We start from the raw sequence: 114412 nt of genomic DNA, 5'->3' as shown, positions 1-114412 counted from the left end.
TGTCTGAATGGTCCAGTTCCTTTATCTTGTCATAGAGCCCTGGTAGTCTGTCTTCCCCTTGGTCAATTCTGTTAGTGAAGGCAATAATAATAATAATAATAATAATAATAATAATAATAATAATAAAAGCATAGAACTGGGGGAGATGGGTTGGTGGGTCTTAGTGGTTTAGAGGGGGAAAGAGCACGTGTGTGGGCATGGATAAGCTTCAATACATTGTATACATGTATGAAATTCTTGAAGAACAAATAATAAAAATATTATTTAAAACTAATGTAACCAGATAACCTAAAACAGTCCCACCTGTCTAAAGGCTGAGACACAGAGTCCTGGCAAACCAGGCCAGCCTGTGTTTTTTGGGAAGGCCTATCAAAAAGAAGATTAAAGGAGAGACTAGAGAAAAAAAAAAAGGAGAGATAAAGATAAAAAGCAAATACTGAATTTATCCAGACTATTGAGATTTTTATTTTTCAAAAGAAATCTGGAGTTTTGTGGACACTCTTCCAATTTAAAAAAGTTAGCAGAATTATCAGTGGGTGAGATTTTTTTTTTAAATAAAAAATGTTTTTAGACAAGGTTCCACTGTGTAGCCCTAGCTGGCAGCCTCTAGAACTCACCTCTGCCTCTGCCTCCTGGGAGCTACGATTAAAGGCATGTACCACCATGTTAGGCAAAAAGGTTTTTTTGTGTGTATTTTAAGAGGTTTTTGTTTGTTTGTTTGTTTGTTTGTTTTTTGCAAAAATGTTTTTTAAGACAAGATCTCTCATGTCTGGAACTTGCAATGTACCATGGTCTAACCTTGGACTAATCCTGCCTCAGCATTCTGAGTGCTAGGGTGTAGGCCAGGGTCAATTCCAACTCACCCGAAGCAATAACATTTGTCCGGTAGTCTGTAGTTTAACCTGGAACCTAGTTCAACCCCTTGACTTTGCAGATGAGGTACCAGACTTGGGGAAGTTAATGATCTTGCTCTACCTTATCATAGAAATCTATGTTTTTTCTTTCACTTAGTCAGACAATAGCCACAAAAAGCAGGAATATGTCTGACAAACACAGAGACAACCACTGTTAACTGGAACCAATTGAGGATGGAAAGGGGTTGCCATGTCACGTGGCCATCATTTGAAAGTGCAAGATTTACCCAAATGATGAGTGTACAGTGGTACCTAATGTGGAAAACGATGATTATCACGGAGGGGCTAATGGGGAAACAGAAGATACACTACGCTGCCTGGGTCTTAAGCAGGTCCTATGACGACTCTGCTAAACATGCATAATTATTAACATGACTGTCAACTGGAAAACAGCTATCAGATGACGTTGCAAGAAGTTCTGGGCAAGCCAGAAATTCTATTATTTCATAAATCTAATAAAAGAAGTGCATATGAATTCTACTATTAAATTAAGAAAAACTGCAATATCACATAGGAAATTTGATAAATATGTAGATGTGAATGAGCAGATGAGGGAACATTTAAATGAATTCCATGGGTGGCCGCTATTCAAATGCATTTGATGGTTATTTCATGGAGCTAGGGACTAAAAATAGTTTGGTAATGTTTAAGAAAGTGATATTTCTTTGAATCTTCTTTACTAATACTTATTGCATGGTTAATTCTTGTGTCAAGCTGACAGCGCAGTAGGAAAGCCATATGCAGACTTCACCATCTAATCGAGCTAAGTCTCAGTTCCTCTTCATTTTACTGGCTTTTGATTTTATTAGAGTGGAGTTAATGTCCAGCCTCTTTAGTGGCATATTTTTAGATTACTTCCTGACTCTTGGGAAGCTCTCAATAACTGTGTAGTTGGTCTGGCTTGACTAGCTGGAACTATAGAACCAGAAGCAATTGAAGGGACCTGAAAGCTAGTTTTCATCATCTACCCACTGCCATCCTCTCTAGTCTGACAGCCCTCCCTTCTCTACTTCAATACACCCCAAGCCACAGTGGGAGAGTAGGAGAGTAGTCAGCTATAACTCAGCTACTCTAGAGCTTTTGCAGGTAATGCTGAAGAGGAAAATGCTATTTCCCTTAACATTCATTAGTTCGTAACTGACGCAGTTTCCCGTAATGAAAGGTAGATTAGCAAGCAAGAAAGAAAACAAGCCGGGCGTAGTTGAGTGGTGCATACCTGTAATCCTATTTAGGAGTTCAAGTCATCCTGGACTATGAGGAGTGAGGGGTCAGGTTTCTAAACACTTACAGAGAACATAAGATAGGAGTAAAGCGACTCAAGACGGTGGTGTAGTTAGGGTCCTGGGTTAAGTTACAGTTTAATACAGTATATGCATTTTGAAGAAGCTATAGGAAGAATTAAAAAGCATCCTAGGCTCTAGAGGCAGGACAGTTGCAAGGAAGACACTGGCTCCCGGATGCAGCTGGCACTGCTGTCTCTTAGCAGATGAGTGAGCCTTGGAAAGCACTTTCGCTCAACACTCAGGCGTAAACAGAGCTTGCTATCTAGCTTTTGGGACCCTGTCTTACTTTTTGATGAGCAGGGAGTTCCCTTGTACTTTGATTGTCCTCATCTCCCTCTTTATACTTGGGGGAGAAATATTTTGGTTTCTTTTCTAACTCCAAAATAGACTGTCAGAATATTTAAGGCCCAAAGTCTATATTTTGAAAATGATGTTACATGGATTCACGTTGAATAATGTTTTCATAAAACCCACAATAATTAATAGCATTTGCTTTATAGTCAGTTGGCATTCTTCCACAGAGTTAAAATCCTTCTCTCTTGCTATGATGTTTTCCCTCTTAGAGAAGAACATTAGTGTATCCTTCCCAAAAGAGGCAAAGCAAACTCTTATCACCATAGAAACTTCCTAATAGCACTGTGATCCATTTCTACAGGACTGGAAGAGCAATGGACTCAGACAATTTAGTTCCCCAGTCACTAACTATAACCCTGGAATCTAGCTTAATTTTAGAATACATAAACTTATCATGTAGAAAAGGAAGCTTCTAACTTGTCTCTTTAGGGACTTCAACACTGTGAGAACTTCAGATCCTTTCATTCATTCACCTAGTCATTGAGTTCATAATGTATGCCAAGTATCATCCTGGGTTCTGAGAACACAATGATTACCATGATGGACACTCTTCCTGTTTGCCTTGAGGTTTCCGTTGCAGGCATGTCCAACTTGTGGCTTTCAGCACATATGCACATCAGAATAGGTGTGAATGCCACCAAGCACAAAACCATAAACTTACTTAAAATGTCATGATTTTTTTGTGTGTGATTTAAACATTTTAAAATTTTGTATTATTTTACTTACATGTTCGAGTGTGTCTGTGTGAGTGAATGATACGTGTGTGGAGAAGCCCTCAGAGGCCAGGAGCGTGCATTGGGTAGCCTGAAGCTGGAGTTATAGGTGGTTGTGAGTTGTGCAATGTGGGTGCTAGGAATATGACTCTGGTCCCTAAACACTGAGCCATCTCTCTAACCAGATGATGTTTTTGATAACTCCACAATGTGGTTCTTGTGTGTGACTTTTGTAGATGATAACTTCCTGTCATAGTGTCAAAGGCTGGACATAAAACAACAGGAAAAAAAATTCTACGACAAGCCAAGCCTGACAAGTGTGATCTCAGGAATCCACATGATGGAAGACAAAAACCAACTCTTAAATGTTGTCCTGTGACTGCTACATACAGAGCATGGCATATAAACATAGGCCCCATCCAAAGATGCAAATGTTTCCCTTTTAGTTCCATTGTGATTGACATGAAGAAATGAAAAGGGCTTTGAATGGGAGGAATGGAGCAAAGAAGGCTGAGCATAAATGAATGGGGTTGGATGATCCTCTGGGAAGGGAACAATTGTAATAAGGCTTTTATAACAAGGCCAGAGAGCTTCTTAGGCAGATGGAGAAGCCCTTCCTGTCCCCTGCACCCCAGACCTGGTGCTGAGTGAAAGGCCATGCCGCAAGACAAGAACCCTGGCATCTGGGGAGTGTGGCACAGATGCTGTGGACAGCCAACCTGTGGCACAGCAGCACAGGAGAGTGCAGACTGTCACAGTGCACTGGGAACCAGGGGAGTAGTCAACTGTGTCATCCCAGGTGGGCAATGTCATCCACGTTGGGTTTCGAGCACACCCCACAGAGAATGGACAGCAGACACTAAGGACAGAAGCCAGCAGATCCAGCAGGAGGTGACTGCAGTGCTGGGGAAGAGAACACGGGGAGTAGACTGGGGCGGAGTAATAGAGCTAATTGAGAAGGCCGCTGATTTGGAGGTTTACTTGGATGAGATAGTTGGCCTGACTGACCCAATGAGAAAGAATGGAAGGGGGGAAAGCTGGGTGCTATGTACTAGACCCCCCTCCTCCTTTCCAAAAGCCTGTGTCTCCCTGAAGAGTTCCCAGGCCACAGCTTCAAACTGAATTGTGTTGAGTGAGTCATGGGGAAAGGCTTTCCTGGTGTAACAGTCTTGGAGTGGAGCATGGGGTCAGAATGGCCAGCATGGCTGTGTTTGGTGTGAGAAGGAACTGAAAACAATGTAGCATATTTTCATGTTGTTTTTCATTCGTTGTATACGAATGAAAACGAAGTATGAATAATAGCTATTATTTATATTGGTAGAAACACTCTGAGTGGTTATTCCATTTATTTACATAATATTATCAAAGCCATAAGGATTAATTAATGTACGTAAGTCTGTATGTCTGTGGAAGGAAGCCAGCACAATAAGATACAGTAATTTGCTTTTTTAAAATAATGAAAATTAGTAATAATAATAACAGTAACAATATCAACAACAACCTGATTGTATTGTTAGGATAACACTTAATATGTACTTATAGGGACTTGGAGAGATGGCTCAGTGGTTAAGAGCATTCTTTGTTCTTCTCGAGTTCAGTTCCCAGCACTCACATCTGGCTGTAGCTCACAACTGCTGGTTAACTCTAGTTCCAGGATGTCCAACACCTTCTCCTAGTCTCTGTGGACACCCACATATACTCACACAGCCAACCACATATGCATGTAAACAAAGCTAAACATAAATAAATCTTTATTACAAGATGTACTAATGGTACAGAAGCTAACAGGAGATTTGGCTATTGTTCATTGAACTGGATACTCTTGTGGTGCTGGGCACTGATCCCAGCAATTTTTGTTCAACACTACTGAGCTATATAGCCCCAGCACCGGGAGACTTTGTCTTCTTCAACTTGTACTTTCTAAATTTATAAAATGAAGAAGGGGTAATTAATTCATTAAGTTCACCACAGAGAATCCGGAAGGGTTAATTAGTCCTAGATGAAGATGACTGTGTCCATTTTCCAAACAGATCCAATCAGTCTCCCCCGTGTTTCCTTCATGAGCAGTCCCATGGGAACCATCCCAAGACTTAGAAAAGGCATCTGGCATTGTGAGCAGGTCTTGCTCATTATCATCCAGTCTTCTTTTGAAGGAGAACGTTTCCTGTCAGCTGCTGAGTGGCTCTCTCGACGTGGATACCACACTGTGGACCTCACATGGCTCTGGCTCCATCCTGCTTAGCTGTCAGCTCTGCACTTTACTTATCTCCCCCACTAGACATTGTTGGCATTCCCCAAGGGCCAGTCCTTCCCACTGCTTTGCCTTCATCTCACCTCTCAGACACTGAAGACTTTCCAACCATACCGGAAACCTGGACTTTCTCCCCTGGCCCCTGACCTGAATTTTCAACTGCTAACTGGATGTGTTACTCCTACCCCAACATTAAACAGTTTCACAGGCTGTTAATGATCAACATGCTCCTGGCTGGCTTCACCTGCCTCTTCTACTCTGTATTGATTCCATCACTTTGTTCTGTCGATTTTTTTTCTGTTCTCATCAAATAACTTATTTACTCACTCCCAAATATACCATACACTTTCCAACTGCAAGTATCATCACCCCTGTTTCCACCAAAGAAGATGGCTTTCTTGACTACTTTATTGGAATATTTCAATCAGCCAGCCTCCATCTTACTAGCTTCATTCCCATTCATGTTACTTCTTGGAATTCTCCTATGAAGAGTTGCTCTATGTTACCAAGATGATCTAATCTCTCTCTCTCTCTCTCTCTCTCTCTCTCTCTCTCTCTCTCTCTCTCTCTCTCAACAAAACGATCACATTCTGCTTTTTATTTGAAGTTTTAAAAAATGTTTAATTATCATTTAGCTTCTCTTACTTGCATGGCCATTGATATTTCCGACTAGACAATACAGTCCTTTAAGACAGGACCCATGTCTTAAAACTGTTTGTACGCTCTGTGTTTGCCCAGTGGTGGAAATGGGGCACCACATGCTATGGTTCAGTTTGTAAGTTAGCACACATTAAATTGGCTCATTTGAGACAAATCATTTCCTTTTTCTTCTAATGTATCACTCATAGGATACTTTATTTTCCTCTAAAGTAGTTGAGAAGAATATAAGAGCATGAGTGAAACATGAAAGAAGGGTGGCAAGATGGTTCAATGAGTAAGGCCCTTGCTTCCAACCTTGACAACCTGAGTTCAATCCCAGTGCTCACTGAAATGGGAGACTGACTTACACAAGATGTCCCCTGACCTCCATACCTGTGCCTTGACATGCCTTCGAATAAGTAAAACATGAACGAAAACCTTCTGATAGATGCGTTTGCAATTTTTTTTCTCTTAGTACTACTGTAAGATATATTTAATAGCTGGAGCTTGTGTGACTTATGTTAACTAGTGTTGAACAACAAACAGCCATATCTCAGTGGTTACTTATTTTGGACATGAGTCAGTTGTTGGCTGAGCAGTTCTGTTGGTCTGATCTGGTCTTGGTGGGCTCACTCATGCACCTGCTGTGCATGTTTCTTGGCTGGACTCACTAAGTGTCTGGGCCTTGGAACGAGCAACTGGGCTGACTCAAGCTGACCCATGTTCAGCCTAATAGTCCAATAGGCCAGCCCCGCTGCCATTTCTCTTCCCTATTTGCTAAAACAATCACAAGATCAGCATGTAAGGGTAGTGAAAATAGGTACCATCACTTATTGGGAGGAGCTACAAAGTCACACTGCAAAGGGTGTGGAAGCAGAAAGGATGGGGAGAACCCAGTTGTCTTTGCAATCCATTACCCCAGAGCTAGATCTGTTTCACAGACCAGTACTGTTTGCCAACCACACAATGTTGTATTATTCCTTTAACCACTTGGAGTTACTTTTTATCAATTGCCTAACAGGTATGGTGAAAATTGAATAAAATAACATATACACAAAGCATGGGACATCACAGGCACTTGATATTTATATCTATTAATATTAATAAATACCCCACAACTCTCCCTTTAAAGGACTGTTCTTAACACTAAGAAAATTAAATAACTTTATTTAAATAAAATGTGTGAAACAAAATACTAAAACAAAACAAATACTTGGAGAAAAGTATAAGCGTCATAATGAATGATTTTTGAGTATACTAATGGGAAAGCTAAGCCCAAAGTCATTGACACTAGTATTGATACAAAGCATAAGTGCAGATCTAATGAGATCAAGAAAAATGAGTCTGCAAGTCTATGGGTCAGACCTTGGGGAACTGGCCTCATTATTTCCACATTTGACTTAGGGGTGATGCTATAGATAAACATATGCTTTCCATTTCACATAGAAACATATATTTTCAGTCTAGAATTATCATCAAATGTTTTTTTTTTTCGAGATAGTGTTTCTCTGTGTAGCTTTGGAGCCTTTCCTGGAACTCACTCTGTAGCCCAGGCTGGCCTCGAACTCACAGAGATCCGCCTGCCTCTACCTCCTGAGTGCCAGGATTAAAGGCGTGTGCCACCACCACCCAGCATCATCAAGTGGGTTTTATCTTTGTCAGAGAATTCTGAAACTACATAGAAGTACCCAGCTTGAAAACTTCTAATTTCATTAATAAATAATTAGGCTAGGAGTGGGCTTGTCAGGGCTCTGCATAGGGTTGTTGATGTTTGTAGTAGTTTGCTTCATAAATGCTAGTTGAATGGATCTACTAGAGCAGCATCAGAGGTAATCAATAGAAGTGATACATAACTAGTGCTCACTTGTTGAGCAACTCATTCTGTAGCAATTGATTAAATTAATACCACAGCCAAACAGGTAGAGAGAGACTAAATTGGAGGTCTCCATCAGGCATAGAAAGCTCAAATTGGAGGTCTCCATTGGGTTCCTCTCCTCTGAGCTCCGGGAACCCCAAGGAAGAGGGGGTGAAAAATTGTAGAAGCCAGAGGGGTCAAAAACACCAGGAGAACACAGCTCTCAGAATCAACTAAGCAAGCCTCATAGGGGCTCACAGAGACTGAAGCAGTAATCACAGAACCTGCATGGGTCTGTGCTGGGTCCTCTGCAAATATGTTATGGTTGTTAGCCTGATGTTCTTGTGGAACTCCTAATAGTGGGAGTGGGGGGGGGGTTGATTGTGACTCTGACGTCTTGTGCCTGCTCTTGGGACCCCTTTCCTCCTCCTGGGCTGCCTTGCATAGCCTTGACATGAGGGTTTATACCTAGTCTTATGTAACTTGTTATGCCATGTTCCCTGGGAGGTCTGCTCTTTTCCGAAGGGAAAAGGAGGAGAAGTAGGTCTGGGGGAAAGGGGAAGTGGTGGTGGGGGACTGGAAGCAGTGATTAGGGTGGATTGTATGAGAAAAGAACAACAACAACAAAATCAGTAGTCTGTAGGCATCTGAGGGATGATGAATAGGACAGAGAAACTGTTTCCCATCAAGTAGCAAATGTTGAGGTGTTCAAAGGAGAAATGTTGGTCTTTATTTTCAGCTAAAGTGTATTTAGTGCTAGTTTCGGGTAGTTTGGCAAGTACCTCACATTTCTATGTGCCATTTAACCTTCACAACTGTCTTAGGGAGAAGATAAATTAATGAAGAAATTAAAGCCCTGAGTTGACATGTAACACGCCCAAGGTCACCCAGCAGTCGAACAGTGCATCTGGGCCTTGAACTCAGATCCGTCTGATATTTGTGCTTAGCTTCTTAATGACTGTGGTTAGAGTTGGAGTGGTGGAATCTTTGTGGAAAAATTGGGAGGCTTATTCTTAATTTCACGTTATTGCTGTTACTTATTATTATTTTACTATTTATTTTGACAATTTGAAACAAAAAATTTAAAGTATTACATTGTGAATATCTATAGGTTGGTATGTAGATTCTAAATTGCTATCTTATTGAATATGATTTATTTCATAACTGCCTGTCCATTCCCCTCTCTAACCATTATCATTTTTCCCCCTTCTGATTGCTTTCAAAGGAAGTTGCAGCATCAACAAAAGTTGAGATTTGAACTGTTGTGTGAAGAATGATGTTAGAACTCTACAGGCAAAAGCAGGGAGGAGGGGCAATCCCTAGACATGTGCAAGAATGTGGGAGAGAGAGAGCGCATAGTGATCTCACAGAACAGGAAGGTTACGATAGGACTGAGGAGGAGGCTCAGTAGTTGAGCACGGAAGGCCCTGGGTTCAGAGAGAGAGAGAGAGAGAGAGAGAGAGAGAGAGAAGAGAGAGAGAGAGAGAAAGAAAGAGAGAGAGACACACACATGGAGAGACAGAGAGAGGGAGGGGAAGGAGCGAGAGGAGGCACAAGGACAAATGGTTTCTGGAAGAAAGGATGCTGGAAACAAGCAGTGTTCCGAAGGTCGGTGGTACACGCTGGGCAATGAGAGAAGAGGAGGAGGAAAGCAATCCTAGTGACCGCTGCGTGAAGGGATATGAGACCGAGGAGCAGTGACGGTAGACAGGGAGATAAAACTGCTAAGAGAGGTCCTCCTTTCTTTTTCTGTTACAGTGACAAAATGCTCTGACGAAAGCAACATAAAGAAGACGAGGTTTATTTGAGCTCATAGTTCCTGGGGGAGACATGACACATCCATCATGACTGGGAAGGCGTGGCCACAGGCCCGGAAGGCATGGGGGCAGCAGCAGGAAGTTAGTAGTGGTGCTGAGGATAAACAGGAAATGGGGCTGGCCTATAAAATCTTAAGTCCTTTCCCCACTGGTCCATCTCTTCCAGCAGAGACCCACCTCCGAACTGTTCCAGAACCTTCTCAAATAGCTCCATCAGCTGGGACAAAGTGTCCCAGTGAGCCTTAGTGTGGGGTGTTTCACATTCAAATTAACAACAAGAGAATATAAGAAGTTTCTTTGAGTGTTGTTTGAATTCCAACAAAATATTTAACCACGTGTAGTTTGGGACAACACAATTTAATTTTCCCCCTTAAAAATGTTCATGAGATACTCACCTATAATTTTTAGAGAACACCTTACCTTGATGGAACTTCATAGATGAGTGGACATCCATATTCTGAGCATGATGATCCTGAACTACCCCAGCCTCTTTCAATGTATCACCTCATGTAACATGTGAAGCATCCAGACAGTAAGACACTGTGGCTCCGCCCAGCCTTCCTCTGGCCTCCTGGGGGTATGTGGCAGTACTAAAGACAGTTTGGTCCTGACAAATAGGAGGATTTCTATTGGCGTCCAATGGCCAAAGATCAGGGAAGCTGCCGAACACTCTACAATGCACAGGGCAACCTGAGAGCTGTGTGGAAGCTGAGAAAAAAAAAAAAATCTTCAGTGATAGTGTTTTAAAACTTGAAGTGATGGAGTAGAGAGACTGCAAGTGAAAATATCTAGTGGGTGTCAGGTGACAAGAACTGGGGTTCAGAGGGAGGTCAGGACAGGAAATGCCATGTTGCTGACAGCAGGTGTTAACCACAGTAACAAGAAGGGAGAAGGGGCCTGGGATGTGCTAAGAAAGGAGCACAGGGAATTAGAAAGAGTATTCTAGGAAAATGCTCACAAGAATAGAAGTGAAGAGTAAAAAAGGAATTAATGAATACAATCAAGGAAATGAGAAAATGTTCAAGGGTCATGATATTATTTTATTTTTTTAACCAATTCTTTTTTTATAATTTTTAAAATGATTGATTTATTTTTATTTTATGCCCATTGGTGTTTGACCTGCATGCATGTCTGTGTGAGGGTGTCAGATGCCCCTGGAACTGGAGTTACAGACAGCTGTGAGCTGCCATGTGGGTATTATTTTAAAAGCCAAGTGAATAGGAGTTTGAGAGGATAATATTCAAAAATATATTTCTTAGAGTCCAGAGAAGACTTTCACTATATTCTCTTACCAATTACAATTCCATGTAATTGATGACATATATCCTTTCATTGCATGTATGCTGTTTATAGTTATCCTTAACATCTTTATTAGCCTTGAAAAAAGCATTTTAATTCTATTTAGGCAGAAGCTTCAAGGTTGTATGCCCATCTCCAGCCGTCTGGTGGCTTTCACTCTGATGTGGACCAGTACATGCTCCTTGTCACTGCCCATGTTCTTAGTCGCCTCTGCTGAATCCACACATCTTGTTTGACCAGGCAACAGGAACAAATACTCTTTCAATAATGGCTGTACTGCAGGTGTCATGCTTCTCAGAACCTCTCTGAGATTAATTCCGCTAAGCCAGCGATTCTCAGCCTTCCTAACGCTGCAACCCTTTAGTACAGTTCCTCCCATTGTGGTGACCCCCAGCCACAACATTAGTTTATTGCTACTTCATGATGACTGTAATTTTGCTAATGTTCTGCATCATAATGTCATATCTGAGTTTTCCAATGATCTTAAGCAATCCCTGTGAAAAGGTCACTTGACCTCAAAGGGGTCATGACCCACAGGTTGAGAACTGCTGCACTAAGCTCTGTGCAGTTTGATATTAGTTTAAAAAAAAACCCACACTTGTTAATTATTGGCTATAAGTGGTAGGGCTTTTTACCAAATATGATGTTCCTCCAGGCTGGAATAACACAGGTAGTGCTCAGTTCTGGAGGGGAGAGGAAGGGCAGCTGAGTGCTTAGGTCAGCTGATCATATCAGTGGAAGATTTCTTCATTAGTACTGACGTAACTATAGTACCATGCCTGCTGTTAATGGAAAAATTTGTTCAGTGACACTTGTTAAACCATTGTAAGGAAGAATTTTTTTTCTGGAATACTGACAGGTTGAGGGACCAGTATAACAGGGTATTGTAAGGGGAGAAAGAGATACAGTACATAACTCCATACATTATGAGCAAGTCAGATTTTATAGGCAAGGGTATAGGGTGGAGGTTATATAATTAAAAACTACTAAGAGGACATCAGGGATAAAGGAGATTATAGCTAAACCGACCTATTGGATTCCTGCTGAAGATTGGCCAGTAATCAGACATCCCTGTGGTAGTGTGGAGGATCCAGATTTGGAGGGTGATCAGATGTGAGGGAAGAGAGATTCTTGCTGTACTGATGTAGAGGTTCAGAATGGGCTCAGAAAAGAATCTTTGTCCATCATAAACACAATATGGGTAAAGTTTTGTATGCTGACTACAGCCAAAAGATTGGATTTAATAATGCATTCGATGCATTATCTCATTTCAACTCTCACAAGGACCCTTACCATTCCACACCGCCTTTGAACAGGTGACAGGTTTCAGAGAGGCACCATATCTGGTCTAACCTCCTCACCCAAACCCTGTAAACATCACCAACTAAAGAGCCTACTGGGATGAGGGGTGTGTTTTGTTGCTGCCAATCATGAGAAACACTGCCCATCATGAGAAACACTAGCCACATGTTGATATGGAGCCCTTGAAACGTGGCTCACAAAACAGATAAGCACTTAAAAGAAGTAGCACACACAAACCCCCAATTTAGTGAGTTACTTGTTTATAAGTGTGAATAGTCTACATAGTGGAGTGCTGTTGTTGGTGTGAATGTAGAGCATTTCAACCACTGCAGAAGGCTCTACCCCACAGTGATGCTTAGAAGAGAGTCGGTGCCTTATCTTCCTTCCCTGCTTGGATTCTAGGGTCCCAACTTTGCTTTTCTTCCAAGAAGGATGCACAGATGGGCTTTCCTCTCTACTCCCAGTAACTCCAACTCTTTTTTTTATTTTAAACATCATGACTTTTATTTATTATTTTTAAAATTGATTTTATGTATATGAGTGCTCTATCTGCATGTACAACTTTATGCCAGAGGAGGGCATCAGATCCCACCATAGATGGTTGTGAGCCACCATGTGGTTGCTGGGAATTGAACTCAGGACCTCTGGAAGAGCAGTGAGTGCTCTTAACCACTGAACCAACCCCTAACTCGTAAACTTAAGTGAAAGGAGATTTCTTTCCTCTGTCCACCTTTCCTTCCATGTGGCCTACACCTGTATCAGCAGCAGCTTCCATAGCCTGAAAGGGGAGCCCCATAGGAAGTGGTTTTTCTATATGAGACTCTGCCTATTCCTGTTATACTTACCAGCAACCCACAATTACTGAACACTTTTTACTTTATTTTATTGTCAAGGAGCATTGACAATAAGTGACATGTCACAATGGAATACCATGATATCACATGCAGCATTAGACAGCACTGTGCTAGCACAATAGAGCATCAAGATGTCATAGAGAAGCATTGTGAAGTTACAGTGGGACATTCTAATGCTGCAATTGAGCGACGATGTTACAAAATAGCATTGTGTTAGCACAATGGAGAATTGTCATGTGACAGTGGAATCTTGTGATTTCATAATGGAGCACTATGGTGTCACAGTGGAGCAATAGACACAATAGTGACACAGTGGACACTGTCATGTGTCATAGCATGACATGAGAATCACAGTGATCTCTTAATAGAGTTGTGATCTCATAATAGAGCACTGTGATGTCACAATGCAGCACTGTGATGTCATGATGTAACATTGTTTTGCTATAGTGGAACACTGTGTTCTCATATGGGAGTGCTATGATGTCACAAATGGAGCATTGTGATGGCACACACAGCACTGTGATATCACAATGAAGCATTGTCATGCTATAGTGGAGCATTGCAGCCTCATAACAGAGTACCGTGAAGTCATAGTGGAGCACTGTGAAGGCACAAAGGAACATTGTGATAGCAAAGCACTGCACAGTGATGTCCCAATACACCATTGTTATGTAAAAATGAAACATTATGATGGCACAATAGAGCACAGATGTCACAGGCAGCACTGTGATGATTGTGCTACCTGTTTCTGCCAACATTTTCACTCTAGATATCCATGATTCACTGGCTACGTTATTCAAGTTTAGGCTCAAATGTCACCTCTTATAAGAGACCTCCCCTGTACTCAAAACCCTGTCAGTCTTCCTCCTCACATCCTGCTTTCTTTATCCCAGAGGATTTACCACTTTCTCTATGACGTTATGTATTTCTTCATTGGCCCTTGCCATCTAGACTAGAAAGACCTCAGCGAGAGCAAGGTTGATGTCCTTTGGTCTATGCTTTATTCTCAGTGCTCATTACAAGGACTTGGTAAGCTCAGTGCTTTACATATGCCAGGGAGCACTCAATCAAGTGAACCACATCACAGCCTTGTTTAAAGACAGTTATTATGTTCATGTATTTATTTATTTATTGTGTATTTTATGGAGGTCAGAGAACAACTTCAGATAGTCAATGATTCTCTCCTTTGATCACATATGTTCCAGGAATTAACTCAACTTTACCTGCTGTCTTGATGGCTCTCATTTTGTCTTTTTAAAGACAGAGATCTTGTTATATAGCCCAGGCTGGACTCAAATTCACCATCCACAACAGACCTTAGCCTCCGGAGTGTTGGAATTGTTGGCATGTACCATTACACCAGCAATTACTAAACTCTCAAAGGTTAAAACTCCCTCTGCCAGAGAGCAGTCAGGCAAACAAAATCTGAATACCACCAAGGATAAAACAACAGAGACACAGCTCTTAAACCAATAAATAAAATAGCTCTGGGCTTTGTTAGAGGCCCTGTGAGTAGTGGCTTAGAAAGAAGTCTCAAGATTCATTCTATTCTCCAAAGATTCTAAAAAGAACCGGTTGTCCTATATTATTTAAATGGAAGACAAGACTGATTTGCCACTGAAATCAGTATTTAACTGGAAGAAGTATTTTTCTCAAAGACAGGGTTTCCAAGCCTCTGACCTAAGGACCTTCATAGCTGAGGGTTCAGGCCAACTGCTGCCCCTGCATTTATATGCTCATTTTCAATGCTAATGAATTCTCCTTGTGTATATTTTAAACACACATTTACTAATCCCTTAGATCTAAACTAGAGTTTCATGCAAGTGAAACTAGTCCTTAAATTCCAATTTATAGTTAAAGTATAGGAAGGTCAACAGAAAGGGAAACAAACGTACGGCAGGCAGCAAGATGAGAAGCGTCTTAATCTGCTGGGTTTTGTGCAGCGCTGAGGATGGAGCCCAGAGCTGCGGAACTGTAGTCAAACGCTCTAGGATGGAGCCACACCCTCACCCTCTTGGCTTGTGTTTAAAATGCCAGAACACCTCTGAAATCCCAGCACCGGGGCTCTGAAAGTGGAAGGACAGAGAGTTCAAGGCCAGCCTGGACAACATCATACCTCCTGTTCTTAAAAGCAACAACAACAACAAAACAAAAAACAGAACCAAAAACAGAACCTTCATGACCAAACAGCAACAAACTCGGAGGAGAATATTGCCTATTATTGACCAGTGACTTCCTATTCCCCTCAATTTTTTCTGAAAGCTTAATGTCTTTTCATACTTTGACATACATCAAAATCACCAGGGATTTTCATTGAACAGAAGACAGATTTAGGGGTTTGCATTTCTAACCAGTTCCCAGCTTGTGTCAATCCAAGGGCCACTTTGAATAGCAGGAATGTCTGACAGTTCAGAGACCCTGTTTTGGCCTAGGAGAATGTCTGTCAGGATGGCTGGCCAGGAACCTGCCTTCTGGAGGGCTGGGGCAATCCCTCTTCAGGTTTTACCCCGGACTGCTCTTGCACCTGGAACCTACACCTCATTCTTCCTCCCAGCAAGAGAGGGAAGCAAAGATTGTTATTATTATTATCATTATATAGATGAAACTGAGACTCAGAAGTTGATCTCCCAACGTCATGGGCTTTGCCGGCAAGTTGAACTTAGGTCCTTAGGACGCTTGTAATTAACTGATCAGTGAAACTGTCTGACCCGCTAGCTGGCAGGGTCCCCTTCCCCGCCAGATGCAGCTACAGGAGACTTTGTGTACCTTCTGCTCTTTGACTCTGCAGGGAAACGTGTGATATGTGTGTGTTTGAGAACACCTAGACTCCTCTTTCAGTGTAGGTCCGAGGCACCCAAGGCTGTTCCAGAGAGTGCTCTGCAGTCTAAGGCAAGCAGGCTCGCGACTCAGCCTGAGCATTACATAAGCTGAAGGTGCCCCTCCACCCCGCGCCCCTCACCCGTGGCCGAGCCCCCAGCTCAGAGCGAATCCCAGGACACTGCTTCTTCCCCGACTGGGCAGAGTCACCCTCCGGGCTGGCGGGGCTGAGAGCCTTGCTTCTCGGGGGCGGGGCGGTGGGGATCACTCCAGTGACACTGTCCGGCAGGCGCTGCCCGCCGCCCCGGCCCCCGCGGCGCCTCCGCCCAGTGCGCTCCCCGCCCCTCGGCCGCCACCAGACGCCTGGGGCCGGGGAAGGGGCCTCCGCGCAGGGGGCATGTGGGCTCGCCGCCGCCAGCTCTGCAGTTGTCCCCGCGAGGTGAGGACCCGCGGGCCCGGGATGCGGACGGGCGGACGGGCGGGAGGGGACCCGGCCGAGGGCTGCGGAGCGTGCGCCTAGTTCCGACGCTGTCCCGGTACCGAAAGCTCTGCTCCTGCTCTTCCCGCTTTCTGCTTTCCGATTCGGTAGTACAGGTGCCACGGGCATCCAGGTAGGGCGGCAGGGTTGGACCTAGACCTTGGGAAAGACCCCGGCCTGCATTCTACGTCTGTCCCAGCGCGCAGCTGTGTCTAAACCCCAAGTCTGGCCACCTGTTGGGTTTAGAAAGGAAGCACGTGCCCACTTGTCCTGTGTCCTGACGTGTCCAGCTGAGTTTCTAGGCAGGTGGTTGGAGAGAGTGGCTTTGATCTGTGTCCTGCGGTTTCCAGGTGCACATTTCCCATGACAGACCGCCTTTTCCCCTTGATTGTCGGTGTTCTTGCTTTTTAACCCTACTCCACTCCCCAAATATTTACGACCCATAAGTGGTCTATTTAAAACACCAGCCTTCCACGTTTGAAATGAATTAAACTTAATTTCTCCAGTCACTCCTTGCCCCAAAGCAGCGGTTCTCAACCTGTAGGTCTCAACCCGTTTGGCAAACCTCTATCTCCAAAACTACAGTTATGAAGTAACAACAAAAATAATTTCATGGTTGGTGGCACCACAATATGAGGAATTATATGAAGGGGTCGTAGCATTAGGAAGATTGAGAATCAGTGGTCTAGTGCAAGTTGGTGATTCAGCACTCTGAACCACCCCGCATACATTTTGTGTGTGTGGCCTCCGGTTAGTTCTTCCCAGCTTTGCTGAGAGCTGTGTGGGCATTCCAGCCGCCCTGCTGACCTAGCCCAGAAGGAAAAATCTTCAGGCTTGCCAAACTCAGGAAGACCCTGTGGCTACAGGTATCTGAGCTCACTCGCTTTTGAAATCTGCAGCTGCTGGCTGTGTCATTTTTCTTCCCTCCAAAGTTACACGCATCCAGGGCTTATGGTGCTCCAGCCACTCATGACGCCCAGCCTACGACTGTAAGTATGAACGCTGGATCGGTTACTGAGTGACTGGACTCAATCACTTATTACACGATCTTAGAATTGAATGAAAAGAGTTTTAGAGAATCTACTAGATTGAAACCATTAACTTAAACAGCTCGGGAAGCTCAGATCCATGTCTGCCAGGACGGGCAAAATTCATACCTTTAACTGGGTAGAAGGGACCAACATTGAAATTCAGGCATTCTCACTCTCTTCCAGGTCAGTTTTCAAAGCCCTTTGCCTCTAGGTATTTTAACAACAGCCTCCCCTCCCCCCCATGACTAGAATGGCCCAAGCATATAATTTTTCTATCCTTGCCTCTTGCCCATCTGTTTTGAGACTGAGAGGGCTCTGAAATCTAGGAGAGGTTGATTTACTCAAAATGTCTTTGTTGTGTAATTGTTAGCAGTAGGACTGCTCAGCCTGCTGTGGTGGTTCAGGCTGTAATTCCAGCACCCCAGAGATGGAGGAAGAGGATTGTTGGGAGTTCAAAGTCAGCCTGGGCTACATAGTGACTCTCAGGCTAGTAAAGGCTACATAGGAAGAACTTGTCTCAAAAAACAAAGAAAAGATGATAGGAAGGGAGGGGGAAAAGGACTGAAAGCAGGGAGCAAGGAAGGATCCTTAACTTTAAATGATATTTAAATTCTTCCCATATCAAGATGCATACATTGATACTTCCTACATGCGTACCCAGAAAAAGGAAAATAATCAGGACAGTAGGAGTAAGCTTCCAACACTGCCTCGTGGAGTCCGGATTTTGTGCTCCCTCTGGTGATAAGTGGCTAGTGATGAGAACGTGATGTGAGTGATTTGCAATACTGAGCTGTTACAAGAAATGTGGCCCAGAGGTTTGTCATGAGCAACACAATGATCTGGAACAGAAGTCATGGCTTGAATTTTAAAATCGTGGACTGACTTAGCTAATACTATTGCAGCATATTGCATATTTTTTCAATTTAGTTCAATGTAACAGGTATTTATTGAGTGCCAACTGTATGCTTAGTGCTGTTTGGGGGCAGTTGGTGGATGTCAGTGACAAAGACAAAGGACTTTGGCTCAGAAGAGCTCAATTTGAAATTCATTTGTCAAAAACTTCCCTGGGAGTTTAGTTGGCCAGGTAGAAGAGAATTTCAGTTTTATGTTCCGAGGGAAAACAAATCCAAATGTTCTGTCTTCTTATCCAGTCATCTTGTTGATCTTCTTATCACAGGGAACAAACAACTGTCCGAGCAGCTTTGATGTTTATGACTTTGGCTACACAGTCATATGACTTTTTGGTAAACCTGCCACCATGGTAGTTTTTCTCTTTGAATTGCACACATTCCTGCATTAGACATTTTTTAATTCTCTCCGTTGCGTTTTCTTCCAACAGCACAGTTTGCAAGCTCAGGCATGTTTGTTATTTTTAATAATGACTTATCTAAATGAACTTGGCAGACTTTTGGTCATATTAACGCCCCCCCCCCAAAAAAGTGTTCATTGCAGTGTTTGGGTTGTTTTGTATTCTTCATTTAATCATTAGATTTTCTTTTGAAAGTTGCCAAACTGGAAGCTGCTTTCTTGAGAGTGAATATCTTTCATGCCTATTTAAAAACTCAACCCATTGCCGTGATAAAATTTAATTGAGAAAAATCAAACCACAGTTGAAGATGTTGGAGGATTTAAGCACAAAAAAGATTCTGTGTTCTAGTGTGTGTGTGTTGGGGGGTGGGGGCGGTATATGTTTGTACAGGTGAGCTTGTCCATGTAGCTGTGTGTGGAGGCCGGAGACTGATATCAGAATGTCTTCCTCACTCTCTTCTTTATCGTATTGATTGATTGATTCATTCATTCATTTACTTGAGGCAGGGCTTCTCACAAGACTTGGAACTTGCCCTTTAGGTTAGACTAGCTGGCCAGCAAGCCTTGCCTGTCTCCATTGCCCATTGCTGTGGTTACAGATAGGTGCTGTCACTGGCTGCTTTTTACCTGGTACTGGCAATTCCAACTCCAGAGTCTCATGTTTGAGTGGTAAGAACTTTACTCACTGAGTCCTCTCCCCTGCCCCTTTGTTTCTATTTTTAATTTGATCTATATCAAAGGATATCAGGAAATCTCATTATCTATTAGTGCACTATTTAAAGTGGTTTTTATGAAATACTTAGGTAAGTTCACAATTTCTGGTGTTTGCTAGATCCTTTCCTTCCTTCCTTCCTCCCTCCCTCCTCCCTCCCTCCCTCTCTCCCTCCCTCCCTCCCTCCTCCCTCTCTCTCTCTCTCTCTCTCTCTCTCTCTCTCTTTCTTTCTTTCTTTCTTTCTTTCTTTCTTTCTTTCTTTCTTTCTTTCTTGACAGAGTCACACTATGTAGCCCTGGCTAGCCTGGAACTTACTATGTAGACAAGGTTGGCCTCAAGCTCAGAGAGATATACCTTCACCTGACTCTCAAGTGCAGGGATTAAAGGTTTGTGCCACCATGCCTGGCTGTTTTCTTTATTCACTTTCATTTTTCTCCATCATAGATGGTCCAGAGGAATGAGTTGTTGTAGCCATATAGAATGTTGTATGTCACGAATTATTCTATAAACATATTAATTTGTTGATTTACTATATATTTATTGGACTATTTAGTAATAATTTGTGTAAAAATTGTATTTTCCCGGTGGCAGGATGGGCTACAAAAACAGACAGCTGAAGGCTGAGTGGCTTATAGCTTGGCCTGGAAGAAAAGACACTGAAGGACTATCATTGCTACAATAAGAGATAGCATGAAAATGTAAAGGGAGAAGAGCCTGTGCTTGGGAATGAAAATGGAGGAGAGTCTGTGCTTGGGAATGTAAATGGAGGAGAGTTTGTGCTTGGGAATATAAAGGGAGGAGAGCCTGTGTTTGGGAATATAAAGGGAGGAGAGAGTGTGTAGATTTTGAGGAGTTAAAGGTTGGGGAAGACTTCATAGTGGACATATCTGGGTTGCTCCTTGAAAGATGAATAGCATGGTAAAGTTTTTTTTCCCTTTTTCTTATATTACTACAAAAGACCTGAGGATTGAACCCCAAGTCCTGTGTGCTGTGCAAGCACTCTATGACTAAACTACCCTTAGTTCTACTTGTTTCTTCTACTTTTAAAAAAAAATTAATTTGAGACTTTCATACATTATATTTTCATTATATTCATGTCTCTCCCAACTTCTCCCAGATCCACCCCCTATTCTATAACCACCCAGCTTTGTGTTCTCTCTCTCTCTCTCTTTCTCCATATGTATTAATCTATGGAGTCCAATTAGTCTTGAGTATGCAACTATTCATTGGAGTGGTAGGTCGTCAACCTACCTGGGGTCATACCATTAAGGAAAACCAACTTTCTTTCTCCTGACAGCTATCAATTACCAATAGATCCCAACTAGGGGTGGTACTTCATGTCCACATCTCCCTTTCATGTTGGAATTTTGTTAGTTTGATCTTCTGCAGTGCTCAGCCCCAAATAGGATATCTATACTATACCCCTTCTCCAAAGGCTCAGGGAACAGCCCCAAAGAGGCAGAAGAGAGAGCAGAAAGAATGTAGGAGCCAAAGGTGTTGGATGACCACAATGAGTCAGTGTTTTCCAGACATGGCAGGGAGTGCATGTATGAACTAATGGTGTTGTAACAACATGCATAAGACCACTTGCCATTTGTCACCACACCCAGCCCACTTGCTTCATTTTGAAGACAGACAAACACATCACTTCTGTGCCTTCTGTGTACTTCTTCCCTGTCCTGGGTAATGGAGTATTGACCAACACTAAATCACCTCATTGGCCTAATAGTGTTCTTCTTTCTATTGGAAATACAAACTGGTTGTTGCTCGAAACATTGAGATTCCTACAGAATATCATTGTTGTAAGCTGGTATGTTATGCTCTTTATAGCTTATGTACATGCTAACACTGCTCTTTAGTCTTAGTCCTGTGTTTGCCAGCTGCATTTGATACTAAAATTTTGCAATTAAATTAAATATTTTCTGAACTACTTTAATGTCAGCATTAAATGAAGAACACTGTTGCCATGAAATAAGTTGATTGCTACATCTGTGTTACCCATATTCACTTTATTATAATGTACTACCTGAGATGATTAACTTATAAAGAGAAAGGTATAGTTTGGATTACAAGTTTTGGAGATTATAGTCCAAGATGGAGTAGCCTAATTGATGTGTGTCTTAGTGTGGGCATGCATGGTCGCTGACTGAAAATACATGGCAAAGAAAACTGTTCACTTTATAGAAGCCAAAATAAAGGATGGGTAGAATGTCACAATACTCCTCAAAACACACCTCCAGTAACCTAAAGATATCCTAAAAGACCCCCACTTCTCTATGGTTCTACCACCTTCCATTACTTTAGAGTTCAAACTTTTAACTCCTAGACCTCTGTGGGGATGTTCAACAACCAGGCTATACCAGCCCAAGAAAGTTAGGCACACTGAAAAAAACCTCAGTACATGATCCTTGAAAACACTACGTGAAAGAAGCAAGATACAAAAGACTATACGCTATCTGACTTAAGATGTTCAGAGAAGAAAAACCAATGAAGAAAACAATAGATTAGTGATAGCCAGGAGATGGAGGTGGGGGAACAGGGAGAGGCCACTAATGGTGCAGGGTTTCTTGAGATGATGCATTGGGTCTGAATTTAGATAATGAAGCTGCCTGCAGAGATTATGATTATACTAAAGCCAACACTTTAAAATGGCTAAGTTGGAATCAGGCATGTAGCTTAATGGAGTATTTGCTTGGCATGCCTAAGGCTCAATCCTTAGTAAGCAAAAGAAAATCTAAGATGATCAAGTTGGTGAAGTATCTGCTATGTTGATTCTATTCCAATGTAAAAAGAAAAAAATATTTGGGGAGATAATTTTGTTGGTAAAGCACTTGGTTTGCAAACATGTATTGTAACACAAATTCCCATAACCGATGTAAAAAATTCTTGGTGTAATGGTGTGCACCCATAATCCAAGTGCTGGGGGGAAAAGACAGGTGGGCTATTGGGCTCTCAAGCAGCCAGTCTCCACACTCAGTGAGTTCTAGATCGGTGAGAGACCCTGCCTAAAAGAAAATGTCCAATGGCACCTGAGGACTGGCACCATAAGTTGTCCTCTGGCTTCCACACACCCACACATGTGTACCTGCATGTACACGAACACACATCTACATTAAAAGATCCTAAAGCTTAAAAAAGACAGCATGAAAAATTACAACTTAAATATAAAGTGGGCAGCTATGAAATATTAGGGAAGTACAGTAAAAATCCTTAGGATTTTGCACTCAGCCATTTTTTTTAACAAGTTTCTTTAAGAAACTTTAAAAGAAATAGAACCATAACATGTGAGTGTGGTTTAACCAAGAAACACAGCACAGATCACCAATCATGTGTCCATATTCAAAGGCTGGAGAGTGAATTTACATTTACTCATACAAAAGCTGCACAAGATGCTGAAAATGTATCATTGAATCTGCTTTTTACTTTGTTCTAAGTGGCTTCTGGTTCCTTCGGTCAAGAGCTTCTGAAGTTTCAGATTCTGAGTTTTCTCAGTATATTCTGAGAATAGCTCATATTTTGGCATCAGCATGAGGTTTTCCTGTTTATTGGCCTCTTATGGATACAGAATTGTGCACTCGAGATTATATGGGAGACCAGACAGAATCTTCAGTCTTCTAAATCACCATAAAAGTCAGCAGTGTGTTTCTCTCCAAACCCTGGGTGCTGACCCCTGATTCGAGTGTGTACACAGAACAGCAACACACTATGTTAACTATACCAACCCTTAAAACTTACCACCCCAAACCTTCATACATGGAAATTCTTCAAGATATTCTTGAGAGCAGTTTCATGGATTCTTTGACACATTACAAACTGAGAGTGCAACTACTTATTTCGGGAACAACTAGTATTGTTTTAGCAACTCTGCTTCACTTGATGAAATACTTTCCATGGAAATGAGATCATATTTATCTATTGAAACCAGCTGTATTTCTCGAAATAGTGATTCCAGTCCTATAAATCTGGAACTTCAAAACAGTTGCATTGGGGCACATGGAGGACCCCACCAATACGCACAAACTTGCTCTCACAACAATCCAAGAAAGAGAACTTCAGGTAGACAGCTATCAGGACTAGTCTTTTTTTTTTTTCTTATAAAGAAAAGATTTAATTGAGGAGACTTGCTTAACAGTTTCAGAGGTTCAGTCCATTATCATCATGGGGGCGGGGCATGGCGGCCTACAGGTAGGCATAGTGCTTTAGTAGCTGAGAGTCTTACATTTTGCAGGCAACAGGTAGTCGACTGAAACACTGGGCAGTATCCTAAGCATAGGAAATCTCAAAGTCTGCCTCCACAGTGACATGCATTATGCCTGTCTTAACCATCATTATTCAGTTCTTACACGTGGGAAATTCAAACTCACAGGCTTAACTGATATTAGAATAGGTTGTTCTGGTTGACCCTCAACATCTTTGTATCTACATGTGTTGATTCAAGTCTCCGTGTCAGTGGTTCTCAGTGATGTCTACACATTAAAATCACCCAGAAGGGACAGAAATATGGATATCCTTACTCTAAAATCTTTCCGTTCAGTAGGTCTGGGCTAAAGTAAAGTAAAGGGCATCAGGAGTTTGAAAGGATTATGTGCAGCCAGGGTTGAGGATCACTGGTCTATATATTTAGTAATCTTACACTTCTTCAGAAAAAAGTATTGAAACAAATAGTTGCTGCAGTATTTTCTAAATATGTCCTTTTGGATATCTTTTAAACATGTCTGATAAAATTAAATATTTTTCTTAAAAAATTCCTTTTCACTATACAGTGCCTTTTCAGTATGTGGGAAGCCTTGCTCAGTGGCGGGAAGGATTTTCTTCTGCTGTGGAATTCATTAAGCTTATTTTTATATAAGGTCAGAACAACAAACTAACTATCCCAGTCTGCTTTTCAATTGCAATAAAATGACTGAAGCTGAATACTTTGTAAAGAAAAAGGGGTTTATTCAGTCGACAGTTTTGGAGCCTGAAAGTCCAAGATCAGGAAACATTATCTGTTCGGCCTCTGGTAGAGTCTGCCTGGCTTTATCGCATCATCGTGGATGGTATCCCACATGGTGGGAGGGCATGTAAGAGGGAGCAGTCACATAGGGATACAGGAAAGGAGCTGGAGATTGAGGGGCAGGCCAGACCACTCTTCAGGAACTAAGTCACTTCACAAGGCCAGCATCAAGCCTTTCCAAGGGCTCCCGATGACCTGTCTACCTTCCATTAGGCCCACCTCTTAGTGGTTCTGCCCCCTAATATTGTCACATTGAGGCTCCATGAACTTTGGAGGGGGGCAGTCCTCATTCAAACACAGCACCACCAAACTGTATAATCATCATTTACCAACCAGTTAATTGGCCAGCCTTCTTTTACATGGTTTTGGTAATTGTTTTTTCATGCAGATATAAATTTGAGACTAAGAATTTGACCCTTGTAACAACTGCTTCTTCTAAATACCTTTAAAATATTTCTTCTTCCCTCCCTCCCTCCCTTTTCCCCCCTCTTCTTCCCAATTTTGCTATAAAACTAAGACTAGCTGAGCTTAGACTGCCTGCCAAGTCACTGTGCAGCCCAGGCTTGCCTTGAATTTGTGACTTCTGCCTCCATTTTCTTTTGCTAGAATAACAGGTGTGTACCACCATGCCTGACTTTTGCTAGATGTTTCTTTAAATTGATTAAGTTGTAAGCCTTATTGGTCAAACTTATCTCTGCGTACCTTCTCTTCTACTTGGCTATGTCAAAATAGGTTTTCTAAATATGGTCTTTCATGTACGAAAGATATATTGGGTTCTTATAAGAGAAAGACAGAAGTTTAAATATTGTCCTTTGTGACTAACAAAATTTGATTAACTTTAGGTTGTACTTGTCCTTAGGGCTTACTGTCTTTGAGAAAATGTGCTGAGGTGATTAATACAGAACTTGGAAAACAAACAAAAACTTGCTAATCAAACTACTTAGAACTAACCTTGGGGCTGGGGATGTGACTCAGTGGCAGAGTGCTTGCCCTGCGTGTGAGGCCCGGGTTTGATTCTCGATACCAACAAACAAAACAAATGAGTAGAACAACCACAAAGAGCTGCTATTGTTATTTTGTCATTGAAAGGGAACATACATCTTGGGGCTGGAGGGACGGCACAGTAGGTAAAGGCACCTACTGCCAGGCCTGGTGATCTGAGCTTGATCCTTGGAACCAAGGGTGGAAGCAGAGAATCGACTCCTTAAGGTTGTCCTCTGACTTCCATGTGTGCACTACGGTACACACATGCACCCTCACATACACAGTAAACAAATAAAGCATAAAAAAGTAGTGTCTTCGTGGATCTTGACTGGTGGTTCTTGAACAGTCTTTTGAAGATTTCTGGAAACTGGCAGGAGCCCTGGGGCCTGGGTAGGAAGGGGACAGAGTCTGGCTTCAAGTCTTGGGTTCCTTTCTGGGGGGGCTTTACAGCCTAAAGAAAGGGTGCTATTCCTACACACTGAGCTTCCGAGTAAGATGTTTCTTGAACAAGGAATCTCTCAGGTAAAATAAGTGTTCAGGACCTGGGCCATGTTTCTAAGTTTCTGCTTTTTTTTTTTTTTTTTTTTTTTTTTTTTTTTTTTTTTTTGCATGTATGTGTCCAATGTGGTTTGGGTTCCAAAAGACTCTGCTTCTAGGTGCTATTGTGTATCTGTGTTAAAAGTGCTGGGGAGACTTTAGTATTAGTGGCTGTAAATTGGGATCTGATGGAAGAGAGAGCCAGTGGTCAGTTGGATATTCAGGACAACAAATATATACTTGGGATAATTAAGTATAGAGGTTCTGTGCAAGATAAACATCTTATGAGAGAATGTTTCTAGAGAAAAATAAAATGGTTCCAATATAAAATTCTGGGTAATAGCTAGGCTAAACTGGGTGCCCTTCTCTTTCCTCATGTTAATTTCAAGCAAAAGTTCAGTCAATGAAGCAATTAAGTTTTGAGACAAGATCAATAGGTTTTCTGTATGGTGATATTAGGTTTCTCCACCAATGCAGTGAGCCAGATCAAGCCAAACTGAAAAAGTACAAGAACAGGTTTATTTGAGCAAAGCCACTCCCAGGTGAGTTCTGCAGTCCCAGAGATTGAGGCAGGAGAAGTCACCTGCCTGAACTAAAGCAGGGAGCTTATATAGCTTGTAGGTGAGGGGTGATGACATGTCCATCACAAGCTGGATTTATGCCCAAGTACAGTCAAAAGCTGACCACTTTAGCCATGGACTTAGGTGGCTGGCAACTTCAGGGGAGGAGCTGCTGTGCCACCAAGAATGTGGAGCTGGGCTTTTGGGTATCTTCCCTTTCTTGGAGATTCTCTGACAGGGCATAATTTGGAGAGAGAGAGAGAGAGAGAGAGAGAGAGAGAGAGAGAGAGAGAGAGAGAGAGAGAGAGAGAGAGAGAGAGAAACAGGGCTTTCTGGATCAAGCAGGAGTGAGCTGGAGGTTCCAACTAAACAAAGATCTTACTCTGTAGCCCAGGATAGAACTATGTGTGTAGCCCCTATCAGCCTCAAACTATGGCAATCCTCATGTTTTGGCCTCCTCAGTACAAGGATTGCAGGTATAAATCACCACACTCAACTCACATTTTAATCTTTTATTTTCCCCAGACACATGTGTATATAACTATCAAAAGAGTTGGATCATGTATGCTAATGTGTGTATAGATAGACAGTGTTAAGTCTCAAACCCTGTAACAAACAGCTGAGGTGCCTATTTAACAAATCAAAGTGGACCTGGTTATCAGGTTCTCCTAGCATCCCTTAGTCCCTACCTGTTACAGGGCCCTCCTGGCTGGCATACCCCGCCCCTAGATTCTCCAGCCTATGGGCTAGGCTGCCCTTCCCCCAGCTGCCCTTCCCTATATAATCCAGCCATTTTGATTACCGCCTGGTCTTCTTTCTAGTTTCTTTTGGTCCTCCTGGCTGCTGTACCTGGTTCCCCTCTTACCCTCCGCTCTTCTCCTCCCCACTCTCCTCACATGGCTCAGGATCATGTCCATTCTGTACTCTTCCCAGATGTCCTTACCTCTGGCTATGCTCTCCCTTTTACCCATAATAAACCTTCTTCACCATACCTAGGAGCAGTCCTTTTTTTTTTCAGTTTCTTTTTCTTTATTTCCACTTAGACAGTAGCATGATGGGGTCAAAGGCAAGAGGGCAAGAACATTTCTCTGAAAAAACCCTAAACTCTGCAAAAACCTCTAAGACCCCTTCTTAATGTATGTTGAGGTGCAGAACGGTAGATTCAGCAATGGGCATGGACATTGTGTATTTCAGCTTTCTTATAAAGTGTTGTTAAGTAGTAGTATGTTTATCCATTACCCCGTGTCTTAATTCTCCCTATGGAATGGTGTCTGCTGGGTTTTGGGTGTGGTCCCACGGGGTCCTGGGATAGGTCCCCGTTTTCTATGTGTCTGAGATTTGTTGTGTTTCTTTGACCCAGACACATCTGTGCTGGCCAACTGCTTGAAAGGATCACCAGCCACCACTGCATTAACTTAAAAACATAAGAACCACGAGCTGAGCATGGTGACCCAAAGCAGCTTACTCAGTAGTTTAGTGTCCCAGTGATGAAGGGCTGACCATTGTACCACAATTCAACACTGTACATTCCTTCCCTTTCTTTCTTATTTCTTTAGGTTGATATCTCTATCTTCTGCATTCAGAAAAGATAAGATTCAGACAACTTTATATTCTAATTTCATTAGGCATGAAGTTCCCACTAAAATTTCAAGTGAAAATTCAACTTTCTGATAAAATATTACGATCTGACTATTTAAATAGCTGGATGAGCTTGCCACCTCACTAGGCAGATGCTCACTGCCTGCCCAGCATGCTCTGGACTCTGTGCTCAGGCTGATAGCCCGAAGGCAGGCCTCTACTTTAGGACACAGCCAGGTTAAGCAACCTGCATGACTCACCAGCCTACAGTGTCCTTGTGTGGGTGTTCAGGGCCCAGGGCACTTCAGATAGCCTTTGTGGGTCAAACCACTATGGACTTGTAGCTTTCAGAGGGAAATATTCTAGACATGAGGGGTATCGTGTACAAAGGCACTGGGATGGAAAAGTACACACACACTGAGTGAAAGTGCATCTAGTTCTTCACAGTGATGCTGTAAAGCTCACATGCAGGGCAGGTAGCTAGGGTTCTAGGAAAACCAAAGAACAGACAGGAGCCTGATTAGGGTCTTCCATAACCAAACCATCTTTCAATTATGCTTTGGCAGTTCTCTCTCTCTTTCTCTCTCTCTCTCTCTCTCTCTCTCTCTCTCTCTCTCTCTCTCTCTCTCTCTCTCCTCTTCTCTTTTTTTTCTTATTTTCTTTCCTCCTCCTCCTTATTCTTTTTTTTTTCTTTTTTTAACAAGGTCTCTCTCCTGTCTTAGAACTCACTATGTATAACCCATGGAGATTCACCTGCCTCTGTTTCCTGAGTGCTGAGATTAAAGGTACTAGCCACCATGCCCAGCTTCTTTGGTAGTTTCTTAACAGATGTAGGAGTGCTAAAATTAACCTATGCATCAGACAGACAACTCTGAATGAGGGTTTTAGAGAAGCCCAACAGGGTGATGAACTAGGAGTCTGTTGAACTTGGGCAGAGGGGAAACAAGGTTAATGATTCACTGTAAAACTTCTCTTAATAATGATATTCTTGGTACTCAGTGTTTTGTAGGGCATGTAGTAGAGATATCTGGGAGGCATTTGCCAAGGAAGCCAAATCTTGAGCACCATGTACTAATACCATCCGCTGAAATCACATGCCTCGTTGTGATTACCTGGGAAAAACACAAGAGAGAATGGAAGAGAATCACAAAGCTGTGCACACCCTACTGCACCCAGGCCATGTCTTGGCCATTACACTCTTTTTGTTTGTTTTGCTTTTGTTTTTTGTTTTATTGAGACAGGGTTTTTCTGGGTAACAGCCCTGACTATCCTGGAACTCACTCTATAGACCAGACTGCCTCCAAACTTATAGAGATCTGCCTGCCTCTGCCTCCTGAGTGCTAGGATTAAAGGCATGTGCTACCAGAGTCCAGCACACTTTTTAAAAAATACTGTCTAGCTGGGCGGTGGTGGCGCACGCCTTTAATCCCAGCACTTGGGAGGCAGAGCCAGGCGGATCTCTGTGAGTTCGAGGCCAGCCTGGACTACCAAGTGAGTTTCAGGAGAGGCGCAAAGCTACACAGAGAAACCCTGTCTCGAAAAACCAAAAATAAGAAAGAAAAAAAAAATACTGTCTAGCCATATGTTGACCCTTTTCACTGAGCCAAGTGTGAGGGCAGGGACTGTGTCTTATTTATAGTGTTACTGTAGCAGAACTTTGGAGGGCACTCTTTGTAGATGTGTGCCATGTCTGTGTAAGGAATAGTGTCTTCTTGAGAATTTCAGTGGTTCCTGCTTAACCAGCTTTATTAACTAATTGTCTTGGTACCTGCTATGGCTTGAATACAGCTTGTTCGGAAAACCGATGCTGTAATCACTTCTGTTATGAGATATAGAGGAGTGAGCCATAAGGGATCTCCAAGAGGTGATTAGAATTCTGCCTTCATGAAGTGATTAATCTATCATGTAATTAATAGATTAATGGATGAGTGGGTTGTCTCTAGCGTGGATCTGCTATAAAATCCAGTTTGGCTAGGTCACTTACCATATTCTGTCATTACCATGTGATGCCTCAGGATTCTGTCATCAAGGGAGCCATCACCAAATACAGCTCCCTGACCTTGGACCAGAGCTGTGAGCCAAACCGGGCTTTCTTTTTTAAATTTTATAACTCTTAGTCTCTGGTACTGTGTTATAGGAACAGAAAACAGACTTAGTTCCTTGACTTATGGTTAGGTGTTGAATTATCTGTTGAATAAGTAATATAGCATATCATCAGTGGCCAGAAGAAGAGAATCTAGCACAAGAAAGGAAGAGGTGGGGCTCTGTAGGGCTGAAGGATAAATAGACTCTTGTCAAGGACTTCAGGAGAGTGGTTTCAATAAGGAGGGAGATGGGATCAGCAGTACAGAAATGTCAACTAGTGAATAATGGCAGATTTACCAGTGGACACAAGGAGTCATTGGTAGCAAAGCCATAAACAGCCTGGGTGACACTTAGGGGAGCCAGGAGCCAAAGGCTGTTCTGCAGAGGCGGGAGAGAGAAGGGGCGGGGAGAGGCTGTGCACAACTACAAAAGAGGCTAAGCTCCAGAAGGGAAGAGAATAAGCAGGTAGCCAGAGAAGGAGATGAGGCTGAGGGGTACATTCCTCGACTCTGTCCTCTCCATCCTCATATCCTTGCTTCTGCCTGCAAGAAGACAGACCTCTGAGTGAACTTGTAGCCTATTGAATTCCAGGAAAATATCTGAGCTCAGAACATACAAAAAAGAGATAAAATATCAAAAGTAAAATCTTTCTTTGTGGCATAAAGAGAAGAGGGATGCCCATGGATCTGAATAAGCGAAAGAAAAGGAAATGGAGGAAGATCCCACAGGCCTCAGTTCTTTCTACCTAATAGTAATGGATATGTGTTGGACACTTTCTATACTGCAAGCATTGTTAAAAATCATTTCACATATGTAACTCATTAAACTCTCATGGCATCCCTGTGATGAAAGAATCATTATCTTAACTTTAAATTAAAGTCAGTGACACACAGAGAGGTTAAGCTACTTGTTTGAGTGTGTAAGTAGTAGAATTGGAACACAGGACTCCTGACCTGTTGCTGTCTGTACTACCGAAATGAAATGCGCTTAGGATCTCAATCAAACACAATATATAAGGAACTGGTATGGTATGTGTGGTTGCTGAGTCAGGACACCCAGTGATTGGTCCATGCTGCAATTCATAACCTGGGAGACTGGGAGATTTCTGGTAGCCAAACATGCCTTACCAGTTACAGGGGAAGAAATGTTTGGAAATCTTTTAATTGATGGCAAATCAGAGGTTGGCAGTTTGGGGGATGTGTGTGTATGTCAGGGTTAATCTTGCTTGTTGACTTATCCAGGGAGACAAATCTCTGGGTGGGTCTGTGAGAAACTGTCTAGATTAGGATTATTAAGGTTGAAAGTCCCACATTCAGTGGAGCCCTGAACCGAATTAAAAGGAGAGAGTGAGGTGAGCATGACGGTGGATCCCTGCTTCCAGATGTGGTGTGACAGACTGCCTCTTCTGATGCTGGACCTCTCCTCCATGACAGACTGTATACCACGGGACGGGAAGCCAAAATAAATCTGTCCCTCGTTAAGTTGTTTTGTCCCAGCAGCGGTACAAGCAATTAATGCAAGGTGACAGCAAGAGCAGTGGGAGTGAGCAGTCCTGAACTCTAGCCTCACAGGAGAAGAAAGAGCAAACAGGGCCAGCTGATGGGATGGGAGGGAGAAGAGCAGTAAGGAGGGGCTTAGGGCCTTAAGGAAGTGGAAGCTCAAGTACCGTGGGCTGGGAATTATATAGCTTGGGAGTTGAGGAGAATAGAAGGGTTGAGAGGGACGCTCAATGCTCACAGCAGCCCGAGGTTTCAGAAGGGTTGGTGTATCTGGCAATAGATTGACTTACCAATGCATGGCTGAGATGGGCTGTAGGTAAATCCTATGGGACACAGTGAAGCTGTGACCTCAGAGATGTGGGATGGGTGGTGGTAAGCAGTCTCTCCATCATTGGTGGATGATTCTCGGTAGCCCTCAGGGCCAATCTGGACTTAAGAATGCTGCAATTCAGTCATGTGTTAGCTCTCAGGAAAGATGTACAGATTAGCTAGCCTCTTGTTGAAGATCAGTTGAGTAGCTTGCGTCTTTGGAGAAGACCTGGAAGTATTGAACTGGCCACACAACACATTTCACAGGTACCTTGGGGTGCTGTGGTCAAACCTCATTGCTCTAAGAGGAGACCGTACTCTGATGAAATCTACCTCTTCCTCCTTCCCTTCTTTTTTTCTCCTGAAAATGTGCATCAGGACACTCCCTGGGTAGAGAGGCAGCTGAAGACCGTCCAGCTTCCAGCTGTGGGGCTGTTATGACATGTGGAGGCAGGGGTCATGGGAGAAGGGCCAGAAGCTTCAGTGTCACACAGTGTGCTGTCCTCTGCTTCTATAGTTAGCCGTGTGGTGGGAAATCCGCATTATGTGTTCCATCTGTGCAGCTGCACGTACCAGGGTCTCCGCCTCTGCCCAAGTGGGATTCTGAGAATCAGGTTTGAGCTGAGGGTGCACAGCCTCACATGGGAGGCAGTGGAGCTGACACATAGGAACAGCCTGTGACACCCGAGTGATGTGAACACAACATTTGTCAGGTGGGATGCTTGGGGATGCAAGCAACAGAAACCTGGGCTTGGCCTGGCTTCTACTCCCTCATGGGTTGGGAAACCCACAACAAGGTCTAGGTCTGTCATCCTCAGGCTCTTCCCCAGAACATACTGATTTCGTTTTTTCATGGACCTGAGGTGCCTCCAACAGTGTGAAGACATGATATTTCTAGTGCATGCAGAGAGGCCAGGTCTTCATGTCTTCTCAGCTGAGAAGAAGCCTTTCATGGAAGCTTCAGGAAATATATATATAGTCTACTCCAGAGGAGAACCACCAGCTGGGTATCCAATACCCAATGGCCAGCCCTGAAAAAAAATGTTATGTATGTATGTATGTATGTATTTTTTTTCAGGGCTGGCCATTGGGTATTGGATACCCAGCTGGTGGCTCTCCTCTGGAGCAGACTTTCTCCCACTCCCAGCATTCCTTAGCTGCCTGTATTTCTCTGGCTAGGGCTGAGGGCTTGTGGCTTACCCTCCTTTGTATGTTTCTCTTGTATTTGAACTTCACAAAGAAGTCTCTCCTAAGTTAGACTTGGTGACAGAGGAGCCATCAGGGAGGTGTAAAGAATAGAGTTGTTGTTGTAAATTGCCATTACAATGTAAGTTCATTTCGTATTTGGCTTATATCTTAAGATAGTCTTCCCATAAGAATAGCTAGGTCAAAGTGCTTACCTTTTTTTTATGTCTAGGTGACTAATTGGTCAATGAGTGACTTTAAATGATGAACACCTTACATTTACAGTGTTATTATTGACTATTCATTGTCTCTTTCTATATGTTTTATATTACTGGGATCAGAAATATTTCCAGAAAATTCGAGTAGTTCTGTTACCGTCTAACCTACCCCCACCTCCACTGCATTTATAATAAAAATGTTTTGTATTTTTTTAATGGCTCAGCTATTTTAGGCTTTAAGGAAACAACCCATATCAACTCCTTCCCATTAATCCTTTAAGTTCTAGGGAGAAGCTAAAATTGTGCATCTTGACTCACCCTTCCCTTAGTGTGAGTTCCTTCTGGGGCTCTGAGCCTATGCTCACAGACTCCCTGGAGGCTTGCCTCACAGACACATCTGCTTTCCATTCATGGTTCCGGATCTCACACTGGGACCCTTGGTATATTCTGAAACAATTCATGAGTAATTTGATGGGAAACACAAAGTGGGAGATTCCAAGTTTTTGCTGACAAAGTATGTACATGGGATATTTGTTTTGGAGCTGTGGTAGAGGGGAAAGGACTTCCAGTTGCTTGACTTGATGTCCTATATAATCCTTTCAGCAGATCCTGGTGTGCCTCACCAGTTCTTTCTACATGCCCAACCCAAGAAACGCTGATGATAAAGCTTTGTAGCAATGGAGAATCAGAAATAGGACCTGCCATTATTCCTATGTAACTCTGTGTGTGTGTGTGTGTGTGTGTGTGTCCATGTGCACATATGCACATGTGAGTATGTTTGTGTGTATGCAGGTGTTTCTGTGGGTGAGGGTGCACATGTGTGTGTGTGCATATGCATCTGAGGCCAGAGAGAAGCCTCAACTACTTTTCCTCAATGCTCTCCACATTTGTTTTCTTAGACAGGTCCTCTCATGGCCTGGATATTGCTGGAGTGGGCTAGGTTGGCCAGCCAGTGAGCTCTAGGAATCCAGCTGTCTCCACTTCCCCATTGCTAGATTTTTGTTGCTGTTTGAAATGTGGGTTCTGGGGATCAAACTTGGTCTCTCGTGCTCATACTGAGCTATCACCACAGTCTAAATAGATTTTTAAAAATCATATTTGGGACCACACTGCATATAATGTGACACCCATATATCTTTTAAACACCCAATGTTTTGGGTATGGCAATAGAAAGAGAAAAGAACGGGATCGCACCTGCCAGGAAGAACCACAGTGCCATGGACCACAAAGCATGACCAGGACATGGTGAAGTTGGAAAGAGAGTACTGTGTTTTGTAACTCTGTGGTATGTTAAGTAGAGAATGGAAACTGAGGGGGTCTGAAGTCGAAAGTGCCCAAGCAGGGCTTTCTACAACAGAGCCCTGGTGGGATCATTGTAATAACAAGCTTGGGAGTGTGGACCTAGAAGCTGGATACTTCTTCAAGCTCTTTTTAGGAAAATGGGGACATGGAACATTGGTGTCCTTATTTATCTTCTTCAGTGAGTGGGGCTTCTGCTGGGTTGCAGGGGGAGGCCATATTGACCAGTGTTGAGAGAGGTGACTGGTATGGAGTCCTGCTTCAGTCTTCCATGCCCTGGAAGGTTTTCAGGTTTCTAGCATATTGGTCATGGATATTTGTCATGTGACCTTCTGTGTCAAGAGCTTCTTCAGATGTGTACCTGGAGCTCATGAATTCTGCCAGACCAAGGACTCACTCCTTACTGTGAGGAGTTTCTCACTAGAGAGAGCTGAGAGGCCTAGAAATTATATATGCTACAGAAATGGCCTTGGGCTATCCATGAGTCCCTATCCCTTGAAATTGCTGCCAAGCTTCTACTGGGCCAAACACCTAGTGAGTACCATTATATCTCTACAAAGCTCAGTGGGCACTATTGTGAACTGTCTTCAGAAACTTCTGTTTAAGTTTTACCCTCTGTCAAAAGTCAAAATAACAACAAAATTAGACGACTTAATTGGCTTTAGATTTAAGTGATCTTAATTGGCTTTATTTGTGACTCTAGGATCAGATAACGTCTCATTCCATAGAATAGAATGTGTGGTCAGAAAGCGGCTTAAGAAAGCAGAATCAGAGCAAAGAGCAAATTGGTTGTTTCAAAGTTACTTATTTGCATGTTCGTTTATTTGAGTGCAGGATCAAACCCAGGGTTTCTCACAGGCTCTTCATGCACTCCACCACTGAGGTATGGGCCAATCTCTGACTTTTTCCAGACAATATCTTGCTGTCGTTCAGGCTGAGTCAAAACTCAAGATCCTCCTTCAGTGTCCAAATGTTGGGACTACATGCCTGCATGCCTGGCTCAGAATTATTTATTTTGTACATATCAAAGCTGAAGGGATTCCCTTGTGTGAGCTAAAAAAAAAAAAAAAAGTCACACAAACAACTTAGTTTTTCTTATTGATGTGGAATGTGAAGACTAGTGATTCCATTTTTGCTTTGCCTGGTTGGGCCTGGTGATGAGTTGATCCAGGCCAATGTCTTCCTGCACTTTTATTTATCACTCCACAAGGCGATGATATTTGGAAGGGGCCTTTGGGAAGTGATTCAGTTTAGACAAGGTCATGAGTGGAGACTCAAAATAAGATTAATGTGCTTATGAGAAGATGAAGAGAAATATCTCTTTCCACTGAGCAAGGTCATGCCCTGAGGAGACATGAGCATATGGAGAAGACAAGCTGAGATAAGAGCCTTCACCAGAGCTCCATGCTGGTCCGTCCCAGTTCATACTTCTAGCCCCAGAATGGTGGAGAGGAAGATCTGCTGTTTGAGTCACCACCTCTGGTAGTTTTCTGTGGCAGCCTGAGCAGACAGTGAGAGCTACAGCTCTTCTTAGGGGTCAATCCTCTCTTCTTTGACTTTAGTGATGCCCACTCTGCATGTTTCTTTACCTTTCTGGCTAGATTTTCTCCAATTTCCATACAGCTTTCCCCAAGCCTCCCTTAGAAACAGGAGCTAATGAAATCCCAATCTCTCTCTTCCACTTACCCTAAGGGTACCTTGCTCCTGAATGTATGTAGTCCCTGGACCAACAGAGGCCTCTCGGCACTTGCCAAAAGTGTAGATTTCAGTCCTATCCTGCTGAATATCAGTGTTATTTAGTGGGAGTCTGACAAATCCTGTTCTTGAGGATTTCAGTGGCCAGATGTGCTGCAAGCTCCAGGTGCACATACCATGTCTTAGTTGGTTTTGTGTTATTGTACCAAAATACCCAGGACTGGGAGATTTCTAAAGGAAATGCTATGATATTAGGGTCTGATAGGGTACCTCAGGCTACGCTACAAGGTAGAACAGTAGGGCAAGGGGAAGATGGAGCAGTTAAGAGGCCAAGTGTATGGAGTGGCCTCATTTTGTAACAACCTCTCCTTGGTAACTAATGTAGTCTGATAGGACTACAACTCCCATGATATGAGAATTAACCCCTTATGAAGGTAGTGACTGCCCCATGACCTAATTATCTTCCCCTGGGCCCCACATCACAATGGCACTAACTGCCAGCACTGTAGCACATGAACCTTTTAGAGGCAAACCACAGTGTCTGAATCCCATCTCTCTCTTGGGATCTAGTCCAGTTCAACTAACCAAGTTTCCCGAGTGTCTACATTTCAAGACAGATTTGTTCTGATGTACTTATGTGATCTGTTTATGTTACTGTATCCTTTTTTGATTTTATCACACAATACCACAGACCGAGTAACCCTCAAGGGAAAGAGGATGATTTGGGCTCAGGGTTCTTATCCAGAGCCAGGGGCTGCTTTTGGTTGAAGGTCTCGCTGGCAGATTTCTGAGACAGCACAGTTATCATAGGGAGAGAGACAGGGCATAACAGGTGCATCCTTCTCATTCCTTTATAAAGCCACCAGCATTCACAAGCATCTACCAGTGTTCACAGGCACCCCATCCTAATAGCTTTATTGAAACCTAATTACTGCTCCAAGGTTCGACTTAAAAACACTATTGTCAAAGTAAGCTTCTGCCTCCTTAAGACCTCAGAGGCAGAAGTACATCTTTTTGGGGAGTACATCTTTTTATTCAAATCAGCTTGACCGTTCTATTTTAAAATGTTTATTATTACAATTATTTAGAAACCATCAAAGGAGGACATCACTCAAATGACTGACTTTAGGACTCCCATTTAACTGTGGACTCCTGCACCAGGGGCTTTCCTTGAGTTACTCAGGGCTTGTAGCTAGTGTGCCTTGATCGGGCTGGTCCACTGACCAGCAAGCCTGTTCCTCTAGTTCTCAGACTGCCCCTCAGCTTCTTGTTAGGTGTTTTGAATATTACAGGCCTCATCATATTCAGTTAGAAATACTTCAAACTCTTCCTTTCCCATAGTAAGTTTCGAGGTGTCCCAGCACTTTATAAATATTTACTGTTCAGCATTAATCATTACATTTGCTATTAATCATTAAGATGCCACACATGCAAGTAGTTAATATTTGTTAACAGTGAGGAAAAACAGTGTTTTCTTATTTCAGTGTCAGAGTTTTCGAACATCTGTGAATGACCATAATGAGTTCAAGGGAAGGCTATTAAAGATGTAGCGTGGTGTGTCAGGAATTATGTCCTCACATGTCACACGAATGATTCATATAGTATCCTTTTCATGTCATAGGCAGTCTGCCTGTTCATTAATAAGGAAATTAAATAGTTTGCAACTATGAAGATGACCAGAGAGAATACATTATTAACATGGAAATATATCCACAATATTATATTAAATAAAAAGGAAAAATTAAGCATGAGAAGATTGTAGTTTTTTAAAATCAGTGTAAAATATGCATGACAAAATTTCCACTAACCATTTTAAGTGGGAAGTTAGTGTGGTATAGAATACCAAATAGGAAAAATAAAAATTATTTTCCTCTGTATTCTACTCTCAGACTTCAATTATTATACCAGATTTCTGGAATTTTCCACCCTAAGGAATGCCCCAGTTCCCTGTACCTGCCTACTGGGGATCCTACAATTAACTTAGCTCTGACTTTATCTACCTAGACATAGTAAGGTACCCATAGAACAAGTGCTCAGCCCCACAGATTTCTACACATCCAGTGCTGCTGTGTGACACTGTTCCTTGGGAGATGTGAACAAAAGTCTACTCACGCCAGAGAGGAAACCCACAACAAACCAACGTACAGAGACCACCATAGTCCCGTTGGTGAACCAATGAGGTTTTATTTTGGGGGGAGGGAGTTCTAGAAGTGACTAGACAGTTACATTACCAAAAGCCCACCCCAGTGTGAGTTAACAGTTCATAAAAGCTGGAAACTTGGAGCACACTGCACAACCTGCAGGGTGCTCAACAGGTTGAAGCGTCCTTTGCAGGTAGTTCAGTTGGTCTGAGTCTCTTCCAGCCAGCTCTGCTGGTCTGTTTTTTTTCCCCCAGGTAGTTTGGTTGATCTTCTGTTTCTTTCAGGTGACTCCACTGGTCTGAGCCTCTTCTAGGCAGCTCAGCTTATCTGAGAGGGTCTGTCAACAGTCTCTACAGTTTATACATGCAGTTTATATATAGGAAGAAGAAGCCTAGTGAACCTGGTCAGTTTCAGGGACTTCCTGAAGACTTTGAATTGGTTACTTCCAGAGCTTAATAAGCTTCCCTGTAGGATGGACTATTTCACCTTCTATTAGAACATCCTGTTTTTTCTCTTCCTCTGTAACATCTGGTATCTTCAGTTTCCCTCCAAGGTGGAAGTTTTGAACTCAGAGGAAACTGTTACACAAGGATTGCTGATAGCAAGTTCAGCTTTTCATCTACACTTTGAGCAGTCTGGCTGAAAGTCGGAGGGGATGGGGGGGCCAAAGGTTCTCACCTTTGCTTATGTGCTAGAACAGCTCACATAATTTAGGAATATGATTTACTTGACTATGTAAAGAGTTTACTCCAAAGGATACATTCAAGGCTAAACACCAGCAGGCAGTTGAAAAGACAGGGTAGGGTGAGGTCAGAGGAGGAGCCTCCCCGGGGAGATTTGGGGTTGCACCACTCTACTGGCATGTGGATGCATTTTTGTGTTTCTTCCTCCAGACACTGTCTGAAGCCTGTCTTTCTAAGATTTTATGGAGGCGTGATCACTTAGGCATGGTAGATTAAACCATTTGTCTCTGGTCATTAAGTCATGGTCCAGACCCTCTCTTTCCAAGGTTAGGGGTGGGGTATCAACACACATTCCAACCCTCCAATCACATGGATAATTCATCTGGCAGTCAGTTCCATTTGGAGACCCTCCAGGAGTCCCCAACCAGCAGTCACCTCATTAGCATGCAAGAAGACTCTTATGGTTTCCAAGATCTTTATGTTTTCTTAACATTTCGAGTGTTTTAGGAGTTGTGTGCCAGGAAACCAGGGCAGGGACCAAGTATCATTTTCTTATTATGTCAAGAATAGATCCACACTGTTGCATATCCCTTATCAGCATCCGTCTCTAGACCCTTTTTATCTTTTCAAAAGGAAACTCCACCCACTAACACCATTCTCCTATCTCTACAGATGTTAGCAACCTCCATTTTACTTCCTGAACATATGATTTTGACTGTTCTAACCACACCACATCACTGGACTCTTAACAGCCTTTTCCACTTAGCATTATGCCTCTATACTTAGTTTGTTTAGTAGCATATGTCAGAATTTTCTTGTTCTTAAAGCTGAACACTACTACATGAGTACGGAACACATTCTATTTATCCATTCACCTGGCAATAGACATTTGGATGGGGTTACTTCCATTCTTGGGTGATTATAAATAGAGCAGCGGTGAACATGGGTGTATATATAACAATTTGAGTGCCTGCTTCTAATTATTGGAGGAAAATTGCTGGATTCTCTGGTAATTCCTGTAACATCTTGAGGATGTATCATAGCATTTCCCACATAGGCTACATCATTTTACAGTATTACCAGAAAGGCACCAGAATTCCCTTCCTTTACATCCTTGCCAACACATTGTTTTCTTTTGCTCTTACAATAACCATTGTAATGCATGTGAAGTTATAATATTTAAATTAACTATACTTAAACATGCATACTTGTATATAGGTAAGTAAATAAATAGATTCTCTTAAGTATTTCCTACAAACAGTGACAGTTTACCAGTTTATGTGGAGCTGTGTGCACACAGCTTATTGTTATTGTCTTTTTACCCTACTTTCTCTTTGTCCTGCCTTAGGCATATATGACATGGCAATGGAAAGTGTTCTGAATTGGGAGTCAAGCTGGTACCTTCCCAGGTTGATGGTCATTCCCCTTTGCTCTGGCAATGCTCCTTTCACATGGCCAACCTGCATTTGATTTAAGTTTGACATTGTGTATGCCAAGTCTAGCCTCAGGGCTTGGGGACCTTCTGCCACGTGCTCCTCTGGGCAGTGAAGCAGAACCAGGGTTTCCTAGCAGTAGATATGTGCAAATCAGCTCCTCATACTTGTGCCTCTGCCACCTTGCACACCTCCACCCCTTCTCTGTCTTCAGCACACAGACCTCTCCTTTCCCATTTGTTCACTTACCGAGCTTTGTCAGGTCGCCTTAGCTGACTATAAGTGGAAAGGAAGTGTGCTTCCTGTTCTGGGAAACTTCGTGTTCTGTAATTTTCCAGTAAGTTTTAGAGCCCACAGCAAGTGCTTATCTCAGCTTAAAAAGCAGCCAAGATACAGCAATTCGAAAGGGGAAAAAAGGTGCAGGAAATATTTTCATGGAGCTAATTACTACCTTAAAAAAAGTAAAGACTATCCCACTCATAATATTATTTGGTTTTTGTTGTGGACATTGGGCTTATGTGCAGGCTGAGCAGGTGGGTTAGAAAGTTTTGTTTTATTTTATTTTTTATTGCTAGGGAGTTTGATGTACCAGGCAACTGGCACAACTGGTCAAGGACTATTTTCTAACTAGTTAAGTGACTAGGGGAGATTTACCATTTTAACCAGTCTTTAATGGCCTTTTCTGGAGTGTGTGTTTGCTTTTTGTTTCTGTTGTTGGGATATAACTCTCTCTGGATTCATCTGAGGACCAAGAGTACGAAGCAGTAGAAAAGAGACTGTTGAAGCTCCTTGAGCTTGGGCTGTTAGGACTCACGTGACACATGATGCCTTTGTTGAGATAAGGGAAGAAGTGAGAGCTGGTGACTGATTTCAGGGAGGGGGTTGAACTGGAAGATCCTATGACAACGGGGAGGTCAAGTTTCTCTCTCTCTCTCTCTCTCTCTCTCTCTCTCTTTTTGTCATTTTGTACCTGAGCAACTCCATTGGTAGCACCCTTGCCAACCCTACTGTGGATTTTTGCTCACCAATTACAGCCGGTCCTCCGTTTATGAAGACATTTGACTTACGTTATGGTTAGTGTTAATTGTCCACTTGACAAAATCTAAAATCACCTGGGAGATGGGTCCCTCAACTTTTCTGCGGGGGATTGTCTTATGTTAACTAAGATGGGAAGACCCACCTACTCTAGGTGACACCATTCCCTAAGCAGGCACTCCTAGACTGAATAAGACTAGCGGAAGTGAGCTGGACACGACCCTGCAGCCATTGCCTTCTTCTTCTGCAGACACAATGTGATGAGCACCTTCAAGCTCCTGGCGCTTGGCCCTCTCCACTATGACAGACTGTAACCTGGAACTAGGAGCTGAATTAGACCCTTCCTCCCTCAAGTGGCTTTTGTCAGAGTATTTTGTCATAGCAACATAGAGTAAACTAAGACAACTTACGATGACTTTTAAACTTGGGAATAATATTAAAGTGATATATATTTGGTAGAAACTATATAGTTCAAATCTTGAATTTTAATCTTTTTTTTTTTTTTCCAGGACAGCAATATTCAGTAAGACACTCTTATGCTGGACAGTGGCAGTGAGACACAGCTCCCAGTCAGTCACATGATCATGAGGGAGAGTAATTCATACTCTACAGTGTGCTGGGTTCCTCCTGTGTTACCAGCACACACAATGCCCATGTGTGTACACAGGAGACATTGAACACTTGATTATGAAATAGACCCTGTTGCTAGATTACTTTGCCCAGCTGTAGACTAAACAACCTGAGGTAGGCTAAAACCTCTGAGTATGAGGTAGTCTAGGTTAAGCTATGGTGTTTAATAGGTTAGATATATCAGAGGTATTTTTGGCTTGAGGTATTCGTTGCTCTCCCTCCATCATCCCCTCTCCATCTCCCTTTTCTTTATCTTCCTTCCTGTCTTTGTATCTCTTCTTGCATGCTGGGAAAAAGCTTAGCCATGGAACTGCCCCTCCAGCCCCTTGACTTCATGATATTTTCAAAATCTGTGGGTTTATTAGGATGTATGTAGCCTCATCGTGTGTTAAGGAACACACTTGTGTGTCTCTTGACCTACCTGGCTCCAAGGTTGTCTTCAGATCACTACCTGTGACCAGTGGTCTGTGCCTTTGGTTTATGTAAATTTAGGAATGCACATAGTCATGCCCTTACTAGATCTGGCCTTTTCTCTCCACCTCACAATGTGCAGTCATTTCATGCTTCATTTCCTTCAAGCTGAGTGTCCACACAGCAGGCCAAAAGCCTTGAAGAGAGCAGTGTGGCAGGCCACTCGGGGCAGGGGTGGATGTTGCAGAGACCTTTTATAGTTTGGGGTGGGATTGGACTGGCCACTGTGGGTTAGATGACATTGACTGACATGAGTTTTCTCTTTTGTCAGAGGAGTTGCTTCTGTTCTTTGCTTTTTTCTAAACTTTTCCAAAATCAAACAAGCCTGTATTTACATAATGACGCTAGATAAAGGCTCATTAGTTTAACAGGACATTTTAAAAATAGTGAAAATATTGCGAAACTATGGAAGCCAGTTACACACAAACAATAAGTCTTTTGATATGTTATATAATTCAGTAGGATTTGTCATATGTGAAGGAAATGTTCCTTATTTCCTTTAATGCCTGTGGAGGAAGTTTCTTCCTTCTACGGTTTACCACCGTCAGTCTGAAGATTAACAGTAAACAAATTAATGGATGAGATACATCATGACAGGTGTGTGGTGAAGTGAGTGAAAGCTTCATTGAATCCAGGGTTACTAGGGATTGGGAACAGAGGTGTCATATAAATGTGGGGAGTCTCAGGAAGACACTTAAATTTTTTAAAAATTTATTAGTACTATTACTGTTCTTGTGTGTGTTTGTGTGTATGATGTGTGTGCAGAACGCAGCTCAAATGTGGAAGTCAGAGGACAACTTTGTGGAGTCAGTTCTCCGTTTCCATCTTTACCTGGGTTCTGAGAATCAGCTCAGGTCACCCGGCTTGCTCAGCAGTCTCCCTTACCCACTGAGTCACTTCAATGGCCCAGAAAGAGACATGTGACCAGAGACCTGACTGGCACAAAGCGCCGGCACTGTGAAGATAAGGAGACAGCACTATAAGCAGAGAAGAGCAAGTACGAGAGAGAGCCTGAGGCAGAAATGAGTTTGGCATTTTCTGAGAACGGAATGCATATCTGGAAATCTCACTGAGACAGGGGCAATGATAGGAGGTGATGTTTGAGGACCTGAAGGAGTCGGGTCGTTCAAGGTACTCTGACCATACGGAAGTTAGGTGCTCTTCTCTTCTTGAGGCAGGAGGAAATCATTAAAGCTTTAAGCAGCAATGTGCCATCCAGTAAATAGTGCTGCTTTCTCTGTAACTCGATGTCTTTGTCACTATACCTATCTTAAGAATACGGTTAAGAAATTAGTTGTAAGTCACAGTTTCTCTATGAGGAACTGAGGGAACAACTGCTCTGTGTGAATTCCAACACTGGTGGTAGTTGTAGGGACACTGTGTCTAGTCACCCATAGAGTCTAACATTCGAGTGACTTTGGGTGAGCTGCTGATGCACAGGCATGTGTATGTGTGTGTGTCTCTCTCTGTGTGTGTGTCTATCTGTCTGTCTGTCTGTCTGTCTGTTTCCCCCTCTGTGCAATGGCCCTTGTTTGAATGTCTGATATTTAATGACACTGGCAGTTTCAAGGATTTTGTCACTCATTGCTCACACATGTGCTTTGGTGCATTTGCGTATTCATTTCTCTTGGCATAGCAGAGGTTATATGGAATGCCTATCATAACTTTTATGGACATGTAAAGTTTTCAAAAATAATTGCATAGGGTTTCACTTCCACCAATGGCATATGAAAGTCCTTTGCCTTCACACCTTTCCTAACATTTGCTATTGCTACTCTTCAAAATTACTGTTCCTCGATCTGGTGTATCTTTGGGCCAGGAAGAATGTCCTATTGTGATCATGTATTTAATTAATAGACTTTATCTGTTAAGGACACTTTTATTTTTTAAACTATTTAATTTCAGCTTTATTCTATGAGACTTTGATACACATATACAATGAGATATCATCATACACACCTCCATTTACCACCCCTCCAACTGCCCCCTGGATCCTGTCCAAGACATCCCCCTCCCAATTTCATGCTCCCTCTCACCCCAGCCACCTCTTCCTCCTCTTCTTCCTTCTTCTCCTTTTTAACAACCCATTGAGTCTGATCAATGTTGCCCATATGCATGGGTGTGGATCAGCCACTGCAGCATGGGCAACTTACCAGTAACTGCAGCCCCAAAGAAGAATGAAGCTCCCTCCCTCAGCAGCTGTCAATGAGAATAGCCCCTTGGTAAGGGTGGGGCCTCATGAGCTCCTCCTCCATCTGTGCTGGAATTTTGGTTGGCTTTATATTTTTATGCAGGTAAGTGCACTAGCCAGGACATGTCAAGAAAGTGGCATTCAAAGCAGTTCTCCACATCCTCGGCCTTGTTCTCGCTCCTCTCTTCCTCAATGTTCTCTGAGCTTTGGCGTGGGGGTGCTGATAAAGATGTGCTATAGGGCTGGGCACTCATAGTCACTTATCAGTTAGAAGATGCAGGATTCCCATATACTCCCTCTGGTCACCCACACTATCCTCTATTATTAACACTGTACACTAGTATGATGAGTTTGTTATGATTTGATGAACCAAGAATGATTCACTATTAACTACAGCAGGTAGTCCAAACACAGTTTATTTACATTAAGATATAGACTTCTCTGTATTGTATTGTATTATTTTATTTCAGAGGCAGGGCCTGGCTAAAGCACCTGGACTGAGTTGAACTTGCTAACCATCCTTCCTTAGCCTCCTAGTGCTGCGATTACACTCACACACCACGGTGCCTGTCTCTTCTTGTATTTGCAGCACATATTTCTGTAATTACAAGTGAGGTCATCTCATGAAGCCTGTCCTCATGTAGTTAACCCTTTCTTGTGATTCCTTGGTTTCTTTTGGTGTGGCTAGATATGCACAAGATCTTGTGCTGCTTACTGGGTGTTCCTCCTATATTCTTGGTAGAAGTCTTTTGCTGGTACATATATTGCAGATACATCCTCCCACTCTGTCTTCACTTTGCTAAGTTCTGACATCCTTCAAGACCTGGGAGTATAGCTCAGTTGATAGAGTTCTTGTCTAGCTTGCACAAAACCTTGGGTTTGATCCCCAGTCCTAAGAGCACGGTGGTGCATGCCTTCAACAACTACACTTGATAAGTGGAGGCAGGAAGATCATAAATTCCAGGTGATCCTTAGCTCCATAGCAAGTTTGAGACCAGCCTGGGATATATGAGACCTTGTTTCAAAAAAACATGCTCTTTGATGAACATAGTTATTGGCTTCAGTGTAGTCAAATGTAACAGTTGTTACCTTTAAGGTTGGAACTTTTTGATTCCTATTTTAGAATTTTTCTCACTCCTTCTAACCACTAGAGATCCAGGAATCCCCCACCCCCATGGGAATATTTCCAAGACTCCTATTGGGTAACTAAAACTGTAAATAGTGCCGAACTCTGTACTTTATACTTTCTCCTCTACACATACACCTGAAAATTTAATTTATAAGTGAGACAAATAAGAGGTTAACAATACAAACAAATTTAATAAAACAGAAGAATTCTAATGATATACTATAGTGAAAAGCTGTGTGAATGTAGTCTTTCTACATTGCCACAGGGTAGGTAGGCCACATGTAGGGGAATGATTCATTCTGGGTGGGGACAAAGAAAAACAGTGTGGACTTATATCATATTGCAGAAATGGGAACTTAAGCTTTATGAAGTATTTATTTCTGGGATCTGTTTATTTGTTTCCCAAACAGGGTTTCTCTGTGTAGCCCTGGCTGTCCTGGAACTCACTCTATAGACCAGGCTGGCTTCAAACTCAACAGAGATCTGCCTGCTTCTGCTTCCTGAGTGCTGGGATTAAAGGTATGTACCACCACTGCCCGGCTATTTCTGGGATTTTCTGTTAATGTTTTTGGACCATGGTTGATACAGGTAACTAAGATTGCCAAATAAAAACCCCAAACCAAACCAAACCAAACCAAACCAAAAAACCAATCATGGCTAAGCAGCATCATTGCATTATGTATATTTGTCATGCTTTGGCTTTACATATTTAGTTGATTTTGGTCAACGGTGTGAAATAGGGGGTTGTGGGTCTTTATATTAATTTTATTGGACCTGAGATGTAGGATGGGTTTTTATATTTCTTTCATTGTTTCCTTCCTCATTTTTTGTGAATTGTATGACTTGGAGGTTGAGTTTCCCAAATTCATTATGAATTTTTTAATTCTTTATAATATCACATATATCTTTGTGCTCTTGTGTATTTTGTGGGATATTTTTTCAACCTTGTCTTCCAATTCTAGTAAGTTTTACATTTCCATTTTCATATGGTTCTTTTTTAGTTTTTAAATGTTTTTCTTTATTTTCAAATTTTTATTTTATTATCCATGCATGTGTTTGTGTAATATGCCTCTGTGTGTGTGTGTGTGTATGTGTGTGTGTAATATGGGTATGTGCATGTGTATACCTGTGTGTGTATGTATGTATGTGTGTATAATATGGGTATGTACATGTGTATGCCTGTGTGTGTGTGTGTGTGTGTGTGTGTGTGTGTGTGTGTGTGGTCAGAGGACAACATTAGGTAGTTGGTTCTCTCTTGCCACTATGGGTTGGAGGAGTTAAGCTTGGGCGTTCAGTCTTGTGTGGCATGTGATCCTCACTACTAAGCCATCTGGCTGGCCCAATATCTCTTTATTTGTAGGTTTCTACTCTTATCTCATTTATGTACCATCTATTTGTCTCCTTGGATTTATTTCTAATTTCTGTTTAGATTTATTTATTTTACTTTATGTGGAAATGTGTTTTTCCAGCATGTATGTATATGCACCCACGCATGTGCCTGGTGCCCATGGAGGTCAGAAGAGCATGTTGGATCCCTAAGAACTAGAGTTATGGATGGTTAGGACCATAGTGTAAGTGCTGGGAACTGAACCCAGATCCTCTGCAAGAGCAACAAATGCCCTTAACCACCAAGCCATCATGCCACCCCCCTCGTTGGATTTATTAACACAGGATGTTTTCAAATTCTTCTCTCATATGCTTGCCTACCCTTTCATGGTCTGAATTATCTTGGTTTCTCTGAGTTCTCTTCTTTTCTTTCATGATTCATCTCTCCAATTTTATATTAATGATTAATATAATCCATAATACTGTTAATAATTAAGCTCTTAATTATTTGATGACCTATGGCTGTCTGTTCATCTCAGAATGACTCACTGACAAGCTTATTAGAAGGCAAGGGAGTTGGCAATTTTTTTGAGTAAGCAGCCTTCCACACAGCGACTGCTCACAGCTCCTGGAGAATGCTCCCAAGGGTCAGGATCTTATCTCTCAGCTTGGGCAGTGTCACCACACGTATTTGGGTCCTTGATTGTCAGCTAGACTCCTGGCTGGAGTCACACGTGGCCGGGTTTAGGGACGGGGAACTTGACAATTCAGCATGATAACCCGCTTGCTTTGGTCTGTCTGGTGTTTCACCTTTTCCAACTCACCCAGCAGTCTGCTCCTTCCAAAGATAGTCTGTGGCATTTCTACAGAATAAACACACTCAGCATCAGTTTTCTTCCAAAGGGGAAAACAAATTATCAAGGGGAAGGGCTGGGACTTATAGGACATCCCACTGTGCCTATTCTTAGCCCATTCCACACTCACTACACTTCAGAAAGTCTCTGTTCTTCCATTACTGATTTGTATGTGTGTGTGTGGGGGGGATCTGAAACTTGAGTGACTTATCACTTCTCGTTGTCTCCTATCTGCTACTATTTGAGTGTTTGTTCAAAGAGAGATAGAAACGGGTCTAGGTGTGATAGCAGATACTTGGAAATCCCAACACCCAGGATTAGAGGCAGGAGGATCTGGAATTCAAAGCCAGCCTCAGAGAAAAGAAAATTCAAAGCTTAAAAAGGGTTTTGTGGGGAGCATGTTAAAGTGCATTTGTTTAGAGCCCTGACACAGGAGGGTAACTCTGTGGGACAGATGCCAGGAGCTGGGGGTTAGGTGGCTCGGTTTGTGTTCTGGGTCTCAGTGGTCCCTGTTTTGTTAAGTCAGATACCATCTGTTCACTCACTTCCCAGCTTCCAAAATGTGTTTGACATCTCTTATTTGCCGTCACCTTCCCTCCTGTTTTCTTTATCCTGTGGCTTAGGTCCTTTTCAGATTTTTATTATCAGTGGCGCATTAGGAGGAAGCAGGCTTGGGTGTGTTCACTCTGTTGGACCCATCACAGCTCACACACTAATTCTCTGTTGATAGCAGCTTAGTCCAGTGCTTTTCAGTGTCAGGTCATGCTGATGGACTTCTGCACAAACTTCAGAGTGTTTGCAGGGAGGGTTACTGTATGGCAAATTCCTAAATGTAAGAGCACCACTGTGTTAGAAGTTAATTGTTTTCAATAAACACTACCAAATAACTTTCAAAAATTGAACAATTTAATACTTCTATCAACAGTATATATGAGACAAGACATGTCTTTAGTAAAAACTGGCTTCATGTCCTTTGGATTGTTGGACTGATGGATCTAATTGCTTAACTTAACACACTTCTTCTACTTAATAATCCTGGTAGACTTTCACGTTGGATAGCCAAAAAACTTAATATTAACTGTCATTGTTTTGTAGTTCTTTAAGAAAAGTGTGTGATATGCACTTAATTAGTTTGCCCAACTGAAATGGAGCCAGGACAGTGGCTGGAGTCAGGTTTACCTTGCTGTACAGTTTGACAGGTTAATCTCAGGCTGTACCAGAAGCTTCGGCCTTGCAGGAACCAGTGCTGTTGTTATAGCTGCTTTGACAAAACCACTTCCAAAAGGGCCTGTCATGTGTGTGCTTTGTGGTACAAACTCCTTTTCATCTTCACCCTGCATCTGACATATGACTGTTGACTTGTCAGGTTATTTGAATGTTTGAGCATAAAGGGATAAAGTACATTTGTTTAGGACTAGCTGTTTACTGCTGTGATAAACACACTGTCACCAAAAGAAACTTTGGGAGGAAAGTTGTTGTGGTTTCCTTTGTTTGTTTGATTTTCATCTTACAGCTTATAGTCCATCAGGATGGGAAGTTAGAACCGGAACCTGAAAGCAGGAACCAAAGAAGCGGAGGCTATCCAAGAATGCTGCTCACTAGCTGGCTTTACATGGCTTGCCTAACCAGCTTTTTCAAACTACCCAGGACCACCTGTCCAAGGGTGACACTACTCACAGTGATCTGGGCCCTTCCATGTCAATCACCAATCAAGAAAATGTCCCTGCTTCCTGAGTGCTGAGATTAAAGGCATGTTCTACCATGCCTGGTTAGAAGTAGCAATTAATTCTTAAGGGTTCCTCTTTCCGTCAGGTTGTCCTGTAGGCAAGTCTGTGGTACATTTTCTTGATTTTCCTTTTAATATTTAAAGAATGAACCACAGTTAGTATACCCACCTATGTGCAAATCTGTGTATCTTGCTGCATCCTTCAAGATTATTTTGATCTTCCTGGTGTTCATCTGTATGGGTCTGGTTAGGCTCCTCCTTTTCCTGCTCACAAATACACTGAACTTGCTGGGGCTTCTTCACCCTGATTTGTTTTCTTTCAGCTCATTGTTCTCCATCTTTCTCTCTGCATCTCCCTGTATACTTTCTCAACCATGTGCATTTACAGGTGCTGTGACTTCAGACTGACTCGCTCTTCCCGCCATCTGAGCTCATCTCCCCTAAGCCTGTCTCCAGGCATCTTAGCATGATGATCAACTTAGTCACATCAACTCATTACCAGTGTTAGGCAGAAGGGAGGTTCTGTGGAATGGTTCACATACATAAAGAACAAGGGGATCAAAGTATTTCAGGGAATACAGGGCAGGAGGAGCCAGTAGACATCATGAGCAGATGAAAATGGGGCCCAGGGAGGCACTAGTACCAACAGGAGGGATTTGTCCATCTCTCTGTCTCTTTGATGTTGAATGATTTTGTGTTCTGGGTCTAGTTCAGTTTCAAAATCATGTAACTATTGACATTTGGGGTCATCTAGTTCTTTTTATGTATTTTTTCCAGGAGTGTCCTGTTCACTGTAGGATGTTTTTCTTCATTCTTAGCTTCTGTCTACTAGATAACAAGATATCTCCTAATTGGTATTTGAAATGCAAAAATCGTTTCCTTTTAATTGATTTTTGTCTTCTCCAGTGTGCTCCTGCTGATCTAGCTAGGCTTCTGTTTTCCTATGTATAAACATATTGTGCTTGTTGGGGTTTCTTTTCTCTGACTCATGTTTTACTCTGACTCATACCCCAATTGTATCAACCAAATTTGTCTCTACATTTTGCCAAATATTCTCTGAGACTCAAATTACTCCTGCTTGGGAACTACTGATGTTTATCGCATTAGTTTCTTGTCCCTGCAGAACGTGGCTCTCCAGCATCTCTGAGCTCCAGCCTAATTCAGTCCTTCAGAATGAGTTGTGCACTCCTGGTCTGATGAACAAGACTATGGAGGTGCCCATCATGAAGCAAAACACACAGGCAGGTCCCCTTTCCTGGGGCAGGGATCATTTTAAATTTCCCTTGAAGTTCAGCCTGTTTTCCATTCAGGCATATAGTATTTCCAATTGGTGTGGGAAAAAAAATTCTAAAACTATTTGATTATAATTTTTGCTTTTGTTTCTTTGAAACAGGCTCTCGCTGTAGCCCTCCCTGGCTAGCCTAGGAATTGTTACATAGATCAGGTTGTTGTCGAGTTCACAGAGTTCCCTGCCTCCTGAGTGCTGGGGTTAAAGTGTGCACCACCATGCCAGGTTCTAAATCATTTTTTAAAAGCTTTCGTAGACAGGTTGTTTTATTTACATGGAACCTTCATTATTTGTGAAGACGGTAAAGCAGGGATTGAGGGCAAAGGCTTTGGAGCTCATGGTCGTGGTGCTACTTGTCAGCTGGTGGCTGAAACAGACTGTTTGGAGTCTCTTTGTCTCAGTTTTCTCATCTTCAGAATGACAGTAGTGATAAGAGCAATCCAGGAATTGAGACATGTGTCTCCCTTATCCACTGTTGCAGGGCATTGTTTTACATACACTAGTTAACTGACACAATTCTCACACTTGTGAATTTAAATGTCTGTCTGGGAATCCTTGGGGCTAGGTATTTTGTTATCGCTTGAGGAGCAGGAGTTTCGATACATCACAGTGCCCTATAACGAGGTCTCAAACCATTCTACAGTAAAACATAAGAGTACTCTACCATGTCGGGTGGTGGTGGTGGTGCACAACTGTAATCCCAACACTCAGGAGGCAGAGGCAAGCAGATCTCTGTGAGTTCAAGGCCAGTCTGGGCTACAGAGTGAGTTCCAGGAAAGACTCCAAAGCTACATAGAGAAACCCTGTCTCAAAAAACAAACAAACAGACAGACAAACAAAACAACAACAAAAGAACCAGGAAGTAGATAAAATTTCTAAATAGTTTATGTCTTATACACTGCCAGATGTGAAAAAAAAAAATGTTTGCAAAAGTTTTTGGAGTTTTACAGTTGTCTGTGTATCTTCATTTAGTAGGTGAGAAAAATCGGTTCCAAAAGGGCTAGACACTTAATCAAGAAAGAGTATGCTATTAATCACGCACAAGTTGAGGTTTAAATGCAGGGATTTGGATGTCCCCGAATTGTGTTCTCAGCTACAGTGTCACAGAAGGTCTAAATGAGCCAACCTGCATAAACACACACACACACACACACACACACACACGTATAAAGACAGGGCAGGGCAGGTGGTGAGTCCATTTAAGCACTAACGCCCGGCATGCCTTTCTGCTTTTGATAATTGCTGTGATTTATTGCATCCTGGTCAGCAGTGTAGTGCTTTACTCACTTCATTAAGCCAGGGCTTCCTGTCCTCTTTAGGGCAGGCTGACCTCAAAATCCATCATTTCCCTAAGCCGCACTGCAGTACGCAAGTGGCTGGGGAGGCCCTATGACTTAGGCTACAGCCAGCAAGGACTCCACAAACTTCTCCCCGAGCTGAAAACAGTTGTCACTGGCTGCATGTCTGTGTTTCTCAAAAAACCCATATGCTGAAGCCCTAACCCTCCATATGACTGTATTTGCTGATGGTGCCTGCAAGGAAGTCATTATGGTTCAATGAGGTCATAAGGTTAGCTCTTGGTCTAATGGAATTAGTTTCCTTATGTCTCATTTTGTTTTCTATTGCTGAAAACACAGTATCTAAGACATGGCAAGTGCTCTAGCTTTCTTCATATCGATGACAAATACTCTGACAAAGGGCAACATAGGGATTGAAAGGGTTTATTTGGTTTACATTTCCAAGTTCATCATTCTGTCAAAGTCAAGGCATAAACTCAAGCATCTAGTCATGCTATGTCTACAGTTGAGAGCAAAAGGAGAGTAAACACACCCTTGCTGGCTCTTGCTAGCTTTTTCCTCTTTTATGCCGTTCAGGATCCTCTGCCTATGGAATGGTGCTGCCCACTATGAACTGGGTCTTCCTACATCAATCAACATTCAAGACAACCCTCCAAGGACAAGCCCACAGGCCAACTTAATCTAGGTAATTCCTAAGCAAGGCTGTCTTCCCAGGTGATTCTTGGCTGTATCAAGTTCACAACTAAAACTAATCAGCACAGTAAGTTATAAAGAAATGAGATTTATTTTGGCTTATGGTTCCATGATGGAGCTACATTTTAATGATGGCCTTCTTGTTTGTTGAGTCCTGAGGCAGCATAAGGCACCATTTAGTGAGAAACAGAAAGTGTGAGAAAGACCTAACTAAACTGGCTTTATAGACAACACATTCTAGAAGTAACCCACATCAATATGAACCATTAATGGAGTTACTGGATGGATACATTCCTGAAGGCAGAGCCCTAATTGCTTCTCAAAGAGCCCAACAACTGTAACCATTTTTTTTTAATAGCTCATAATGGGAATTAAATTTCAGCATGAGTGCCAAAGGAAAAACTACATTCAAACCATAGCACTCTGTAAGAGAAGGTATTAGGGAACTCAAGTTTCTCATCTTTCCCATGCATATGCTCCAAGGAATGCCAGGTGGAGAAAAAGTATGGTCTCTAAATTAGAAAGAGAACTCTTAGCAGGAGCTTAATTTTCTGGAACTTTAATGATGGAAAATCTTCACTTCAGAATTGTAAGAAAATAACTTTTGGTTGTTCCAGCCCTCCGGTATGTGGTATTTTGTTAAGCAGCATGGGTGGACTAATGTAGACCAGTGTCATACCTGCAGCCCAGCAGTCACAATAAAGTGCACAAATGTGTTTCTTTCTAGAAAGATAGGGTTCATGCTATTAAATTTTCTGGGCCTTTTTTTCTTATTTTCTTTTTGACTTGGTCTTATCTACTCTTAGATTCTGAACTTGGGATTCTCATTTTTGGTTATAGGTTGGGCTGTGATGTTCCCTATTGTGACAAGTTGATCATCCATCTATAAGTGAGGGCTGGAACCCATAAAACCAAACTTGTTAGCATAGAACCCAGAGGAAAAGTCACTGGACTCTAGTCATAGGAATGCACCTGAGAAGAAAGAGTATTAGAGTAGCAGCACAGACCGTAGCCATTTGCTGGCCTTTGGTGAGCTGTGTTAATTGGTATCAATCTGGAGGAATGAGGCCCAATAAACTTATTTTGCATAATTTGAGGGCTTTTTCTAGATGCAGAGTGAGCGCTCCAGTCATGCGTGATTAGAGCCTGAACTGTGCTCTTCAGCATTACAGATGGCTATTCGCCAAAACGTTCATTCACTCTCCTCAGACGATCTTATTTAAAGATTTGAAGCCTGCTGGAGCACTTGGAGGAGGCAGGAGGACCGCTGTCTAGTCAAGGCCCAAAACAACCCGGGGTGCTAGACAGTGTAATTTGTGCCTTTACCTATTTACATCTTGCATACATTAACTTGTTCTTATCTCCTAGTCCCCAGTGAGACTATTTTTCCATTATTGGCGTTTTCTGAAGAAGTTCATCAAAGAAACCAAAGTGATTTCCTCATAGGAGCCTAGAATGCTAAGAGAACATAGCATTCTCATCCTGTGAGGGGCAGCTGTCCTCGAGTGGACTTGCCCTCTGTGTTATTTACTCATCAAATATTGCATCACTTTATAAGAGGAAAGCAGTTCGGAAGATCTAGTGGAAGACCAGACTGGGATAAACCTTGTATTTTATTCATACAAACACACACACACATATCTATCTATGCACATGTCCCCTGCCAAATAGGCTGCAGCAAATCACAAGCCAATTTTTAAAAATTTGAGCTTGTATTTATTACTGTGCGTATGCAGGAGGAGGGAGGCTCATGTGTGCCATGGCATTCGTGTGGAGTTGGAAGACAACTCACGGGACTTGGTCCTTTGTGTTATCAGGGATTAAACTCAAGTGGTCAGATCTGTGTGGCAAGCACCTTCACCTACTGAGACTTCTACCACTGGCCCTTTATTCTTACAGCTGTTGTTTTAGACAGAGTCTTACTTTCTAGTGTGGGCTGATTTGGAGCTTATTCTGGGACCGAGGCTTGCCTTGAACTCATAACAATCCTCCTGCCTTAACCCTGAGTGCTAAGATTACATCTGTGAGCCACAATATAAGCTTACTTTATTATTTTAATTTTTGTAAGGTATACGCTTTTATTGAACCTCCCTCAAGTCAATGCACAGGCAAGCCCTTGACACCTCAACCCTCTCTCAGGAAGACCAAAAAGCCTTCAGACATCTCAGGCTGGGGTGGATACACACACACACACACACACACACACACACACACACACACACACACGCTATTAAAAATTAAGGAAAAGACTTAAAACTTTTGAGTATATAATTGACACAAAAACAATACGGTCACCTCCTCTGTGTGGACTCAGAGTGTAGACTAGGTGGCTATCAAGGAGGCAGCTTTTGGGACAGCCAGGGACTTCTTGTAGCCGTGCATCTATCTCATGGATTCTTGGAATGACTATTTTTAAAACAATATGATACATGCTCTCAGCCACATTGCAGAACTTTGAGAATGCTTACTCCAACCAAATTCTGTCCCTTTCACTGTTACAGTTTTTCAGTCTCAAGTTAAAGTCACCAAAAAACAAAACAAAAAAAACAAACAAACAAAACCAAACCAAAACAAACCCAACAATTAAAAGGTAATGATTATAGTAAAAAACCATGGCAACATTTAGTCTTCTTGTTCAAGCTAGGTTTCACCAAGAAAATTTGTAAAGCAGCTCCCTCACAGTCCAGCTGGAAGCATATGCAGTGTTTTAGAGAGGGCTAGGCTTGTAGTACGTCCTGGGTGCTGATCCACATTTGCTGTAAGATGACCAGCAGGTTCGGGTTGGAGTCACCATCCACGTGACCCATGCTCAGGCAGAGTCATGGTCTTGATTTTCATTGTGCTGGGAGCCATGGCAATGGTTTCCTTTGCAACCTGATGGAAATGCCTGGGCAGATGATGGTGCTACCCGGCAACACTGTATTGGCATCAGGGTACTTGGGTATGTGATGTTACATTTCATGATGGAGTTGAAGGTAGTTTGTGAATGACGCAGGATTCCATACCTGGAAAGGAAGGCTGAAAGAATGCACCCAACTGCAAATTGCTGGTTGCCATGGTGATGGCTGGGCGAGAGGTTTCAGCAGCAGGTGGTCTCCTGTTCAAAGTCCAGGGTGATATAGCACAGTCCCTTGATGTCATGCATAATTTTCCACTCAGCCATGTTGGTGAAGCTGTAGCTGCACCGGGTCAGTATCTTTATGAGGTAGTCTTTCTGTCAGGTCCTAAGCAACAAGGTCTGGATGCAGGATGGAGTAGAGCTAAGGGAAGCCCGAACCGTCATGATGCCAGTGATACAAACAGAGGCCACAGGGGTAGTGCAGCCTGGATGGTTTATGTACATACATGACTGGGGTGCTAAAGGTCTCCAGCATGATCTGGGCCATCTCTTCACCACTGACTGTAGATTGGGGAGGTCTTGCTCCTCACAGGCATTGTGGCTGTGGTGCCCGACCTACTCCATGTCCTTCCAGTTGGTGGCATTGGGTGCTTCAGGATCAGGATGCCTCTCTTGCTCTGGGTCTTGTCGCTCATGTAGGAGTCCTTCTGGCCCATGCCCACCAGCATGCCCTGGTGTCACAAGTGGCTCATGATAGAGGAAAAGCCTGCTTAGGGAGCATTATCCCAGAGAAGGCAGCTTTGTGTATGGTGGAGTTGTTGCTGACAAGTTGCCCAGTATCACCATCCAGGGTGGCAGGTGTGGACTGGAGGTGGAAGAGCTCTGAGGGTCCCGTGCTCAAGGGATGGCTGTAAACCAACCAGTCTCACTAAGAAACTAAGACTGGATTTGAACTCACAATCCCTCAGCCACCTCCGAGTGATGGGATTTGAGGTGAGTGCCACTATATCTGTCTCCACAAAGGCATCCCTGTTCTCAGCTTGTTGGGAAGATGAAAGGTACAGGGGACATTTTTAATCCACAGAGGAAAGCCTCATGCCAATGCATCTGAAACCATTCTAGCATTCAAGTCTTGGTATGTTTCACCAAGGAAGGCTAACATGAATGTGGTAAGAACATACATACATAAGATGGCAAACATCAACTGTGGCAAACACAGAAAAGTGTGTGTGAACAGATGTTACATGGAAAAAAACAAGACAGGGTGTAAGTATACAAACTTAGTTAAAAAGAGAGTAGTATGTTCCAAGAGTCAGATAATGTAGGAATAGTCTATTGATAATTTCAATTTCTCACTCAGCTGCTTGCTGTCCCCTCTCCCTCTTTCCCTCCCTTCCTCTTTCCTTCCTTCCTTTTTCTTTCTTGCTCCAATGTATTTATACATGTATATTCATAATACATACATTCTGTGTTCTCTTTTTGAGTTGAACCCAATATGTACCTTTTGGTGTGCTGCTATGATCCTCAGAACTGTAATTTTTTTTTTTTTTTTTTTTTGGTTTTTTGAGACAGGGTTTCTCTGTGTAGCTTTGCGCCTTTCCTGGGACTCACTTGGTAGCCCAGGCTGGCCTCGAACTCACAGTGATCCGCCTGGCTCTGCCTCCCGAGTGCTGGGATTAAAGGCGTGCGCCACCACCACCCGGCCAGAACTGTAATTTGTAAGGCTTTAGTCTAGTTGATGGTTGGATATATCATCCATACAACACTTAGGAAAAATAATCAAAAGGAAAGAAGTATAAACATATGTATTTGACATAATTTTCCTGTAAAGAATTTCCATGTGCAGTTCAAAGGAGAGAAACAACCATATGCTACAATGAAGTAAAAATCATTTAAATATGAGGGACACACTACTTCTGGGCTTGTGGTCTTCTTGTTTATCCTTTCAATATTTGACTCCTTTGTATTATCTCAATAAGGGAAAGTTGAGAGTGGATGAAGATGTTGAGTCTTTTAATTTTTCCTTTCAATACTATAAGAAAATGTCTGTTTTCAGTTATTTTCTAATAAATATTGTAAAATATTAAAGATATTTATTTACTAGCAATGTTTAAACATGCTACTATTTGATATAGTAACTTATTTAAGGTGTGTGTGTGGTTTGTGTGCCTGTGGATGGGTATCAAACTCAGAGTACTTATGTATGCTAGTCAAATGCTCTATAATTGACCTATACCCTCAGCTTCTACTTAAGCAGTTCTTTTTGAGCACCTACATAAAGATTGTATGCCAGCATCTCTTGTTTTTAAATGGGAAAGTGACTGAAACAAATAAATAAAGGCAAAGAATGCATCTGCTGATACTCTGTGGGCAGAAATTAGTATTTGTTAATATGTAAAATTTTTGTCACATGCTTTCCCATGTATTTTGGCTTATAAGTGGAGTTCAAGTCTTTTAAAGAGGAACTAGTAATCTTAAGGGATGTGGCAGAAGAGTTATCCCTGAGTTGTGTTGCAGAGGCATGCATGACCAACCTCATGCCAGGGCTATGTATGTTCCATGTGCTTAAAAGTGTTCTGGTGAGATGGCTCAGGGGTAAAGGCATCTGCCATCAAGGCTGAAGACTTGCACTCAGTCCCTGGGCTCAAGGTGGTGAGGAGAGAGCTGCCTCCTTCAAAGTGTTCTGTGACCTACACACACACACACACACACACACACACACACACACACACAGAGTTGCATGCACACATGCACACTTTCACCAAAAGTAAATGTGGCTTTAAAATGTGGCTTTAAAAGCCTCATTGAACAGTTTACTGAGGTGAGGGACCCTTAGAATTCTTCAGCAAGGAGAATTTTGTTTAGAGGCATATAGAGTTCTTTTTGTTGTTGTTTTAGAAGTCATAAATCTGGGAAAGGGACTGGCAAGGAGGAGGGGATGATGGGGTGGGAGAGATGAGAGAGGGTGTAGGGAGAGAATAATCAGAATGTATTATACACATGTATAAAACTGTAGAAGAACTAAACTAATCTTGAAAATTTGAAGTATTTCCAGAAATGACTAGCTAGTGCTTCTCTGGACATGTGCATTCAAGTTACCTTACTGACTGATAAGAAACCTTCAACTTGGCAGAAAGATGAGGAACAGAGATTGAGGTTTTTGCATCAAGTGTTTGAAGGTGACAGCTGGCTGAAGCCCAGGGAGTGCCTATGTTTCACAGAGAATGGAGAGGCCAGTCTCATAAGTAAGTTTTATATTCGGACCACTGAAAGATCTGACTCGGTAACTGCAGAGACTTATAGCCTAAGTGTGAGGCTGAGCACCAGCTCCAGACTTGACCACAGCCCTAGTGCGTGCAAGACAAAGCAAGGCAGCCCCTGGGTGATGCTACCATGCAGCCATTTTCATTGGTTTCTTTAGGTTCGCTCACCATCCGATTTCCACCCTGTCCTCTGCTCTGGAAGCTGGCAGCATGGGCAGCATCAGTTGGGTTCTCAGTGGGTTCAAAAAACCCCACCCTGGCATTGTGAAGGCAGGCAGAGCCTGAGGATGGTGCACACATGTATCTCCTTCACTGTGGCACTGTCACATCTCGTAGGGGGGCTGCTTTCCTTTCCCCAGGATCTTCTACAGCAGCCACCAAGGGTCCCCCAGCTGCTCTCTCCCTTTGCCGTCGCAGGCATCGAGTGATGACAGCTGTCGGTTGTTACCATCGCCTTTACTGGATTTTTCAACTGCCCATACCTTTGTGAATTGAGCCATTGTTGAATTTTCTCCCACTTCCTAGTTCCTGTTGGACCTTACGTGTTGCTAACCAGTAGGAGTCCAGGCTCTCCACGGCTATGCTGCATAAACAGAGGGGCTTCTGCTCTGGGAGCCTCAGGCCTGGGAGACAAATAAACAAGTCCAGGGACTGCAAATCCACACATATGTGCAGTGTTGTCAGTCAGTGGGATTTACCACACATCATCATGATTTTCAAGTGTATAGAAATGCCTTAGTGAGCCCCACGAAATGCAGTTTATCTGAATCTATGGAGCTCATCTTACCTGATGTCTTTATATATTCCATCAGATAATTTATGTTAATAATAATGACTATTTCCAGCTTGGCTAAGGGCATATTTTTGAATATATGGACCATACTCACATACAGAAAAGTTGGGACCTAGTTCTGAGATGTTTGCTACGACAAGACTTTTGGGGCCCGAAATTAGAAGGTGAAATCTAATGATTCATTTCTCACTGCTCTTATGAGGACAGGAAGAAAGATGGCTAAGCCAAATCTGAAAAAAGTTTTGTAAAATTGTGTCTAACTTTTTCACTTCAAGAAGGAAATGTTGGTTCTGAGTCTTAGAGTGCAAGAAGGATGAAAGAGAAGAAAAAGGCTGCACTCTGTTCTCAGTCTCAGCTACACCTTGTCCTTTGTGTGACCTGCTGTGGTTCAAGCAGTGAACAGAGTCTGCAGAACACAAAAATAAACATCTCTGAGGGCCTGTGGAATTTGATGGCCTGTGTATGTGGGGCAGACAGCGGGCAGCATGCCAGGCTCTGCAGGTGAGCCCTCCCAAGGCCCACACTCCTTTTTAGCCACTCTGCAAAAGGAAGGAGATGTGAAGCCTGCCAGTGAAGTTCTGCTTCTAGACTTGCTTGTCCCATTCTATTGTCAGAGGATGCCCTGTGTTCCCAATGAGATGTAGTCACTTAGGGCTTCGTGACGTAGGTTCTGGGAATGCTGGCTGCAGTGGCTATAAAGAACAGAGAAAGAATGGGTAAATTCTTACCACATTTCTCAAGCTCCTTGGACCAGCTCTATGTGATCTGAGAAAATGTTCAGACTAGAGAGTTGGGGAAGTTCAATGCTTATTGACTATTCTTTGCTTCCAGCTACCAACTTAGGCTCACTTCCAAACAGTTCTCACAATATTCCACAATGCAAAGGGTTAACTTCCAGCTAGCTGAAATAGTTGACTCACTGTCCCTCCTGTCTCAACAATATGACGGTGCACAGCAATTACAGAGTGAGGAAATGTGGTACAGACAGTACCGTTGTTCTTCAATAACAGGCTTCCTAATGACAAAAAAAAAAAAAAGACCTTGTGCAATGTATCTCCAGCCTTGGGCTCTCCTCTGGAGCCAAGATGTCCTTAGTATAATGTGATCTGACTTCATAATGCCATATTCTCTAACGGTGTAAACTGGCATTAGAGAGTTTGCAAAAATAACATTGAGTTAGATGAAAAATTATTCACTGGACTGCATAAATACCAAGCACCAGCTGCATGCCAGGTTTTTTGCCTGTACTTAGTTGTATGGAATGTCTGTCTCCATATCAGACATCTTGATCTCAATATTCAAATCAGTCTATACCATCGATGTCCCAAAGAAGATTCTGTTCAGGGCTTCCACTTCAATGCTTCTAAATAAGAGAGAGAAGAACTCTGTTACTGTTGAAAATGGAAATCTGGGACAAGTTCTTGCTGTTGAAGTATGTTGCAATCAGCTTAGACGTAAACACTGTCTAACATTGCCTAGAGTCATGGACTGTGTGGACCAGGAGCTGACCGGGTCGGGGAAAGCAGTTTGTTTTCTGTACTGCTGTGAAACACTCGTTGCACCTGCTCCTTCCTTTCTGTGGGTCAAATACCATTCCAATCCCTTGGGTGTTTATTCTGGGTCTTATATAAAGTATTTATAGCGTCAAAATAGCAGACACATTGTAGAAACTGTGGCAGCTCCTTCCTCAGAGATCAGTGTTGCAATTTAGTGCCCAAAGGTCCCTGACGGACATCCACAGCCTTCTGGTGGAAGCCGGTAGTTATTTGCTTGTTAGTAGGATCTGTCTGAGGACTAATGAGAGAGAAGCAGAAAGGAAGAAAGGAAGAGCAAAACAATAGTCTCTCTTTACCCAAGAATAACACGGGTTTTTGGTTTTTTGTTTGTTTGTTTGTTTCTTTTTGCCGTGACACATGAGGAAGGTCATTAAACAACAAAAATATGTAACCTCATGTTCAGCTGCAGGTGTACCTAATGCCAAGGACCCTAAGCAGACAATAATAGCCTGGACCTGGCCTGAGCCTTTCCAAATTGAACAGAAACTTTTAATTTTTAATAACACTCTCCCATCTCAGTCCTTGATTTAAGTTTGCCCCTGAATGAGAGTCTGTAAAGCCACCAGCTGGAACACTTTGCAGTGCAGATGTAAAGGTTCCAAGTCTCTTTTGAAATTCTCTCCTAACATACTTGGACATTTGCCCTTTAATAGTCTCTAAAGTACATGATCCCTCGGGGTTCCTAGTCAAAGGCCAGAGCATTGAATGAGCCTTAGTTCTTGGTTGGGACAGAACTAAACGTTTCCTTGTTGTCTAAAATGAGCGCAAAATGTGACTGACAGGCAAGGTGTTTCTCAGTGAGTATCCACAAGAGATGTACAATCAGCTGGGCTTAGCAAGTGGAGTCAGGCACTGTTCCAGATGCCAGGGCACAAGACCAAAAGGATACATACACGACTAAGTAAAGATACTTCCTCCTGCTTCTACAGAAACAGGTCCATCTAGAAAGACCAGCTCTAAATGGGACATCATAAGCACTACAAATGTTACATCCCCAAAGAATGCCTTCATAGGGCAGAAACAGAAGCAACAGAACCTCCTCTGAAATCCTACAATTTCTTTGTTCCTATCATAAATCTAAATTCTTCACCAATCCGAGTTTTAAGTGAATGTAAGAATAGGAAATTCATGGTTTGTGTCCTTCCTTAAAAAAAAAGTCTATCCCCAGATTTTAAAGAGCTTTTCCCATTTTCTTCTCGCAGTTTTATAGTTTTTACTTTTGTGTTAATATTGCTACTCATTCAGAGTTAGTTTCTGCAGATGGTGTGATATAAGCCCCTGGATTTATTCCCCTGCCCCCCCACCACTGAATTAGTATATTCTGCTCTGATGATCTAATTGGCAATCAAATGCATTGTTGACTTTGATTTAGAATAGGTTTTAAAATTAGTTAGTATGTCATGAGCCTGTGTTCAATCTTTTAAAAAAGTATTTATTTTTATTTTATGTGTATTAGTGCTTTGCTTGCATACATGTTTGGGTACCATGTGTATGCCTGGTGCCATCAGAGGCTAGAAGAGGGTGCCCAATCCCTTGGTACTGGAGTTACTGAGCATTTTGAGTTAGGATTCTATATAGGAGCTAGCACCACTCATGTGAGTGCTAGGACTTGAACCCAGGTCCTCTGCAATAGCAGCAAGCACTGTTAACTGCAGAGCCAACCCTCCAGCCCCTGCTCTTTCTCTTAAAAATTCTTTTGACTTTTATAGATATTTCATATTTTCTTACAAATTTTACAACCTGCTTATCATTCTCTATTAAAAAGAGACTATTAGCATTTTGGTTGCGTTATCATTGGAATTTTTTTTTGTTTTTTTTTTTTCAAGACAGGGTTTCTCTGTGTAGCTTTGCGCCTTTCCTGGAACTCAATTGGTAGCCCAGGCTGGCCTTGAACTCACAGAGATCCGCCTGCCTCTGCCTCCCGAGTGTGGAATTATTAATCAGTTTGGGAAGTGATGATATTCTCTAAGTCTTGAAAGCAGTAAAAATGGTTTTCTATTTCTCTGTCTCTCAGGCCTCCTTACATTCCTGTCAGTGCTATTTGTAGTTTTTAGTCTTTAAGTAATATGTATATACATATTATGGTAAATCATTTCATAAGCATTTCTAATTCTTCAGCCCTTACAAAGTAGTATTTTAACTCCAACTTTTAAATAAATCTTATATGTTATTATATTATTATATGTGTATGAGCTTTTTTATCTTCATATATGTCTGTATTCCATGTGTGTGCCTGGTGCTTTCATGTTCAGATGAGGTTAGATTCCCTAGAACTGGTGTTATAGATGGTTGTGAGCCATCATATGAGTCCTAGAAATAAAATCCAGGTCCTCTGGAAGAGCAGCCAGTATTCTTAACCCCTGAGCCTTCTCTCCATTCCCTACACTCTAATTTTTAATCATTTATCACTGACATAAAAATAGAATTAAGTATAAAAGCAGTAATAATAAATTCCAATTAATTGAAATTAATAACCTTTGCTTTTCAAAATGTAGCACTAAGAAATTAACAAGCCATAAAGTGTGAGAAAATATTTGCAATACACAAATTCATATCTAGAATAAATAATTCTTGTATCTCAGTAAAATGAGATCTTAGTGCTTTAATAAGTTCTTCATACAAGAAGATTTATGAATAGTTAATTATAATGTGAAGAGTAGTTAGCAGCATTTCTCACCAGGGAAATACAGATCAGAACTAAAATGAGATCATTAGGTACACACTAGAATAGCTGAAATAAACATGTCTCTAGGCCAAGTATTGCTAAGACTGAGAGTTAACGCGGTATGCTATTGACAGTATCATACAACTATCTCAAGTAGTTTGGCAGTTTCTTCTTAAGTTTTTAGGTATGTACTTACATAAGACTCAGCTATTTCATTTCTAGAAATTTGCTACAGAAAACAAAACATAGGTCCATAAAACACTTGTACACAGTTGTTCACAGTTCTATTTATAACAATCTAAAACTGGAGTCAACACTAATGTCCATCATAGGTGAATGAATAAACAAACTGTAATGGGCCCATAGTACCGACTACTAATGAGCAATGAAATAGAATCAGCAATGGACAAAACAAACAGAACGAAGTTCGAAACATCATCAGAAAGTTCTAGAGGTGTAGATCAGTGGTAAAGCATATGCTTAGCATGGATGTGGTTCAAGTTTAAGCCTTGAACTAAAGAAATCCCATATTGTAGGAAATTCTTTTTTTTAAAAGATTTGTTATGTTTACAGTGTTCTGCCTGCACATATGCCTGTACACCAGAAGAGGGCACCAGTTCTCATTACAGATTGTTGTTAGCCATCATGTGATTGCTGGAAATTGAACTCAGGACCTCTGAAAGAGTAGCCAGTGCTCTTAACTGATGAGCCATCTCTCCAGCCCTACTGAATGAAATTCTTGGGAGACAAATTAGTCTATACTGACAGAAGCAAATCAGTGGTAACCTCATGTTTAGTTTAGTGCATGGGAGCATGATGGTACCATTAGTAGGTGGTAAAATGTTCTGTGCCTTGATTATGGTCATATACTTAGGCAAATGCATATATTTGCAAAACACATTGAAATGTAGTCTTTAAAATGATTGTATTTTGGCACCTAGAGGGATGGCTCAGCAGTTAAGAGCACTGGCTGTTCTTTGAGAGGACCCGAGTTCAGTTCCCAGCACCCACATAGCAGCTCACACCTGCCTGTAACTCCAGTTTCAGGGGATCTGATGTCCTCTTCTGGCCTTCATAAGTACTGCACTCATACATACAACACACACATACACATGAATCAATAATAAAATAAATCTTTAGAAAATGTGTTTTAGTATATGTAAATCATCTCTCAGTTTTAAAGTTTTTAACCATCTTTAAGAGTTTTGATCTATTTTCACACAAGCAGTCTTTTTTTGTGCATTATTCAGCCATGCCTGAGGTTTGGCTCTTTGTAAGGGTCATTTATCTCCTCTCTTGTTTTTTTTTTTCCCTTAGCAGTGTCTGGTTTAGGAAGGAGTACACGTACTGTCATTGTGATGGTGGAGGTGGAATTGTCAGGTTCCTGGTTTTTCCTAAGGTCTCACAAGCCTGTGTAGAGTTGTTTTATCATTGGCCACCAAGCACCCTTTGGGTCTCCTGCACCTCATTATAAAATGATTCATCTTACTAGTGTCTAGGTACTGGCATCTGCTCCTGGGGGAATCCGGTTTGTACTCAGCCAGAACATGAATACCTTCCCCGTCTTCCTTATGAGAGTCCTTCAGGATCAGGCATGACTCCCACTTGGCTTAGTGTATTTGCCACAGAGTCACTTTTCTCTTTGCCATGGCCTTGGCTTATGTCACCTATTTACTGTCTGTGTCTCCATTGAGAATACCTGAACATCCAGGTACGGATTTGAGGGACAATGCATAGATGCTGTCTTTGCTTCTTTCTGGTTAAGCCCATCACAGGGTACCCAGTAAAGCTGTATGTTCCCACAGTCACACATGACATTGATATTACAGCTTCCCCTCTAAGTTAATGTGTAATTCTCTCTTCACCTCACCATGTCTCTGTGGGACTCAGAGAAATGTGGGCAATTTGCCACTCTTCACTTAAAAAATCTCATCCCTTTAACTCTGTGGCTACTTTGCCTTTCTCTATGGTGGCAATTTTCCCATAATATGGCCCATGGTTCTTTGCCTGTAGATATAACTATTCTAGAAGTCCCAGTGATAGAAAAGGACCATTGAGAGAAACTGGTTTGAAATAAAGGGCAATTTATCATGACTTATTTCAAAAATATTTCCTATATAACTGGAGTACTTTATAAATGCTCAAAAAAGAGTCAGGCTGACAAATTTCAAATTTGTTTGATTACTAACAAAGAATGAAGCCAGTTGAGTTTATGGACAGTGCTCATTCTACAAGAAGACTTATATAATAAGGATGTAGTTATTTCAGGTTTCTGGTTTGGATATGAAGTAGCCTTCTGCTGGGGGATATCTTTCTGTGAATATATGTTGTTCCCATTGGTTAATAAATAAACTGCTTTGGCCTATGGCGAGGCAGCTTAGAGGCAGGTGGGAAATCCAAGGAGAGAGACAGGAAAGAGAAAGGCAGAGTCTAGAGAGACACTAGCCTGCTGCCCAAGGAGCAGCAAGATGCCAGCAGACCAGTAATGCCATGGCTATGTGGCAACTTACAGATGAATAGAAATGGGTTAATTTATGATATAAGAGCTAGCTAGCAAGAGGCCTGCCACAGACCATACAGTTTGTAAATAATATTAAGCCTCTGAGTGATTATTTTATAAGTGGCCGTGGGACCACAGGAATAGGTAGGACTGGAGAAACCTTCCAACTACATCCTTCAAAGAAGCTTGGATGTGCAGGGGCCATGTTAATCTTCTCTGTGTTGTTGCAATTTTAGTGTATATGGTAGCACACGCCTTTAATCCCAGCACTCAGGAGGCAGAGCCAGGTGGATCTCTGTGAGTTCAAGGCCAACCTGGTCTACAAAGCGAGTTCCAGGACAGGCACAAAGCTGCACAGAGAAACCCTGTCTCTAAAAACCAAAAAAAAAAAAAAAAAAAAAAAAAATGAAGCTTATATGCCTCGGTTTGGTCCCCAACCAGTAGTGCTTTAGAGAGTGATTGGCTCACGAGTATGTTAACTTTATCGATAGTTTAATTCATTGATGTGTTCATAGCTGAATGGGCTCCTAGCAGGTAGAACCTATCTTTCCTATCAGGAGGAAGCATGTCACTGGTCATTGTGTTCTGTCTGTCTTTCTCTGTGTCTGTGTCTGTCTCTGCTCCCCCGCCCCCCCCTCTCTGTGTCTGTCTGTCTGTCTGTCTCTATCTCTCTTTCTCTTTTCTCCCTCCCTTCCTTTCTGGGCAACTTGAGATGGGCCATTTTGCTCTACTGTACCCTCCCTGCCATAATGTTCTGCCTCACAGGAGGCTCTGCCTTTTAAGCAATGAACCTAGCCAACCGTGAACTAAAACCATGAACCATCATCAACTTTTCCTCATTGAACTTGTTTTTCTCATTTTGTCACAGAGACAAAAAGCTGACTTACCACAACTGGCTACCTGAATTAGAGACTGGGTCTCAGTAGTTCAGTGCCCTGTTTTTATGTTAGGAAACAGTAGCAGAGAGGAAGTGATTCAGACAGGGTCACACCACTGAATAGGGTCACTTGGACAGTAATTGTGATTCCACTCTCAGCAATTTTCCATCATGGCCTTTACCTCTGTTATGGCTGCAAACCAGCTTCTAGAGGAAGCATCCTGCTAATGGGGAAGACATTGGAAACAGGAGACACGGGGAAGGAAAGCAATGGAAAGTGACTGTGCAGAGCTTCCAAAACAAGAGATTGCAGTTTTCTTCCAGCTAGCTGCTGATGCATGCATTTGTGTATGTTCTATAGATAAAATAGGTTACTTTACAAAACTCCACTGAGGGTAACAGGAAAGAGATGTATCCCTCCCAAAGGGTAAAGCTTTACAGCAATGTTACTGTGTTAGCAACTCTTTGCAAATGATTAAATTCTTTGAAGCACCAAGAAGATGAAGTGAATTGGGACTAAATTCCAATTTGTACTCTAAGGGATAGTTTTAGAAGGACATTCTAATACAGTTTCTGATTGAGAAAATCTTTCTGAAGCCAGAATAAGATATAGACTACAATTACATTTTAGCAATTGATGTAAAAATACAACAAATTAGAGGATTATTAGTAAAGTGAAGAGTTTCATAAAGGTAGTGCTTTCTTTGTTTATAGGTTTAGACATAATGGTGACTCAGTAAAAGTTTTCCCTACTGTTTTTTGGCAAATATCAGATGGGTTAATCATCTACAAGATTGCTTAAGTTAATATGATGGTAACTGCTGGCTACTTCAGTCTCCAGGAAGCTGGCTTCCCAACAGGAAACCTGTGCATTTCTTTGGGAAGACACAACTACTAATTGACCTCTTTTGAGAGAAACTTGAATGCATTGTTTTGTGATCAAGAGGAACCATAGTGCTAACATTGTAGGGTCCCCTTCTCTCTTCCTTTGCCACTTTTTAGCATTGTGTGGACATCTTGTTGACAGAAATGCCAGTAGTAAATTTGAAATCTCCAGGGCTGGTGTCAAACTGTATCATCCAAAGCCTGCAGAGACACCCGTTGCCATATGTGTTCAGACGCAGCAGCGTCAATGGAGTCTCCTCTGAGGGGAAGCTTCACCCTTGTCAAAGGGGGGAGCAGCATTCTTTCTGAGGATTGCGCTTTTGGGGAGAACTGTGGTGGGGCTGAATGCTTTCACAAGTGGTGCTCTGCCTTCCCTAGTCCTGGTGAGGATAGTCCTTATGCTGTGGTCGTTTAGGTTAACTTTGACTCACAGGAGACCTCCATTTATCATGTTGTCACTACAGCATGATGAGGATTGTTGCTTAAATTTACTCAGATTCGTGCAATTGTGTTTGGTTTTTAAAAGATGTCCTTTTCTTTTAATTAAAGCCACGTGCCATTGAGCCACTGTAAGAAGGAGAGGGAAGTGGGAAAGATGGGCTTTGATGTTGATGCTGGGTACCAAACACTTGAGTTTGGGTTGGGAGCCTTTGCCTTTAATGGCTGAAATATCTCTCCAAGCCTTGGATTTATACAATTTTGTATTTTGTTAATGTTTCTTATAAACAGATTTTTTTTTTTAAAAAAAGTAAACTGTATTACCAGGTATTAAGTTGTTCATAATAAGTTTCATAGAGACAATTAAAGTATATCATGTACCTACCCTTTTTCTTCCTCTTCTTTCCTGCTAGCACCTAGACTGGTGGTTCTCAACTTGTGAGTCATGACCCCTCTAGAGGCTGAACAACCCCTTCGCAGGGGTTGCATATCAGATATCCTGCATATCAGATATTTACATCATGATTCATAACAGTAGTAAAATTACAGTCATGAAGTAGCGATGAAAATAATTTTATGGTTGGGGGTCACCACCACACTGTGTTCGGGTCACAGTGTTAAGAAGATTGAGAACCACTGCCCTAGATAGCCCCACTCCATTTTCATGTCACATATGCATATATGATTTCTCTGCATCTGTAAAAATCTTCAGGTCACATGTGAGAGAAAACAAGCAACATTTGTCTTTTGTACCCCAGCTAATGTATCCATTCGTCTCCTGATGGATACCTGGGCTGGTTCCATTACTTGACTGTTGTGTACAATGTTCAATAAACGTTCATGGGCAAGTATCTCCATAGTGTGCTGACTTAGATTCCTTTGGCATAGTCTCATGAGTGGTGTAGCTGGATGGTATAGTCATTTTGGCTTTAGTTTTTGAGGACTCTCCATACTCATTCTCACAGAGGCTAGACTAATTCACATTCCTGCCAACAGTGTATGTGGCTTAATTCTCCTCTATATCTTCACCAAGATTTATTATTGTTTTCTTAATGGTGGCCATTCTGACTGGGGCAACACAAAAACCTTGATGTAGTTTGAAATTGCTTTTTTCTGATGGCATTAAGAATGTTGACTACTTCATCTTTTGAAAACTACTTGTTTACTTCATTCTCCTATTTAATGATTGGATTGTTTATATTGGAGGTATTTTTTAGTTCTTTATATAATGTTAATATTAATTCTCTGTGTGATGTATAACGAGCAAAGATTTTTCTACCATTTTATGGGCTGTTTACTTGATTATTTCTTGTGCTGTACAGAAGCCTTTTTTAACTTTATGCATCCCCATTTATCAGTTCCTGGTTTTATTCTCTGTGTTATTAGAGACCTTTGCAAAAAGTCTTTGCTATGCCTTTATCTTGAACTGGTTTCCCTGCTTACCTCTCAAGATTTCAGAGTTTTGGTCTTACACTAAGGTCTTTGATTTTGAATATTTTTCTTGCAAGATGAGTGGTTGATACCTAGTTTCACATTTCTGAATGTGGCTACCCAGTTTTCCCACAACCATTTGTTGAGGAGGCTTTTCTTTCCATGTACATTTTTATACCTGCATCAAAAATCAGGTGGCTATAACTGCAAGGGTTTAATTTTGGATGTTTCTTAATACTCCCTTGACATACATGTCTGTTTTTGTGCCAGGAGCTATTTATGTGGCCCTGTGGTGTGGCATGAAGTCATATCTTGTGATGCCACATTATTCTCTTTGCCTTGTAGTTCAGGTGCTTTGTGGAGATGGAACTGAAATCGTGGTATATTTACCACTGCTTTCTGTGGCTTACAAGTTTTCTTTGCTCTGTGTCTGAATCCTTATAAAAGGCCAGGGCTGTGAAATGCTTCCTAGCCTCGTCCCTTGGCTTGACTGAGGACTGAGTGTCACTTTAGCAAGCACACTGTATTTTCTCTCCCTTGCTGTTTTTCCTTTTCAGCAATGATGGTGTATGCTCTCAACAGCACAGGAACACCTAGATAGAAAGAGTAATGTTCTTGCTGTACATGAAAAATTTATGTGGCTCTTTTGATATTTGAACTGCTATACATCTGTCATTTTGTCATCTTTTATCTCAGAAATAAATATTATACTTAGATATGTAAATATATTTTAGATTATGCTAGTATTTATATATATTTGAGAATTTAAATTGTAGGTGTGTCATGGGAAATAATTTAAAGGTACTCTATATTGACATTGCCTGTGTCTATGCTTTTTAAGGTTTATATTACATCATATGTATATTTTTGGTTTAATATAAGCTACTGTCTCAGTTTTTTTTTTTTTTTTTTTTTTTTTCATAAAGAGTTTTCTGAAGGAATGATAACTTCTCAAGGATTGTGAATATTTTGAATGTAAAAACATTTTTACATTTAAAGACTTTTTTAAAAGGACAGCTACTGGTCTTTACCATGCCCAGGATTCATGGATATAAGTAATCATATTAATAGGAAAGTAATAATTACTTATCAAGTGAAAAAAATGCACCTTTGAACATGGCAATAGACTAAAAGCATGTCTTTTCATTTTAGATGGCCAGTAACCCCTGTGGCAGGTAGCATCCTGTATCAACTTTGAATATCAACAGGGTAGCAAACTTTCAAGATCATAACTTACTGCTGAAGTAACTTGGAAGGATAAGAAAACCAGACTTGAAACCATGGCGAAGGTGACCAGAGCTGGGTCGGTAGCACCTCCAGATGGAGGCTGGGGCTGGATGATTGTGGCTGGCTGCTTTCTTGTTACCATCTGCACCAGAGCAGTCACCAGGTAAGTAGGTCTTTCCTTCTTGATTTGTTAAGGATGACCTCATGCCATTTTATATGTGTGTTTGGCTGCTCATGTACCTTTTGCTTTGCAAGTTATGATACTACAATGCTACAGAGGCCCGGTATTGGTCTCTTCCATAATATACGATATGTTAGGACACTTAGGAATTTTTGAATGTGTTGGGCAAAATCTAATCCATAAATTTGTTTTCATGAGTATCTCTACAAAATGTGGAAGTATGTGATACATAATTCTTCCTAATTTCCATATTGCGCTTACTTTTTAGTGGGAAACACATAAACTCCTCCTATATAAAATAACAGGAGAATTGTCATGATTTTTTTCATTAGAAGAGGAATTTTTCCATGGTATTTTTTTGTAAAGAAATCAGTTTTCTAGGGATTATAAAGAATTGCTAAATGCATACCTAAGAAGATTAAGTTAGTATAAACTGAGTTGGCTCTAGGGATATAGAAGATGATCTTTACAAATTTCTTTTTCTTAGATATGATATATTAATGAGAAATCTTAATTAGGATAAGTATTAATCATTTAGATTTTATAGTAGAAACAATTACATTTATGATTCATAACCCATAAATGAGAAAACACTATAGCAAGAGACTATAGTATGCAATATATCTTAAAGCTTGCAGTATAGGAATAAGGAAAAATATGCCCATGACTGAAGTATAGTTATAAAATTTAGAATAGGTTTGTGAAGACCTCGTAATCGAGCCAAGCTTGTGTAAGGTTAGAATCTATATCCTCTTGGGAGGGAAACTATGGAACTTCAAAGAATCCTGAAAACTCTTTTGTTTGGTAAGTATTGAGACAGGGAAGTGTCAAACCTAGAATTTAAATTCCTGTGCTTCACTTTGTATTTCGACTCTGGTGATGGTGGCTGGATTTTAGGTTGAAGAAAAGCAACTGTATAAAAATAGTGACCCTTTGGTCCTCACTTACTCATTTTTTTTCTCCTAGAGGTATGGTGCTCAACAAACTTACTGTCCAACTAGCTCACTTCATATATAAATGAATTAATACTTCTGATATGCACGAGATTGCTCTTTCTTCACTTTTGCTCACATGGACTGAGTTTCTCTTCTCTGACAGTACAAGAAAGTATTTGCACTAAAAACATCATTTGATGTCATAAATGAAGATATTATTATCTGTATGCCAACAGAGTCAGTGCAGAGGTTTATATTTGTCACCATTAAGGTTTGTTGGTTGTGTCCTAATAAAGATTTTATTCAAAATAATTTCATATTGAGTCTGATTTTCTTCCTCTATATTCTGAGTGTGAGGAGATTGTATAACTAAAAAGGAATTCTTTTGTGTAGCTTCTTACAAATGGAGACTTCCATTAGTCCCAGAAGAGGAAAGTTCTGGAAGTAGGGTCATTGCATTATAAGGAGGGCTTATGCTATAGTATTCTGAGTAATTGAATCTTCATGATGAATTTGTGTTCTCCCAAGGTTGTCCATAGTGCTCCTGGTGGCAACACTAAGATTCTTCTGTCAATCACATTGTCTCCTGTGAGCCTTTTGATTTAGGCAAAATGGGCACATTTATCCCTGCTTAGTGGCAAGGCTAAGTGACTTACCTATATTTATGGCTGCCAGGATAGAGATAAACTGCGATCATTGAAGACATAACTCTGTACTAGAGGCTTCTACAACCATAGATACATTGGCTATTTTATGGCAGACTCGTGCACAATTAGCTGAAATATGAACAAACTCATCCATATTGACCACATATGAAGTTTACAACCTCTGGTGGTAGTCAAAAGATTCAACAACCTACCAAAAAAGACAAGCCACCCATTTACAGATGGGCTTCCAAGCTCCTGATGTAGGTCATCAAAAAGTTATATTAACTTTGGTCAATATAGAATTAAAATGTGATTTACATAGAGACAAACTTATGCCTGGAAGTTGAGGGCAGACTTTCTAGAGAAGTTGTCCTTGGAGTGAAGCCATAAAGGGTAGAAGAATTGGGCAGAAATAAAAGAGAAAGATGTCTCAACCTGCACCAGTGCCTGCCCTTCATCACCACTCCTAAACTGCCCAGAATTTAGTCAGAAAGCAGAAAAGGCCGGGCGGTGGTGGCGCACGCCTTTAATCCCAGCACTCGGGAGGCAGAGGCAGGCGGATCTCTGTGAGTTCGAGGCCAGCCTGGGCTACCAAGTGAGTTCCAGGAAAGGCGCAAAGCTACACAGAGAAACCCTGTCTCGAGAAACCAAAACCAAAACCAAAACCAAAAAAAAAAAAAAACAAGAAAGCAGAAAAGAAGACTGGCTGGCAGTCAAGGCAGAGTGCCAGAAGTCAACAGAAGAGGCCAAGATAAGAATACTTGAGCATGGGCTGGAGAGATGGCTCAGAGGTTAAGAGCACTAACTGCTCTTCCAGAGGTCCTGAGTTCAATTCCCAGCAACCACATGGTGGCTCACAACCATCTGTAATGAGATCTGGCACACTCTTCTGGCCTGCAGTCATACATGCTGTGTACATAATAAATAAATAAATCTTTAAAAAAAAAAAAAAAAAAAAAAAAAAAAAAAAAAAAAAAGAATACTTGAGCAGAATAAAGGCCGATGAGAAAGTGTGGTGATGGAGCCAGCCTGGCTATCTAAATGTCACAAACCAAGAAGCAGCCAAGAGAACTGGGGAGGAGGACAAGAAATGAAAGCCAGGGTAATCTGCCTAATCAGTGTCTATGGGACAACTATGCTTCGATTTTCTATTTAAAAAATACATCTCAAAACAAAATATCTTGCGTTTAGATGGTAGCATCCAAACACATTGGAAATATAAAAAATATTTTCTCTTCCTTCTTGACTCAATTTCACAGCCTAAAAATTAACATCAGCAATAATTTTTTTTTAGTTCAGTCTCAAAATTAAAACAAAAAGCCCCCTCAACCTTGAGCTAACACAAATGTACATTCCTGTTATTTACATAAGCAGGATAATTTAGATACAGGATACAATTTCTCTCAGGATTGTTCAATATCAGCAAACATTGTTCTAACTCACCGAAAAATAGTTGTTTAAAATTCTATTGTGCTTGTGTCTACAAGTAATTGACACATTTTCATTAATGGGATTTTATATTATTTTCTGAGTTCTACTTTTATAAACAGTGCTATAATTATGATCCAAGTCGTTTAAAAGTCCTATTTCAGCTCTGAACTTGTACTTTGCAAATTTTAGATTTTAAAGTTCTGCAGTCCATGGATGCAATCATTATTATTTATTTATGTCATCTATTTATTAATATGCATTGATTTCTTAAGGTAACTTTATTAAAATACATTATCCATGTAAGAGTCACATTTAAAATACAATTATGTGAATTGATGATAATGAACAAATGCATACATTCACAACTTGAGTGATACTTGAGAAACAAACATTTGACTTAAATATCCACACAAAAGAATATCAGAGGCCTGAGACTTGTTTTTGCCTAGATTTTTCTGGGTCCAAATCAACTTAGTTGAAATAAATGTCTGGAGTTCTTTGGAGTTTTGCAGCTTTTTCAAACTCTTTTAAGAACAGTTGGGGTAAAGAAAAAAACAAATGATTGCTAACTTTACTTTGTGCTTGTTGGCATGCTTTCAAATAGATTTCATAAAGTCATTTCCACCACATTGCAGGATTACTCAAGGTATATGGCAGTGATTTTTAACTAGCAGGATATAACACCCCAGTGAGTCAGTTCTTGAACTGACTCAGCAGATAACTTAATCAACCTAGATATCTCTTTGCCAAGCCACGTATTAGCAACCAGTTCTGCAGTAGCTAGGACAGTGTTAGAGCAGAGATGAAATGGAGATAGCAAGTGTGTTGACCCGTTGAGTCAAATTATCTTTAAGAAAGCAGTTTTGGTTATCAGCGATGATGCTTGCTGTGTTTTGTTTCTACATTCTTGTGAACAAACCCTCAAGGACTGAAGAGATGTCATGAGACTCATTATTCTGACTTTTGTGAGTCATGCTTACAAAAATGCTTGATTTGTAGATGAAGAAATTGAGACCCTGAGAGATCAAGAACTTTCCTCAGTAACTGTTTCCCTGCTATGACTGTGGGATGAGAGTTTTGCCTTCCTGACCCCTGTTATTGCACAGGTATCCCAGACAACAACAACAAAATCCAGATGCATGCATGCTCCTGTTACAATTCAATTTCTGTAAGATCACCAATGGGTTTTAAATCTTACAACACAAGCTTCCACCATCTGAAAAGCTCTACGGTCATCTCTTCCCTTTATAAAGAGGTTGAATGTGACCATATTATTCCTTTTTGTTTTATTATTTTGTCATTTGTAACTTGGTCCTCTTCTTCTGAGTGACATAATCCGTCTTCCTGAATGCCATGATCACTGAAGTGCTTGGAAAGATGGATGTAGTCATTAAACATTTTACCTCCAGCTAAGGCACTCATGTGTCCAAACATGAAGCTCATGCCCTTGATTTTCATATTGTTATGACTAGTCAATTTAGTTCAGAAAATCAGCAAGTGGAGAAAACAAGGTAAAATTAAAAAAAAAAAAAAATCACAAGAGACATCACACTAATACTAAGTTCCCCAAAGATGAGAAGAGACCATGGTTTCTAATTTTAAGATAGCTCACCATCTCTCAACTCTCTCTAATCTCACATCACCACCTTCTGCACCTGATCCTGCTGATTCTTTCTCTCTCCAGAGCATTTTGGATGGTTCATATCCCTGCTTCAGCTCACCTCTGAACACGCCCCTCTGTTGGAGCTACCGGCCATTCTTCCTCCTCTCTTTCTATTGGATCATTTCACTTCCTTACATTCCAATCAATTTCTCTATCATGGCATGACTCCCGCTCCCCTTCCTTCCTTCCTTCCTTCCTCCTCCTCCCTTCCTTCCTTCCTTCCTTCCTTCCTTCCTTCCTTCCTTCCTTCCTTCCTTCCTTCCTTCCCTCCCTCCCTCCCTCCCTCCCTCCCTCCCTCCCTCCTTCCTTCCTTCCTTCCTCCTTCCCTCTTTTTCATCATCTCCCTCTTCTTCCATTGAACAATATTTATAAGCTCCCAATTCATGACATATACTATATTAGATATTTAGGATTTAGTGTGAGTTAAGACAGATATGTCTTCTTCTATCACAGAGCAATGTCTAGTGGACAGTACAAACAAATGTAAAAGGAGCTGCCACATCTCATGATAAACATGCAGCATGCAGAGGACACATAATAAAAGCATCATTTTCTGTCTTAAGTAGTAAGGGGTAGTCAAGGAAGACTTCCTGGACGTGCAGACTGACTGACTGCCTGAGACTAAAAGAGGGGGCTTAGAGGAGAATCACAGAAAAAATAATTTTTAGAAGTGCACAAAACACAGGAGTGTGTTGAAAGAGGCAGAAAGAAGTTCATTTTGGCTGATGTGAAGTACCCAACAGTGGACAGAAAGGAACATGAACAAAAAGATTCAGCTTGCATAATCTTATAAGTCAAGCTAAAATGTTTGAAATGGCAGGATCTGATTTGTGTTCCAGGAAGGTAACTCTGGCCACTGTTGGCAGAATGTTCTGAAGACTGCCAAGTGTGAATTCAGAAGCATTAGTTAGGAGCTTTGAGCTACATATCAGGGGAAAGGTACTGGCATGAATTATGAACAATACGGAGGGGTTGAGACCCATGGAGGGATTTTAATGCTCTGCAGAAGGATTGGAAAACTTGATGATTAGATCACTTGTCTTCAGCCAGCCTCATTTTGGTTTCAAGGCTTATTAACAATGTCTGGAGACATTTGGAGTAGAAATTGGAGAGCTGCTAAGCATCCTGCCACACAGGACAAATCCCTCAAAGACTTACCCAGCCCCAAAGTCAATCATGTTCTGCTCAGAATCCTGGGTGATGGATCACTTAACTGTTATGATGATTAGGCTATATCTGTTCAATCATTTTTCACTTATATTGAAAACTGAATAGTTAGGAGAAAATAATAAACATTTTAGTACCAGACCAGAAGTCTTTTTGGATAGTAAGGAACATCAGAAGATTTTTGTTATTGCTCTTAGTATATAGGTATTTATTTTTTATTAAAATCTAAATTAGTATATCAAATCTTGTTATCGTTATTGCATTTTTGAATGAAGTGCTTTAGTGATTCTTAGTCCCATTCATCTCCCCCACCTCCACTATCTCGAATTTCCCCATGTGCTGTCTCCAATCTCTTCCTCGTTTTGGGTCCTGTGTGTCTTTCTGTTTACCCTCCATCTTTCCTCAGTGCCTACTTTTACCTCTCTTCGTCTCCTTTTGAGTTTTTTAGGCTTTACACACACTTTTATCTGTTTATATAAACCCATATGTATTTAACATACTAGGATCTGCATGTAAAAAGCATGAGGCTTTTGTCCTCCTGAGTTTGGGTTGCCTTGCTTAAGATTATATTTTCCACATCCACCCATTTCCTGCAAATTTCATATTTCTTTACAGCTGAAATGCCATCGTGTACATGAACCACATTTTCTTCACTCATTCATCTGTTGCTAGTTTCATTTCCTTGCTATTGTGATTGCAGCAGTTATAAACATGGCTGTGAAAGCATCTCTGTAGCTATGGCATGGAGCTTGTGGGGCATATGCCCAGGTGTAGTATAGGGATCATATGGTAGTTCTATTTTAATATTTTTAAGGAAATGCCCTACTAATCTTCACAATGGTTGTACTAGTTTGCACCCCCACTAGCAGTGAGCAAGGGTTCCTTTTTCTCCACACCCTTGCTGACAGTTGTCAGATTGTTGGCTGAGATGGAGTGGTATTGAAAAGCAGTTTTAACTTGCACCTCCCTGGTGACTAGGGATAGTGAACACTTTAAAAAACACTTAGTGGCCATTTGTGTCTCTTCATTGGAAAACTTCTCATTTCCTGAGTTCATTTTCCGATTAACACTTTGTGTGTGTGTGTGTGTGTGTGTGTGTGTGTGTGTGTGTGTGTCTGTCTGTCTGTCTGCCTGCCTGCCTAATTTATGCAGTTCTTTGCAAACTCTGAGTATTAGCCCTGTGTCTAAAGTATAGCTGATGAGTATTTTCTCCCATTCTATAGGTTGTCTGTTTGCGCTGCTGATAGTTTCTTTTGCAGAATTTATTAGTGAGTGTTCTTGAGATCAGTATCTGTTTGGGGAAGGAAGCAAGATCGACAGATGGACTCTGTTGTATCTGTGTTGAAAGGATCTTGTTTTTCTTATTGCTCTGATTTAAAACTGGCTTAATGTAGTTTCAGTTAATTCATGTTTTTAAGATGTTCTGCAATGTTTTAATTCATATTAAAGTCATACAATTGTCTGGGTAATTTACACTCGGTTTATTGTCTGTGCTGTTGATGGTGGCTACATGCATTTCAAGACTCCAGCTTTTGACATGATTACTGACTTCACATTGGATCTGTTACAAGGGTTGTATAGATTCTCAAAACAATGGATGGAGAAGGACTACTTTTCATACCCTTCTGGCTGAAGCATTTCTGCTAGCCTTCACTGTGGAGAAGCACGGGCTGTGGTATACACAGAGATGTGCCAGTAGCATGGCCTCAGCTGATAGTACACATACAGAAGCACACAGCTGTAGCTGTCAGAGCCTTCCTCTCTCTGTCACCTGTAGGAAGCTGCCTGTCCTTCAGGGGGCATCTTATCTGATGACTGGTGGAGAGAGGGTGGGCCATCCTTTGGACCCAGATGAGGATTCCTTAGGTTATATCACAGTTGACCTCCCTTTGCTAATCCTGTGTTCTTTCCTTCCCTTCTCTAGGCATTGATCTCTTATATAACATGAATGCCAGATTCCACACCATTGCCCATGGGTTAGTTATTTAGCTCCCTCTACTACTCCCATATCTCGTTTCCACCACTAGGACTGCCAAAGTAATTAAAGAGCCCAACACAAAATAAAAATGCAAAGCTTTTTGTTTAAAAATAAAAAAAGCAGGGAAAACACATTGCAAAATCATAATGGGAAAATACTTTTCTTTCTTGAGTAGTCACTCAAATTTTCATGCTATTCTTTTGGCATTTAGTGCTGTCTAACTAAGAAAATGGGAACGTTAAATTATTATTATGAATTTACTGATCATATATGTCATACAATGCCAATTTCAAATGCAAATGTGAGTATTGACTTCTATGTAGAATCATTGAAACTGTATAATTCATGTTTTATAGCTTGTACATGCAAGTGAGTTTGATTTTTATCAGAACAGTGGAAATGCTAGATACAGCTGATACCCCTATTTTCTGATACTTGCATATCGATCTCTCTTCTTTTTCCTCTTCTCATCTATATGTCTGTCTGTCTGTCTATCTATCTATCTAATCTTTATGTGAGTGCATATGTATATTTATGCAGGTGTACACCTGTATGTGTGTGCATGTATGTGCGTGTGATCTAATTATACATTCATGCACACAGAGGGCCCTGGGATCTGCCTGGCTCCATATTGCCAGCACTGACAGTATAGGCAGATTATGCCACACATAGTATTTCTATGAGTTCTGGGGATCTGAACTTGGGTCTTCATGTTTGCTCATTAAGTACGTTATCTACGGAGCCATCTTCAGCTTCCTGAAAGGGAGCAGAAGTAGGAGTAACCCTCTTAGCCTCTTCCTCTGTGCCATCATTTTCCTCATAGGTGATTGGAACTATGAGTTTTAGGGTATCTTTGCCTCTTTCTGTATTTGACCAAGTTTTGGTGTAGAAGTAAAGCGTGGCCTCTCTTGGGCTGTTAGGTCTTTCCATTTGCTCCCATGTACTTGCTATCAAGGATGTAGTACATGCACTCTGTGCTAGCTTGAGTCTTACTAAGTTCTCTTGGACTATAGGTCAGTCAGAAGTCTGTGCTCATGAAACATCTCCAACACTCCATGTAAGCTGGGCAGCAAAGAGTAACAGACACACATAGGGCATGTGTAACTGTGATCACAGGAAGCCTCTGTTGCTTCATTGAATGTTAGTTATAAATCTAATTATATGGTTATTAAGAATTTTAATTTGGTTACAGCTGAGCATTAATCAAGGTCCATGCTTTGGAATGCCAGGCTATGTGTGACACAGCTGCCCTAATCCCACCGAGTAATCTTTCTTCCTCAATCTCTCCACCACCAATATGCTTACCCGGAAGCAACTGAAGACTGAAAATAACAGTTGACTATGGGCTGCTGAATCTTGAAGAGTTGGAATTTGGACATATCCAAAAAGATGGATAACCTCTTATCCTTAAGCAACATGGCCAATGTTCTTTCTCTGCTATTATATACCTCTAACAGTACCTGTCCCTAAATGAGGTCGTTAAAGGAACCTGTATGAGGCACCTTCCAAATGGTGCAGTGGTAAACTCTTGCCTCACATACTCTGTAGGTAATTACTTTTACATCATGAACATTATCCTTTGTATTTTTCGCTGAACATATGTTCATGTGACTATATATAAGACACCACTGAGAGTGTGAAATCATTTGAAACCCATAAGGTTAGAATAATTATTTACAATCCCACCATTTTCATATAATGATTGGCCAAAATACACACAACTCAAAGGGCCTGACTCAGCTCAGCTCTCTGTTTATTTGTGTGTTTATATGAGCTATGCCTTAAAAAATAAGCCGGGCGGTGGTGGCACACGCCTTTAATCCCAGCACTCGGAGGCAAAGCCAGGCGGATCTCTGTGAGTTCGAGGCCAGCTTGGTCTCCAAAGCGAGTTCCAGGAAAGGCGCAAAGCTACACAGAGAAACCCTGTCTCAAAAAACCAAAAAAAAAAAAAAAAAAAAAAAAAGTTCTTGCTCTATGAACTTTTAAATTCTTTTACTTTTTTTTTGGGGGGGGGGGCGGAAGGCATTCATGTAGGTATAGAGAGCAGAGAACTACCTGTGGAAATTTGTTCTCTCCTACCACCAGGTAGGTTCCATGGGTCAAACTCAGGGGACAAAGTCATCAAACTTGGGGACAAGAACCTTTACCCATTTTGTCAATTGCTAGCCCTAACTTTTTGAGTTAATATCATGTTATAAATTTATTTTCAAATCATTAGATACAGATCTACATTATTTAAAAATATTTAATAAAATATTATTTTATTTTATTGATATACCATAATTTGCTTAATCAGTTTTATGGCAATTTGAATGAAAGGACCCCCATAGACTCATATATTTGAATGCCTGGTCCCCATTTGGTAGAACTGTTTGGGAAGAGATTAGGAGGTGTGGCCTTGTTGGAGGAGGTGTGTCACTGGGGACAGGCTTTAAGGTTTCACAAACCACCCTTCCCAGTTAGATCGACCTCTATTTCTGCCTTATGCTTATGAAATAAGATTTAAGCTCTCAGCTCCTGTTCCAATGGCACACCTGCTTGCCTGCTGCCATGTTCCCTACCCTGATAGTCATGGACTTTAACTCTTTGAAACTGTAAGCTCCAAATAGACTCTTTCTTCTATAAGTTGGTGTCTCATTACAGCAATAGAAAAGTAACCAAGACAAGTCTTTTAATAATAAGCAGGTCGGTTATTATAAATTTTTCTCTAGAATATATTCATTGAATACATCTATCACCATCATCATTATTATCATCAGATTACTGCCTTTGCAATTAGAAGTAAAATTTCTGAGGCTTATTTTTATAAGTTATTCTTCATTTTTCAAGTTTAAAGTTGCATATCACTTTAGAGAAGTTAGAACTTTAAAGAAATCTCAATAATAATATTTAACAATAAACTTTGTTCTTAACGTGTTTTCTTTTTTCCCTAACACCTTCTTAGAGCAGTGGTCTTTACTGTTGCTATGGTTTCAGCAGCCTCTCTGATGATGGAATATAGCTGGAGAGTTTCTCTCCAGCTCCCGCCAAGCCCCAGCAGTCCATTAGCCCACTTATAAAATAAACATACAGATGCTTATAATATTTAAACTGCTTGGCCATTAGCTCAGGCCTACCACTGTCTAGCTCTTACACTTAAACTCAGCCCATTTCTGTTAATCTATATGATACCACGTGTTCCATGGCTTTACCTGCTGCCTTTACATGCTGCTCCCTGGATGGCAGGCGGGCGTCTCCCTGGATGGCAGGCGGGCGTCTCTCTCTCTCTCTCAGCTTTCCTGTTCCCAGAATTCTCTTCTCTGCTTGTCCTGCTTATACTTCCTGCCTGGCTACTGGCCAATCAGCATTTTATTTATCAATTAATCATACCAATACATTCACAGCATAGAGAACATCCCACAGCGATGGAACGCTTGTTTTCTGGTTTCTCAGAATGGCACCAGTAGTCAACTCCTGGTTTCCTAATAAAGCGTAGCTCAGTAGCTGAAATCCTTTGAAACTGCAGCAGCTAATGGAAACAATTTTAGGTTCTGATTCAATTCCATCTTCATTTACCTTTTGTATCAAATGCCTACATTGTATTTTTCAGATGTATCTCCATTTTTTTTGTGGAGTTTCAGACGTACTTTGCTCAGGATTATTCACAAACAGCATGGATCCATTCCATTGTAGACTGCATGACAATGCTCTGTGGTGAGTATCATTTACCACAGTAGACAGTTATTGGATACTTATGAAACTGTACATGACAATGGTTCCTGACAGAGTGAAGTGATACTGTTTTCATTATTAGTTTTATAAGTGGAAGGACTATGTTACAAGTTAGTTAAGACTGAAAAACTAGAAGATCAATCTCATCTTCAGCTAAACCTAACAAGACTTGTGTTGGGAATTGATGACCTTGACTAATGCCAGGTGCAGGAATTCATCAATACATTGGGAAAGACACAAATCATTTGGTTCATCTGGGTCTGGGTGTCATAGAGCTTGTGATGATCTGGTGGGGGGGTGGTTTATGGGTAGAATGTATATGGTTTATGTCTTCCAAATTCGATGGCCTTCTAATTTTCTAGTCATGCACATAAACATTATACAGGACAGTAAGCCATTTTGCCCATCCAAATGATAACAGGGACCAACCTTGCTTAGCTTCCAAGATTCAGTGAAATCAGGTGATTTTAGGATGGTATAGTCCGTGAGCCATTTCTATATGGTCTCATTAAATGAGTGCCTACAGTGATGAATCATATCTCCAGTCTTGGCTTTCTTTCTGCCCCTTTCCCAGAGGGTTCCAAATTTAACTCACAGATTTCATCTTTTCATTAACAAGAGAAATTTTGCAGAATAATAGGAGTGTGTGATCAAGAGCTAAGCATACTCACTGTGGTTATAATTTTATTTATAAATCTCAAATGTGCTCTCTATGACATGGACAGTGTTCCAGATATTCATGGGAACTAACATTGCATCTGTAGTAGATGATGATGAACTTTTCCTTTTATAAATTTGGAACCAAAGTTACTTTGTTACTAGTGAATTTCAAAGGTTGGAACAATCCATTTCTAGCCTGGACCCACTCTATCCTATCAATAAGATAGATTCTAAGATGCTTTAGCAACTGTTGTCTCTTGAGAAACTTTTATCTGGGCCTGGAGAGATGGCTCAGTGGTTAAGAGCACTTGTTGCCCTTACAGAGGACCTGAGTTCAATTTCTAGTTACCCTCATGGCAACCCACAACCATTTTTAACTCCAGTTACAGGGGTATCTGATGCCTTCTTCTTTGTTGGAGCTAGGCACATATGTGGTGTCCATACATACCACAGATAAAACAGTCATTCCTAAGATATAAAATAAAAAATCTAAAATTTTTATGTTTCAGTGGCAAAAGGAAAGTACTGTACTAATCAATAACTCTGACTCCATTCTGGGTACTGATTCATATGTACTTATTTTTAATAAATTAAATTTTATTATACTATTTTATTTTTATTAATTTTAATTAAGCAAAATAGCACATTTATTTTTAAATGTCTAGATTTAGGAATCAGTGGAATTGTGTTGAAGTGTATTTCTGGTTCAAATTTTTTGAAAAGACTGTTTACTTTTTCAACTTAAAAGTATTAGGAAAATCACATATTTGGGTTCTGTGTGTAGTCATTCTAAGCCCCTTGAGCTAGCACTGGATTTTCAGGGTTAGTGTTAGCCACAGGGTTCATATCAGCAGGCCTCAGAGGATATACATGACTCATTTTCCTCAATGTTATCTTCTGGAGAGTATTTGTGATTCTCCACCGAGCAATAACAATGTGGTCACCATGATGGTGTAGGCTCTGGGCAGGGTAAAATTGTGAATTTATGTTCTGTGGAAGATTGTGAGTCTTGCTATACTCATTTACATACATCCACCTGCTCACCAAGTTACCTACTGTGAGAATTTAGAGCATGAACAAGGGACTGCACAGTTGCACTGAGATATCCCCTGAAGAAAATCTGGCATGCAATGAACAGAGAAGTGAACCTCACTTGTTGAAGTTGGTGTAATGTCTTCATCAAGTTTGCTTTAGAGAATGACTCAAATGTTTTTACTTTCTGGTAACCATAGTAGCAGCACCCGTGAGAATTCAGCATAGTCTCTAGGGATTTACTTATTCCCATTCTTCCAGAGTTAAATATACTAATAGCCACAGCTTTACCTGGTGGGGGATGCTGGCCTGGTAACAGTCTGTCATCTGTGAGTCTCCAATTTTAACTTGATTAGTACAAAACTGATCATATTCAACAGATACTCAGAGAATCATCTCTTTTGATAGTTTTCCTAGGAATACTGGTGATACCATGATTTTTTTCTCCTTCAAAATAAAAATTCACGCATTGTAGTAGTACTTTCTTGTTGGGACTGCCAGATGCCCAAAATTGGCACAGAGATTTATTATTAATTATGAAAGCTTAGGCTTTCCCCAAAGTAGCTCATATAACTTAAATTAACCTGTTTTTATTAATCTACATTCTGCCGTGTGGCTCAGTTACCTCTCCTTTGTACCGTGTGTCCAGCTTCTTCAGTGTCTTGCTAGCATCTCCTGCTGTGCCAGATTTCAGCCCTGAGTTTCCCTCTGGCCAGACTTCCTGCCTAGCTATTGGCCATTCAGCTCTTTATTAAACCAATCACAATGACATGTCTTCAAACAGTGTAAACAAATATTCCACAACAACTCAAGTAACTGTCATCATTATTGTTAGTTGTAAAATCAATACTGTATATAACATCCTTGAGCAAGAGATATACAATTTAAATAAATAATTGATCCCTGTATGAAAACACCTTAGATCTGGATAGATAGTTCTGCAGTTAAGAGCATTCGCTACTCTTATAGAGGACTTGGGTTCAGTTTCCAGCAACCCCATGACAGCTCACAACCTTCTGTAAATCCAGTTCTAGGGTATCTACAACATCTTTTGACCCCAACTGGCACCAGGTATGAACATGATATACAGGCATACATGTAGGCAAACATTCATGTATGTAAAAGTAAATAAAGACAAATAAATAAAAACATAATAAATAATAAATAATAAGTGTAGATAAAAGTAAGTTAATAAAAACAAAACAAAACAAAAAAAACACACTGTCATCCTGGAAGTGTGACTGTAAGAGAATGAAGATAAGAGTAAGCACTGAGTCTAAGTCAGGACATTTCATCCCTGTCCCTGCCCTGCTCCTGTTTGTATAACCTCCAGTGGGCCACTTCTCCCTGGGTCTCAGTTTCCAAAGCTATAAAATTAATGGGCTTGATGTTTAAGAGGTTGATGGCTCTCTTCTTGGTCAGCACAACACCACAGTGTTTTCAGGGCACCCCAAACCTTTCTCTCTATTGACCTATTTGTTGTTTTCGAAGCTCCACTTGGGAGTGTTGTCAGTAATCACTTATCCTGTCAAGTGGGGATCATGCTGGGCGGCTTGCTGGCATCTACTGGTTTCATCCTGGGCTCATTTGCCACCAGCCTGAAGCATCTCTACCTCACTCTGGGAGTCCTTACAGGTGAGTACACTTTCTTCCACATGTCTAGACACACCTTGTTCAGGTGTTGTCAAAAAGAGATTTATAAAATATTCATTATGTTAGATGCATAATGGAGCTGACTTAGCTAATGGCCGCCTACTTAGCAGTTACACGGAGTTCGAAATGTGATGCCACTACACCATCGAGCATGCCTCACCACATTAATTTAGTCATGTGGTGAAAAATAGCTTCTCTTTCTGGTATTATATATGCCTGAGATTCTGTACTCAGAAGAAATGATAAATTACTCAGCACAGTACAGATTTTCAACAGTGGTCATTCTCCATCTATCTGCCTTTGCTAAGACACTGAACAGTATTCAGCCTGGGTTGTCCTGGCTTTATTATGAGTATTATTAACCAATAAGTGGGAATTTCAATTTAGAAATCACCTTGTCATAGGTATTCTTATATTTCACATTCTCTCAATATTATAGAAACATCACTTTAGAAAATCATGCTGGATTTTATGGAACAAGAAGATCATGTACGTTCTACAAGCTATACTTTAAGGAGACTGCATAGGATCTGAATGAAGTTGGCTGGTGGGACAAAAGTGGCATTCAAATCATCACTGATACGGGCATGGGAAGTGGTACCCACTCCTGTCTGGGGACTGTGCCATGAGTGTAGCATGAATTAGGCCAGTAATGGATGTACCCTCATGGTGAGGCTTTACATATGGCTCTGTCTGCTAAAGAAGGGACCTACACTGAGTAACTCAATGAGCCTAACTGCTAATTTTACTTGAAACTGGTCTGGTTTTAGCACTGAAAGTCCCCCATCTGGAAACCCATCGTTCTGCTGACCATGATGGGAGCTGAAAGTAGTTCTTTGTTCTCTTCTCTGGCATGACCAGCCGTTGGATGTGCTATATTCTTTCACAGCTGTCTTTAGGTGTGTTGAGGCAAATCATGTACATGTTCCAAAACCTAGGCTTGAAGCTCTTGAGGTTAAGCTAAAGTAATAGAAACCAGAAAGCTTCTAAACACCTTTGAGACTATTGGTATTTTTCTGAAGGCCTTGAGGTATATTTCCAGGTTCCATATTCTTATGAAATGTTTCCTATTCTACGATGCATCCCACCTAAGTGAAATTAATTCTGCAACTTCCATGGACTTGTATGTCCCATTTCTGTACAAATACAGGGAGGTACAGACTGTCAAAGCTGTGTCTTCTCAGGCAGGGAAGAGTTGAGGCAATTATTCAACTAATTTAACCTACAAAAACAGACAGGGGAGGAAGGGAGGAGGACACAGAAAAAGGAGGGAGAGGAGAAATCAGTTTCTTGGTTCAGCATTTTCTAGATTTTGCTAGTAAATTCCAGCTTAGCTTGAATAGTGATTTTTGTCAAGTTCCTCAATTTCTTTTCTCTGAGAAATCATTTCTTTTAGTGTATTCTTCCTAAGAAGACTGTCACTTAAGTCATGTGTTTTGCTAGTTATGAATGACTGGCAGGAAAACTAAGTTTTCAGCGGAGTATATGTATTCAGGTTTGAAGGGATTTCCCGGAAGATCAGATGCTCTTCAATCCCAGACACACTGTTGCAAGAGTACTTTTTCCAGCTGGCCGCTCACTGTGAACCAGCTCTCAAGGCATTCTCTCTCTCTCAGGTCTCGGATTTGCACTTTGTTACTCTCCGGCTATCGCCATGGTCGGCAAGTATTTCAGCAGGCGGAAGGCCCTCGCTTATGGGATTGCCATGTCCGGCAGTGGCATCGGTACCTTCATCCTGGCTCCTGTCGTTCAGCTCCTTATTGAACAGTTTTCCTGGCGAGGGGCACTGCTCATTCTTGGAGGGTTCGTTTTGAACCTCTGTGTCTGTGGTGCTTTGATGCGTCCAATTACTCTTAAAGAGGACCATCCAAGTCCAGAGAAGAATCGCGACCATGGAACGCAGAGAGGAGACTGTCCGCAGGCATCTCCCTATTCGCCTTTGACCAAAGAATGGGCACAGATGTGTCTCTGTGGCTCCTTGAAGCAGGAATATGGCTTTTTACTGATGTCGGACTTTGTCGTGTTAGCCGTCTCCGTTCTGTTCATGGCTTACGGTTGCAGCCCTCTCTTTGTGTACCTGGTGCCTTACGCTTTGAGTGTCGGAGTTAGCCACCATCAAGCTGCGTTCCTTATGTCCATACTCGGGGTGATAGACATTGTTGGCAACATCACATTTGGATGGCTTACTGACAGAAGGTAAAATAAAAAATCTGTGAAAACACAACCAGTTTCTCCTAGGGGATTTTAAGCCCTGAGTTTCCCTGACTTTATCTTGTCATACACTTAACCTTTGAAGGGTAATTTTGATATCTGAAGGAAGCTTTCTTGCTGATCCTTATAGACCAGGTTTGGGCAAACTTTTTATGTAAAGGGGCATAGAGCAAACATTGATTGGCTTTGTAGAACATATGTTTGTCATGAGTTCCCAGAACTGCTATCACAGCACAAAAGCAGCTGTGTTCTGATAAGCAATGTACATTGAAATTTTATATGTTTCATCAAATATTGTCTTTTGTTTTTCTATTTCCAACCATTTAAAATGGGGGGGGGAAGCAGGTAAGTTATACAAACAGATAGCAAGCTAGATGTGACCCTAATTTGTTCACCTGTGTCTTAGATTATCTAGGCTGATGCGTCTGTCTGAACTGCACAGGGTGAGGACAACTGACAGTTCCAATGACGTATTTAATTCCCGTCCAGGGCAAGTTAGTTCTCTGCAGAGACAGCTGCTGTTTTAACTTGTTTTGAATTATCCCAGGGATTAGCTACTAGCAGAAAGGGAAGCTAAATCTAGTTCAGGTAGGAGGGTCAGGTACAGTAACACACATTGTCTTCAGCCACATTTTTAGATCTGAATGTGGGAAAAGAATACTTTCATGATATTGTAAGCTCAGAGACTGAATTTATAGGAAATCTACAGCAAATAATTACCTGTTTGGGCTGAAGACTGCAAACTTCTAATGGTGTCCTGGATGAGGAATTCTTTACATTTGAGATATGACCTAAGAGATCTATCAAGGCTTCTCACAAATTACGCTTTGGTAGTCAATTGGGATCTGATTCCACTTCTTTTGTTTTGTGCTTTTCTGGCGATAAAACCAGCACCTTCTGTGCTGGGCAAGCTCACTGAGCCACTCCCCACCACTTCCACATTTTAAATTAAGGACAAAGGGAGACGGAAGGGCGAGGTCTGCTGCACAGTGATGATTCAGGCAGAAGCAACATAAAAGCCGAAGGAGGCTTGGCTAGGCACAAGACCTAAATTCTTGTGTCAGTTCTGCCCCTTGTTAAACCCATGACCCAGGGAAAATCACCTAGTGCTCAGACGCTCAAGGGCCTCCATCTGTCAAACAGGTCAGTGCAATATTTGGAGGATAATGAGAGGAAGCATCTGCAGATCGCCAGAGCTGACATTTACACAGTTTTTCAGGTAATTGGTATTGTGGAAGGGGATGGAGTTGCAGAGAGGGACTGGAGTGGAAGCATCATTGGGGAAGACTTAGACTTAGGTCAGACCTTCACCATAGGACTTAGACTTAGGTCAGACCTTCATCACTCATGCGTTTCATTTTTATGACCTCACATTCCAGTCTCAGCAATGTATGATCAATTGAAATATTGAGCATTTGTGATGTGCTGCATACCAATGGCTACCACATCTTGAAACACTCCCAGGTTTACATATACTGATGTCGATAACTTTATTTTATGATGGAAGAATTTTACATTCGAGTTATACAGGTAGTGAAGTTGCAATCTTATGCATATATAATTTTAGAGCATCTCCACACTATGCTTGCTACAGACATAAATTTATTTACATATACCAGTAGAACAATGATGGGGTAACAGGATCTGGAGAGATGGCCTGGCAATAAAGAACACTTGCTGCTTTTGGAGGGGACTGGAGTTTAGTTCCTAGCACCCACACTGAGCAGTTCACAAGCACCTGTAAATCCAGCTCTAGGGCATACAACACCATCTTCAGGCCTTCATGGGAACCAGTGCTTATGTTCTCATATGCACACACACACACACACACACACACACACACACACACACGTGCGCACACTTAAAATTTAATCCTTAGAAAGAGAAGAACAGTTGGAAGGGAACACAAATAGGAAGGTACCTGTATAAGCAGCTGCAATGCTTATAGCTTCATGGCTGGGTTCCAAATCTCTTTTAGGAAGTCTGTGTGTCCCATTCTCACTATTGTTCTTCCCATCCCTAGGTGTTTGAAGGATTACAGATACGTTTGCTACCTCTTTGCTGTGGCACTAGATGGACTGTGCTATCTGTGTCTCCCAGTGCTCCAAAGTTTCCCCCTTCTTGTGCCTTTCTCTTGCACCTTTGGCTACTTTGATGGAGCCTACGTTACCTTGATCCCAGTAGTGACTGCAGAGATAGTGGGGACCACCTCTTTGTCATCAGCACTTGGCGTGGTATACTTCCTTCATGCAGTGCCATACTTGGTGAGCCCACCCATTGCAGGTAAGTGTAAAAAGCTTGCTAACCACTGTCACCATATTGATGTGGAAGAAGTAAACACACACTTATGAACACAACTCATTCGCCAAAGACTAGGCAAAGCCTATCAAGTGAGTTAGAGAAGAGTGAAAGACAAAAGTAATAGGATGTAAGAGCCACCAAGGTATTATGGTCCCACCCACATTCTTCTTTTATAATTTTTTTCCTAACCAAGTAAGGTTGGTGGCTTGCCTGGAAAGAGAAAGTCCCAAATTAGGGTCTTTGTTTTAGTTCATACTAATGGTAGAACTAAAAGAATGGAACATTTGTTCCAATTCTAAGTAAGCCAGGCACATTCAGAAGGAAGTTTGCTTTCAAAATGGAGCAGTAGGTGGCAAGGCAATGGCGTGATGATGGAGTTGAGAGCCAGGCAGAGGACAGGGCTCTGAACTCTTTATCATTTGTATGGACTAAATGTTGATAACATTCAAGTTTTTGTGCAAACTGATGAAAGCATATTTTAGAAATTGTGATCTAGAGATTTATGACAGAGGAAATTAAGATTCCATTTTAATGCAACTGAGCGAAGCTGATAAATGTCTATTGACTTCCAAAGTGACTACTTTGGTCCTACAGAAATCCGCACATAAATCAGACCATTACAAAAATGTTTGCAGGGGGTATGGATTATGAGAAACTTTGTAGAATGTCAATTAATTTGTACACACCATTTTGACCATTGGGTTTGGAAAGCTGTATGCTTTGTGCTTTCCTGGTGCATTTTGTTGGCATATGAATGATATTTTGAGGAAAAATTTAAAGATGCTCCTTGTCAATTACAAAGTAACTGCCTGCCAAAGTATAGCTTTACCCCACTGATTCTCTGATCCTTGTGACCCATATGTTTCCTGTCATACAACATGGTTGCCCTCAAATTTTGTGGCTGGTATAAATATTGGGATTGATATGCTGCAACAGCAACAATGGTCTTGGGTATATACATTTAAGACAATACATACCACCATGTTTGGCACATAATCTTAGCCAAAAGGCAAAGACGCAATGGCCCAAAATCCTGATATTTGAATGGGATATGAGTGAAATTAAACTTCCATTGACAACTGGATACTGCATTGAAGCCTGTTAAGTTACTTAAAATGGTGTGATGTCTGGGAATTCTATTAGCATTTTGTATGTCCACTTAACCCCCTATATAGATAATCCCAACTTCAACATTTTAAATGATGTTTAAATTTATAGGCTATGAAATATACATTTGAGTATTTTCTACCAAATTTCATGAAGTTAATAATCACTAATATTTATTGTGTGATGACTGAGTACAGAGGACTATTATAAGCTCTTCACTTAATAGCAATTATTTAATTTATTTTATGAGTTGCCCTAATGAATCTGAATGTATTTCTCAGTTGCTGCATGGCAATTTTGGGCCAACTGCTTTTCGTTCACAGTCATGATGATGTGCTGTAGTCTATTGTGATCATCCTGACAAATGATTAAATTTGAGAGTGGGTAAACCAGTAATTGAATTTTCAGTTCAACAATGTGGTTTTGCCTCTGTTTTAGGATGGCTGGTGGACACAATGGGCAGCTACACCGCAGCGTTCCTTCTCTGTGGATTTGCCATGATATTTAGTTCTATATTGCTTGGCTTTGCTAGAATTGTAAAGAGGTTGAAGAGAACGCAGCTGCGGTTCCTGGCCAAAGAATCGGATCCCAATCGGCCACTATGGACCAATGGATCAGTGGCCTACTCTGTAGCAAAGGAGTTAGATCAGAAAGATGAGGAATCCATGGCTGCTGCTGTGACAGGTTGCAACCTCACGTGACCAGTGTGGCCTTATCCCTGAGAATCTTCAAGGCTGATGGACCTGAGGCCAGATTGTTCATATTTTGGAAGTATTTTATTTTGACAGAGTATCGCCTCCCAGGAAAATTATTAATACTGTTTTGCTAACATATTTATAAGGAGAAATAACCAATAACAAAGAAATCTGGAGTGGCCTAGAGTTTTCTCATGCAGGATTTGTACTCACTACAAAACTTAGCTCCCAGAGGAGGTCAGGACATAGTTGATGGAGTTAGCTGTATTTTAGGGTAACTCCAAGGCACAACCCAAGCACTGGTCCCCACCGGGCAGCAGTTTTGTTGTTACAAAGTCCTTGTCCCTCTGTCTTTCTTCTCATTCTTAACGGAAGCACTAGGTGTGCTGGTGGAGGGTGAAGATGCAGAGCTGGCTTCTGGGCAGAGTGCCTCAGTTTTTAAATAGAGTGGCAAAGGAGCATTTGAGACTCTTTGAAAGGCAATGGTTAATACATCACAGATTGTCTTTTGATAGTTTCCCAAACAACCCTTGGCTCTTTCAATGGGTGGACTTCACTTTGAGTGTCTGAATAATCATGAAACACCATGATTGGAGTGGATTTGAAAGGGTGGTAGTGTATTTCACTTGAAACTAGCTGAAACAGGAAGCTCTATGCTCTGGCTGTCCCTGCCACTCACCTCTGTCACCACCCCATACTTACTCTAAATTTAACACAATGTGATGAGTGATGGAGCAACTTCTCCATCTTTTCTGAAATGTTAGGAATACCCCAGGAACCCCACCTTGAATCTGGACTGTAGACACATTCCTGTTAGGAATAGAAGAATGTTGATACTATTCCAATTGAGCAGTAATTGAATTCTTGAGTCAGCAGGGTATCTGGTGGGAGTTTTCTTTGCAAACCAGTCATTAGATTCATCATTGTCCAAAAGAGGGTTTGGGGGTTTTCTTATCATAGTGATGTTCTAAAAATGGGATTCTGTGCTTGCTCTGTTCATTTTTGGATCCATAATTATAAACCTGACTCATCAGCGTAGAAGGGCCTGTTCATTCTAAAAAACTCAACTTTTCTGTGACTTGGAATTGTTTCTGAATTTTCAGATTGGAGAAGAGAACATGGAGAAAACAGAGGAAGGGCAGGGCCCCCAATTCATCTCCAGCTGTTTCAAATCCATAGAATTAAGAGTCCCGAATGCCCAATCATGTCACATCTGCAAAGAAGCCAAGTTATGTAACTAAAAGGGGAATCGTAATCATTCAGGAGTTTAAATTCAAGTCACATGGAAACATTTTTATCTCAAAGGCCATTTAACCTACTGTCCCCAAGAGGCCTCAGAGTGGCTTTTGCCAGACATGATGCTGGGAGAAATAACAAAGCATTGAGGGAAGTCTGAGGATGGTGAAGACCTTGTTTGAACTGGAGAATGTTTGTGTTACTATATTGCTTTCATAATGGGATACCAGCTTGATTTGACGGAGAAAATGATACTACTATCTTGTAGCTTTTCGTAGAGAATTTGAATGTTCTGTCTTTACTCATCCTGTGACTTTAGTTTTTTAATCCATTCACTGTGTCATTTGCAATTTTAAGAATATTTTAGATATATCAGTAGAATTCAAAGTTAAAATGAAATACTTGTTTTGGAATAGCACTTTATCTTAAATGTCATTTTTCATCTTAAAAATGATTTCTTTAAAAAATATAAGTGCTCTTATTCATATGTTTTTCAAAGCATTGATTATAGTAAATTTTATGTGATTCTATAGTATAATTTCTCTATTGTGTTTATGAAAGACTAGGATAGTGATCAAAGGTTTTAAATTTTTATGTAAAAACATTTCAGATCTTTTTTTATTTTATACATGCAATGAATTTGCAATCTGACTTTCTGCAGGCAACGTTTTTGAAGAGCCAGTAAGAAAAGATGTAGATCTTGGAGTTTACAGTTTTCATATCTATACAAATTTTTACTGTTTTTCCCCCCTCCATGTATTTAAACAGTTGGTTCCAAGTTCTAAGGAATTCATGGGAATGGGGCATTTTATGGAATTAAGAATAAAACTGTAGAGGAATGATACTATACCTTTAATATTTGTTTATCCCACCGTAAGTTCTACTTTGGAACTAAGTAGGAAAACAGAAGAAATGATCTACTTTTTCAATGTGCCATTCATTCCTCTGTTTAAATTAGAATTTCACTAATGGATCAGATATATAGGCAAATGTTTTCCTAGTTCAAAGGTAAAATAAAATGGATTTCTACTCACATGTTTGGAACAATTTCTTTTCCTTAAATAAGAGGTTTAGACAGGTTAGGGAGTGGGTCTATCCGGATCATATTAAGACATGGCTAATGTGATTTATAAAACCCTAAATCCTTCACTGAGTCCTTCTAGAACACGATATATCATGATAATCACTTCCTATATGTCCTCCAATTTAATCCCTATATTATCCTAAGCTGTCATCATCTTGTAGATGTGGAAACTGAGGTATCAGGTCTCATAGATCAGTAGCTACTACACTTTGAGCTGGGATGCTGTCCAATACTGTCTGGTGCTGGAGCCTGCATCCTTCCCATTGTGACTGTTTATGTCATTTTACATGGGTTCAAAAAGTCATCCCAAACGAGTTCCTCCAATGGGTTATGCATCGGTCCTCTGAATCATTATAGAAAGGAAGTGTTTAGATTAGCAATTTATAAGAGCTCCCCAAGAGAGATTTTGCTTTGTTTTGTTTTTTAAAAAACAAACCCCCCCACTACTTCCAGCAAGATGACTTAGTTTACTGTTGATTAATGAAGACTTTTCTTTGGAAGAATTTGGGGGGGTGGGCAGGGATGGGGAGGAAGTGAATTCTGTCTCCCAGCTCCCTTTGCTGTGCAGTCTGCTCTATTGCTGGTCTATCTGACAGTCTCCTTCTGGTCCTGAGAAGTTAGTTTGGAAATTGTTTGTGGAAGTGAAGTAGTGGGCATTCCGAGTAGGTAAACTGAGTTCTCACACTTCACAGTTTTTACGTTTTGTTAAACTCCACCAAACATTTGTTAATAGATCAGCTTTGGGTGACAGGTGGCTGGGAAGTTTCCTATTTCTAATAGTACAGGAAAGTATTTGGTGGAAGTAGTGGGTAAATATTAAATCATGACATAAAGACTATCTGAAGGGGAACATATTTTATCACTGAACTACCCAGACACATCCAAAGGTTAAAAAGAATAATAAAATTAACTTGGTGTGCACATCCCTTGGTATCTGTAATGGCCTGGTCACCATTCTCTCCTTTAATGACATGAGTTGAATATGTTAACATGCTACCATCACATGTGTTCCTTCAGCTGCAGAAATAACTGAACTTGCACAATAACCCGTTCAATGCTAGAAGAAGACATAGGTAGGAAGTACAGTATCACTTAAGAGTCACATCACTTACAAAGCGTATTGGGCCCTGTTCTTCCTGTGGGCTTGGAGCCTGAATCACAGGTGAAAGTTTCCCTCTTCTCAGCCCATGCCAACCTGGACATCTCTACTCGAGTCCTCGGGTAATATCAAATAAGTCAAAATATCTTGCTGCTCCCATTCTTGCTATTCAGTGCTTAAGATAACTGTGGTTCTAGGATAGATGGAGAGCTGTTCTTGGTCCTGGAGATGTTATTACCAAGGTCAGGGCAGGATCTAAGCTTGGGTCACGGAAAACGTCTGAAAGCGAGGGGATGACAGTGAGAGGCCACCTCTGTGTGGCGCCCTGAGGAGGTTCCAGCAGACACTCCTGCCCTGCCTCCCTTCACACCTCTAAGCACCCAGCCTCGCCTGCCTCACACCCTATGTGGTGGTCTGAATGAGAATGGCCGCCATAGGCTCATGGGTTTAAATACTTGGTCCCCAGTTGCTGGACCTCTAGGTGTGGCCGTGCTATCGAAGGCGTGTCACTGGGGACAGGCTTTGAAGTTTGAGAAGACTGACACTATTCACCATGTGTGCCTTCTCTCTGCTTCCTGATTGTGGATCAAGATATGAGCTCTTAGATGCTGCTCCAGATGCCTACCTCTGGGCCCTCACCCCACTATCACAAATGCTAATCCTCTGAAACTTTAAGCCTAGTTAAAACTATTTTCTTTTTTGAGACATGGTCTTACTATGTAGCTCTGGCTGCTCTAGAACTCACTATGCAGACCAAGTGGGCCTTGAACTCATAGGGACTTTTCCCCTATAGCACCTGATACTTTTCATAACTATATCTTAATTGTTCATTAAATATTCATTCTTAATTATAATTGCACACCTGTCTATGTATTTATTTCCAAGTTATCACCCTCCCACCTTAATCGGTGTTCAGTTGCTGCGAAGAGACATCAGGACCACAGCAACTCTTACGAGGAAACCTTTCATTGGGGCTGGCTTACAGGTTCAGAGCTTTAGTTCATTGTCTTCATGGCAGGAAGCATGGTGGCACAGAGACAGACATGGTGCTGGAGAAGGAGCCCAGAGTTCTACATCTGGATTGGTAGGCAGCAGGAAGAGATAGTGAGGCTGGGTCTAGCTTGAGCATTTGAAACCTCAAAGCCCACCCCCAGTGACACACTTCCTCCAACAAGGCCACATCTACTCGGATGAGGTCACACCTCCAATGATGCCACTCCCTGTAAGTCTATGGGGGCCATTTCCATTCAAACCATCACACCTCCCAACCCCACAAGCTTTCCAGAGAACAGGAATTAGGCTGATTTGTTAGCCACTGGGTTCAGCGCCTGATATCCTTAGCATTCAAAACTCTGTGGTGACATAATTAATTTGGAAGTCATTAACATAGTACCAACGATCTGTGAGGCTAGAACATTAGTACTATTGTTAACAAACCTTAAGTATTAATTATAATACTTTAAATAATATGTTTATGGATACACAATGAAAATGAGCAGATCACGTCTCCAAAAAGAACTTGGTGAATGAGTTATGGATAAAAGCAAATGGAAAGAATGAACAATAATGCTGAAGAGACCTGGGACACAAAGGGGCAGCCGACTGCAAGGTTGGCATGCCAGGTTCTTAGAAGTTCCTGGCGTTAGGCATTCCTAACTTAGTGCATCTAAACGGAATACACCAACAGCAGGAAGTCCAACTGAACACAAGGCAGGCTCAGAAAAGGAAATAAAGGTGGTAAGGAAAGGAGTTGGTTAGACGATATCGATAACTAAAACTTGACTGAAGCCTAAATGTAAAAATGACACAATGTTTGTCAAGCAGTCTCAACTAAATAACTGTGTGCAGAAATAAGGAGCTGCTCCAGGCAGGGAGTGTCCCCACCCCCACCCCACCCCGGAGAGAGCCTGGCAACAGTGAAAGGGGAGGGCTAGACTCCCCAGCACAGAGATAGGGTTTCCTCTACAGACACCTCTCAGGTGCTTTTACGGATCAGCCAGCCCCAGAAATCCCTGACCAGAGCCTTTGCTCAGTCTACAGTTGGCCCCCAACTCACACGGCCTTACTGAAAATTAGATAGTGTGTTGGTAGCGTTTTTTGAGAGTTGATGAGACAAAGTGATAAACAGGCACTTCTCTGGCACTAAGGAGTATATACAGTGGGAGGGAGAATTACACACACACACACACACACACACACACACACACACACACACACAACCCACTCCATGCTATCAAGCTAATTGGCAAAGAAAACTGATTAATAAAAAGAAGTTTCAAAAGCCAGTTTGAGACTAAGTGTGGCTCACTCTAGGGCTCCCTTTCTTGCAGAAGAGGCTGGGTGTAGGGAGAGCCATTTGGGACGGCCACTTGGTGTGACAACTTAAGGTTACAGCTGAACCAATAGCCACATGACAAATAATCTAGCAAAATATCCACAAAGGTGTTTGGGAACTTTGTTGAGATTTAGGGGCTGCATTTGAATTCTCGCCATGAAAGGAGGAATCTGTAACGCATAATGCTTACTTCAACATTCACCTCTCAACTGTAAAAAGGAATGAAACAATTTTCTCTTTAAGGGGCTTCAAAAGCACAGGAAACCATCTTAACATTGAGATGTTATGCAGCACTGCCACCTGCTGGATGTCATGAGACATCACAACGTTCCAACTGTTAGGCTGCCTCTCGGAAACACCGAGATTTGTTGCCATTTCCTGGTCTTCCACCCTCTGCTGGCTATTTATCCCACATTTATTCTCTTCCTCTCACAGTGCAACTATCAGGCTAAAGATGCTATCCCTGGTCCCTCTTTTTTTTTTACATTTTGAACTCTACAGTGTATGAAGGGATTTAATGTGTTGATAGAGGATAAAGCTAAAAATGTGAGATGCAGTGGGGCGGTGGTGGTGGCGCATGCCTTTAATCACATCGCTTGGGAGGCTGAGGCCGGGGCCAGCCTGGTCTACAGAGTGAGTTCCCCGACAACTGGGTCTACACAGAGAAACCCTGTCTTGAAAAGCAAAACAAAACAAAAAAGAAGTGAGATGTATAATCTCGGTTGCCATATTTTGTAAAGTATTGAAACTAAATGACACAAGGAGAGTGGATTTCATGACAATTAGGAAATAAAAAACTTCGTGCTTATTATCATATCATATCATATCATATATAAGGCTTATAACAGACTTAGTGATTAGATTTCCTTTAGAGTGTGTGGCTCCTCTGAAATTGTGGAAAGATGTGATTAGAATTACAATTACCACACAGACTGCAGCACCCCCTCTGGGCTCCATATCCTGGCCTACAACTTCAGAAGAAGACTTTGGCTTTACTGGAGGCCAACCTGGTCCTAGAGATCCCAGTTAAGACACTACCCACCGCCCACCTCCTGGTAACACCCCTTAAAGCTTGCCAGATAACCTGAGACTTCATCCTCTCCCACCCTACAACTTTGGAAGAGGACTTTGGCTTTAATGGAGGGCAGGCCAGATCTAGGGATCCCAGCCTCAGCAGAAAATTTCTGCTGTGCTAGAGGAGGTCAGACTGTACTGGGAATCCCAGAGGCCACGCAGACCCCCAAAACCCCAGCAGAGACACCCTACTGGACCTGAAGATTTGTTAGTCACCAGAACCCTTGGACACTTAGAGAAAAGAGAAACCAAGGAACAAAAACACCCATCCAACAGAGACAAACCCAGGAATCATTCTGTAATCATCCTGCCTAGACCTATAATCATCCCAAACCCAGATGCCTAAATGTTGTGGAATAATCTTTTTGTACACTGTGAAGATGTGCCATTAGATTGGTTTAATAAACAGCTGAATGGCCAACAGCTGGGCAGGACTTTGGGGGCAGAGAGAATGTGGGGAAGAAGTCAAGAGAAGCCAGGCAGATGCTGAACGAGTCAGACACACAAAATAGGATAGAGGTAAAAAGCCACGTGTTAGAATGTAGATTAATTTTTAAAAAATGGGTTAAATTAAGTTATAAGAGATAATTAGAACAAGCCTAAGCTATCAGCTGAGCTTTCATAGTTAATAAGAAATCTGTATGGTTATTTGGGAGCTGGCAGGCAGGACAGAAAGATCTCATTCTGAAAAAGAAAAAGGGGAGATATATAAATGGTAGGATAGAAGGGTAGACTATTGAATGTACTTTTAAACTAAAAAAAAAAAAAGCAACTACTAGTCTTAAATATTTTACAATGGTGTGGATCTTTCTTTCTTTCTCTGTCTGTCTGTCTGTCTCTCTCTCTCTCTCTCTCTCTCTCTCTCTCTCTCTTTCTTTCTCTCTTTCTTTTTGTTTTTTGTAGCTTTGGAGCCTGTCCTGGATCTCACTCTGTAGACCAGGCTGGCCTCACAGAGATCTGCCTGCCTCTGCCTCCCGGGTGCTGGGATTAAAGGTGTGCACCACCACTGCCCAGTGCATTTTTCTATATTGATACAAATTTAAGGTTATTTTTGTTAGAACATACTGTATATGCATTTCTACTCTTGTTTAAGTTGTCCCTATACACATCATTTAACAATGTAATGTATATTTCTAGTCCTTGAAAGTAATTACTCCAAACTATTTAGTTGGCAGAACTTTCCTGCTGTGTATATACTCTGAACAAAAGTTGTTTTGTTTCAAGCAATTTTAGGACCTAGCATAGAAACAGTTAGTTGTCTGAGTTTTGAGTCTTATATCATAAAACTAAATTTAGGAATCTGTGCAGAGAGTTAATCACTGTACTAGATAATTAGCCAGACTAGGAGATGGGCTGGTGCCACAATAAAGTTGCTTTGTGCCTATAACCTTGGTTCAACAAATCAGACAGCTGGCTATATTGTCCTAGTAAACTGGATTGTGGTTGGCTATATGTCCTTGCGAACAGAACTGCATTTCCTAGAAAAGTTTATCTTAAAACCCATTAGCAAGGAACCTGATCTAAACTGAAGTTACTTTGAAGCCTTAAATCTGCTACTAATATACAGCTGTTTTTGTAGCTGGAGGGATAAAACTATTTTTCTATTTCAGCCTGAGCTATGATATAAAACAGCTTTTAGGTGTGACTCATATGCCTTGTGGCCTTGTGTGTAATAACATGCCTAGATATGAAACATTATTTTTATTCATCAAAATTATATAGCTTAAGGAGGAGTCATCTTTGTGATGATATTTTATCTATGTCCCCCAATAAAGTTTATCTGAGGATTAGAGTACAAAGCCAGCCACTATGGTAAACATAGAGGTCAGGCAGTGGTAGCACATGTCTTTAATTCTATCACTCAAGAGGCACAGATCCATCAGGATCTCTGTGAGTTCAAGGCCACACTGGGAACAGAGCCAGATGTGGTGGCACATGCCTTAAATCCCAGTACTAACCATAAAGGTCTGGAGGTCTGTACAGGCAGACAGGAAGTGACAGGGCTGGGCAGGAAGAGGAAATGATGTAACTGGGCAGAGAGGAAATGAGGTGGCAGAACAGAAAGGCATATAGGTGTAGTTATGCAGAAAGTAGGTCTCTTTGGAAGCTGCAGAGTTGGTGAGGTGAGATTAGCTGTGGCTTTTCCTATTCCTCTGATCTCTCAAGTGTTAACACTGATGTCTGGCTCCAGGTTTTTTTTGTTTTGTTTTGTTTTTATTAATAAGACCACTTAACACCTCATTCTACCATTGGTACCCAATGTTTTATGGCAAGAATTCACTAAAAAGCGACTTATGGCTTTAAAGGCCCCCAGCTCAGGCCAAAGCTGCACGCGGCTGGATCTCCACCCATATGGGCAGGAGTCTCTGGCTTTTTCTCTCGTGGGGTGGTGGGCTCTCTCTGGATTTCCATTTCAGACTGCTACTACACTAGGTAGCTGCTTTGAAATTCCCTCAGACTTCTGCTGTTCTATCAGTCAACAGACTTGTTAAGTCAATTAAGATATCTTAAAGGGAAGAATTAGTTAAAAGAGAATTTTTTCCCACATTAAAAAAATGGGAAACATTTTTACAATGGAAAGAATTTGGTCTCTGTTTGATAACACATTAGGCAGTCTGAAAATGGAACAATTAAATGAGAGGGTAATTAATGTTGATGGAATGTATGTAACAGTGCTGTGGGATGTCTTTCTGTACACTGTGAATATGTGTTGCTGTGACTGGTTAATAAAGAAGCTGCTCTGGCATATGGCGAGTCAGGTTATAGCCAGGCAGGAAATCCAGGAGACAGAAAGAAGAAAGGCAGAGAGGGGAGAGACATGAGCCAGCCGCCCAAGGGGCAACATGTAATGGAACACAGGTAAAGCCACAGAACATGTGGTGATAGATAGCTTAAGAATTATGGTTTAATTTAAGTGTGAGAGCTAGTCAGTAATAAGTCTGAGCTAATGGCCAAGCAGTTATAATTAATATAAAGCTCTGTGTGTTTACTTGGGGCCAAGCAGCTGCAGGATGCAGGTGGGAGAGACTCGTCCTGACTGCAGGGCCAGGCAGGATGGAGAAACATCCAACTATACATCTTTTAGATAGTCCACAGATATAAATACCCATAAAATTAAGATGTAATCATGATATAGACACATAGCAGTACAGGTAGTGGGGAGTTTCCACAGAAAAACACATCATATCAGATACCAGAGAAGAGCATGTAGCAGCAACAGTATGAAGGCACAGCATAGACAAAAGACATTCTGGAGTCTATAATTTCATAAGCCTTGCTTGAATAAGACATATTCATCAGAGAGTTGAACTTCTGGTGGGCTAACACCTGAATATTTATTGCCACATGCTGCACCTCCAATATGGCTACCAGCACCTACAGAATATAGCATTTAAAATGTTTTGTTAACATTGGGCTTTTCATGACAATAAGACATATCTGCTCCTGATAGCACCAGTTTACTTCAGAGAAGATGATGGACATCAAAGAAATTCCATGTGGAGCTTGCTTTCTTTATGGCAAAAGCTAGCCATTTGGGCAAGAAACTGCCCTTGCATCAACTATCTTATACAGAAACAAACAAACAAAAATGGGCCACACAGTTAGGGATCTGGGTAATGGGATGTCTTTCTGTACACTGTGAATATGTGTTGCTGTGACTGGTTAATAAAGAAGCTGCTCTGGCATATGGCGAGTCAGGTTATAGCCAGGCAGGAAATCCAGGAGACAGAAAGAAGAAAGGCAGAGAGGGGAGAGACATGAGCCGGCCGCCCAAGGGGCAACATGTAATGGAACACAGGTAAGTGTTCATTGTTTTGGGGAGAATCTTCAGTGGAAGTCAAACCCTTTTCCATTCCACATTGTGTATAAAGGCAACATAATGGTCTAACTAGATTTTGGTTAACTTGACACAAGCTAGACTCATTTGAGAAGAAGGAGCTTCAACTGAGAAGACAATCCTCCCAGATTAGCCCATGGAGCATTTTTGTGTCAAGTGACTGACTGATGTGGGAGGTCTCAGCCCACTGCGGGTGCTGTCAACCCTGGCAGATGGTCCAGAGTTGTATAAAAAAGCAGGTAAGCAAGACTTGAAGAATGAGAAAGCCAGGAAGCAGCTTTCTTCCATGGCCTCTGCTTGAGTTTCTGCCTCCAGGTTCCTGCCCGGAGTTTTTGCCCTGCCCCCCTCAGGGATGGACTGTTAATGAGGAAGTGTAAGATGAGATGAACCTTAGTGATGTGTGGCAATGTTGTTACTACAGCAATAGAATAGGACATACACACAGGCACATTCACATACGTATAATTAAATCTAGATTCCACCTGTGAGAGAAACACATGTAATATTTTGTCTTTCTTCCCATTACCCTTCCTAGTTCCTCCCTCTGGAACTCTTCCTGACAGTTTCCCTTCTATTTTCCCATAATGTCACGTGTGTGTGTGTGTGTGTGTGTGTGTGTGTGTGTGTGTGTGTAGATGTAACCAACTGTCTTATTAAATAAGAACCAATGCAAAGAAGAAAGCCAAGAGATTAGAGCTAAGAGCCTTACCCGCCTGCTGCAGCTAGCCTCTTAAGCCAAGAGACCTCTCCGAAAGAGAGCTACTTCCTGTCTGTTTGTCTTTATATAGACTTTTTGTTTTGCCTTCTCATTGGTTGTAAACTCAATCACATGGCTGCCTCGTCACTGCCTGTATGTACAGCCCTCCAGGTCTTCTATGGTATTGAGGTTAAAGGCGTGTGTCTCCAATGCTGGCTGTATCCTTGAACACATAGAGATCTACCTAGCTCTGCCTACCAAGTGCTGGGATTAAAGGTGTGTGCCACGAACGCCCAGCTCTGCTATGGCTTGCTATTAGCTCTGAGCCCCAGGCAACTTTATTTATTAACATACAAATAAAATCACATTTCAGTACAAATAAAATATCACCATATGTGTGCACATATACAAATGTGTATATGTGTACCTGCCTGACTGGGCCTCAAGCTCTCTGGCTCCAACCTAGTCAATGGACATCAGGCACATTTACACATTCCTCAGCATGGACTCAGAGGGTCAAGAGCCAGTTGATGTGCACAGACATGTTCTCTGGCAGCTGTGTTAAGGCCACAATCCCTCCGTCAGGATAAAACAAAACTGTAGCTAGAGTTTTCCTGCCTTGCCCACAGTCAGGCCAAATCTTTGTCACCTGCCAGTCCCACAGCCACTCAGACCCAACCAAGTAAACACACAGAGACTTATATTGCTTACAAACTGTATGGCCATGGCAGGCTTCTTGCTATCTACTTCTTACATCTTAAATTAACCCATTTCCATAAATCTATACCTTGCCACGTGGCTCATGGCTTATCGGCATCTTCACATGCTGCTTGTCATGGCGGCAGCTGGCAGTGACTCCTTCTGCCTTCCTGTTCTTTCTTTTCTCCTCTCTGTTAGTCCCACCTATACTTCCTGCCTAGCCACTGGCCAATCAGTGTTTTATTTATTGATCAATCAGAGTAATTTGACATACAGACCATCCCACAGCACAAAACCAATAATGCAGGTAGGTCTTCCCAAAGCAGTGCTTCAGAATAAGCCCTCACTGTCAGCAATTCTGACAAGAAAAGGAGGTTAGTCTGAGTTTCTGAACCTTGGCACCTCTGACATTTGGTTCTTACTGTGGGAAGCTGTCCTGTATGTATATTATAGGATATTCAGGTTGCATCTTTGTGTTTAGCCTCTAGGTGACAGTAATACCTCATATTTGTGACAACCAAAACCCTCACTGGATTTGCTGAAGCCCTCTGCACCTCAGTGGAGAACCAAGGCTTTAGTAAACACCCTCTCCGTTTATTTTCCCAATTGAAAATATGAATATGCACAGCACAAGTGAGAGATAGGAGGCAGGATACAGATGGCAGAATGAGTAATGAAATCAGATCATAGGCTTATTTTAAGATTCAAGAAGAGAACATGTGAAAAGGTGGAGTTGGGGAATATTAGGGATCGGTTAGTCCCTTCACCAGGAACTTCATAGTGGAAGTTTATTACCACATTCGGTCTGACTGAGGACAAGATAGATATGCAGCTGTGTCTGCAGGCTAATGGTGGGTGCTATGGTTTGGATACAGTTTGAGTGTGGAATCCCAGAGATTCATGTTATTAAAAGCTTGGTCCCTATAATGGTGATGTTAGGAGGTAGGACCTTTAAAAGGTGAGGTAGATTGAGAGGTTGGAGCTGGCCCCTCCCTGTTCTCTGCTTTCCTGTCTTATCATGGTCTAGTTCCTCAAGCACACGTTCTACCATGACCCTGTTGGCCATGCTGTGCTGTTTGAGATTTAACCTCCTAAACCATCAACTAAAGAAACTTTTTCTTTCTGTTGCCTATGCTCACATGTTTTATGTAGTCATAGAATAGATTAACCCACTAGAAAATCCAAGTTGAAGCAAACTGCCGGGTGGATACTCTAATTTCCAATGCAGTTCTAGCTCTAAATAAAGCGTAATAGCCAGAATAGCACAAGTGGCTGGAGCCCATGGCAGTGTGTAGCAAATGGAAGGAGCTGTAGATTGGCCTTAGTTAAGTGTCAATGCAGAGAATAGCTCCACGTGAGTTGTTAACAGCCTATGTGGCAGTACCCAGTTCTTGAAATTCATTGGCCGTTTTGCTGAGACATCTTGGGTATATCTGCAGACAATCCTGAATACGAGGGCTTTCGTATAGTCAATGCAAAAATGCACTGTGCTCCAAGATTCAGTTCTTGCTTTTCTCTGTAAACATCCAAACTGCACCATGCTGTACCATTCTTATATCTGGCAAGGAAGGACAGACATCTCTTCTTGGGCAGGCAGGACAGAGTGGTGTTGTTAGGTTGATAGTAAGACACTAAATAAGGACACTACATGGAGATCGTCAAACCCCTCACCACCACAATGAGCACCCCAGATATTTATTTTGCATTAATGGCTTTTGCTTTCAGATCATATTACATCTATTTCATAATGCTTGGTTTAATCAAATCTCTATCAGCAAGTGGCTAAAGTAGTACTTCAGTTAAAATAGCAAAAAATGAGAAACTCATGAGGACAATTTGACAATGGATTAAATGTAAAACATTTCACATAAAAAGCAGACCTGGGTTGCATACCTGTTTGCTGATTCATTCACTGGAATCAAAGCTGTGTGAGATTTAACAAAAATGTCTACCTCTTTGACTTGTATTTTAGGTATCTAGCACTAAATTGTTGGCTGATAAAATGAATGAATTAAAATGTTCATATATGTAAGTCCAATTTTTTAATTGCTACACATCTTCCCTGACTTTTTTCTGTGATACAACATTCACACAATACAGTCATTAGCAATTCATAAAGCACTCTTTATTCACTGTTTTCTGAATGCAATTAGCATTTTACTGGGCTTGAGTAGCTGTTGCAAAGTTAAAGCATTATAGTGAATTATGCGATATGTTTCTGAAAGCAGCAATCACAACGTGTGATAAATATGTGTAAACCTAAAAGCAAGTGAAAGTGGCTGATATCTTAGCAGAGAGGGACCGTGCTCCACACCTCCCCAAGTCATCAGTTAGCCTTCAGGCTTGCTCATAACATTTGAAGGCTGTAGACAAACCCAAGGATGCTACAGGCTCCAGGTCTAATGCATTTCTCCTGTTTCATTAAAGACAATTTCTCTGAACAATCAATCATTTTATCCCTAGTAAATAAAGTATTTGTGGCTTTTTTTATTGTTTGTAAATAATGCCTGGTTGAATCAACTTCTGAATTCTTATGAAGAAAACTTGAATTCTAAATATTGGCCATAGGAGAAATTTCCATCTTACAGTAATTGTTTCTCTAGTAGTTGAATGAATAATGATTTTTGGAAAACATTTACAGCTTTTGTGCAAGTCCCCACTTCAATGTACATACGTAGTAGAAGTAGAACAATATAAAATGTGGGCTTCTGTGAAAGACACATTAAAGATGAAAAATGGCTAATCTTTAACCATTCTGTCCAAATACTTTCTATCCTGCCCGCTAGCCTGCACACTTGTAGCTTGCTTTATTTGTATGGTCCACGCCATGAAATCTAGTCCCCAGGGAGGAGGCTTTAAGATCAAGCTCCAGTTCTGGGGCCTCTTGTAGTGGGTAGCCATTCCAGCTTGGATCTGGAAGTTCCAACCCCTATTGAGACTCTGGCAACTGTCACGCCTACGAGGTGGGGCCAGGGGAGGCGCCTGGAGACCCAAGAGCTGGATGGACGAGCGCTCACTCTGTTCCGGGACCCTAGATGGTGGAGGTGGACCGAGCAGAGCTCCAGAGAACACTGCTGGACTTCGATACACCTTCCCCAGACCCCACAACCTACCTTTCCCTTTTTTGTAAGTTACCCACTAAATAAATCTTCCTTTTAACTACGTGGAGTGGCCATAATAATTTCACCAATAGCCTCTGGACCCTGTTTCTGCAATGCATGGTGTCTTCAGCAACAGGGACTTCCCTGCTGCCTCTGGGGCATAACCAAAGGCCACAGCAATATTCTCTACTCTTTTGCAAGTCTCTTGGACCACCTGGACCCACAACTTAAAGAGTTCTTCTCATGCCTGGTGTTGGGGGTTTTGTTAGATATTATTTGACTATTGGAGGGAACATTGTCAGCCCAGATGGGAAAAGTTTATTTAAACTATATATGTATATTTATCCATGTACTTACATGTATTATAGGCTGGGAGTAGATAGTTAATAGTATAATTATTTGTTATGATTTTATCAGAGATCCTTACTATTATTCTTCGTATTTATCTTCCTCCCCTCCCTGAAGAGCCCCTCCCCCATAAGATAATTTATAACCTGCTATATCCTCTCTCTTGCTCCTCTGACCCCTCTCCTTGGGCAATGGTTCTGTTTTCCTTTCCTGTTTTTTGCTCTTGCTTCAGGCTGTGTATTCATGTCTGAAGATTGAGAGCTAGGAGCCTCCAATGAGAGAACATACAATGGTTTTTCTCTTTTCTTTCTGGGACTGAGTTACCTCACTCAGTATCATCTTTTCTAATTCTATCCATTACCCTACAAATTTTTACTATTTCATTTTTCTTTATATCTGACTATCATTCCATAGTGTATATTTTCATTATCCGTTTACTAGTTGGAGTATACTTGGGTTGTTTCCGTTCTCTAACTATTGTGAATACCAAATGATCAGCCCTGAAAACATGCATACAAGTAATATACAGAGTGAGCAGGTTGTGTTTTTGTATTTAGGAATATGAGGGGGTGTGTGCATACAAGTATAAATAAATCTATAAATGTGTATAACAATAAAAAAGAGGCCATGAATTTGAAAGAGATCAGGGTGGAGTATGTAGGTGATTTCTAAGGGGGGGGAGAGGGAAGGGAAGGAATGAAGTCATTATAGTAATTATATTATAATCTCAAAAAAGAACAGAAATATTTAAGTAAAGAAAGTAGTAAAATGTCCAGTATATTCTGTGAAAGCCAGAGGAGCCATGCCTTTTTCTCCTTTACATCACCCACTATAAAAAAAGAGAAAGACGCCATCTACTATGGTGTTTGGAAGTCAAATCCAGTGTAACCAAGGGAGCATTTGAAAAGCCTTGTAGGACTTGCAGAACCACTCTGATAAGAACCGAAATGAAAGGAATGGAAGAATGAGTTTGGCCAACTAAATACTAATTTTCTTACAACTTTACCCATGATCTGAGTAACTTTGTTATATTATAAACTCCAGCTAATTTTTTTATTTGCTTAGATTAACTAGTGACTAAGGAACAGTCACCATGTGTTTCACAGTAGCTAGGCAGCTAAGTCAACCCAAACACTAACACTACCTAGAGTAACAGGAACACTCCTACGTGTCCTTTCAAAGAGTGAAGGGGTGCGTGTACTTTCATTGCTCACACACGTTGATTCTGTGATTTGAGGCAAGCCTCCCCAGGAAAGTGCTTTGTATAGTCAGAGCTAAGGTTTCCAAGGAGCAGCTAGGTGAGCCCAAGATCCACATCATTTTCAAACAGAACGGAAAGTTTTCCTGCCCTAGTGAAATCTTACATAAGCCATTTCCCCTGAGATCCAATTCTCAGTGGGATTTTTATTTTGCTCTTGCCTGGTCTGTTCCCTAAAGATTAGCTGTCCCTTCTACCCAAGATCTCTTTTCTGTTTTGCAGATTCATTGCACAGTCAAAATTAGCAAGAAATTCACAAACCTTCCCTTCCTGGGTACTCTCTAGTGCTCACATTGGAAATGGGTTACCTCTAAACGTACTGTGTAGCAAACCTTTCACCACTCTGTGTAGGGACCTACTTCAAAAAAAGACAGCTGCTCTCTTGTATTTCAGAGAATGTTCTAGAAGAGGGAGTGATTATAGGACTTCTACCTTGAAATTTGTGGTCCAGACTAATTCTGGCATGTGCACACAGGCGTGCGTGTGTGTGTGTGTGTGTGTGTGTGTGTGTGTGTGTGTACTGTTATTCTGTCTTCCCTTCCTTGAGTATATGTAGCCTGTGTTATGGCTTGAATGTGAAATGCTTCCGACTGGACCACATATCTGAACACCCTGTTCCCAGTTGGTGGTACTGTTTTGGGAAGTTGTGTGACCTGATTAGAGTAGGGATCACTGGGCATAGACTCTGATCTCCCTGCTTCTGTTTGCCACCACTTGAGGTCACATCATACCAGCCCCATCAGGATGGACTCTACTGGCAGGTGTTTTGTTATCAGGGCACAGAAGTAACCAATGCATTCTGTATGGTTGCAAGTCTTTTCAACTTGTCAAATTGGAGAATGTGCTATCTTTTCTTAATGGGGGCCCTCTGATACTAAGTCTAGGAAAATAGTCTGATTATAATTATAGACCTGTGACCAATGAATAGATGGTATTTTATGGCACTGTGGCTTGGCCACAATATGCCTTGGGGTTTGTGCTGTGGATATCACTCTGTATAAATAAAATGCTGATTGGCCAGGAGCCAGGCAGGAAGTATAGGTGGGACAAGCAGAGAAGAGAATTCTGGGAACAGGAAGGCTGAGAGAGAAGATGCTGCCAGCTGCCACCATGAGTAGCAACATGTAAGATACCACTAAGCCACGAGCCATGTGGCAACGTATAGATTTATAGAAATGGGTTAATTTAAGATGTAAGAACTAGATAGTTAGAAGCCTGAGCCACTAGACCAAACAGTTTAAATAATAGAAGAGTCTGTGTGTTTATTTTATAAGTGGGCTGCGGGACTGCCAGGTTTGGCGGGAGCTGGAGAGAAACTCTCCAGCTACAGGTTTGAGAAAGGTTGACTTAATTATTACAGCATATTTAATTATATTTTTATTGTAAGAGAAAAAGATTACAGAATCTCCTTAAGTATATTCTTTTATGATACTGTTTGGTGATATGAGAAGACGGTGTTGAATCCTCTGATGGTTCAGAAGCCAAACAAGAACCGTTCTGTATTTTCTCAAAGGAAGTCTGGAGAGGAGGAAGACGATGACACAAACTGGGGCCCAAAAAAAGCAGATTGGAAGCCTCTACTAAACAGCTACCCCCATCCATTCTGGTAGGATTGAGACTGAGGCTCCTCCAAACAAAATCTCAATGAAGTAGGAGAGGTCTTGCAAAATGCCTATTGAGACTCTCAAATGTAGAGAGAAAACTTACCATGCTTTGCCACTATCATACAGCTATAGAGCCAGGAAGACCAGATTATTGAAATATGATAAATATGACTGTCAAGGCGAAGTACCCCAGATAAATGAAAGAGGTGATGGCCGGGCAGTGGTGGCTCACACCTTTAATCCCAGCACTTGGGAGGCAGAGGCAGGCGGATCTCTGTGAGTTCGAGGCCAGCCTGGGCTACCAAGTGAGTTCCAGGAAAGGCGCAAAGCTACACAAGAGAAACCCTGTCTCAAAAAAAACAAAAAAACAAAAAACAAAAAAAAAAGAGGTGATGAACAGCTGATATTGACAACAGAATGAATGAGCTTATTCTAGCTAATAGCTGCCACATAAGGTTTTTCACAGCAAAGAATAATGCCTAAAGCCAGAAGTCAAGTGCCAATGGCTTCCTTTGTCCTGGCATCTGGAGGAAAAGGAAGAAGACCTGGGCAAAAGGTAAGCATGGACCAGGTAAAAATCAGTCCACTGTAAGGAAGTGTTGGTCCAGGGTCTCGAAATAATGAGAGACACACCATCAAAGTCTATTAAACCAGAAGCAAACTTTGTTTCAGAAAAATAAAAAAGTAAAAATTAAAAAATAAAACACCACGGAGCACAGCCAATGTTGGAATTCTGGGCTGTGGCAGTGAAGGCAGTTAGTAGCCCCCTTTTATAGTATCAGGCACAGGGTGCATGCTAGGAGTCATGTAGAAACAACTATAGTTAACAACTATAAAAGTTAACTTTGGTCTAGGCAGTTGTTGGCTGTAAGGGACAAGGGGGTTAAAAGTTAACCCCTGGCTGTTGACAGGGGAGCTGGCTGTAAAGCAGACAGCCATTGTAGGCAGTTAACCCTTAGAGCTGATGATTGTCAGTTTTCATCTCTTAAGCTTATAATTTTATATTTCTATATTCCTGGACCCTTCAGAAGATGGCCTTTAAGACAACTATGTTTTGTAGTTTCCCTCTGAATGGAAACACTCCCTCATAGAGAAAAGAGGGACATTCAGAAGACTCAGAAGCCAACACAACTTAATAAGGTTCAGGAAACTCTGATGCTTGGAGATTAGAGAGGCCTGTCTCTGAGGTTACATAAGTTCCCTAGTGGTGCTGATGGCAGATCATGCAGTGAGGCTCACAGAAGCAGCCTTTGGAAGTCATCACCCACACTGAGGGTGTGCCTTTGCATCATCCACACTCCAGTAAGTAAGCCCGATAACCTCAATAGCTCTCTATGTAGACTCAAGTGGAATCATTTCTTTGGTCTGCTGATAGTGCCTTATTTGGTATGAGTACAAGTTTATTTCTCTCCAGAAAAAGTTACCAAACAGATTGCCTTCACACCCCCCAAACAATGGGAAATTCTCAATAAAAGACTTGTTCTCTAAATGTTGGGGATGGAAGAAGGCTTGGATGAGGACTAGGGAGGCCTTGGGACTTCTACAGATTTGATACAACCTATTTAAATTTCCCTCAGGATTCTTGTGGGGACCTCAAGATGGGTCCTTTCGGTAGTTTTTGGAATGTCAGCCAGATGATATCACTTTAAAATGTAGCTGTATTCTGTAGTTATCCAAATCCCTCTCAGGAAAACTAAATGATTGTTAAACCCTTTCCCTAGGACAATAAGATGAGCAGGCTCTTCTTTACAGTTATAGATAATCCCCTGTGGGAAGGGAACAACAAATTTAAGAATAACTGTCTTCAAAATTTTATAAAAAGTAAAACCTGAACTCTGGGCAAAAAGCATGCTAGGAAGGACCAGGAACTTTCTACTCATGCATGTTGAGCTAAAGACCACACATAGGACTCCACGTTTGAAATAATGTTATAGCAGGAAGCTCAGACGGGCACCCACCCAGATGTTCTTTAAAAAAACAAAACAAAACAAAAAAAACCTTCAAATCCATCCCTAGGGACTCGGACACCCTCCTCTTCTGGCTTCATGGGCACTGCACAGATGTGGCACACAGGCATACTTGCAGGCAAAACACCCATACACATTAAGTATAAAACAAAGGAAGAAAAACAAAACAAACAAAGCTGATTTAGATGAATACTGATTCTTTCAGGACTTAGAGACTGTAAGTGATATTGTCTAGGACATTCAACAGTGGTATGTAACTGCGTGCTTCAATGACTAATGTTCCAGAAACCTATGATTAGGTTCCATGATTCCATATAGGTTCAATATATATATATATATATATATATATATATTATATATATATATATATATATATAATAAAATGAATACTTAAAAATTATGTATATAGAAACATTTATATATTATACCCTAGAAAACAACTCTTACTTGCCTGAAGGGCAAGGTTATAGCATAAATGCTTCCATGCTGCACTGCCTTTCCTCATAGGGAAATATTACTAAATTTCATTTACTTTTTCTTGGTTTTACTTTCATATACGTGGAGAGGTACACGTTGCTCTATTGCCTCCAATTTCTGTGTTTTTCTGTGATCCAAACTGTGGGCATGAGTGATTGGTAAGTGCAGTATTTACCCTAGGACTTAAGCTCAGAAAGATTCAAAGTTTCCTACAAGCAATTCTGTGAATGAAAAGAATTTGGGTAGCAAAGGATAGGCTATACTTTGAGGGGAAAAAAA

General features: G+C 41.4%; 1 protein-coding gene across 2 annotated transcripts; it reads left to right on the top strand.

Annotated features, from left to right (window-relative positions):
• Nucleotides 1-16419: 16419 nt before the first annotated feature.
• On the top strand, nucleotides 16420-95587 carry Slc16a12 (solute carrier family 16 member 12). 2 transcript variants are annotated; one of them, XM_037206484.1, is made up of 7 exons: nucleotides 16420-16537; nucleotides 71870-72107; nucleotides 83536-83639; nucleotides 86841-86984; nucleotides 88619-89198; nucleotides 91237-91496; nucleotides 93060-95587. In XM_037206484.1, exons 2-7 carry the CDS (start codon nucleotides 71998-72000, stop codon nucleotides 93320-93322), a joined length of 1461 nt encoding a protein of 486 aa, XP_037062379.1. In that variant the 5' UTR covers nucleotides 16420-16537; nucleotides 71870-71997; the 3' UTR covers nucleotides 93323-95587. The 2 variants fall into 2 exon arrangements, with proteins under 2 accessions (XP_037062379.1, XP_037062383.1); XM_037206488.1 differs by lacking the exon at nucleotides 16420-16537 and adding an exon at nucleotides 52887-53462.
• Nucleotides 95588-114412: the final 18825 nt, after the last annotated feature.

The sequence above is a fragment of the Peromyscus leucopus genome, chromosome 1 (assembly GCF_004664715.2).
Source record: "Peromyscus leucopus breed LL Stock chromosome 1, UCI_PerLeu_2.1, whole genome shotgun sequence".
Classification (NCBI taxonomy): domain Eukaryota; kingdom Metazoa; phylum Chordata; class Mammalia; order Rodentia; family Cricetidae; genus Peromyscus; species Peromyscus leucopus.
The sequence above is the reverse complement of the archived record's forward strand: the minus strand, read 5'-3'. Positions and strand labels throughout refer to the sequence as shown.

Bases quoted from the DNA above. Each gene is read 5' to 3' on its own strand.
- Slc16a12 (XM_037206484.1), top strand. From the start codon at position 71,998: ATGGCGAAGGTGACCAGAGCTGGGTCGGTAGCACCTCCAGATGGAGGC. The intron at 72,108-83,535 runs GTAAGTAGGTCT...TGTATTTTTCAG, and splicing joins TGCACCAGAGCAGTCACCAG to ATGTATCTCCATTTTTTTTG. The intron at 86,985-88,618 runs GTGAGTACACTT...TCTCTCTCTCAG, and splicing joins CACTCTGGGAGTCCTTACAG to GTCTCGGATTTGCACTTTGT.